Raw genomic sequence first — 144,179 nt, 5'->3', positions numbered from 1 at the left:
TTACAATCAGTTGCATTACAATCAGTTGTAATCATTATTTATAATCAATTGTAATCATTAATAGTGAATAATTTAAAATTATACATAATAAATTTTGGTATTCCATCAGTGGAAGAAGTGAAAACAAGCCTGCTGTTCGACTTGGTTTAAATGCATAATCCAGGCAGGCTCAAATTCTCAATGGCTTAATTTTTCATTTCTGTTTTCTAAACACTTATAAATGTAAGAAATCTGACTTGTTCATCCAATGGTTAAACTTCCTTTTATTTGATTTCAGATCAGCATTCCATGGAGCAGCATATTGGAATGGAATCATGAGTTGACAGCCATACAATACTACACTAACAGACTTGTAAAGCCACATGTGACGAGGTGTCAATAATGATATAGGAACACACGGCTCCGACCACAGCTGCCACACTGGTTTGTCATATACTCATAGATGTATATCTCTCTTTTACACTTGTGACAGTTTATTGTGCAAGTCAACAGATTTACACTTTCATAGGCAAACCAGGATATATGTTTCACATATGTCTTTGTTAGCATCTCAGGATATTTGGACCAGGTATGTCGATTATTGGGCAAAAATTAATTTTTGGCATTATTGCAGTTTATTCTTAAGCACAAGCAACCATTTGTATAAAACTGGTTAAGTCTGTGTTTTGGTTCAAGTTCAGGCTAGAATATTCATTGATTGGTCAATATTTAGACATTAACAACTGTTGACCAATCAAATGTGCAAACTAGCCAAAAGATAATTAGTGGATGAATTATCCAGTTTCATACAATTGGCTGCAGTATATTTTTTGTTCCAAACCGTTCAAATTAAGCCATAAATACTGTGATAGGACACATGTAATGGAAGATCATTTCTAAGTAGTTGATTATCGGAATTAGTTCATGAAATAAGTGATTCATGAAAAGTATGTATGTTTATTTATCAAATCATTGGAAAAGAGTCATTTATGAATCTACAAAACCCTTTGAAAGAGGTCATTTATGGTGATTCCTTGACCAAGTTTATCTAAAAAAACAATTGGAAACAGACTGTTAACATATCTTTAAAAACGCTTGGAAAGGTATTACTTCTGTTGATACCTTGACCCATTTTATCTTTAAAACCCTGGCTTTAAAAAAGATCATTTATGATGATTTTTTTACCTAGATTATCTATAATACCCTTGGAAAGAGATCATTTATGATGATATTTTGACCTAGATTAACTATAAATGTAAAACCCTTGGAAAGAGATCATTTATGAGGATATTTTGACCTAGATTATCCATAAATGTAAAACCCTTGGAATTAGATCATTTAAATGATATTTTGGCATAGATTAACTGTAATACTCATTTGTGATGATATTTTGATCAAGTTTATCTATAACACTCTTGGAAAGAGATCATTTATGATGATATTTTGACATAGATTATCTATAATACTCATTTATGATGATATTTTGACATAGTTTATCTATAATACCCTTGGAAAGAGATCATTCATGATGATATTTTGACCTAATATCTATAATAGCCTTGAAAAAAGATCATTTATGATATTTTGACCTAGATATCTATAATACCCTTGGAAAGAGATCATTTATGATGATATTTTGACATAGATTATCTATAATACTCATTTATGATGATATTTTGACATAGTTTATCCATAATACCCTTGGAAAGAGACCATTTATGATGATATTTTGACCTTGATTATCTATAAATGTAAAACCCTTGGAAAAAGATCATTTATGATGATATTTTGACCTTGATTATCAATAAATGTAAAACCCTTGGAAATAAATCAATTTTGATGATATTTTGACCTAGTTTATCTATCATACACTTGGAAAGAGATCATTTATGATGATATTTTTACTTAGATTATCTTTAATACCCTTGGAAAGAGATCAGTTAGGATGATACTTTGACCTAGATTATCTATAACCCTTGGAAAGAGATCAGTTAGGATGATACTTTGACCTAGATTATCTATAATGCCTTTGGAAAGAGATCATTTATGATGATATTTTGACATAGATTATCTATAATACTCATTTATGATGATATTTTGACATAGTTTATCCATAGTACCCTTGGAAAGAGATCATTTATGATGATATTTTGACCTTGATTATCTATAAATGTAAAACCCTTGAAAAGAGATCATTTATGATGATATTTGACCTTGATTATCTATAAATGTAAAACCCTTGGAAATAAATCAATTTTGATGATATTTTGACCTAGTTTATCTATCATACACTTGGAAAGAGATCATTTATGATGATATTTTTACTTAGATTATCTTTAATACCCTTGGAAAGAGATCAGTTAGGATGATACTTTGACCTAGATTATCTATAATGCCCTTGGAAAGAGATCAGTTATGATGATATTTTTACTTAGATTATCTTTAATACCCTTGGAAAGAGATCAGTTATGATGATACTTTGACCTAGATTATCTATAATGCCCTTGGAAAGAGATCATTTATGCTGATATATTTACCTAGATTATCTATACTACCCTTTGAAAGAGATCAGTAATGATGATACTTTGACCTAGATTATCTATAATGCCCTTGGTAAGAGATCATTTGTGATGATTCTTTGACCTAGTTTATCTATAAAATCATTGGAATGAGGAGTGCTTGACACAGCTAGTCTACAAAACCCTTTGAAGGAGATTATGTATGTATATATATAATCCTTGAAAGAGATCATTTATGAGGAGTCCTTGACCCAGCTTATCTACAAATCCCTTGGAATGTGTTTTTTTGTCATAAAACATGTAAATATACAAATAGCTTCAACAAAAACAATCAAACACTGTGTTACAGATTGTAAGTGGATAATATACTTTGTAAGCTTCCTTTAAACAGCATAGTGATACCTTATATATAATATTTTTTTATGTTTAATGAAATGATTCAGAAAACGTAAAGAAATATTCTTACTTTTTAAATGAGAAATATTAGGTCATTATATAAATGGTACATAAGATTTATCTGTGTGCATCTTCAGGGAACATTTATGAATCTATACAACCTTTGGATAAAGATATTTTATGATGAGTGCTTGGCCCAGCTTATCTTTAAAACCCTTGGAAATCCATGATAATACCTTGACCTTACCAAGGTTCTCCATGACTGTAGATTGTAACTTTCATTTGGTGAAATAACTACAATTTAGAAAATGTCCCTGTGTGCCATGTTATGGTAATGATAAGTCATAATCTACATGTTTGGTTATATCATCAAAGGCATATTATTATAATTATCTAATTGTAACAATCGGTTAAGGTACAGACATTGGAATAAATGAGTACCATTTTCTAATATCTCTGCCTTAACTAATTGTACATAATAACAGTAAGCAGTAAGCACTGGTATTGTAAATTGTAACAATTCCCTTTCAGCGCATATTATTGGGTGATCTTCTGGTACTTGGGTCATGGTGATAATTACATATATGCATGACTCGGCTATTGATTATGCTTTAAAGAGACTTGCTCACAGATTTAATGATGGCAGCAATTTGTTTAGATGTTTTTGCTTTTTGAGTTATTTTGTTTACTTACATGAGCAGACAGCAAAAGGGAGAGACTTGTTTGAACATTTTTTTTATTCTATCAATCACTTTTCAAAAGCATTACTAATACTTTTTGGAAAAAATAGCGATTCCTATGGCAAGTTAGTTTTGCAACAAGTTTAAATACTAATATAAGAGCTCGTAGTTTAAAACTTTATTTATTTTACAACGATAGTGAAAAACGTTATATTAACTTATACTAAGTCACTCTGGTTGGCACAATGTTGTGCGAGAGTGTTGTCTTTTTGCTGTGTGGGAAACCAGAAAAATCCCACTTGTCCGGCTTGGCAACCACCAACCAAACTCACATGTGCCCAGACCTCTTATTTGAACTGTTTATGACGTTTTATACTTTTTTCGATGTCAGACCTTTTATAATGATGAGATCAAGTCCCTTTAAAGATTAATTTATTAAAGCCTTAGATTTAGTTGTTTGATAGCAATGGTAAAATACTTGTTAAAAATGTTTGTTATTCAGAAGCACAACTTACTTTTTTAATTAGCAATGAGCTCCTTAAAGTTGAACTCTATTTACATTATAATATCATTGTTTTCAGATGACGGGAAATTTCTACATTACTGGAAGAGACTCAGAGTTACAAGGGAAATAGTTTACGTTTGTGGAAGCCAACCTATATATCAGGAAAAGTGAATGATGTCTGACACCGAGAACACAAGTTTAATGGCTCAACCAGGTATGTTCTTATGAGAAAAGGTTAGGCTGATTGTTTAAGTAAGGTCCAGTGTATAAGAAATGAAATTATCATTGCACAGCAAAATGTGTTTATTTGAAACTTGGCCTCGTTATTGAATAAGATAAGATTCTAGAAATATGAGTATGTATATTGTCTTTGAAATGAGTCCTGAGCCCACATACCTAACCCTTATTGCTATTTAGCAAAAGAAGCTGCCTCTCAATGACTGGGACAAGTTTGGGTTGAACATGTGAATTGTATGCTAGACCCTTATATAAATTTATTCCTTAACGTTAATAGGCACAGATCGCAAGGGTGGGGCTGTTTGACTTGGTTTGGTTGGGTTGTGTCAGGAAACCAATAAAGGCTTTGTGTAATACAGGGATGTGATTTGTCCACGGATCAAATGGCCCCAGAGACCCCCCCCAAAAAAAACAAAAAAAAACACTTTCAGTTGTTTAAGTTAATATTCCAGTTTGCTTCAAATTTAAAGTCAGGAGAGCCCTCAAAAGAGCTTCTTAAAAGCAATTTTTTCTTCTACAGCAGTGTGCTTTTGACCCCAAGAGCGCCCCATTAACCCATGGCCAAAAATGTTTCAGCCCTCCAGCTGCCAGGTCTATCACATCCCTGTAATATTCAACAACCATATACGTTATAATGATTCAGGTTCAGAGCCCAATGGCCGCAAAAAGCCACCACCCCCAGACTGGGGCAAGTTTGGATTGAGCCAGGAACCACTTAAGTCTACTAACAGCAGTGGGAATGTGGAGACTGGGGGAGAGGTTGGGTACCAGCACACAGACACAGACAACAAAAATGAACTATTCCAGGAGGATCAGGTACAACAATACAGGGGGTGGGGAGGGAGGGGGGGAGGTTCTTGATAGTGAAGTCAGCTTGAATAAGCTTGTTTGGCTTAAAAACTTTCAAGAAGTTGGGGCCAGTTTGGATGTTCTTTCGGGATGCCATAAGACCATTGCCTGTGTGGTGATGGATCGGACAATCTCTTGGGCTTGATATCATTAGATAACTCACCACACCTGTTTGACCATAGGCTAACCTTTGACATTTGTTTGTTTTGCATTGTTAAGACCTAGGGTTTATCTTCTTTTCTATGAATACTTAAGTTGAGACTTAAAAAAAAAAAGCAACTTAACTTTTTGGGGTACATTTAAATCAAGTCGGGTGTTTAAAATGAATCCAGTGTGTGAGATACATTGGAAGGTGGCAATACAGTTCAATGTAAAAAAACATTTTATAAAAGGCTTTAAGGTACTTATAGCCTAACATTGTTCAGTTTTACAGATTCTAAATTTAAACCATTTTTGCCAATGCATGCTATCTTACCATGACTGTCATGTTTAATAGAACCTGACCCAGAAGATGTGGTGGAAGTCGAATTTCTTCATCAGTGTACCCGTGCTGTTTGGTACATGGGACGGGGTGTTTACATCATGTATGATCAACCTACTGGGCGTGGTCATTTTTCTCCGTATGGGCTGGATTGTGGTATGTTGTGATCGTCTTATCTTGTCTACTTAAAGTGACACTCTTAAAATGAATACATACACATGTATATCAAACATAACTTTTGACTGATAAACCTTTAACTACTTACTAAATAATGCATTTATGGAAAAAATAATATCTGATAACAAGATAGTAACCATGTATGTAAAAGCTGAAATGCAAAAAAATTAAATGATTGGTGAGTGCTTAAAGATTTACTGTGATCTACTATCGTCTCCTATGGTAGAAATACCATGTTTTATGCACATTTCTTTCTAATTAAACTTGGTACTCATCATAAGAACAATTGTTCATTTATCCTTTTTGGTATGTTCAAACAAATGTTAATTATTTGTGGTAAATCTTATTTTGGAGTAAGAGTGCATCTTAAAGGCATAAGATGGGCTATTAGGGTCACCCTCAGCATGTGATGTGTCACTGTTTCCAGGATTATATGTTCAAGACCCAATATTTCAAATATTCTCCAGTCAAATCTCACCTCATAATTACCATGTAACATCAAAAGATGTTAAAGATATATAGTATAACATGTTTTTACACTTTTTAAAGCGCATTTTCCCCATAGAAAATGTTGATTAAAAACTTAAAAACAGTCTAGATTAAGAACAAAACAAAATTGTTAGTACAACTCAGGTTTTTAGGTTTATCAACATATTTTATATGAGAATAGCAAAACTTTTTTAAAAAAGATTAAAAACATACAAGTCTTTGAATCAAACTAAGATTTCATGTGGTAAAAGAGTTGAAATTGAAATAAAGATTTGAGATAAAGTTTTTGTGACATTGGGGTCAGGACTTATTCATAAATCAGGATTAAGAGCTTTCACTTTCATACTATTGTACAGTTTGTTAAGTTTGTTTTGCTGGACTATTGCATTAGAAATAGCAAGAAGTACCTTGAAATGGATGTAAATGGCTATGAAATTAATTTCAACATGGGTAGAAGCCCCTCTGCCCTGCTTTGGGCCTTAATGCTTCATGTGGTTAGCGCACTCGCTTCTCACCAAGGCAACCCGGGTTCGATTCCTGGCCTGGGCGCATGTGAGGTTGGTTAGTGGTCACCAAGCCGGACAAGTAGGTTTTCTCCGGGTACTCCAGTTCCCCCCACAACACAAGATGACACTCTCGCGCAACATTGTGCCAACGAGAGTGACTTAGTATAAGCTATCATAGCTTCCTTCACAATCGTTGTAAAATATATAATGTTTAAAGTAATGCCTCATACTAAAACTGCATTGTCAGGATTGGGATTTTGTTCTGTTATCATTGCCTGACAAAGTGTGATCCACTGTACATGTAAATGTTTCCCCTCCAGGGTAATGCAGGGATCAGTTTGACCATCCTGACCATCCTCCTGGCCGTGTTTGTGGTGTTGATAGTCGCATTGAGTGGTATCGGAGTGTGTGAGCGGTGTAAGGTGGAGAGTGGGGGCGTGTACTTCCTCGTGTCTCACGTGTTGGGGGCCAGGATTGGGGGCAGTATCGGCATCATCTATTGCTTCGCTCAGGTAATTAGTCTCCCCTGATGTAAGGTGGATTTGTGGCGCCTATCCATGTAATCAATTAGGGCAGGTAGTGAATTCATCTTTGACCTCACCTTTAATCATCAAGTTTGGTTTTTGAATATTTTTTTCACTTCAGAGAACTTTTTACGCAAGATAGTGAATTTATCATGGCCCTTAATTAGTTCATTTATCTTTGATCTTATATGCATGTAGTTCATCAAGAACATTTGTTATGTAAGTGAATTTATTACGAACATAAGTTAATGAACTGATCAAAATAACAAGTTTGCTCTTAGATCAGAAACCTAAGTTAGTGAATTGATCAGAAATAAATTGGTGACTTGATCAAATCTAAGTTAGTGAATTGATCAGAAATAAATTAGTGACTTGATCAAGAACGTAAATTAGTGACTTGATCAAGAACTTAAGATGATGAATTGACCAGAAATAAAATTTAGTGAATTGATTAAAAAAATAAGTTAGTGAAGCAATATAGATGGGTAAATTGATCTATAACATAAGTGAATTGATAACAAAACCTAAGTTATTGAATTGAACAATTACATCATTTGGGAAATTATCATTAACATCCTAAGGAACTTATAATTGACCACAGTTAGGGAATTTATCATGGAACTCATAAAATAAAAGCTGTTTACTATTGAATGTTATTTGCAGGCTGTGGCTTGTTCACTGTCAGTGATGGGTTTTGGAGAGTCAATAAATGAGCTGACAGGCTTGAATAACCTCTGGTTGGCCAAGGGAGTCGCATTCCTGCTAGTTATTCTTCTAGTTGGTGGGTACTCTAATGTTAGATTATTACATGTTGTTTATTTTGACTTGTCAAAATCAGATCACTTATAAACTAACATGTATGTTCACAGTCATACATGACAGTTTACCAGGGAATCATATGACAGGTTACCATTGGTATCTTATAATCTGTTTCTTGTTTGGGTCAAGAACATAAGTTTCAAGTCTCCATGATAAGAGATATGAAGAAAGTGGAAAACTAGGGAATTGATCCCCATACATTTTGAATAGAATCACCTGTACATTTAGACTATAAAACAGAACTTTGATTTCCAAATTTGTCCAAGCTTACTTATTATTATCAATTCTTTTCAGGTATCAATGTGGCAGGAGTTAAGTGGGTGATTCGTCTGCAACTACTGCTGCTGTTTGTGCTGTTCCTATCTGTCATGGACCTGTTTGTGGGGTCCTTTGTTCACACAGACTATGGTAGGAGTAGGCATAGTTTGATACTTCTGTGCAAAAAATTCCTTCAAAGATGTAGAAATAATGAATAATTGGTAGTGGATGAAATTTCACACAATTATTGCATACATGCCATATTTCTGAGAGGCTTCTAAGGGGATTTTGGTCTGAATCCCTGAGGATTTTGATATTACACCAGGGGATTTTTACCCGATGAAAATTTGCACAATATCTGCATTTAAAATATAAGAATAAATACAGAAATATTCTCAAATTACAATAATTTTTGGACTTAGTCATCATGGTCCTTCATGGAATTTCACACTCATAATATTATTGATGCTTTCCACTCTCAACCTTAAGCAAGTTTTAAAAAAAATTAGATTCCAGGGGATATGGATCCCCTAGGGGGGACCAGGGGATGGGTCGAAATTCCAGGGGATCCCCCCCCCCCCCCCGCCGCCGGGTGATATGGCATGTAATATTGCATAACATGTGTTATTTCGGTCAGTAATGAGGGTTTGTCATCGAGAGAAAAAAACAGGCATTTTCAGTAGAAAACGTGCCATTCAGTAAATACATGTGCCGTTAACAACCGCCTTTTTGTTTTACATATGCGCTACTAAGGCCCGCATAAAAACAATGGATGCTGAGAAACCTGAGTTTGCAATTTCTATTCCAAACTCCTCCCGACTGATATTATTTTTGCCGAATTCAATTCAAAACATATGGACATGATTCCATTACGTAGTATGCAATGAACAAAGAAGTTTTCAACATTCCTTTACCCTGATGAAAATCAAAGCTGATAAATACATAAGCAATCCCTAAGTTATGTTTTTGAAGTTATGTGATTATATAAATGTCCATAGAGTTAATATAACTGTTTGTCCCTACAGATAATGGTGTGACCGGGTACAGTGAATTCAACTTGAGGAACAATTCTGGTCCGCTGTATATGCCTGGGGAGACGTTTTTCTCCATTTTCGGGCTGTTTTTCTCCACGGTAACGGGGATCCTGGCGGGAATCAACATGAGCGGGGACTTGAGAGAGCCATTCCATAATATACCACGGGGAACGCTGGCATCTCTTGGTGTCTCGTATGTAGGAATTTATCATTGAATGATTTATAATTACCAAAAGTATTATTTATTAGTGTACAAGGGCTGTTTTAAGCGCAATTTATAATAAAGCTTAATATTGTTTGCTTTGCTGAGTATTGAAAAAGCCAACTTTATATAAACATATATATGCAAAAAGATTTGCACCAAAAGTGCACTTAATTGACATGGCCTATGTATTTCAGACAAACATGAGCAGAAAATTTGTTGAAATCAAAATCCATATGTACATAAATTTATCCTCTTATTGTTGTAACAGTTACTACACATCAAAGTTTATTTGAAGTCACTCCAACATATAATAAAGTTTCCAAATGTGCGTCCATTCCTTGATCTTCATGTTATACAGCCCATTTTGTGTTTTCAGGCTGTTCCTGTACATATCATTCACTCTAGTCATTGGATCTACATGTACAAGATCAGCCCTACAGAATGACTATATGATCTCTGAAAAGGTAATTAAATACTCTGAGGTATACTTCTATGCATTAAGAATTTGGTAAACACTAAATATCCAATGTTTTAAGCAAGTTTTATCACGTGTAGTAGTATTATTACATTCTTGGTGCCCAAGTTGTTATCTGAAAAGGTATTTAAATTGTCATAGGTAGTATATATACTTAATCTTTTTTATACAAACTATGTATTGAAGGGACTGGACACCAGATGATAAATTGCAAGACAAAATAAGAATATTGTCTAAGAATATTGTCTAAAACTTATATAGAATTGATATTGTTGTGTACAAGGCATTGAATCTTACTTACATGTATCTTTCTTTTTGCGTGTCTTTCCAGTTTAAAACTTTCTTAATGATAACAAAGATTAAATGTGCAGTATTGCAAAAAATTTAGCAGTTAAGTGTATCCATTAAACCCCCAGAGTAAAGTAACATAAAAAATAGTTAATATAATTTTATTAAAGAAGAGAAACTGTTCAAAACTGTAATGAAATAGATATTAATGGGGCGATTGCTCAGAACCTCGTTAAAGCTAACAGCATGATTAATGATAATGTTGTTAAATTTCATTCAAGTTTTTGATGATGTGCTCATATAACCAAATACGAGACAACTGGTGCTCATATAACCAAATACTAGACAACTGGTGCTCATATAACCAAATACGAGACAACTGGTGCTCATATAACCAAATACGAGACAACTGGTGCTCATATAACCAAATACGAGACAACTGGTGCTCATATAACCAAATACGAGACAACTGGTGCTCATATAACCAAATACGAGGCAACTGGTGCTCATATAACCAAATACGAGGCAACTGGTGCTCATATAACCAAATACGAGACAACTGGTGCTCATATAACCAAATACGAGACAACTGGTGCTCATATAACCAAATACGAGACAACTGGTGCTCATATAACCAAATACGAGACAACTGGTGCTCATATAACCAAATACGAGACAACTGGTGCTCATATAACCAAATACGAGACAACTGGTGCTCATATAACCAAATACGAGACAACTGGTGCTCATATAACCAAATACGAGACAATTGGCGCTCATATAACCAAATACGAGACAACTGGCGCTCATATAACCAAATACGAGACAACTGGCGCTCATATAACCAAATACGAGACAACTGGCGCTCATATAACCAAATACGAGACAACTGGCGCTCATATAACCAAATACGAGACAACTGGCGCTCATATAACCAAATACGAGACAACTGGCGCTCATATAACCAAATACGAGACAACTGGTGCTCAAATATTTAGCATAAACAGGCATATATAAGCAGTTGTCTGAAGCATATCAATAAGAATTTCAGTGAAGTAAGAATTTGATTGTTAACAACAATGAAGTTAACAACATTGTTATCTCTATATACATCATATAATGGTCTGAACAATAGGCACATAATTTAAGGTATTCCAATGAAATTTTGTTTGTTCATTTGTTAAAGATGCACTCTTACTCCAAACTAAGATTAACCAAAATTAATACAATTGTTTAAATTTACTGAAAAGGATGAAAAAATATCTAAAACAATGGTTCTGATAAAGAACACCGTGTTAAATTTGGGGTGCAGGAAACACGTTTTTTTCCTTATGGGACAATAGTTTATCACTTTAGATCTTTTAGGACCCACCAGTCATTCAATATTTGTGTGTTTTCAGATATTAAATACAATGTAACAATCTCGTTATCAGTAATTTATTTTGCTGTCATCTGTGATCTTGCATACGCTTTATATACTTCTATTAGAAACAAACCTTTGTCATATCTGTTAGGTTAAGGTTAGTGAGCTCCACCTATGATACAGCCAGCAACTACAAAGGACAAGCACCTTGAGGGATGGAACTAAACAAGTTTGAAATGACATTCAACAAAGATTCAGATGGAATCTTTTTGCTGTAATCCCTGATGTCATCCATTCATCTGCTTGCTTTGCTCCTATTAAAAACCTTTGTCAATTCGGTTATAGGTGTCAGCAGTTGGTATCTTATGGCTGGCGGGCCTTTACATCTCTTCTGTATCAGCGTGTATGGGCAGTCTTTATGGACCACCACGGGTGCTACAGACCATAGCGAACGAGAATGTTATACCCATCATTAGAGTGCTGGGTCACGGAGTAGGTCATTTGTCATACATGTAGATTAAGATTGAATTTGCTTAAGATTTGCTTCCTTTCATTAGCATTCAGTGTGTTTATACAATGTGATAACTTGCTTCATTAATGCTACATTAGAAGGCAATATTTTGCCTTGAAAAATACTTATAACAAAGATAACTTTACTATTTCTTCAGTACATTAAATGAAACATTAAAAATGGTGAAGGAAAATGATGTAACCTTTGTTTTAAGTCTTTATTTGAAGCAAAAAGTTGCCTTTTTGACAAAGCATTTATGACATAATTTTTCACGTGGTATCTAAACACTGACATTTGTCTAAATACAGTAAATATTTCTTTGATTATTTATTTATTTTTCACCTACTGAAAATTTATCCTACATTCTTTTTTCCTAATAGCTAAGGCCAGTAAATTTACATATTTAAACCACTTATGATTACGGGTATGTCTAGTTTTGAGAAGCAAAAGATTATCCCTGATGTTGACAGGAAATTTTGTTAAAACAATTATTTTAATGAATGTATATAGCCGCTATGTGCTATTCATATAGTACCTATTTAAATTTTTTGTGTTTCTATTTTCAGCGAGGCCCAAACAAGGTGCCAATCTATTCCCTGGTCGTCATAACTCTGGTAGTTCTATTGTTTATCCTGGTTGGAGACGTAAACTCCCTCGCCCCGATTGTTACCACAGCATTCATGATTACATACGCCGCCGTGAACTATGCTTACTTTGCACTAGCCATGAGTTATGATCGGCGACAAGAGCGAGAATTACGCTATGACGCAACCAAAGGAACGGACATTAATAAATCACACTTAGGATATGGTGCAACAGACAAAGTGACAGCTACTTATAAAGACTCATTTCAGTCGATGAGGACAGATTTAGATAAGTTGTTTCCTGAAAGGTTGACCCACCACGGGCCCCAGGGGAGGAGCGACACTAAGGGGGCAGGCACCCCAACAGAAGAGGCGGATTTTGACGCGACAAAGAGGGCCAAGTCCCTGGATAACGTTTCCGATGTCAGTGATGCTTCACAGGTGCTACTAGGGAAAGAGGATGGTAATTTCTCCCTTTGATGAAACAACAAATTTTGTTTGTCTAAAGCTGAAATTTATTAAATGACATAAAAGTATTTGTATGAGTATGTAGTGAGGCTTCACACAGTGTTGTATCCATGGCAGGGATGATTTCTTAAAAAGCTGTTATAACTAGTGTGATAAAACATTGCTTGGGAAAGTGGTCATGTTAGCATGATTCAGATCAGCTGATATCTGTCTTAGCAATCCCAATTGAATACATTGTGGGAATTAATGAATAAACTACATATACACTCTACTAAACACCATCATTATTATTTCAGATCCGCGCCACCCACCAAACATGGAGATTACCAAACAGCCTCGCTCCTGGTATTCCTTCCTGTGTAATAGATGGCTGTCTCTTTTTGGGGTAAGATTGCTAGTTATAAGAAATTGAATACATTTCATAAATGTGACAGCTGATATTTTTATGTCATTTTTAGTTCATCTGTACATGTTGGTCATATCTTTAAAAACCATCAAAGATGTTGAAATTAAAAGATATATGGAATTTGATACATACGTTCACTACCACAGTAGGCACATGTGTGGCAAGTTGCATGACTCTGGCATATGAAATGTTAAGATATGGCAATGCACCTTGACATTAAAAACAAACCCAGACAAAAATCGGCATCTGCTGGCAGTACCCTTGTTAATGTGTTAACATGATTATAGGAAGTAGGAGTTGTTGGGCTTCACTAAATTCATATTCATGTTAAAAATGCATGTTGATGTTAAAACATTCATTTGCACACTTGTTTAATAGTGCCAGCATTATAGGGTTTCTCATTGTCTGACTTTTTCACCTGGGCCTTTTCTTTTCTTAACTTAAGTTGATTTCTTATTTTTTTTACAGCAAAACTAAAAGTAATAATATAAATGTTTTTAAAGCTGCACTCTCACAGATATACCATTTTTACAACTTTTTTTTACTTTTTGTCTTGGGAAGAGCAATTTTTTGCATAAATATCAGCAAACCAATGATATAAGGTTGCTGACAAAAAATCAGATCGTAGATTTTCATATTTCCGTTTGAAAATTAATGTTTTATGGCTTAAACCGTTACTAACAGTTTAAGAATATGCTTAAAACAACAATATTTGAACTTAGATATAAAAATCTGTGATCTATTTTTTTGTCAGCAGTCTTATATAAATGGTTTCCATAGATTTTCGCAAAAATTGGCTCATTCCAAGACAAAATATAAAAAAGTCAAAACGTTCAATCTGTGAGAGTGCAGATTAAATTAAAAGCATGTATATTGAATAAAATCAATGTCTGTTAAGTATTTCAGATTTTTTTAGATTAGTTATCAAATAAGCAGTGATATACGTTAACTTAGGAAAATTACTTAAGAAAGGAAATAACTTAAGATGTTTTGAATACTGGCCCAGCTTTCATGTACATAAATGTGTCAATGATTGAAACAAGCATTCACAAGCTAGAAGGTAAAATCTTTGTGAAATTGTTTATATGCTAGCAAAAAAGTAACTTGATGAAATGCATTTTAGAATTTAAAAAATAACTCGCGAAAACAAGTTCAATGGTTGTAAGTCGTGTCCATGTATATCGGACACAGCATTGGTCTATTATGGTTTCTGTTATTAACAAAATAATTCACGAATTCACCCTAACATTGAAAATTTAAAATAAAAATTTGCTGTCAATGATTTATTTATTTTATTTCAGACGGTTGTCTGTGTTGTGATTATGTTTGGCACACAGTGGGCTTATTCCCTGGTGGAGGTCATCGTGGCCTTCATTGTCTACATCTATATAGGGCAGGCCAACCCTGGTTACTTCCCTGGTATGAATCCTTTATTATATAAGAGTATGATGTAAAAACAGACTTCTTGTGATTTTCTAAGAAGCCTTCTTACAGTCCAAATTATTATTTACACAATAATTATTGCGTCTAAGAAATGCATGTGCTCTCCAGCATTTTAGGCAGTTATTCATTTTGTTGCGCATCCCGAATTCTATACTCATTGTTCTTCTGGGGACACATTATTCCTAAATATATTCATCCTGGGGATGCACTGCATTAACTATTAAGTGCATAAAGTAATGGATGGGACTCTCAGAGCTATAATCAGGGCCAATGGTTGTGAAATATGAGCGTCTGGAAAGATGCACTGAAACAGATTTTAAAGCTGCACTGAAACAGATTGACCGTTTGGACATTTTTTAATATCTTTTTTTGTCTCAGAATCAGCTGACTTTAATTTGAACATACCGTATAAGATCACTCACAATAGTACAAATCTCGATTGTACGATAAAACGGCTGAAAGCTTTAATTTTCTAAAAGTGTTAGTTATGCTTTTAACCATAAAAAAATCAATTTTCGACCATAAATATGATAAAAGACATTTACGCGAAAATTGGCTCATCCCAAGACAAAATTAAAAAACAAGTTTTAACTCTCTGTGAGAGTGCAGCTTTAAAATGGATCAGTTCTTATCTTAGCAGTTTTGATCACTTTTACTGAGAAGTTTAGAAACAAATTTCTATGTTTGAGTTGACTTGTTTTATCTTTCAGGTATAGCCGAGTTTAATTTTTATGCCTGGATAAAAGGGGGCTTACGGAGATGCATAAGGTCAGCCTTTTTAAATATATCATTGTACAAGTAACAAACTTGTCTTCTGTGACTGCTTAATTTACTAGGAAAAAAAAAATACTGACTGCCATTACTACGAAAACTAATGAGTTGATTATGTGCAATTCATAGTAAAGCATTTAATTTTTTTAATGTCAATTAATTATAAACAGGAAAGTATATTCAGATATTTGCTTGTAATATCAGTAAATTGTTTGTTTCACTTTTATGATTATGCCTATTAATCTTATGAAATTCCCAATCACTATCTAATGTGGGTGTATGAACAGTCTAAACCCCTTGGGTTGATATACCAGGGACTGACCAAAATACTTTGAGCCTCACGAAAATTGGCCCATGCAGTAATGTATATAAAGAGTACAAGAAAATTGGTCCTTGCGATCCAGTTCGAGCCAATGAGGAAATCGAGCCAAGCAATAATGAGCCAACGGGTTTGGACTGTACAAATAAAAAACTACCATGGTTACATGTTTGTTTCCAATTTCAGTGGGAAGGGCAGCCAAGAGGAGATAATTGTTGCCCCAACCACACCTGCAGTTACCACCCTTGCAGCCCAGCTTACTGAGGATAATGAGGACTTTGCCTCCAGGGGGCGCTACCACCAGTCTGAAGTCGTACACGGAGAAAACTTTGACGACTATGACAATGATAGCGAAAACTAGGACTTTATTTTTTAAAACTTAACCAAATATCAGTAAGGGGGATGCACGGGTTTGCAAATTACCAATCTGACGTCAACACGGAGAAAACTTTGACAATGATAGCACAAACTCGGACTTAAGTTTACTTATACTTTAAATATCTTTAAGGAGGACGCTATCACCAATCCTTCATCAACAAAAAACTGATGAATAAGATGATGAAAGCAAAAACTTGGACTTTCTTTGACTTATACTTAACCTAATATTTGTACACGGGAAGTGATCAACAATACGACTTCAACACCAAGAAAAGTGATGAATAACATGATGAAAGCGGAAACTAGGTTTTCACTATACTTAGTCCTAACGAAACGTTCCTGTTTCAGCTAAAAGGAGGAATAGAGGTCAACAAATTTTCAGATACATTTTTGGAGGATAGAAATTGAGGCACAAGGGCTTACTATGTATGTGTTTAGTGAAGACCACGGGATAACACTTTGACATTACAATGGTGATGATAGTGTAAATGTAGGATTTCAGTTTTGTTCGAAATTTAAGCCAATTTTGAGGGATAAGAGTATGTATGAATTGATATCAATCATAGGATTTGAGTCTAAGTGAACAGGACTTTTGAGAAATATTAAGTAAATATGTAGACCACGATACATGCAGTGAAAAATAAGTAATTGAATTTGTAAAACAAGTATTATTATTAACGTTAGATGTAAGTGTTTGAAGAAACTTAAATCTTTATTTCAGTATTTTGTGTTTCTTAGTGAACTTGTGAAAAGGATTTCAGTAACTTAAAGATCTATAGCTTTTAATTATAGTATGTGAATGTGAGACTAAATATTTATGAATACATGTAGTAGTTTTTAGAAATAATGGATTTATTGGAAAAATACTGTTTATAATTGCAAGAATGTTAAGACATTGTACTTTTTTGCAGTGTGCATCAATTTTAAGTGTTTTCTGTACAAATATGGGGGGGAAAAAATCAACAATGATAAAGATATGTTTTAAGCACATTTAATTTAAAAAAAAAAAGGAAATCTGCCGCAAATAATTTCCTTATGGCTTAAAATATTCAATAACTGTTTTTATTTACAATAACTGATTTAGAGATGCACTCTTACATCCTAAATAAGATGTAACAAAATTAAATATGAGTGTCACTTGAATATTAACATATTTATCTTAAAAGTGATGGGACAGAGCTGTTAAACAATCAGGTTGATGATTTAGATGTGTTCATATAACTTCAGGTTTTCATGGTTATGTTACCCTTTCAGAGAGTGATCATTTTCTTTGGACCAAATATTTGTTAGAATATCCATTTTAGGCCAAATCGAGTAGATTTATCATTGCTAACAAACAAAAAACACCCAATTCACCCGAATGAGGTGACTTTTTATGTTACAATGTTTTTTTAAATAAATTACCCTATTTGGATTAGTCCAAAAAATTTGCGTGATGTAAAAATGGCATTAGAGATATACCATGTGACTATCAGCACTTCCAAGTGTGTTCATCTTTCCAGTGAGATACATTGGATGTCTTCTGCGTAAAGTTAGATGTACAGTCGAACCCTGTAGGCTCGAACACCCGGGTACCGGCAAAAATAATTCGAGCATCAGAAAGTTTTGAGCCAAGCAGGATTGTTAACCTTCAGTATAAAGAAATAGGTGCTCTAAATCAAGTTCAAGCCAACGAGGAATTTGAGCCAAGAGAGTTCAAGCCAACGAGGAATTTGAGCCAAGAGAGTTCAAGCCAACGAGGAATTTGAGCCAAGAGAGTTCAAGCCAACGAGGAATTTGAGCCAAGAGAGTTCAAGCCAATGAGGAATTTGAGCCAAGAGAGTTCAAGCCAATGAGGAATTTGAGCCAAGAGAGTTCAAGCCAACGAGGAATTTGAGCCAAGAGAGTTCAAGCCAACGAGGAATTTGAGCCAAGAGAGTTCAAGCCAACGAGGAATTTGAGCCAAGAGAGTTCAAGCCAACGAGGAATTTGAGCCAAGAGAGTTCAAGCCAATGGGTTTCAACTGTATGTTCCAGAAGGGTAATCAGGCTCCCGGATTTGATAATAAACGGAATTGTTTTTTTGCATATTTTAAAAATTCAGAGGACTGCTTTTGCTCTAAATCATTATTATTGATCTTGCTTTCTAGGAGAACTGGTATTATTTATACCGTAATATAAATGTGTACAGTAAAAAATGACATATATATAGTAGGTCCCCATTGCCAAAATACCCAGTAGAATTTCATTTTTTATTTGCAGCTTTAGTGATGTTACTTATGTATAGTTTTTTTGAAGTACAGAAGAATGAATGCTGCTAGTTTAATGAATTTCTTCAACCTTTGTTTTACTTTGTTCTAAAATATAGATACAGAAAGATACCAAATGTGGAATACATCAGAATCTTTGAAATTTGAAACCAAGTTTTTTTTATTGATTCTAGAATTCTATAGTCTGACAATTATTGTGGTGTTTAATTGTCACGATGTTAAAATGGATATTAAAGATCGCCCTTGATAATTACTGACTCTGTTTAGCAAACATATATTGAATCGGCATGCATTTTTTTGTCTAAGGATATCAATTAATAGTAAATCACTCCATTGGATTAACAGTAATGAATATATATATATATATATATATATATATATATATATATATATATATATATATATATTTAGGATGGTTTGGCTTCATTTCAATTACTGACATGTATTGGATCACAATCTGAGAAGTGGTAGTACTTAAATACGGAAAATGCCCACCGAGACAAATTATTGAGATGTTAAAAGTGTTAATGAATTTATTTGTATATGTACAATATACAGGCTCGTTGTATTAATGTGCATGAATGTTCAAAACTTAAGTTGATTTCTTAAAATTGTCATTGTCAAATTAAAAGAAATGTGTAAGTGTTTTTAACATAAAGTATGGGGGTTTATTTCATACAACTAAAGAGATGAAAAATAAGGAAAGTGACATAAGTTAGAAAATGACTTAAGAAATTTTTATGAATACTGCCCTAGTACTGTTAACTTGCTAAGTGCATATATACAAGCTGGTTGGTCAGCTTAATTGGCTACTGTCTGTTTTGTATATGCCAAACAGATTTTTTTTTTAGCTATACCAAAAACATTCCAGGTTAACTACAGAGTGGTTGAGAAAACTACATGTATGTAATTGATCCTTACGATTTGAAAATTGTTAACCTAGTATATGTTTTGTCCATCTTATTTGCTTATGAACATGTTATGACAATAAATATGAATCTCGTGTTGAATATCCAGGTGATTTTACCATGTTAGCGATAAAGTGTAAGTTATTTGTTTTTATTGGGCTGATTGGTCAGAATTTTATTAATGTTTTTGTGATGAACAGTATCATTGTTAGTTTTTAAAGGTGGCATAATTTTTGATATGCTTCTGAATTTAAATAATTAAAAAGTACAGCTGAAACACTTTTGGTATCTATCAATCACAAATGTGTCTTTGAAAGTTCCAGAGTGGTTAAGACTTGAAAATAATAACATTTACATTAACTAGAATGTTTACTTTTAACAAAGTTTTGAGGAATTGGCCTTTACTTGTTTTAAATGTTGAGGACTAAATATATTTCTCAATGATCTGAAAAACTGATTTATGTTCATGATGTTTATGAATGGTATTGCAATATGAAATCCATAACTTTTTGTTTTAACTTAAAACATTTATATCAGTTTGTGTATTGATAGTACTAATATACCAGTATGTTGTCTGATTTATCTTAAGGGTTAGTGCAATAACTTGTTTATCTTACACAATACTTCCAGGCTGTTCACACCACATTGTAATCAGTTATAACTATCATTTAACCTTGTCTGTTTTATCTTAGAATCATAAAAAATTAAATGTGTTTACCTTTAACTAGAACTCAAAAAAACATTCAGGATATATGCATTAAACTAGTTCATAAATGACCTCTGCCCTTATGCATATGTCGGTTCCAATTTGACAATCGATAATCCGTTCCACATAAGTAACCTATTATCAATAGTTCAATCGGTTTTTGACAATACCTTAATTGTAGTTTTATTCTTGTACAATAACTTGTAATCCTTAACTTTACTAATGTTATGGGCATGTTTGAAGTTATTTAGTGTTGTTGTTGCTTTCGGCCATACTGTTTTATGTTTACGTCCGAATGTATTAATGAACTCAAAGGAGAATATTGGCAGAAACTAACCAAACACAAATAACGAGAGGAAAGTAGAAAAACAATTGCCGGTTGAATCGATGATCGATTTTGACAAAATACAATCGATTGTCGCTTTTTTTTTTTTTTGCCCAACCAATCAACTTTCTATTATAATCGATCATTTGAACATCACAAGGTCTATAACTCTGGCTTTGATAATTGTCAAGATACCCCTGCCTGTTTGACTCGCTGAGAAAAAAAACAGACCAGCATCTGCCTCCCATAACGCTTAGCTTGTTCTTTATGTTGAATCTCGTCAAGTTTATTTTTACAAATCTCATAAAGTTTATTTGCATTTCATATGGCTTTATCTTATTCATATTTCTATAAAACTAGAAACTTGTCATACTTTGTTCTGGCCAACATTGTAAATGTTATATGTTGTAAATGTAGGACATTGAATTACTTTAAGTTTTAGGGTAAAATCTAAAAACATGTAAAGATTGAATTAAGCATTAGAATTTAGCCTGCTCATTAGTCTATATTTTATTAATGTCATCTTGACAACAAAACAAAGAATAAAAAATCGTAAATGTATTATTTTCAGTCACATATAATGACAATTATTCAACGTTTCAATAGGGAATGAAGGAAACTTTAGACAAAAAGAACTGTCATTTTGGAAATAGATAATATTACGCCTTCATTTATCTTTTAAATGGACAAAATGATGGTACGAAGGATTTGTTTATACAAAGGTGCCAATGTCTTGAAGATCTTTAAACGTTACAACATAGTCTCTATAAATAATACCGATTTACTTTTTAAAAGAATATCTATCCACAAGTCAGAATTTCATACATCCACATTAATATTTATTTTACGCATGTTCTAAAGTGTCATAATGCTTCGATCTCCTTGGTCTTTTATTTTCAATATCTTTAATGGGTAGCGTTCGTAGCTATTAACTATACTGTAGACTGTATTCTTGCAAGCAAACATTGATTTATCTATTTGAACTTTTAACAAATTTGCGTCCCATATTTTTGCGAAAAGTAATGAATTTTGAACATAGTGTCTATAAGCAGTCCACAGATCTGAAAAAAGGTAGAAAACCTAATACCAAAGATAAGGTACAGGCATTTTTTTCTTGGGAATTCTAGGGGGAAAAGTGTGTCCTATACATTTACGGTACATTCAAGAAAATTAATATAATTTTCATTGCTAGATTAGTATATTGATATATAAATATTACACCTGTTTTGCTTGATAACATACAGGTAATTTTTGGGTTTTTTTTAAGTTATTAAAACTATAACATGGTCCTTTTTGCAGATACCACCCTTTACACTGCATTATGTAATTAAAAGAAGTTCAGCTGTATCCGCGACTTACATTGTTGTTGAATTGTTTAAGTCAATAAAGGAAAATAGTTTCGTTGTGCAGGTGTAAAATCTTACAATGTTAAGCATTTGTTTTCTGATAAACTAAAATAGTTCCTTTAAAACATTTGTATGGTTTTTATATACACTATTTGTAAAAGAACTTGTCATATGACTTAATTCAGTTACATGAAATGCAATGAGCATCAAGCTTACATTAAGAAATAACATGTACTCTCTTAATTATGCCAACATGTAAATTAGCGGGATATGTCTTTGGCATTGTATAAGCCATTAGTCATATAAAGGTCTTAAAGCTGCCCTCTCACAGATTTACCATTTTGTCAACTTTTTTTCATTTCTTGTCTTGTTACTTGTAACCAGCCAATTTTTGTGAAAATGTAAGGAAATCATTGATGAAAGACTGCTGACAGAAATCTAATCGCAGGTTTTCATATTTATTTATTTTAAACGGAAATATGAAAATCTGTAATCTGATCTTTTGGCAGAAGTCCTAGATCAATGGTTGTTAGATATTTACACAAAAATTGGCTGTTTCCAAGACACTTAATAATTTTTTTTGTCAAAACGGTAAATCTGTGAGAATGCAGCATTATAAAACTGGTGATACAATCATTTTACTACCACAGATGATGTCGGTGTTGTGTTATAATGTGAATTTGTTTTATTGTTATTTATTGTTAAATGCTGTTGTATTTGTTTTTCTTGGTTTACAGAGAAATCTTTTACATTTATTTGACTAATTATGTATGTTAAAACATTATTTTGATTAAAAAAAGAAAAATACAGTTTCATATTATGTATTTTCCCAATAATTATATGGTATGATATCAGCTTGTCAAATTTTGTCGAAGTATAATATTAGTCCAAGTGTCATGCAAAAACTTTCTTAATTTCGAACCTTTGAACTGTTCACATGAAACCTAGCACTTGCGTTCACTATGTCAATACAAAATTATGAGGCAAGTTTGATCCTCATTGAAAATTAAAATCTTAATAAAACATATTGTCTCTAATACATTTTGGCCAAAGCCTTCATCAGAAATGGAGAGCTCCCAGCCGAGCTAACAATTAGTAAAGCGGGTAACATCTTTTGGCAAACAAAACACAATATTCAATACGTAATGTACATTGAATATGATTGATGTTGAAATATAAACAATGTTTGCAATCATTAAATCGTTTATGCTGCTCTAAACGGATAAAATATGCAAGATTTTTCTATACATTTTGTATTATAATTATACCGTATACAGCTTTTGGGGTTTAAGAATTCTGAAAACACAATTCCTTTCCAATTTTATTTCTTAAACATTAACAACATGACAAACGCTAAAGTACAGTACTGATCTTGAACCAAACTTTTCTGACATTCCTGATTTTTCCTTTAATTTGGTAATTACTTTTTCAAAACCATTCCTTTGCAAAAGTATTTCACTGATTTTCACCTGATACACAACCAAGGGGGTATTTAGTGGTAAATGGCTATTGTCTTGTCCCGCAAAGCACACTTTTAATGTCAAATTATATTTAGACTTAAACATAAAAATATTCTACGTCTCTTGGTGTATAATTAAATGGCATCCATCTCGCAACGTTTTTCAATCCTGCATTAATCTTTGCCATCGTCTTTTGAACTGAAATAAAAACACAAACATGAAAAAAAAAAATAACTTAAAATAATGACAGGTTATTTTTATTCTGTCCTGCAGTAAATGCAAAAATATTAAATCATCCATAAAAATGAGGGACCAATATAAGGCAATAACATCTTGCTCAACCATCTTATCAAACTAATATTGATTTAATAAATTTGAGAACATGCTCAATTTAATTAAATTTTTCCTTTTCAGCATTTACATACCCCACAAAGATACGGCCTTTACATTATTTACCTAAATTGGTCTTTAATTGCTGTTTTCACTTTGTTAAAGCCTTGTTTTGACATGTCCACTGCATCTGTGGGATAACACAGGGCTGCTGTTGCCAACATCAGAAACAAACTGTAGCCCGTCTTCTTGAAGATTGATCCTGAAATAGACATTTAATGTAGGAAAGACATCTTCTGCCATCTTGCAGATGAAATTCCCCATGACAAAGTCCTCTCTTCTAAATTGTGTATAGGTGGAAAAAATCTCCCCATATGATATTCATTTTTTCTTGCTATTTTTAAAGATTAATTACCGGGTACCAAAATTAATATATAAAGGTTGAATGATATTTTGTTTTACATGGGTTTCTTGTTTGTTTAGGCCAAATTTGGTGGTTGGGGAAGGGGTCTTACACCAAAAAATAATAATACCTGGATAGAATTAACATATTACAACTAACTAAACATAAACTAATTGATATAACCTGTATGCATTTTTCTAATACATTATTCACTGTCGTAACAGTCCTTAACACTTTTCCCAGAACAATAATATATTAGTCAGTCTAAATCGCTGAACATAGGCTAGCGAAACAAAAAACGGCAATTTACCGATGTCCTTCAATATAATCAAAAGCAATTGCCCAAGAAATTTAATTCAAAATTTAAGTCATACCTCTGTAGCCTAAAACTATGCCCACAAGACCAGAGGCTCCAATTACAGATATTTTTGGAACATTCACGCCTTCATCTGCCCGGATGGTTGATATGGTAGCTGGGAAAAAACAATAATCAATTAACTATTTAATCATTTGTAAATTCCAATTGAAACTGATAAAAAAAGTACTTATAGACAAATCGGACATGTTTCTATTTAAATACTCAATGTACTATGATCATTTCAACATCACTTTCCAGTTTCTTTACTCTTGTTACATTCAAGCATATGTTGTTCAGATTGCATCTAAGGTCGAGATGATTTGAATACATTTTGTTTGATAATTTGTATGTGTATTCAATAATAACATAATTATCTGATCATTTTGTTCATGTACACTACCTTCTGTGTGAGCCTTTCCAATTTCAAGTTTTTCTCTGAGCATTTCTGTTGTATCCTGCAACAAATACAGGATCTTGCTTTATTTTCCAAGACAATTACTCCAACATGATAAAGTCTGTAGTCATTATTGTGTGATTCTCCTACTGATTATTAGTTGAGTGGTGTTACGCTTATGAGAAGTCAGCACAAGCATGTGCTATTAAAATACATGTATAGACGACCAAGATTTTAGTGCAACTAAATTACTACAGCTGCCAATTGTATTAAACTCAGTGGTGGAGCCAGGAATTCATAACTGGGGGGGGGGGGGGGGGACTGTTCTGATTGCTGGAAAAGAGTCAAGATGACTCTACCTACCCTCTGTGTATCAAGCCATCCCCACACAGACTGCCGGACCGCAGAGATTCCTCCTCGAACTGTACCTATCTCCTCCGGTATCAGTGTCACCCTGGCAGTCTCTGGCACTTCATAGATGGGAAGCTGGCAAGTAAAAGACCATGATAAAGTTGATAGCATGTTATTATTAATTTATGTTAAGTACTATATCCTCACTTAAGTGCAAGAACTCAATATCTGCTTCTATTTCTATATGCAGTTATTGAGTTATTGCACTAAGCTGACATATTGCTTCACATATACAAGTGTATTTTTGATCTGCTTTGAAATAAATAGGTTAAAGGAGTAATTCAAGAGGGTATAAAGGAGGTTCAAATTTTTAAGGAATGCTTTCAACTAGTACCAGTAAAGAAGGGCAATGTTTAGAACAATTCACTGTTCAGAATCAGTGACATTTAAATATGTTTTCCATCATTCATATGATGTATTCAGAATGTTAATATAAAATCACCACCTTAAAAATGATAGTAATAAAATGTTATTATGCTACTGTATAGCTAACACTTCAAACCTCTGATATTTTTATTTTTCTGCTTTGTACAGGCACTGGTCTTGTGTAGGACACATACGTGGCAGCACCAAATGGGACAGCTACTGCACTAACGATGCCAACTTTTGTCAACTAAATAAATAAAAATCAATGTTCACTTTAGTGCATTATTTGATGTTTTATTAAATATTTGTCATAAACATGACTGTGTTATTGTTGCCAATTTAACAACTTATTTCTAGCAAGGCTATCATTATCAACAATGTTAAGGCTTTTGCATACTGACTACTGTAAATTGCGACGTCTAACAAGGCCAACAGATTGCTTCAGAGAAAAGCATGCTTGAGCCTTAAGGGGTCCACTGGTCTTTATATATATACAGTAAATTCTCGATCCACATGTAGCCCGGGCTTTGCTAATTTGCATATTACCAACCAAGTAAACATACGTACTATGAACGTACTTCCGTCTATAAACGGAATGTTATACTATAAACTCACATCCGCTGCCTACAGCGGACCATTACATTACTTTCCCCTCCGAGAAGACTCGTCCCGAGTCTTGGTCTGGGAAACTCATGGGTAAGGCAACTCAAAATCGGCAGTTGTCAACATCCCACAGCTGCCACCATTTGTAACGTGCGACGTCAAACAAGGCCAACAGATCCCTTCAGAGAAAAGCATGCTCGACCCTGAAGGGGTCCACTGGTCTTTACATATATATACAGTAAATTCTAGATCCACACGTAGCCCGGGCTTTGCTAATTTGCATATTACCAACCAAGTAAACATACATACTATGAACGTACTTCGTGTATAAACGGAATGTTATACTATAAACCCACATCCGCTGCCTACAGCGGACAGTTACATTACTTTCCCCTCCGAGAAGACTTGTCCCGAGTCTTGGTCTGGGAAACTCATGGGTAAGGCAACTCCAAATCGGCAGTTGTCAACATCCCACAGCTGCCAACATTTGTAACGTGCGACGTCAAACAAGGCCAACAGATCCCTTCAGAGAAAAGCATGCTCGACCCTGAAGGGGTCCACTGGTCTTTATATATATACAGTAAATTCTAGATCCACACGTAGCCCGGGCTTTGCTAATTTGCATATTACCAACCAAGTAAACATAAATACTATGAACGTACAGCGGACCGTTACACTACAATGACATCCCTGACACTGTGACCGAGTATGGCGAAAATGTAACTAAAGATATGACAATACCTATTCTCAATTATTTTCCCTTCAAATCATAAATTAACAATAATAAACAGGACAGTAACACCCACTGGCACTAATAGTCCATGTACATGTGTAGATGCAGTTACAGCTGATGAAATAAGTCACTGTAATCTGACAATAACAAGAAGTTTACTGAATGTCTGCTTCCACATGGAAGACATTTGAGCGTAATGATTGTTATGAAAGTAATTAATACTTACAATATGCATTTTTTACATGAAAGATAACGCTATTCGGCGAAAAAATGAAGGAAATGTCAAATTTCAATCTCTGTAACAAGACGCTTTAAATATTGCACAAGCGTCCAGACCCAATGAATTTTGATAAAGCCCGTTGTTTTAGCACGCCTTATTATACCATTAAACTCGATTGCAGTGAGCTCCCTTGTTTCTACACTTCGCAGCCGCCCCAACGAATGATTTCAGCCAACTTTGTATTTTACTTTCCTAACTAAGATGTTTCTTTGATAATTGTAATGCAAATTAATAGTCTTCTAATTTGAGGGATTTAGACAAAACATATTCGAAATAACTAACCTGCGTGAAGGTTGCATTTTTATGCTCTGTTCAGATTTGAACGCTACACTTAATTGTACATTTTAGACAATTACCTTTGGAATAGTTCACGAGTCAGTCATATCTTTTTGTTACATAGTAAACGTTATGCAATTTATTACGGATACAAGAACTCGTTTTTTGGTAACCTAACAATATGTGCCCCTGTAAATGGAATGTTTTGCATTTCTTCTAACTTCTGTCTAAACCTGCCAGCGTCCCTCCTCCAAAAGCATATTACATAACACAATTTGGATTAGGGTTTGGGATTACTCCCTCAAGACAATTTTAACTGTTTGTAGGCATTTGAGGGTATTGCATTGACTTGTATCTCCCATTTTGAAATAAAAAGTAAACTAAGACGATTTTAGAAGGGGGCGCGCCTCTAAATCTGCTAGTGCTAAGTTCGAATGTAAAGTCGGAATAACAAATTGACTTCTTTCTGCAATACTTACCTCATGAGCGACACCCAAAATCATGGAAGAAGAAGATAGATAGATAGACAGCAACAACTGACACGCTAATAGTCTCATTTAAATAGTTTAAAAAATTGCTGTGTGCATTGCCCTTAATGTGCAAATACGTTTATGAATTATTTCGTTCACTGTTGAGACAGAATAAACCATAAATCAACGTTAATATGTACAGCCAATGTTGTTGTTTTTTCGTCCATTTCGGTGTCCAGTTTTTATACTTAATTGCTCATTTTTTTATCGGAACGAATCATACTCCGTTGATATCAGACAACACTGCATGTACGTCGGTTTTGATTAAACTGACAATGAAATTTGATTTCTTAATCTAATGATATAGGCATGCCAAATATGTTTCAAAACAGATTTTGAGTAAAGTGGCAAATTTTAAACATGTTCTATCATCTATAACCGAACTTGTTCAAGTACTCCGCATGCCCTTTTGGATGTAACTGTTTACATTTTCATCTTAGGACTTGTGCCATTAGAACATTCATTTTAGGTCCGTTCATATAAATAAACAAACTAAATGGGTAGTGGAACTATAGACAGCTTTCACTAATAATCTAAGACAAAGTTGTTATTTTATAGCTGGCACACCGATAATTATAACATTTCAGAAACCCAAAATAAGCCTGCCAATCGTACAAACCCACCCTATCAGCGTAACAGCTAGACACCCTTGGCCGCCGAAACCATAATAAACACAAGGGGTCAATTGTACAATATCTGGATAATTTTTAACGTTAACTTCAAAAAGACACATTGCATGACGTGTGTGTGTGTGTGTGTGTGTGTGTGTGTGTGTGCGTGTGCGTGTGCGTGTGTGCGTGTGTGCGTGTGTGCGTGTGAACGTGTGTGCGTGTGTGCGTGTGTGCGTGCAAACGCGCGCGCGCGTGTGTGTTAATTGGTTATTCATAAGTGTATATCGGTTTGGAACAGGAACTCACATTTTATTGAAGCGTTATAAACTTTAGGTCCATATTTAAAAGGTGAACTGTCATCTTTAAAAGGTTCTGCTCACACCAATCTAGCGGAAGTTGTATACACTTATCTCAAATATGTATGTATAACGTCTACTTTTCAATGAATATGACTACTACAAGAACTAAATATTTCATGCGCTATAAGTACTGTCAATTCTGAATGGAGTTGTGCTTTTCTAACGTTAAACACGAGTTGAACCGGAAGCATTTATTCCCAATTATAAGTAATTAACTGTATTCTTTCAATAAAAGGTAATACACCAATACTAAGTACGAAGATTACGAGTGTCATAGTAAAAAAAATGAAAAAGTCACTCTGTTTTCTGTTTTATTTCTAACAAGTACAATGTATACGTCGTACACGATAGTGAAGTTATTCTCATGAAAACAAAACAGATATTTAAGCTGCACTCTCACAAATTGACAATTTTAACATTTTTATTTGTTTTTGTCTCAGAATCAGCTCATTTTGGCATCAGTGCCTTCAATTCAGTTCTTAAAGGTTCAGTTATTAACAATAGAACATATCTCAATTGTTTGGTAAACTGCAGAAAAAATATTTTTGTTAAAGCGTTAGTAACGTTTACAGCCATAAAACATCAATTTTCAAACGTAAATACGAAAACTGCGATCTGCTTTTTTGTCAGCAGTCTTATATCACTAGTTTCCAGACATTCGCACAATACGCTCATTCCAAGATATTTTTTTAGAAGGTTGTCAAAACAATCAATCTGTGGAAGTGCAGTTTTAAGACTGATTTATCAATACATATTAATAACTAAACACCGTTAATTATAATTTTCGGAGTTTTCATATCCTTCACTTCTCCCGTTTTGAAAGCGTTCCTCGGGTCTTTGCCCGCCCCTCTGCCGTGCACCAGCGTCCTGTACAGCAGGTGATCCACCAGCAGCATGAGGCCCGGCTTCATGTAGTGAAAACTGATGGAAAACGCACTGCAGCAATCAACACCCTGCAAGAAATCGCGCTCAATTATATGCAAATGTTTACATAGGGAAGATCCAATGTCTATGAAATATAAAATGTACTAATAATATTATTCAATAGGTAGATCACTCACTGCCAGTAGACCGCGTACTTATTTCAATTTAGCAGTTAAACTTAATGACTTTACTCTGGGAATCTTCATTACTTTAATATGCAATAATACACTTCACCGGCAATCAATGTAAACTTAGATATACAAAATCATGTTAAATCACTACAATTAATTAATATCATTATTTGAAATTCTATGAACTACTTTTACTGATGTACCGGCATGCAACCGAGGTTGTTTTTGATTTAAAAAATGGCCGATTTATTCCGAATGAAACAATACTAGCAGTATTTAATTGCTCACCGTTTCCGGTTTGTTGTTTGACCACTCATACAAATACTCAGGTAGAGATTCTAACAAATACTGACTTATTGGGTACGGATGGAATGTTTCTCTGTTGAGACTATCCACAGAACCTAACACGGGTACACCTGCAATTTTAAGGCACTTCCCTATTTCAAAATCTTCACTGACTTCCGGTATAAGGTATGATTTTGTTATTGGGCATGCGCCGTCGACGGTGAGTCCAAATTCAGCCAATCGGCGAACACCTCGATTACTGATGACGTATCCTGCTCCACCACTCATATAGCCACTGTTTTGCAGATACATGTTAAAGTGATACCCCAAATAACCAGGCTCACTACTGCTATACTGACTTAAAAGGTATCGTAAGTTTTCCATAATTATGTAAGTATCATCGTCAGCTTTAAGCACCCAATCAAATTGATCGATGAAATTGTTATAAACGTACATGAGCGCATATTGCACTTTGTACACAAGCATTTCACGTGTTTCTTTGAAAGGTGTTGCTATAATGTCCGTTATGTTGTTCTGCGATGAAGCAGTTCGGTTGTTTTGGAATGAAATAACGAAGAAATACATGCTGCAGCGTTTTGCCCATGTGGCATTCACAACTCGAGCGCGAGTCAAGAGATTCTGTTTTGTCGTTAGAATTAAACACAGAACTCTTATCTTTCTCTTCAGATCTTCTGCTGGTGAATCGTCCACAAAGTCTGAAATTCAAAAATGTCATATAGTGTTGTGATAAAAAGTATAACTTAGCATTCTTGCCTTAATATTCACACAGACACACACACGCATGCACGCATGCACGCACTCACATACAAGCACGCACGCACGCATGCTTCTTAATTCCGCTGGTATAATATAGTACTTGTAAATCAGAGATAGAACTATGAGCATATTTTAAATAGGCCGTTTACTTAAAGTACACAACTGAGATTATAGAGCTTACCAGTCTTTGAATTATTCTGACGAAGAAGCTGGTCAACATATTTGTCTACTGGCGGCGGCAACGTTGGCACTATTCTCTCTGCAAAGAAACAAACCTTGAGACGACAATAATGGCCTGTAATAAAAGACTAACAAAAGATCAGATCGTACTTTCATTTCTTACGTTCAAAAACATATGTTTTATACCTAAAAATCATTATTCTTAGAGCGTTAGTAACACTTTCACTAGTTTCAGCCATAAAACATTCATTTTCGAACGTAAATATGAAGACTGCTATCTGAAATTTTGTCAGCAGTCTTATATCTTCAAATGTGTTGTTTATCTCATTGTATGTACCAAAATGGTTTTAAACAACATTTTAGTGATAAACAATGATTCAGATGCCTGTGCTTGTACGTATACATGTGGACTAGTTTTTGTGCTTTACGTCATCAAGGTGTGTGTACATTGTACACGTTTAGATAACATGTTCGATTACAAGAGGAAAGTTATATGCGATGTGCGTCTTCACAAATACAAGTTTGAAATGACTTCTTAATTAAACTGCATATTTCATCCTTTACATATTACTACACATACAATATCCCGTGCACCTCGTTTTTCGCATTTTTTTAAAATTATGTACATATGAACTGCTAAAGGACAATCCAACCTGCATTAATACAAGGCATTGCTTTTTTTGTAATTAAAGTCACATTTTTATTTAATGTAAAGTTTAATGTTTTTAAAGTTTTCACAGATAACATTTTTATAAAAGCATTATGTTGTGTTTTTCTTTCAATAAAAAATGTTATACAATTTTAGTTAAATGTGTTATATTCTATTACCTCCCTTGAATATATTATATCATAATAGTAGCTTTGCTTCCTAAGTAATAAATTAGATGCCATGAATTAAAATCCTAGTGATTAAGAATGGGCGGAGTGATCGTAGCGAACGAGCCCTTCCCTATACTTATATTTTAATTCAGGTCACCTAACTCACTTAGAATACAACCTGATTGGCTGACACTTTGTCAACGCAAAATCTGACGCAAGGGGTATGTATCGGATGAGTGAAGGTGGGCGGACCTTTGAACACCCGCGAAAATTGAAATTCTTAATAAATAAGCCTAGAACTGAATGATCGACTATCTGCAAAATCATTGGCTGTATATGTAGATTGTATTCTAATGAGAAGTCATATCATCGAAACAATCAAAGGCTGTATGGATGATTGTACAAGTATGGAGGTATGTCCGTGTTAAGTTCATTTTGGCGATCTACGGAAAACCGAGCGAGCGCAGCGAACTTAACTGTTTTTGTTTGTTTATTTGAGTTTAACAAGGTCTGCCCGCGCCCATTGGCTGCATTATGGCTTGACCCCGCCGTGACGCCATCACGACTTAAATTGTGTTTAAATGCCATAAATGACATGAGATAGAAGTGACGACAATTCGCAGACAAATCCAGACATTTGAAGACTTGAAGAAACAGAGTGAGATACAAGAGATCCGGGTGCGATACCCTAGCTCTTTGCGAAGAGAACTCTTGGTTCTTTAACTTGCTACACGGGATTCAACTTTCCTGGTTTGAACCAGTACTGAGTACACCTCTTCTCCAAGCACTACCCTTTAAATGCCGTGCGCCAGGCAAGGGAGCTACTTGTACCAGCTTTTAACGTCTTTCGGTATGACGCGGTCCGTGATCGAACCCACGACCTCCCGCTCCGTAGGCGGACGCCTTAACCACAAGGCCACGGAGACGGTTCGCAAACTTAACTTGTTTGGTGTTTGCATTTATTTGACCCACTAGCTCCGCCCTTCGTGTAGTCACATGGTATTTTGGCGCAACAGTTATAACGCCCAAACGTCAGTTGAATTAAACATGAGTGTCGGACGATGGTAAATTGTCACGGCTTTGTGAATATGTTATTTAAGCAAATAAAATGGATTGCTGTTTAAAAAAAACGAAAATTATCGAAACATGAATGTTTATGGTACATTTCGTTCATCGGTGTAATGAGATTATAAGAATATTACCTTGGAATGTTTGCATTGAACAGAACTTTACTGGGATGACCGCGTTAAAGGCCTAGTTTAAAGAATGATTGGCATGATATGTCCCCTGCTGTGCATCTCCTGCTAATTGCACTGGTGTCCCATTAGGGGCCAATTTACTATGTCGTTTATTGGCTCAGAGCCATTAAAAGGGCCATTTCTATAATAAAAACAAAAATGCACAGCAGAATTTTAGATCGGAGATCTGATAAGACAATTAGGCAATTAGATTAAGATCAATACACAGATTTTGCGTACAATAAACGTTTTTTTTTTGTTATGTGTGTGTGTGTGTGTGTGTGTGTGTGTTGTTTTCTTGTTGTTGTTCTTTGGTGTGTGTGGGGGGGGGGGGGCACTAATAGAAGGATTAAACTGGGCCTTTAAGTTTTTTTTATTCAAAATGGTCTACAAATGATTGCACATTTTGGTACTGAATGTGCTTAATTGTTTGTACCCTATAAAGAGCATATTCAAGGGAAAAGGCAAATAATGGATTTGTATTTGAAAAATGTCAGATAGATATTTTAATTGTGTAATGAATAGTTGTCAAAACGATCCACATGTATTTTCAATTCTGGTTCATGACGTTAAGATTAAAAAGCCTCCAGAGTGATGATGCTATGCATACCACATATATGCGTTAGATTATCACGATCAAACCTAGATGACTGAGAATGACAAATATGTGCGAATGCCAATATTTATATACATTTGTATTAACTTTTTAAGGTACCTTTGTTTGTTGCTACTGGGAACTCCAATGTCGACTGGTAAAGATCACTTCTTGTAATGGAAAAAATCGTCACTGTTGTAATCACTAAGAGGAATAAAGCGCACACACATTTCCTTTTGTTTCGCATCATATATAAATTAGATCACACCACTATTTCCTCAGTACGCGTTCAAGCGAGAAACACCAAGAGCGCTATAGTCTAATTGAATACATCATTAATTACTGAGCATTGTGTGTATGACAACGCATCGTTCATATAATTTAAAGATGGAGGTGTTTATATATTGCTGCAGTATGTATCAAGGTAAACTAGCAATATAAAGCCTTGCTGACCTCTTACTTCAATGGTTATCAGCATTCTTATGGATAGTATCTTATCAGGAAATAAGCGAATAAGCGGACTGTTTGCAAACACGAAGATTTCAAATTGTTGGAACATTGGCTTTATGTCAATTCTTTCATTTAATGCACTTATGTTTACAATAGTATTCTGTTAAAAACCCTCACGGTTACCAAGATGCGGAAGAATCAAAACTGTGTTTGAATTCAGTTTCCCGACTCACCCTATTGTTCGACGAACTCATTTTTCTTAATTGCAATCTGCTAGTTCGTTTATTCTGACCATTATTTTTCTGCTTTTGGATGTTTACAATAGTTGATGCTTTTTGGTAGAGTCTAGATTGTGATGATACCTATATGTATTGTTTAAAAGCTGCTCTCTCACAGATTGAACGTTTTAACATCTTTTTTTTATTTTTTGTCTTGGAACGAGCCATTTTTGGCGAACATCCATGGAAACCAGTGATATAAGACTGCTGACAAAAAATAGATCGCAGATTTTTATATTTAAGTTCATAAAATCATGTTTTATGCATTTTTCTTAAACCGTTAGTAATGATTTAAGCCATAAAACATTATTTTTCTGACGGAAATATGCAAATCTGTGCTCTGATTTTTTGTCTGCAATCTTTTATCATTGGTTTGCAGATATTTATGCAAAAATTTGCTCTTTCCAAGACAAAAAAAGTTGTAAAAACGGTAAATCTGTGATAGTGCAGCTTTAAATGAGCACCCTTTAGTATGAGCAAATTCGTAGTTGAATATGGCAACAGTGAGGGGTGATATCTTTACTATGATTTGTTTTGTCCTTTCCGCCGTGTTAAATAGAGCCTCTAGTTAATCTACCGGGCCGTTGAGCTTACGCTGCTTAAAGGGGCTAGACACCAGATTTTACAATTGCAAGAAATAAATGAAAACTGTCGAAAGCTTACATAAAATTGATATATTTTTGTTCAAAGCATTGATGTATGACATTGCTTACGAGCCATGCAAAATTTGAAATTTACTAGGATTCGTCTACCACGTACATCCTAGTGAGTTTAAAAATAGCTTCGGTAAATTCATCTGTACTCATAAAAAAGATATTTAAACTGGGAAACCATATTGTGCTCTATTTTTAAACAGAAAAACACAGTTGACAGCAACATGATTGTTGCATTTAATATTCTAATCATGTAAAATGATGTAGTATCGAACTTCCTAGCTCATAATTTTGTTTTTGCCGAATTTTGGACCATATGGTGTCTAGCCCCTTTAAGAGTGCTCAGATACGCCCGTTATGTAACGGGCAGAATCAATGCAATAAATGTACTTACAGTTTGTTTTATTAAAACGCAGTTTATGGCATAAAACTTGATGACGACCTTAAAGGGCTAGTTTAATCCTATAAGTGACCCCCAAACACACGCACGCACGCACACACACCGTGTATTGTACACAACCTCTGTGTATTGATCTTAATCTTATTGCCTAATTGTCTTATCGGATCTCTGATCAGAATATCCTGATGTGCAGTTCTGGAGGTTTTATTATAGAAATTGACCCTAAATGGCCCTGAGCGAATGAAAAAAATAAACAGGCAATTGGCCCCTAGTGTGACATTAGTGCAAATAGCAGGAGATGCACAGCAGGGGAGTGTCACGCCAAACATTCTTTAAACTAAGAAAGCCTTTAAAGGTCTAATTTTATCTTTCGGATATTCATAAAAACGGGTCACAGAAGGATAAAGCACGGAAACTCGTCCTTTTACTGCAATTCAATGGTTTTGATAACTGCAAAGGACTTTAATGTTACAGAGATACAATGCCAAAATAACAAGCGCCACACAGATAAGCGTTCAATTTCGCTCTTTTTATAGTGTTCGGGATTATAGCATTATAACAAATGAACTACGGGGGTTAAAAGATTTTGCAGCGCTCAATGTTTTCAAGTTTTTTCCCCAAATGACATTCATTTATTTAAGAAAAAATTAAATACATTCTAGTTAGCCTGGTCAGAGAGCCAACATTATGCACCAGTCAATTGTTACAACGGCCCCAAGGTCCGGGGAATAGCGGGGACTATGACTTTCGGTCTAGCCAACCCTGGCTAAAATCCCCGCCCTGCGGAGACGAACAGAAGGTTAAATCCCCGCCAAATGCCCACGCACCCAAGTGACCCTAAGTAAGGCCCATTCCCCACTATATTTAAAGCGAAGACAAAACCAACGCATTCACACGGCACTGCGGTGCCACCTGAAAGGTAAAAACATGGCCCATTTCCCCGGCTATCCCCGGTATACCCCCGGACCTGAGGGACTTGGGGGTAAACAGAAAATAGGTTAAATGTCGCAACGTAGATAATCTAACATAACATAATTTTCAATTTTAATCAGCTACTACAAGCAGTAACTATCCAATGATGACAGGTTGTTCCTGCTGCTTACATCTGATTGGCTTAAATGGCAGGATAGGCGGATCCTATTTGGTATCCGGCTTTGTGAGCTATGTCCCATGTTTGTATTGACAGGCTGGTGCCCTGAAATTGAACATTTAATGCATGTGTACGTATAAATGCATTGCATTTTATAGTATAATCACGTCATGGTTAAGCGTCCGCCTACGGAGCGGTCGGTCGTGGGTTCGATCCCGGGCCGCGTCATACCGAAAGACGTTAAAAGCTGGTACAAGTAGCTCCCTTGCCTGGCGCTTGGCATTTAAAAGGTAGTGCTTAGGAAAGTGGTGCACTCAGTACTGGTTCAACCCAGGAAAGTTGTAGCCCGTGTATCGGTGCTTTACGTACACCGAGCACGTTAAAGAACCAACAGGTCTCTTCGCAAAGAGCTAGGGTATCGCACCCGGACTTCTTGTATCTCACTCTGTTTCTTCAAGTCTTCCAATGTCTGGATTTGACTGCGAATTGCTGTCACTTCTATCTCATGTCACTTATGGCATTTAAACACAATTTAAGTCGTGATGGCGTCACGGCGGGGTCAAGCCATAATGCAGCCAATGGGTGCGGGAAGACCTTGATAAACTCAAATAAACAAACAAACAGTATAATCACAAGAAGTTTCATCTACATGTATTTTATCAAACTTCCGAAGAAAAGAGGACATAAACATCCGAGAAATATACATTTTATATTTCTATATTAGAATATCAAGAAATCAGTGCCCTTTTAAATATATTAACCGGAAGGAAATATGCGCCAAAATGCGCCTCCATCAATCTAGTTGTATATTTGTGATCCAGGGCGCATGCCCGATCCTAGATATAAATCGGTTTTAACCAAACTAACGCCCCTGAATATTATAACATTGTTACCCGAGAGTATAACTCGGTGTCAGTTTCATTCTTAAAGTTAACCAAACAGCATTGCGGTCTGGAAAGAATTTTTATACGTCATTTAGTAATCACCATAGAAACTATTTTGAAATAAAACTGACCTGCAATACGAAGTTACACCGGCTGTCCGGGTACATTAGAGCGCATACAGTGTACACAGAAAGATCAAACTCTGGGCTTGTCCCCAAGAAAAAGGACCCTTTACCCTTTGATGCACCGTACCACAAGAATGCTGCTCCTTTAACGTTTGGCTGTAAATAAAGATAAGTCTGATGACAAGCTAGAAGTTAGTCTTCTCCCAATAAAGATATTTTTCAATTTTTTATTAAGCAACAAACCCCACCTTTATTCTGTCAGAGTACACTGAGATACAAAAGACACAATGTTTGGATACATAAATGACTTAAAAACTGACATATTGTGTAAAAATGAGCTATTATACTAAAATACATACATATATAGTCGAGTATTTGAATAGCCAAACATCTTGTAATAATTTTTTTTATGTAGTAATAAAGAAATGTGTATTTTCAGTTGACCAATCATAGCTGGATTTCCAATTCTATCATAAACATTTTACATAAAATATTAAAACCATTTCCACTAATTTTCCCACCTCTGTTTGTGTAACCATGGACGTGTAGTCAAGGTTATTAGCCTTCTCCTGCAGGTAAAACTGGATCCAGCTGTGGAACCCAGACACTGCGCTGCCCTAATTAAAAAATAATATTTTTATCATTTTTATAATAATCAAAGTTTAATTAAAATATAAGAGTACTGCTATACATTACTTGAGTCCTTGCCGCCACTCTTTCGGCAGAATTTGACAGACTGGGTATCATCTCGGCCAATAAGATGTGCAAGTCATATGCAACACTTCAAGCAAGATGGATTCAAGGCGAACAATGAATACTTTTGACAATCTGGAACGGAGTGCAGTGAGTAAAATAGTCTATGTAATTGGTACATACGACAGCAAGATATGTAAAACGCATTGATTGCTCACACCTTTGACATCGAAACCAGAACTGTCTAGGAGGAGCTCACACCTTTGACATCGAAACCAGAACTGTCTAGGAGGAGCTCTCACCTTTAATTCCCCAATAACATGTTCGAAACCAGAACTGTCTAGGAGGAGCTCTCACCTTTAATTCCCCAATAAAATGTTCGAAACCAGAACTGTACTGAGCGGAGCTCTCACCTTTAATTCCCCAATAAAATGTTCGAAACCAGAACTGTCCTGAGCGGAGCTCTCACCTTTAATTCCCCAATAAAATGTTCGAAACCAAAACTGTCCTGAGCGGAGCTCTCACCTTTATTTCTCCTACCATGACATGTTCGAAGCCAGAACTGTCCTGGACGGAGCTGCCGGAAGAGCGGCCGTAGAAATTAAACCAGAGTTCTGAGAAAATGCTGCGAAAGTTGGCGTTCGTCACTTTGCCTGCAAATGGTGGAATTAGTTTTGTAAGAAATCTATTAATTGGAGGCCTAGCTTATTCTGCCCCCCCCCCCCAAAAAAAAAAAAAAAAAAAAAACAACAACAACAAACAAACAAACAAATAAACAAACAAACAAAAAACAACAACAAAAAAAACACAAAAAAACAACAAACAAATAAAAACAACAACAACAAATAAACAAAAAGCGTGTATTGTACGCAACATCTGTGTATTGATCTTAATCTATTTGCCTTATTGTCTTATCAGATCTCCGATCTGAATATCCTGCTGTGCAGTTTTTGAGGTTTTATTATAGAAATGGACCCTAAATGGCCCTGGTCCCATAAACAAATAAACATGAAATTGGCCCCCTACTGTGACATCAGTGCAATTAGCAGGAGATGCACAGCAGGGGATTGTCATGCCAAACATTTCTTAAACTATGCCTTTAAGTATTTGTGCGCGAACTACTGATTCAATTGTTGACGGTTTTTGTGATTCTAAACAGAAACGCTCTCCGTGCCTTAAAACTAAACACACATATACGTCTGGTTGTTTTTTTGGCTTTTGTTATCATTGTAGTTCGATGGGTTCAATACATGTCTCACTTAAAAAGAACACCGAATCAACGAAAAGCTTAATACCATGAATACCCCGGATTAATGGCAGAAAGGTGAAACGCAGAAGAGGTTATATAATTGTAAGGTGCTTTAGCCAGGCCGATAGCGTCAGCGTCCATTAGCATGTCGCTGAAGGAGTTTTGATATAATATCATATAATTACATTGCTATACGATATGATGGTAATACTGTATAGGTGTACAATAATCCCAAAAAATAATAAATTACTAAAACTCTTATCGGGGTAATCGACGGATTGCGAGTATAAACAAACTCAAGCCCCACCTGGGATGGTATTCAATATTGGTCTTACTTGGATCTAAGAACGATATAGCTAATCGGATTACTTGTAATAAATTACTGACCAAAAGAGTGAATGAAGTCAATTATGTATGACCATAAGATTAACTTAAGTTGAATATTGAATACTACCCCATTGTATGTGTTTATCTTATAAAAGCAACATACCTTGTGAAATAAGGTAGTTTTTAGCGAGGTCTACAGCCTCAGTTGCCAACAGAAGGTCAACAAACGCGGTTATCTCCGTCGTCTCGGCGGCGGACTGGGACTCTGCCTGACCGATTGTCCTCACGTAGTTGTCTAGGAGGTTGATGAAGGCGGCGTACGTGGGACGTGTAAAGTAGGCTTCGTTGACGGAGGAAAACAATCTGTGCATTAGGAAGGAAAATAATTAAAGTATACTGTTACCCAAGTATTAAAACGTCATCTTATACAACATGTCCCCTTGAGCATATTTACGAGCATTCGGTTCTAAAATTCCAAAGACCCGCGTAACACCCTGATCTTCCAATTCTACCCAGATACCACTCGCATGTGCCAACCGTACTAATACGTATATATATATTTACTTTTTAAACACAAAAAAAAACAAAATAAATATTGTCATATTGGCTTTATTCAGTATTTTCATACTGGCTCCTGTAGAGGAATGCCATAATGGCCCAAAGCTACAAAAAAACATGTATGCTTAAAATCTATACGATGTTTATGATTCGCTTGAATATACCAGATATATATTTGAATAACAGAGACCATCGGAGGTGTAAAATACATTTCAAGACAACGTCAACTCCCCCCCCCCAAAAAAAAAAAAAAAAAAAAAAAATACCCCCGCGTTACACTAATTAAGAGGTAGTAGGGTAATAACATCTTGTTAACAACAGGTATGGTGGGTGGGCTTTTATTATACTTAATTTATCATTATGTTGTTTTAGGCTTTTAGTAAAACTTGATTGTCATTTAATAATAAGTAATGGCGTTAAAGTAGTATTCAGTATGAAGCTTTAAAGGTTTTTAAACAACATAATAAAATACACACTAAATCTAATTAAAAATAAATATTAAAAACAAATAACCAACGGGCTATATAAAAAGGCAAGGTCGTCGCCTATGTCGTAGGTAGGGTAGGATAACCCGATAAAGAAGTTGATTGTTTTAGGCCTACTTTCTAATTAATAGTTTAAAATGTACGTTTCCATACTTGGTGTTTCCGTTGAGATCGATGACAATATCAGAGCCGACGTTCATTCTGTTGGTGTCGCTCGCCCAGATGTCATCTATGATAGCGCTGAGGTGGTCTCCAGGGGCCGGGCCCGCTGCGAATGTGTCGGGTGATTAATAATTATTTCAATAATTAAGGTATGATATGATACCGAAGTTCAAATGTTGTATCCAAGGCAGAGAGTTTTGCATTAAGAATATTATGCATAATAATATTCCTTCTTTACTAATTTAAGTAGCAGTGGGCCTTTAAACAGTACAATTGTAAACACGGAGTTTTGCTAAGCGCTATATACATGAACATTGTGGTTAGTATCTTTAAAACTAACGGCAGGTATATAGGCGTGAATATGTATAGATTTTCAAAGACACAGTTTTCCATTCAGAAAAGGAAATAACCACTGCGTCTGACCGGCGACCAGTCACAATGAAAAGGAAGCGATCAATTTTATATCGGTGTTTTATCTATTCGCGGAGAAGATCAAAACGGTTCCTTCTCAATTTTGTTTAAGGAAAGTTGAAATATAAATACGTTATTGATAAGTATTCATTTTACTTTCAACCTCAAAAGTTATCCATAGACACCAGTCAATTGTAACACATTTACATTTTGGTCATCAAACAGTGATATAAAACACAGATGCATAGGTTAGATGTTATTTTAAACACTTACCTTGTGAAGAAAACGTAAGAAATAAACTGAAAGTTTACGTGTGTGAAAGAACATTCACACTCATTTTATGCATTGTTCCTTAGAATGGTTACCGGTACATATAAAATAACTGCATACTCTAAAGATTGTTATTGAGGCAAAGTTTCTTCTCAAAAGTACATGGCACATATAACTGTAAGAATATGTATCTGTTTACACTGGCAACAATGAAAAACAATGCGATTTATAAACAAATATCGTTATGTACATTAGTGGTTAATTTGAGTGTTTTTTGTGGTTCAAAGAAGTCGCTGACATGAAACTAAACATGCATTTTTAATTTTTATGTGCAAAATTCATACTTCCACCACCTCCTCCGTTCACACAAGTCGACTGGTAATCACTACAACAGTCGTTGTATGTTGTGCACGAAGGGTTACACTGGCATGGCATGTTCATGTCAGCAGACTGGTCGCATCTACCTTGGCAGTTGGCTGAAACAGTCATACATATGAATAGGTTACATGAATCAGTCATATAAGGTATGTCATCGCGAAATATGGAGTGCACACACGCACAGACTCTGACAGTTAGCTAAAACAGTCATTTAATGGGTATACTGCATTGATTACGCATAGCGAAATATGCTATCTGGTCGCACCGAATCTGATATCTAACTAAATTAGTCGTTCAAGGGACTGTTTTTAGTAAGCATCGCGAAATATGCTGTTTGGCCGTACCGACTTTGACAGCTGGTTATTACAATCAGCATCGCGAAATATGCTGTCTGGCCGCACCGACTCTGACAGCTGGCTATTACAATACGCATCGCGAAATATGCTATCTGGCCGCACCGACTCTGACAGCTGGCTATTACAATACGCATCGCGAAATATGCTATCTGGCCGCACCGACTCTGACAGCTGGCTATTACAATACGCATCGCGAAATATGCTATCTGGCCGCACCGACTCTGACAGCTGGCTATTACAATACGCATCGCGAAATATGCTATCTGGCCGCACCGACTCTGGCAGCTGGCTATTACAATACGCATCGCGAAATATGCTATCTGGCCGCACCGACTCTGACAGCTGCAATTACAATAAGCATCGCGAAACATGCTATCTTGCCACACATACAGACTCTGACAGCTGGCCTTTACAATAAGCATCGCGAAATATGCTATCTGGCCACACGTACAGACTCTGGCAGCTGGCTATTACAATAAGCATCGCGAAATATGCTATCTGACCGCACCGACTCTGACAGCTGACTAAATCACATTGTGCAAGGAGGTTACACTGACAGAACATGATATAGTCCGCAGATTCACGCCGCTTAAACGAATATCTTTAAACATGCATGTTTACATGTTAAACAATGGATGTGCTGCATTCGCAAGGTATTGGCACCATCGCCCTTGTCAGACAGCCATACGGGCTGTTTCTTTACTCAACAGTATGTTACGCCTCAAGAGTTTGGTTGATAATACAAATAATACGAGCTTATCTTTAAACTTCATGTAGTGAAGACCCATATCTTTAACAAGTTCAAATTCATGACACCAACCTTTGTTTTGTGGGAAAAGAACGGTTGTTGTATTGAGAAAGTTTAAATAAAGTTCAATTTAGGCTAAGAACACATACCATAACATAATCTTTAGTTAGTACACCGTGAAGCACATTAGCAATGCTGTACGAATTTGACGATATGTCAGAAAAAGTAATATTTGTGATACAAATGAACTAGGATGCACGTGTGCCATCGAGATTCTGGTGATGCATAAATGCCAGATAACAATCAATATATGATGTTATATTGTACACCATGTCGATGCTAAAAGCAACGATGTGCTGTTGTGTCTATATCCCACCTTCCAGGCAGAACACGCTGAAGTCTGTACAACAGTCGCCATATGTGGTACACTGACTGTTACACTGGCAAGAAAAGGCATTGTTGAGAACGTCTCCACATCGTCCGGCACAGGAATCTGTTATAGAAATGGAATGATCAATACAGTATGACTACTCAATTGTCTAGCGCAACAACTGGCGAGTGGGGTTGGAGCATGCATGGGTACATCGATCTGCTGCCAGGCAATGGAATCAGAATGACTTATAAATACACTCGGAATATCTCGGTCATTAGATAAACAACCTCGAGCGTATATATGGACAGTTTACTATGTCCGCTTTCTTGACATTTAACTACCATGCAAGTAGATCGCGTAGTGATTTCAATGAAGATGTTAAACCTACGGACATACTCGTTGGAAGCTTAATTAATTATGCAATAATACACTTCATTGCCAATGAATTTGAACTTAGTTATATAAAATAAACATTAAAACACTACACTTAATTGAGACTATTATTGAAAATTTGTAAACTAATTATACTGATGTACCGGCATACATGAACATCCGAGGTTGTTTTGGATGGAAAATGGCCGAGGTGTTCCAATTATTTTAAATGAAGGATATTCGTTTAATGAATAATAAATTACTGCTACAGCTGAATCAATAATCAGGCAATCGAAACTCATCGGCTAGTATCAAACAGATATCTCGAAGCTTGCCGGAGATGGCCGTGTTGTTACGATTGCATCCGAGGTTGTTTTCGAGAAAATGGCCGAGGAGTTCCGAGTGCAATTATGGCATTCAATAATCTTAACCCATGTCCTTAGCAGCCGGAGTTAATGTTGCATGAAGTAATAGAGCGTATACCGGTATCTCATAATTATATCTGCCCAAAACTCGAGCCATTATGGCCGTGAAAGAATAACATACCATACGGTTTAAATGAAACATATTACCTTGCGCCGTTACATATGCCGAAAAAACAGCCACAAGTATGATTAACGACGTAGATACACACCAAGCCATGGTTCCCACGATGTAAACTGAAGCGCCAAACGTTATCAATTTATACACGAAAGTGTTTCCTTATTAAGAAGCGCTGTACATTTCTTCAGTTTCGATTAGTATTACTGTATCACTTGAAGTATGAACGCCTACATATTAAATGTAATGGATCGATTAGAAGGATGAACATAGAATACATCAGTACATTGTCAATTTAACAACACTTGCCGATTTCGTGATGCATTTTTTGCGTGTGCAAATGAAGGTCGATGATTTTTCAAATTTTCTTTTTATTAATTACGTTTATCTATTCTGAGGAACGAACTTATAAACACCACATAGGTCAGAGTCTGAATTTGACGATCTACAGAAAAAAGAACGGGTTAGCCTACCTCAATTGTCTCTCGCCGAGGAAAGCTAGCCCGTTCTATTTCTGTAGATGAACAAATTAATCTAACATATACATTATCATAGAACCCTAACATTAAAGATGCACTATTTATACCAAATAAGATTTACCACAATTAATATAATTGTTTAAATATACCAGAAAGGATGAATTATTGTCGAAAACAATGGTTCTTATGAAGGATCGATACCGAGTTAAATTTGAAAGAAATGTGCAAAAAACGCGGCATTACTACCTTATGAGACGATAGAAGATCACTGTAAATCTTTTAACATTCGCCCATTTTTGGTTTTTCAGCTTTTAACTTCACGCTTACAATCTTGTTATCAGTAATTCAAATTTTCCATAAATGCGTCATTTAGTAAGAAGTTCTAGATTTATCACTCAAAATTTATGTTTGTTATTAATGTGTATGTATTGATTATGAATAACAGTGTCACTTTTACAAGTTCATGGCAAAACTTCGTGCAATCAAGGATTGTTAGATACCGCCTTGGAACACCAACACTAAGTGTATTTTATTGCGTTGGTATTTTCATTGTAGTTCGTGCTGCAATGTGATGACGTGCAATTTCTTTAAACAGACAATATACAATTATATTTACATTATTTTTTGAACACTAAATTGTGCGCGGGGCGCAGCAACCATGAAACGAGCAATGGTCGCGGAACGTAGCTTCTCCAATTCATAAAAACTTAGAACATTTATTGTTACGCAGGTTTCAAATATAACTTATAGGAACACACACTTTGTTTAAGTTTATTCAAAAGTAATTCTTGTAAATATTACTTAATACAATACGTATATATATATATATATATATATATATATATATATATATATATATATATATATATATATATATATATATATGTCGTACAAGTCTACACCTTACATATATAAAATTATATATATATATATATATATATATATATATATATATAAATATATGTCGTACAAGTCTACACCTTACAAAAATGTGCGATCCCATTTCAGAAGGGCCGATTTGTTTAATCTATTCTTATGATTGTTCTATACGGCGTAGTATTTGAAGGGAAAAATGGCGACAATGCGGCAAAAGTTATGACACAAAAGACTGTATTTCTTTGATTTACTTACTGTATAAATAAATAAGGTACTGCTATATTCTAAATGCCATTTATCAAATACACTCTTTAAATGTGTTAACATTGCTCTTCTTGCTGTAACATGAACTTAATTATCGTAATGTTTTGTTTAAAATGAAGGTTACACCCTGCCATGAAATGCATTATGTTGAAGGTTACAGACCACTGATTGTGTTTGTGTTATACATATAATATAGATATACACATTGTAATGTTTCTGTCATGAGTCGTCCTATAATACACAATTTTATTCAGAAAGCTCAGGAAATATTTTAGTGAGGAAGCCTTTTGCTAGTTTACTGACATTTCCTGTACCAGTTGACTGAAATTGTGTATCATATGCATATGATACGAAGATACCAGGTCAACTAAAGCAATATCAACTGATGAGCTGAACACCTCAAAGAAATGCTTTTTCCCTTGCTTCATGCTGAAATCTAGTACCAGGACTGTTTTAAGATGAAAAAATGCCCGGTTGTTTTTATTCTGTTTATATGAAAAATGTTTTTTTAGATGTTACAGTACACTTAACAAGTTAAACCATCTTTCCATTACTCTCGGCGGATTTTCGCTATCGCGGCCAACACAATGAATTTATCAACTGTCCGCGTTCCTCAGAGTTTGAATTTTAGGCCCTCGTAGGTTGATCAGTCAACTGAAGAATTACTAATGCTGCGTTCCTCAAAGGGGTAAACTCCACGAAACTCTGTGGACACTTGATAAGAATCTACGTTTAAGTATTTTTTTATTAACAAAATCAACTGATTGTGACGGCTCTAGTAAATTGCTATAATACTCTTTCCTCTGCCTGTTTTGCATGAAGTTTACTTATGCACCAGTCAATTGTTACCACGCCCCCCCCCCCCCCCCCCCCCCCCAGGTCCGGGGAATAGCGGGGACTCTGTCTTTGGTCCAGCCAACCCCAGGTAAATTCTCCCACCTGCGGGGACGAACAGATGGTAAAATCCCCTCCAAGTGCCCCCGCACCCAAGGGACCTCTTAGGTTAGGCCCATTCCCCGCTATATTCTTGCGAACACAAAACCACCGCATTCACCTGGCACTGCAGGGCCACCTGGAAGGTAAATACACGGCCCATTTCCCCGGCTATCCCCGGTATACCCCCGATCTGGGGGCCGTGGTTACAATTGACTGGTGCATTAGCACAAGAATGCAGTTCACCATTTGCACATGCATCTCATGAACGTGTTATTTACTAATGACTGAATGCATTGATAAACACATTCCACCCGTAAAAGGCTAGGTTACTAATAACACATTTTTGTAAAATCAGGAGGTCAAACACGCGTACAAAGTTCAGAGTGCATGGTTGAAACCCTTTTTGCCTCGTTTTCTGAGGAAAATTCCCTAATATGTCATAGCTATTTTTAACCACCAATAATAAATAGTATATTCAGTATTGTATTGATCACGCGTTTGACGTCAGAGGTCATGGTTCAGAAGCGTGTAACATGTCGGCTGTTTTATAATGCAATACAATTAGTGGCAATACGTCAATGATTCAATGTTTACTAAAGTCAAGACAATATTCAATTGGCGCTTACGTACACAAATACAATTAAAACACTGGTAAGAATCTTGTACGATTAACACTGTACATAAGCATAAAAACAAATAACTTCTGAACAAGAATGATTTCTTGCTTATCTGATTAGACACGGAGTTCTGCCGCGGGATCATAAAATCGAGTGAGCGGGGAAAGTGACTCTTACTCGTTGAGTGTACTGTATGTCTATACATTTAATAAAAGAGGCTTACATCCAATGTTCACACAGACTCAAAAGTGCTTGAATTTAAGGCTGCTGGATGAAAAGTCCTTATACTTGCAAAAAACTTAAATGTAGTCAATTAATATTTTGCCTTGAAAACTGCTTGGAAAGTGCTTTGAAAACAGTCCTTAAATTTCCTTGTTCTGTCCTAAATTATGTGAAATAAGAAAGGTTCATCTAAACAACAAAAACACCTTTGATCTTAGTGTACACTTCACTAGTAACTCTTTGCCATTAGAAACTGTGTTTGAAGGGACGTGTATGGTATGGGTTTTCGGCTGCAGTGGCAATATTAATGTGGACACCAGTTTAGTCTATTTCCGTTTACGGTTTCTTATTTGCTGTAATTTCTTGTGTTTAATCTTTTTTTTAAAATTTTTATTGCTTTTAAATTAGACTGGTTACCCACGAAAATAAGCAGAAACCAATGTATGAAAATTGTTCCAAATCATAGACATCAGTTCAATGGGCTTGTCTAAACTGAAATCCCAGGCAAAGTAGTACACACAAGAGAAATCTGACTGTTACTCAGGGCTTTTTCACCTTCTTTGCTAGGGGCCGAAATAAGGCTAATTCACAATTGGGAAAAATAGTAGTTTTTCCCAATTTCCAGATATTTTTTTCACAATTCCCAGATATTTTTTCCAAAAAGGAAGATCTTACTTCAAAAATTTAAAATAAAAATTATCTTGTTTGAGCAATTTATTCTTTTTCAGCTAGAAGTAGACTCACATGTAAGATATGAGCCTGTTTTTTGTAACATGAGTTCCAAGTTTCATATGGATACCTTGACCCGTGTTTAAAAGGTATCTTCAAGCCTCATATGTGGAATTTCCCATTTTTGAGATGTTGACGCATTTAAATTTCACAATTTGCAGTATTTCATGCGTTTAAATTTCCCAAATTGAAAAGGCTAGGCCTCTTCACAATTTTGGGTGAAAAATCCCTGTTGCTAGTATTAGTTCCCCCAGTTATACCCTAGACACAGTCATGGAAATAAATCTTTTGGATGAACAAGCCTGAATTCAAACACTTCTGCTTGGCATTCAGACAACGCGAAAACTTTTTCTTCTTCACAGGACATTGCGACAGGTAAACACCTTAAGTTTACCTGTCGCAACAAATTTTTACCTGTCGCAATGTTACAAACAGTATTCGGTTACATCAGCTTAAACCTTGATTTTAAGCCTCTTTTTTAAATAAGTTTTGTAAATCCCCATTATAACAGGTTTAGATCTTTTTGGTTAGACTTGTCTTACAGTTCTATAATAAATTACAAAAAAGCTAAATATCATGTAAAAAATCAATATTCGGATCTTATGTCATATTTTTTTTCTTCCCTTGCCTCCCAAAAAACAACAACTCATATCTGGTTCGTCTACCCATGGAACAGCTAGATCTTACTCTTTTAATTCATCTTTAAATTAAAGATACAGCACGGTTATAAAATGTAACGAATTGTACTACAAGTCAAACTCAGGCACAACATTTATGCAAAAACGAAAGTAGATTTCTTGTTATTGGCAAAGTTAAACAGAGCGGAAAGAAAGTCAGCTCGGTATATTAATCATCATATCTAAATTAAAACGATTGCCGGGAACCACTTCGCCGAAAATAAATACATACGGAATTTTGTAATTTCCGAACATTTCCGTAAAATAAAAGTATTAGAGTACGAGCTGAAATCGGAACCTTACGCGTTTTATCGGCTTTTACGGAAACATGTCGAAACGGGGTTTACAAATAGTGATACACGGATTAACACACTGAATAATCATGATATAATAGTTAAAAATAACTCTGAACATTTATTTAGAAACTGAAAGTAAATTTTCCGAAAATTAAACGGTGCTGACTGTAATTTTTCACCGGACATTGTGACCGACCAAAACAAAAGTTTCGCCGGTCAAAATGGAAATATACCGGACATGTCCGACTGTCCGACGGACATTCGCATAGTCTGGGCATTACATTTTTGAACAAGCCCTGCTAAATAAAACCCAAAATTTGAGCAAGCCTGGAAATCATATTATTCAAATATTAATAGGAAATTAAATACCTTGTAGCCAATACACATGAATACAAATTGATAGTAAAAAGACATTCTTGATAAGGTCTTTCTGACGAAATAAAATACTGTTGACATTAGGCCTCTTCAGCATTTTATATTAAACTTTAGACTTACTGTCAAACCAGTCCACACAAGAGAGAACTTTGTTCAAAAGCGCCAGACCTACAGAACATGAACATAAATTTTTTAAATGTAAACAAATATTGCTTGAATGTAATGCACCAGTAAATTGTAAACACGCCCCCCCCCCCCCCAGGTCCGGGGAATAGCGGGGACTATGACTTTCGGTCCAGCCAACCCAGGCTAAAATCCCCGCAGAGCGGGGACGAACAGATGGCAAAATGCCCCCGCACCCTAGGGACCCTAGGTAAGGCCCATTCCCCGCTATATTTAAAGCGAAGACAAAACCACCGCATGCACCTGGCACTGCGGGGCCATCTGAAAGGTAAAAACACGGCCCGTTTCCCCGGCTATCCCTGGTATACCCCCGGACCTGGGGGGGTCGTGGTTACAATTGACTGATGCATAACTGTTTACAAAATTCCAAATTGTGTATATAAAGATATGTTTTGTATCAAAAATGTCTTGTATTTAAAACCTTTAAACAATTGCCTTACAGTGACATGAATAATTTGCTTATTGCATTATTTGTCTATTTATAGAGCCGTGCAGTGTAAGAAACAAGTGACACCTATATGCAAACATGGCTACCCCTGACATGGACGTGATAAAAGAGGTGCCGGGGTACAGGGTCATCTTGAAAGCCGTGCTGAAGGCGCAGATACAGCAACTGGTGAGGACTGAATTTTCCTTTATGATTGCTGTAATCACAGCACTTGAGCAGGAATAATATAGTTAGGCTTAAAAAAAAACTGGGTTCAGGGCAACCCGACCCTACCTGGCAAAACACCTTAACCATGGTGTATTTTCAACTGAAGATTAAATAAATCTGATTTTCTGATTTTTAGTTGTTGCCAACCATTTGTGTTGATTACAATTCAAAGAATTAATCCTGAATTCTGGAATGAGAGCTTTTTAGTTATAGAGCGCTGTTGTTTTTTTGCTGGACATTGGCATTCAAAATACAAAGATGTGATTTGAAATTAATTTAAAGCTTAAAAGGGCCTTTTGATCAGAGGTCAGCCCCTGAACCCAGAATGAGTCTTGAATGTTTCAGGGTTATCCCTGTTACAGCTGTTGCAAATTGAACAAATCTGAAGGCGCCGTGCTGGTAAAATCTCTTCCAGGCCTACTTACGTCTTAGTGTAACAGACCCAAATGGCAATGGTGGTCTTGTACTTATTTTTTGGAATCATACAGTACAAAGCTGTTCTTACCATAATTAGATATTTCAGAATTGGATTACTCCACAGGCATGTGGTTTTGACTGAAATAATGTCATCAGCTATTTACGAAAAAAATGATGGATGATTAAAAGGGTGAAATCACAGTTTAATGTGTACTATTTGTTTCTCCATTTTGACTTGAGGGTGAAGCTTAGCCTGACACTGATTAATCAATCAAGTTTAAATTCCCAATTTCTTACAAATTTCCTCTTGTTAATGGAAAGCAGTATATTTTCAATCCATGATGATGCCATTATATTTAAAGATGAATCCTTGTATTGATCATTATAACAGTGAGTGTGGCTGATGGCAGCCGGAGTCACCTGTGCTCTGACAGTATTAAATTCCTAGTACACTGTTCCTTGATATGGATGTTTCCCATGTTTCGTTTTTAGCTCGACTATTCGAAGAATAGGTGGGCTATACTACTCGCCCCGGCGTTGGCGTCCGGTTAAAGTTTTAGGGCAAGTTAGGATTTTCACTTAAAACTCCAATACCATTCATTCAGTTGACTTAATACTTCACACAGTTGTTCAGAGCCATCACATAATGAGGTTAGATAACTCCATATTATCTTTTATACAAATTTTGGCCCCTGATTGACTATGGAACTTAGGTTAAAGTTTTAGAGCAGGTTGGGATATTTATTAATTACTTCTATACCCTTCATTCAATTGACTTAATACTTCACACAATTGTTCAGGATCGTTACCCAATGAGGTTACATAACTCCATATCCTTAATACAAGTAATGGCCCCTGATTGACTTAGGCTAAAGTTTTAGGCAAGTAAAAGTTAAGGGCAAGTTGGAATTTTAATAAAAATACTTCTATACCGTTCATTCAAAATCATTTACGACCATCTAACAACAAGAAACATAACTCCATTTTAACCCTAAATACAAATTATGGCCCTTTTTTATTTCTTTTGAAAGGCATATTTGTATATTCTTAACCACATTTTCATAATGGGAAATCAAGTTATTTGAATGACTTGCGTCATTCAGGCGGGCTGGTGTGAGGGCAGCATCAAAGTCACCTTATGTATCGAATAATTTTAGATAGGTTTGACATAAAGAGACCAAACTTGGTAATATTACATTGTTATTGTATTCACTTCTTAGTCAAAGCGGCGAAGTCGAGCGCGCTGTCTTACAATGGCTCTTGTTATAATCATCATCAATATTTACTTTCAGATTGAGCAACTAGCAGTAACCACAAATGAAGAGTCCATCATTCTGACAGCCAGTGTGGCTGATGGCACCCTGAGTCACCTTGGCTCTGACTCAGCTAAAGGCTTCCTTGAAGACCATGAGGATGTCAAGTCACAGTTCCTGGGATACTGCCTCAAAAGTAAGTGTTACAGCTGTAATTGTTAAAGTATGGTCCGTATTTTCAAGTGAATTATCAATATTTTGTCATTGCCTTTGTGTCAGTGGTAAAATTTAAATAATCCAACAAACCATGGAATTGAAAAACAATATCCAAGCTATTTAAAACCTTATGAATTTATCTGAACAAATGCAGAAAAAGTCCAGTTGTCAAAAGCTTAAACATAAACACAAAACTTGTTCAATGACACAGGTCCAGGTCTAATGCCAGAAAAACTGAACCATACCCCACATATCCACAAACAAAACAAAGAATTTATAAAATAAGGGATGTTTATCAAGGATTATGGGGTACTGCCTTGGAACATTCAGCAAAATATAATTTTACAAGGGTTTGATCATACGCTAAGGGTTTGTTAAATAATGCAAGCTCAGAAGCACTGTACCAGTAAGAATTTGAGAACAGGTATCGGTATGTATTAAGTAGCATAAGAATTATGTAATACTGACTATTTCAGCCCACCACAAAAAAAAACAGGAAGAGAAAGAGAAGAAAGATGCTGAAGAAGCAATGTTACGATTGCAGCAGCACCAAGCTGCTGCCCCAAACTTCACACCCATGGCTCCAGGAATGGGGTACCAGCAGCGAGCCCATAGATTCATGTCTCCTAGGTCCAGGGGTGGGGCAGTACCAGTGGGGCTCACCCGCTCAAGACATGAACCATATAGTGTTCCTAGGGGTAGAAGACCGTCAGCAACAAGTACTGGATCACCTGTGGCAAAAACTGACAGTGTTATGGTAAAGAGTGAGCCAGAAGAGGCTGCGAACCAGACTTTCGGTGAGAGTTCTTCTAATCCAACTCAAAATGCAGGAAATGATGATGACAATTCTAGAGCATCAGAAATGCAGGCTGGCCAGGGTAATGATTATCAGGAAGGGTTAGAGCTCGGTGCAGAGTTCTCAAACTTTATGTCCGGAATGGATACTAGTCAAGGGGACACATCTCAGGGCAGTGGGGGCCCTAATGTGAGTGTAAAACTTGAGACAGGTGCTGGATCAGATGACGGGCTTGAAATTACTGGAGTTGAGCCTGGTCAGCCTGTGATCCCTAGCCAGCAGGATTGGGACCCTAACGCAGCAATGGGCATGAACTTTGACCCCGGGGCCGGAACCAGTTCCCCAGGAGACAGCTTGGCCGGGCAACAGGGATACAGTAAGTGGACATGTCTAGTTTAGTTGCTCTTGACCTTCTTTGGTTCTTTTGGGCATTTGAATAGATCAGGCTGTATAAACATGGTATCCTTGTTCAAGTGTTTAAACGAATAACATTAAACAATGTAGCAGAGGGTATCAAATGTCCAGCTTTTGGAATAATTTCACTGATGGAGTGTAATTGAATATACTGACTGGTATAGATCTATTTTTTGGTCCAGAACTTCCAAAATATGAAATCTGACTGTGTTTTTAGAGAACCCCTACATGCAAAGGCAGTTAGGCACTTTGGTATGAAGTGACAAGAATGAGAAAGTAATTATAGTATTGGTAGCAAACACACATAAAGATACGGGATTAGTGTTTTATACACCCTGATGTTTCTTTCAAGTCTCTCACAAGAATAAAGTTGGTCATGTAAGTAACAATAGGACAAGGACTCAGTTGTAAAACACAATAGCTTGAACAGTTCATGGATAATTATTTATTTACTTAAAATCCTACAATTCTTGGAAGGAAAATTATTGAGTCAAGTCTTATTGTTATTTGCATTTTTTTTAATTGCCTGAGTCAACTCAATCTCTATGGACTGCTATATAAAATTCAGTTTTTCTCAATGTATACAAACTGGCCTCCATCCAAAATGACCTACATGTATAGCCAAATATTGACCAATTCAAATTGTTCTTTTAAAATAAATAAGTTCTTTCCAATATGGCTGACTTTGGCTTGTTGAAACAAACCTTATTCATGCTTGAAAATAAGAGTGCTCCAGCCAGGATTTGAAAACAGCAGTGAGGTAGGTCAGATAGGGGACTTGTGATGCTTATTGAATGAGCCTTAATGGGGTCAATAATCAATTAATGTTGTGCATATGTTGTAAAAGTAAACTTCTTGCAAAACTTATAGTTTGTTATGAATAACTCAGCTGCTATCTTTACGTTAGTGTCAAAATTATCTGTACATTAGTATACATGTATTTAAAATATTTATACAGATTATACTGATTTCTGAAAATTGACTTGACAATATGTCAAATAAATATCAAATATAGTAAGAGAAACCAGGTTGTATGCAATTGCAACAAAACATCACAGTTGGGCGTCCATGTAAAAAAGCAGCTTGGGTGGGGGGGAGGGGGCGGAAAAGGGCAGCATGCTCTCCCCTCTGCTATTTGGCCCTAGCTGGACCACTGAGAAGCAGTATTATTACAAGCCAGCATTTAAATTCTTTCTAATTATTTGGCTATTTACAGCAATGGATATTATTGTGGTGTTCAATTCTATTTGATTAAAGTTTGTGTACAAAAATACAATTCAGCCATGGATGTTAACTACTTCTCCATACATGTACATGTACATACTTTGATATAGCTGTAATTTTGAGCTGATTCAGGTCATTTGTATTCATTTTATATTCATGGTTGAAATCTCGGATTCCTATTTGTGCAATACTTTAACAAAATCTATACAAAGCTAAGTAAATGATGTAGCTTTAACAAGTATGTGGACTCAGTTTAATATTATTTAAACTCTATTATGTCGACAGCCTTTGGTGTTTTTAAACATTTTGATACATATCCCTACTTAACTAAATTCATTATTCTCAATTTAATGTACTGTACTCTTAAGCTTTTACATGAACATATTATTAACACTATCATGATTTTTGGTAAACAGAAATGACACGGCAAACACAAACTATACTTATTTCTGTCTAAAGCATTGTTGTTTCTTGTGTGGTGAGTTCAGCTGAATCGTACATTGTATGTTAAACAGATAGACCAGATTAACCAGTTATGGTTACATGCATGCGTTTACATATATGTTTTCTACATATTTAATTAGGGAAGCAATCAAAAGACATATAAAATCTTGCATACATGTGTGTCTGTATGCAAATCATGATAAAACAAAATAGGTCCTGCATTTTTCACTATTGATTTATGCTGCGTTCGTTGTTTCCTACCCCATAGTTTCATTGACTTAATAAAGCCATTCATAGGTCAATGAGCATGTTGCAATGTTTTAATAATGCTGAATGTGCAGTTTGTGTTTTAGGACTACACAACAGCATAAAAGTGTTTTTACATGTATGTGTATTATTATATATGTTTGATCAATGGCAACCAAGAAAAATCAAAACGAAAATGGCACATTCAGCCATTTGGTTCAAAGTCAGACATGAATTGTGCCTTCTGTGCAATGGTTAGTTATTTTCATAAGTTAGAAGCCAGGTAGTGCCTGTGTGTGTGTTAGTTGATTGTTGTATACTGGTATGGCTTTATGCACATATGATATATAATAGAGGTTCATGCCGACAAGCTAAATCTACATGACATGTCACATTGTGTATATATATTATGCCCTCTGGGTAAGACATGTATATATATATATACGGACAATCTGAATTTTCACGACATGTATATATGCTCCGGTACAAACATGTACATATTGAAAATCTGAATCTATATGACATGTCACTTTGTATATATTTTATGCCCTCTGGTGCTGATATGTGAATATATATAAACAAATCTGAGTAACCAGCACCAGAAATATATATCATATATGTTTCATATGTTGCTCGCTTAAGATTGAAGTGTTTGCAAATAAAACTTATTTTTGTCTTACATATATATACATGTACATGAACTTTGTGTGAGGATGTTTTGTATTCTCCAAGTAATGCTACCAGTGAGGAAATCTATTCATACCTGAAACGAATTGTCATGTGACATCTGACTTAGCTTTCGCTGGTGGAGTAACTGTTGATTAGTTGTGTATAACCTTTTAAGGAGGCCAGCGATTATCTTTTTATAACCTGCCAAGGAAGCCGCCCTGGCCTGGCTATTTTATTTACTTTCAGTGATAGCAAAATTAGGATTAATTATTTATGTGCATAATATTGTGTGTATTGAAGATAACATTATTTTGTTTTTGTAAATATTTTTGTTCAATTTTTATATGATTGTGAGAAGCAATTTTCTCAGACAGCTTTGTCCAATATTTGAATGGGACTCGCTTACTTTTTGTAAATGCTTGTATAAATATAATAAAAAGATGTGTTAGATTATGCCCCATTTTGCTAAAAAGCTTTATTCGATTTTGGCTACATTTGGAATGCAGGGAAGAAAAGAGACCATCCATCTAGAAAAATCAAGAACAGATTTGCAGCTGATATACAGTAATGAGATGTATGTGTTCACCACAGGCACTTAAAAATGTGGTTCCATATTTATGGTATTTTACTCATTGATTAATACTTAAAAAAGTTGTTTAATTTATATGTATTTTAACTTTCCAACAAAATACAGTTTCATCATTATATCCTGGATGAACTTAATTTACTATATAAAAAAGTGGTTCCATGTTAATTAGGAAATGTTCTATTTGGATAATTATCATGTTCTTTAATATTGATTTCATATTTATAGATGTTGGATGTGTTTAATTGTATTTAATGAAACATAAGTTGGAGTTTTATATGTAGGAAAAATTATTGAAGCATGAGAAAAGGGTAGTCTTTAATATGCTCAGGCATTGTTTTAATTTTACATTGATTTTTAGCTCTACTGGCCAAAGGCTTTTGCAATTGCTTGTGAACATGATACAGTCTTCAGTTTTGATTGTATCTCCATGAAACTTGTACAGTATCTAGATATCCATTAGAGCTCGGTTCCTTTCGAAAACCAGCCAGATCCGCCCATGCATGCCTAGATTATGGCCCTTGATAGTATAAAAAAAAGCTATTGTGTAAACAATTGGTTGTGAACACGATACAGTCTTCAGTTTTGATTGTATCTCGATGAAACTTGTACAGTATCTAGAAATCCATTAGAGCTCAGTTCCTTTCGAAATCCAGCCAGATTTGCCCATGCATGCCTGGATTATGGGTCTTGAAAGTATGAAAAATGCTATTTTAAGCTAAGTCTATTTTTAGCCAAGACTACATGAGCGAAGTCTATTTTTAGCCAAGTGTACATGTAAATTGCAATTGCTTGTGAAGGTTTGTTCAAATTATGCCCCTGAGATCAAATGAAATTTTGACGAGTACAGTTTTAAATGCAAATATTTCTTACCCTCAGAATACCTTTACTTGGCAAATATTAAAATAGTTCATGCAACTAATCTGCTTACAACACTTCCTGTCCTCAGATGTTGAACGTGCAGCATTTTCAGCTAACCCAAACACTAAAAGTGAACTATATATTTGTTGCCTATTACTCAAACGTACATGATCTGGATTGAAAATGACCACAAGAGCCATGCCAGTAGAGCATAGGCCCTTTTGGGCCTCTTGTTTAGTTTTGCTTTGAGTTTCACTTGATAAAAAGTTCATGAACCACTATTCTGTCATTGCCTTACAATGGTAATTATAAATGTTTATTGTTTGGTTAATTGATAAATTTTATAAATTAGCAAATTAGCAAAAAAATCAAACTGAAAATATTTTCTTTACCTGATGACAAGTTCCAAATTGATTTTCAGGCAAAGGGCTGCAATCAATAAGGGGAGGTAAACATGTGTGTGAATATTGTGGAAAAGAGTTTCGCGTTCCTGCCTGGCTTGACAGACACCGGAGAATACACACAGGGGATAAGCCATTCAAGTGTGACATTTGTGGCCGAGCATTTACTCAGAAAGGAAACCTGAATTCCCACAAAGTTGTGCATTATATGCAAGCCATGTAAATAAGTAATATCATGGCATTGCCTGTTGCTTTTAATAATGTGAATAAAGCATATGTCAGATTATTGCATATTGTTGCCATTGACAACTTGTATCACCTCCATTTATTGACTTATTTTATATGATTCAATAAATATTGTTTTAATAATATAGTGTTATGTAACCTTCTACTGACGATATGGTATTGGTTTATATGAACTACACCAGCAGGTGCACTGTTACCTAAAATGTTGACTGTTGTACAGAGTAATACTTTCAACTCATTCTTAAGATTGAGTTAGATTTAGGTTAAGCATATGTTGGATAACGAGAACATTTTTGTACCCAGACAAAGACCCCCTCTGTATGAGTTTTTATGTCTATACATTTGAAATGATAGTGGTGCGGGAAAGGTGGTTAAGATGATAAGAAAACATTTTAATTGAAGTGCCAGTCATTTGTCACCTCTGTTAAAACAAAGATTAAGTGGCAGTTTCCCACCTGTATTAAGTGGCCACCTGTCTTAAGCAGCCAAGTCGACCTTTTCCCAAAGGTGGCCAGTTAATAATCGTTTGACTGTAAAGACATAAACGGTATCATTTTGTGAATATCAATTGATGGCATTTCGATGACTTTTCCCCCTTGTCTTACAGAATACCGAAGATCCACAAAGGGAGGTAATCACTATTGTGAGTTGTGTGGGAAAGAGTTTCGGGCTCAGTCACTCCTACATCGCCATATGAGATGTCACACAGGGGAGAAGCCATACCAATGTGATTTTTGTGGAAAAGCGTTCACGCAGAAAGCGAATATGAACTCGCATAAAGCCATCCACATTTTGCCACCAATGTAAACTCGATGTAGAGAAATCTAGAAATGTGTTTCATTCTTCTTTCTGATTCTAGACTTATTGGCTTATGGGTGGTGGCTTGTATGTTAATTTTTCCAGGGTTATAAGTAGAGTTTTTGCAATTGGAATTAATGAAACAAAATAGTCATTTAGAAATTAAAATTACAAGTTCACATACTGCAAACATGATTTATCACGCTTGAAAAATATTATTTGCACTGTAACATCTGTATATTATAACTTTCAGTATAGAAGTTTATATATTATTTGTTGAATGTTAAATAAAATTAAACAATGCTGCTTACAAAATCTTGCTGCTTTTTTAGAATTACCGTAAAATATTACAATTACCGTAAAATATAAGATGAAATCATACCTTTTGCAAAAATACTGGAATGGTACAGTATTTTATTTTGTGAGAGTAAAAAATAAATGAACTACCATCAGTTGCAGTATAAATGCCTTATGCTGTAGAATTATATATAATTATTTTGCGAACAGTTGCATTATTATCAAAAAATTCATTTGGAACTGAATTACTTTGTGAACAGTCACGGTATTCTTAGAGCGCTTTATTATTAGAATGCTCATGTGGAACTGACTTGTACCATGAACAGTTTGCGTGTGAACAGTTTTCAAAATGCATGTAGAGCTGAATTTGTGTGTGAACAGTTTTGGTATTATCAGAATGCATATAGAATTGATTTATTAATACCGGTAGTTATGGTAATATCAGAATGTTCATTTTGAACCTAATCATTGTGTGAACAGTACTGATGTTATCAAAATGTTTTTGTGTGGAACCAAATTTCTTTTATGAACAGTCTTGGCAATATGAGAATGTTCATTTTGAACCAAATTTCTTTTGTGAACAGTTTTGGCAATATCAGAATGATTGTGTGGAACCAAATGTCCTTTGTGAACAGTTTTTGTATTATCAAAATGTTTATGTAGCGCAGAATAGTTGGTGTTTCAAACTTGTTTTCCTTTTTTTTTCAGAGATAAAAGGAGTTACCTGTCATTTCTGCGGGAAATGGTTTCAATTCCAGTATAACTTAAACATGCATCTGCGAATACACACGGGAGAGAGACCATTCAAGTGTGAAGTGTGTAAACGGGGGTTTAACCAGAAGGTCCACTTACAGTCACATATGCTTACACATGCGAAACACATGTAACATTTCTGTTAGTCAATAAGATGAAAAGTAATGGGATTTTTGTCAACAAGCATTTTCTTTTTATACTGAAACAATGTAAAAAATGTGATGTTAAATAGATGAACAATGTGAATTTTGTCAGTGAAAATTGAAATATAATGGTACAGCATGGTTATGTGATTCATGTGGAGAAAAAAGGAATGGAAATTTTATCAATGAACAATTTTATTTTCCTATATATATGAACATTCAAAGAAATATGATGAACATTTTAAATGGAAATGTGATAAATATTTTAAAGGGGCAAGACACCAGATGGTTCCAAAATCAGCAAATACATTATTTCCACAAGACCAAGCTAGATTTGTCAATACAAGCTAGTATGAGGCCGATATAACATCATTTAAATGATTAAAATTATATTTTCTTGCCTTCTCAACTGAGTTATCCTGCTTAAAGTGTGGATAATGGTTTCCCAGTTTGTATTGTGTATAAATTGACTGGGTGTTGCGTGGTAGAAAAACCCTGTAAATTTCTAATTCAAAAAATAGACAAAAACTGCCAAAGATACATGTGTCGTTAGCAAGGTGATTCATCACTCAGTATGATTCAATGCATTGTACACAACAATAACAGTTTTATGTAAGTTTTTGACAATTTTCTTTTTTCCTTGCAACTGTATCATCCGGTGTCTAGTCCCTTTAATAGATATGTGGTTTGTCAAAAGATACTGACAGTGAAATAGTTAACCAATGACAGATATCCAGTTCCTTTTGCTTGATTATTGATATAAATCAGGGATAATTCTATGTCAGATTTTCAATGAGAGAATTGCTCCCATTTGTCCAAAATTGGTGAGAGAATTTTAATTTCAGTGAGATTTTTTTATAATACATGGATAACGCAGTGATAAAACAATGCATAACAGTAACTTGTTTCATGAATATCAGTATACATTGTATTTACAAATTTACAATTAATAGGTATATAGATATAATATATACACTTGTTTGACTAGAAGGAAACACTTGTTAACAGTTCAGACAGCATGAACATTCATACTCCTTATATTTGAGCAAAAAAATAGGATTAAGCCATTTTTGCTGAAAGGTGCATTGACTTTTTTGGGAGATGAAGGCTTTCCATTGTTGTTTTCATCTGAACCTGGTATTTTATTTTGGTCCAGAGGCTTTTTTCAAGGAATCCAAACAACGTTTTCTGATTAGACATTTTGACGCTTCCGATATTGTAGACACATTTAAAATGCAGTGGTAACCCGCGTAAACAAAATTATTCCGGGTCACAAACGAGATATCGCGGAAATCGCTTACTAGAATTATCCCTGGATATAAATGATATTACCCTCATAGTTCACTAACAATCAAAGGTAATATTATTTAAATCATTAAACAACCAAAGGGAATGGGATATCTATCAATGAACAACGAAACAGAATGGAAATTTTGGATAATGAACAACCAAATATAATGGGATATATGTCAGTGAATCACTGAACGTTATGTATTTTCTGTCATTAAACAACATAAAGTAATGTGTTATCTGTCATTGAACATAAAAAATGGCTATACCTAACAATGAACAATGGGATATCTAATAATGAACAACCAAAGTTAATGGGATATCTGTCAATGAACAACCAAAGTTAATGGGATATCTGTCAATGAACAACCAAAGTTAATGGGATATCTAATAATGAACAACCAAAGTTAATGGGATATCTGTCAATGAACAACCAAAGTTAATGGGATACCTAACAATGAACAACCAAAGTTAATGGGATATCTAACAATGAACAACCAAAGTTAATGGGATATCTGTCAATGAACAACCTAACTCGATGGGATATCTGTCAATGAATAACCTAACTCGATGGGATATCTGTCAATGAACAACCTAACTCGATGGGATATCTGTCAATGAATAACCTAACTCGATGGGATATCTGTCAATGAACAACCAAAGGTTATGGGATATCTGTCAATGAACAACCAAAGGTAATGGGATATCTGTCAATGAACAACCAAAGTCAATGGGATATCTAATGATGAACAACCAAAGTCAGTTGGATATAAGTCAATGAACAACCAAAGTTAATGGGATATCTAACAATGAACAACCAAAGATAATGGGATATCTAACAATGAACAACCAAAGTTAATGGGATATCTGTCAATGAACAACCAAAGATAATGGGATATCTAACAATGAACAACCAAAGTTAATGGGATATCTGTCAATGAACAACCAAAGATAATGGGATATCTAACAATGAACAACCAAAGTCAGTTGGATATAATTATGTCAATGAACAACCAAAGTCAGTTGGATATCTGTCAATGAACAACCAAAGTCAGTTGGATATCTGTCTTTGAACAACAAGAACTAATGAGATACCTGTCAAGTACTGTTTTTTTGTCGTGGTTATGTCATTTCTTTCAAAGAACAGGAATATGTGTCTTTGAATATTCAATGAATTTATATTATCTAATTCTATAATTATGTTGAAGAACATCTACTTTACAAATGTTTTTGATCTCTTTGTCACTAAAAGTTAAATAAGACTACATGATTCCTGTTGATGATTGCATTATAAAAAGATGTAAAAAGTATGTATTGTCTCAATATGTATTCTATTAATGATCATGATAAAGATATGTATCATTTCTCAAATAAATTCTGTTAATAATCATTTTGAAGGTATGTGATTTCTGTCAATAACATGTGAGTATTTGTAAAGGTGCTATTATTTATGTGGAGAAACATTTTGATTTGGATATGTATGTTAATTACCAAGAATAAACTACTGAAAGTCAGATTCTATAGACAAAGATATTCAAAAGAAACATGATTGGGCTAGGAAATTCAATTTATGTACTATGTTAAATTCAATGTAATATTTCTTTTGTAGAAGTTTCTGAAGCTAGAGCGAAGGAAGGAAGGATGTATCCATGTGAATTCTGTGGAAAGACTTTCAATGCGCCGGCCTTCTTGGCGAGACATCGAAGAGTCCACACGGGAGAGAAACCATTTACGTGCAAGTTTTGTCAGCGAGGATTTACTCAGAAAGTTCATCTTCAGTCACATCTGCTCACACATATGATGTGAGATAGTACTGTTATACCAGAGAATGAACGTTCAGACTAGTTTGGACAGAGAGCAAAATTTCCCATAGAGTTGAGGATTTTACAATATCATACTAGAAACAATATACAGTTATTGAAACATAAGCACAAGTCTGTACAGTGTATAAGCCTTTCATTGGTCTGAATTTTATGCAGATGAGATTGTTGTAATTTCTTCCGCCATGTTATTGTGTTAGAAAATCAAACTTGATGATTCTAAGGAATTATTGTGATTACTGATCATAGATATCTTAAGAACTTTTTTATTGTGCGATTGTTGGTATACAGTCAAACCCTGGCTCGAACTCTCATTGATGGGCAGAACGACTTTGAGCCTGGGGAAATTCAAGCCAAACGGGAATGCTAACATTCAGTAAAAAGAAAACATCCAGTTCGAGCCAATAAGGACATCGAGCCAAGCGAGTTCGAGCAATGTTCGAATGTAATTATTGATATTGGTTAGGCTTTTGTATTCGTATCATACATGTAGATGTCCTAAGACAAAATGACCTGTTGCAAAATTAGTTCCAACCAAAACTGTAGTCAATGGAGGGATTGTATTTTACTTTTATCATATGCATACCAGATACTGCAGTAGCTTGTATACCTGTATATTTGTAATACATTGTTACAACAGAAAATAGGAATTTCATTAAAGCGAAAAATTAATATTAATTAAGTCGTGTATTTATCTTCATATTGGACATAATTTGTATTATAATACTGGGGAGTTTACATTAACTTTCTAAGGATTACATTTATGTTGCTTTTTCTTTGTATAGTCCTGATGACATACCAGTTATACATTCTATGTATACTTGTATACAGTCTCATTATTTTCTGTGACAAAGAAAATTGAAGGAATATTGTGAAATAAATGTTTTATAAAACCAATTTTGGCTCAAATAATTTTTCCAAATAGTCAGCACCCTAATGATAGAAATAACAATCTAAATGTCAACTCTGATTTACCAGTTACAAGATCCACTATTGTAAAAATATCTATATGTGTACGGGTTATTCCACTTAAAGGGGCTGTACTACGTATGATGAAATAGCAGGGGGAAAAAGAAAATTGTCAAAAACTGACATAAACTTGGTATCAATGTGTACAATGCATTGAAACTTAATAACTGAAGTACCACATAGTTTACAATTAATTTGTTTTTCACAGGTTTTTTCCATTGAAAAAGATTACTAGGTATGTCTACCTAGTAGAATGAATTTCTTATGCATGATTGGCTAGTCGATGTTATCATGTGATATTACTAAGTTAGGTTTATAGCCTAAATATTTCAACCTTGTAGGGTAAGCCTTCATAGCACAGTGGATACAACACTGGACTGCAACTTTGGCAACACCGGTTCGAATTTGGTCTCCGACTCTATTTTATTTTTACATTTTGGTATATTTTTTTACAATTATGATATCAAAGAGTAAAATATTTTATTAAATAATTGTCCTGAGATTCGTTACAGAAAAAAACTTTTTTTGGTGCCAATCTGGTGTACAGTCCCTTTAATTAATATTTGTCGGCTTTTCATGATTGTTATTGAATTGCATGTGGTTTATATAAATGTACAAGTGATCATAAACATAAAATCTTACTTCTTCAAGATGCACTCTTATAACCAAATAAGATTTATCACAATTAATACAAATCTTTTAATATACCAAAAAGGATGAATAAATGTCTAAAACAATGTTTTTATGAAGGATACCGAGTTTAATTTGAAATGAATGTGCAGAAAACACGGTATATTTTCCTCATGAGAAGTATAGCAGACTTCAGTAAATCTTTTAGCATTCACCAATCATTTAATATTTTTAGATGTTAAGCTATTAAATACATGGTTACAATCATGTTATAAGTAATTAATATTCTCCGTAAATGCATGATTTTGTAAGATTTAGTTGAAGATTTATCACTTAAAAATGTATGTTTGTTATACATGTGTATGTATTGATTTTGAATAAGACTGTCCCTTTAAACTTTGCAGGAGGTAGATACGTTTGCAACATTTGTCTGAAAGTGTTCCCCAAACTGTACAACCTGAAGATGCACATGCGGACACACACAGGCGAACGTCCTTACAAGTGCCAGTATTGCGAGCGAACGTTCACACAGAAAGGCCATCTGAAGTCCCATATGATAATACATATGGAGAATTTGGAAAATTTGAATCAATAGTTTAAAAATTGGAAGAACGGTGAAAAACACCCCACCCCTAATTATATGTGCTTATAATGAAACAGTGTTTCTTGATCGTTATTGTTAAAAAAAATTGTTTCAACAGTGTTTCTGGAACGTTATTCTTAAAAAAAAGTTGTTTCAACAGTGTTTCTGGAACGTTATTGTTAAAAAAAAGTTGTGTTAAGTTTGTGGGCTCCACAGCAGATGAACATGTTTTTTTTAATGCATAAATGTATTATATTAAAATCTTAGAGAATGTGTTTTTTCCATCCATTTTTGCACACTCTTTAAGTTGTCATTTGAAATGAAATGATAATTTACGTGTAAAAATCATAGGCAGGCTTTTGTTAGATCCTAGGGTAATGCAACCATTATTTTGTATATCAATTTTGTCCTTTCAGTTATTGTTGAATAAAATAAGAGAAAAAATGTGTATGTTAGTTCTCTTTAATTCTGTTGATAACTTAAATAATTGCAATAAATTTCTTTTATTTATTACCAAATAATTGATACATACATTATCAGTTAACTTTGTTTAATGTGAATTGAATGAAAAATTATATTGAATGTTTTATTTCATTTAAGGAAACACCGGGATGCTTGTCGCAGCTGGGAAAATGTATAACTGTGAATATTGTGGGAAAGTTTTCAACGCTTCTTCATGGTTGGAGAGACATCGCAGAATTCACACAGGGGAGAAGCCCTACGAGTGTAACATTTGTCATCGGAAATTTAATGTGAAAAGCTCTCTTAAAGCCCATATGATTGTGCATATGAGAGATGATCAGTTTCCCACGTGATTGTGTGTATGAGAGATGATCAGTTTCCCATGTGATTGTGTGTATGTGAGATGATCAGTTTCCCATGTGATTGTGTGTATGAGAGATGATCAGTTTCCCATGTGATTGTGTGTATGAGAGATGATCAGTTTCCCAAGTGATTGTGTGTATGTGAGATGATCAGTTTCCCATTTGATTGTGTGTATGAGAGATGATCAGTTTCCCAAGTGATTGTGTGTATGTGAGATGATCAGTTTCCCATGTGATTGTGTGTATGTGAGATGATCTGTTTCCCAAGTGATTGTGTGTATGTGAGATGATCAGTTTCCCAAGTGATTGTGTGTATGTGAGATGATCAGTTTCCCAAGTGATTGTGTGTATGTGAGATGATCAGTTTCCCAAGTGATTGTGTGTATGTGAGATGATCAGTTTCCCATGTGATTGTGTGTATGTGAGATGATCTGTTTCCCAAGTGATTGTGTGTATGAGAGATGATCAGTTTCCCATGTGATTGTGTATATGAGAGATGATCAGTTTCCCATATGATTGTGTATGAGAGATGACCAGTTTCCCATGTGATTGTGTGTATGAGAGATGACCAGTTTCCCATGTGATTGTGTGTATGTGAGATAACCAGTTTCCCATGTGATTGTGCGTATGTGAGATGACCAGTTTCCCATGTGATTGTGTGTATAAAAGATAATCAGTTTCCCATGTGATTGTGTGTATGAGAGATGATCATTTTCCCATGTGATTGTGTGTATGTGAGATGATCAGTTTCCCAAGTGATTGTGTGTATGAGAGATGATCAGTTTCCCATGTGATTGTGTGTATGAGAGATGATCAGTTTCCCATGTGATTGTGTGTATGGGAGATGGTCAGTTTCCCATGTGATTGTGCATATGAGAGATTATCAGTTTCCCATGTGATTGTGTGTATGAGAGATTATCAGTTTCCCATGTGATTGTGTGTATGAGAGATTATCAGTTTCCCATGTGATTGTGTATGGGAGTGATTAGTTTCCCATATGATTGTGCATATGGGAGATGGTCAATTTCCTATGTGAGTATGAGAGATGATCAGTTTAACATGTGATTGTGTCAGTTATGGAAATCAGATTTTTATTGATTTAAGTCCGAATTCTCTTTCCTTTACATTTAGTTGTAACACCTCTGAAGTGTCATGTAATTGTTTTTGATATGTATTTCTTTTTTGTGAAATAAATGATTATACAAAATGTTGTTTGATGAAAATCTTTGTAAACCACAGAAATTGTAAAAATACATGGAAGAATTTAGTTCTAATACATTATGTAATGTAGTCTGTTCATGTTGATTCAATATCTTTGTGAATAAATATTATATGGAATAAATGTATGATTAGTTAATTTAATTCAGGGATACCTCACTAAAAATGGTTTCTCTTTGGTTGTATTATCTATAGGTAATAGAACAGGGTGCATCGTTACAAGGTTTTCACTGTTGAATGCACAATTCCATGATCAAAATTGTGGCACATTTTGTGGGGCTCTAATATTTTTTTGTTGATTTGCTTAACTTCTTTTAAATTCAAACTATTGATTGCATTAATACATTAACGTTTCTGTTTCCTGTATGAATAGGCAATCATGGCAACAAGTTTCTATTCAAGGCTTGTATTTTGAAATGCCCAAAGATATTGTCAAAATTATTGCAGAGTAAATATTTCTGCCAATGCAAAAAGCATTGAAAGTTCCTGATGTGTACAGGAATGTACGAAAACATAAAAAAGAAGAGAAAAAACGGACCTACCTACCGACTCATCATTTTTTCTCTGTTAGAGGAAACAAACATTTTTTTCAGCACTAACAACATTGTGGTTTGTCTCAAAATGTTAGTATTATTATTTTATTGTATTCCAGGAAAAGCTGTGACCTATGGAAAAGGGGTGGATTATGCTTGTGAGTTTTGTGGGAAGGACTTTGGAAGAGCATCTTGGTTGGAAAGGCATCGAAGAACGCACACAGGCGAAAAGCCATACGAGTGTACCATTTGTCACAAGAGATTTAATGTTAAAAGCTCGCTGAAAGGGCATCTATTTGTACATATGAAGGACGGACAGTTGCCCATGTTATAATTGTGTCATCAAGTGATTGTAGTGTCCTGTGACTGCCATGTGGTTGGATCATGTGATTGACCTTGAAACTGATTATTGTGACCATAATATTGTAACACTTACTCTTAAACAATTGATCTATCAGGGTTCGAATTTAGACTCGCATAGTCGCAAAATGCGAGCGACATTTGGAAATTGCGAGTGACTTTTATTCAAGCTCGCAAAATTCTGCGAGTGGCTTTTTCTAGACCACAAAATGTTAAAAGGAAAGTAGAATAAACATCAACTTAATTCCGCTATGTAGTCCAGTGTAAACAGCCTATTATATAAGTGGCATGTTTACACTACAGGTATAAAGAAGACAGTACGGAGTCACGCTCTAGTAGGTTTACAAAAATAGAACAAATACGGAAAAGGCCGAGTTTTATCTCGAATCTTTCCGGGATGCTCCGAGGCGTGCATAATACAAAGTAAATACGAATGACGTAATCACCTAGCTCAATCATTGGCTAAATTTAGCGCTTTTGCGCACTATATGTAAACCCCATCATCCTGTCTAAATGAATAGAATTCGTTGATCGATATATTTCATGGTCCAAAGTATCCACGCTACATTTACTGTTGCTTTTTTATTTTAAATTTATTATTTTATTGTTTTTAATACTTATAGACTTAATGAAATCTGTAGCGTGCTTGGCGAGGGTAAATATACAAAGTGAACAATGTCAAATTATTGGACAGCTTTGTTATCAAAAAGCTGCCAGCATCAGACGAGTCTTTCCATAACCCCCAAATAGAATAAACCATCAACAAGTTCTAGTAGTCTAGTCACTCAAGATTGATACTTTTTAATATTCATAATATGTCTTAGGTGTTAATTTCTACTTTAATTAGACAATATTATAAGGGAATAAAGCAAATAATAAAATTGCAAGTTGAATTTTCATTTTGCAAGTTGCCTCAAAATGCACTCGCAAAATTTTGCAAGTGCTCCTCAAAGTTAAATTCGAACCCTGTCTTTGTCATGTTTTATCATGCAAGAAGCCTGTTGATGCCTGATTGTGTATAAATCGCTAGTAAAATTTTCCAATTATGTGAAGTGTATTCACATCTCAGCTAATAAAATAACTTGATAAACCTCAAAAGCCTCTGATTTAACGACTATAAAAATTCTTTTGTTTAATTCGTTAATTTTATTTAGTCGGTTATTTAGAAGTTTGCACATAGAGCAAAAAAAAATCAGCAACTCTTAGTTGTTTGTTTATGTAAATAAATAATAATAATAATGTCTTTGTTCATTCATGATGTAATTCTGCAATGTGTGTATGAATAATTTTATTGATTGGTTTCTTTTGAAATTATATTGTACAAATAATGATAATGTAATAAAACATCTTGGAATTGATTTCTTTTTTGATTTTTAATCATAAAAAACATCTTTTACAATAAATTTAAATAACTGTAGTCATATGAAACTTAGTTCATGGCTTTATCAGGGGGTGTGATTTCATCTGTAGATTCACAAATTTAAGCGATGGCTTTTGAGACAATTTATTTACTTTCATTTTATTTGAGGAAAAAAAAGATTGCTATATATATAGTTGCTTTTGGTTATTAATTTATTTGTTGTTAGTATTGATACTCCAGTTTGCTTCAAATTTGACATCGGGAAAGCCCGCAACAGGGGTTTTCTCTAAAGCCTGGTTAGCTCATCCCCAATATCCAATGGGAGCCTGAAATGCTGCCCAAACCCATATTTGCAAAATGGTTTAAGTCCTTCAGTTGCCTTCTCAATCACATCCCTGTGTAAGCGATGATTATTTTGGGAACAAGGCTCACAACTCTGCATTACCCAGTTCATGAGTTATTCCCCTTTATCAACTAAAAATGTGTTAGTGTATGTGGTGGCATTAGTTTATTAATGCAATGCTCTTTTTAACTAATTAATATGACTTAATGCTTTTCAGGAGAGGCTATGTCTTATGGGATGAAAGGCGGAGAGTTCACATGTGAATTTTGTGGAAAGGACTTTGGGAGAGCATCCTGGCTGGAGAGGCATCGAAGAATTCACACAGGAGAAAAGCCATACCAGTGTTCAATATGCCATAAAGCCTTCACCTTGAAGGGCTCTTTGAAAACACATATGGTTGTTCACATGCAATTTAACTCATAGATTAATGGAGTTATACATGTGTACCTCAAACTTACAATATGAAATGAGACATAAATCATATTTAAATGATTGTGAGATTGGCTGCGAAAATAAGTTCTGTGGAGGTATTCATGGTAACGCAAAAAAACTGAATTAAATCAGGTGATATATGCCTCAACAGGACTCATTTTCCCTGCCTGCCAAATAGTTGTTTTACATTGCTCTTTCAAAATCCGCAATGTTGTTAAACTGCAATATAAACGTTAAAAGATTTATGTAATGTAGAGTTGTACATAATCAGGGTTGTGCATAACTGTTCAAAATGGTTTGTAAATAAAATTTGATGAACATGTCTGTCAGTATTGTCTTACAAAAAACTGGGACCATTTCAAAAAAGGTCTGGGCCCTGTTTAAATAAAGATCTTAAGGCTTAAGATTGTAACTTTCTAGGGATAACTCTGTTTATGGCGTAAGCTGTGTTGCAATTAAATAATGTAAGGACATATATTGCATAGATTCTGCTAGTAACTTTACGATTGTACCCAAGCAAAAGGTTTACAGGATAAGGTATCTTATTGAAAATGGCCATGATTCATTATTAGACATCATAATGACTGTCATATTTGCGTAAGTTTGCTACATATGTGTGTGAAATTATCTTGAACTAGAAATAAAAATGGACACAACGTTAATCAAATCAAAAAATCTTTTAATTAAACAAGCCCCTGATCATTGGTAAAGTGCTTGGAATGACTTTAAAGACTTTCCATTTTTTTCAGGAATGTTTAACCTTTGTAAATTTAAATAAGGGACAATTTACGTTGCATGTATGATAAATGTAATAGATATATGTATTTATTCCACAAAAAATATCTTTGGGATTTATCGGATAATCCCTTAACCTTCCAATTTAGTAAATATTAACTTTAAGCTGACCATAATGAAGACTGTGCTGATGAATCACTCATAAGTTTGTTTGTATTTAAATAAACCACTACTGGGCCTGTATTCAATATAATTCTTATCCGCTATAGATATGCCTCAGTGATTCCATTCAGTCTATTGGTCAGCTAATTATACAGGCCAATCAAAACACTCAAATTCTACCCTTAGATTTAAAATTAAATTAAGTTTGTTATTGAATAAAGCACCAGTCCTGGTTTCTCTCAAGTGGCCAAGAGAATATACCCTGTGAGTTGGGCTCGAGCCCAAGACCTCTTTGGCAATATTTCGTAAATAATACATGAAACAATAGATAGCATTTTATTTTAGAAATTAAAAATTTTACAAATGGGTCAAATACCATTGTGATAATTAGTTATTTTCTTGTTCTGCAGGTGTAGGTCAATTCCCGGAAATCACCGGACCAAAGTACAGTTGCGAGTATTGTGGCCGATGTTTTTCCGCACCATCTTGGTTGAACCGACATAAAAAGATCCACACAGGAGAGAGACCATATCAATGTGAAATATGCGAGAAACGATTTAGCAGGAAGGATGCTTTGAAAGGTCATATGGGGATGCATTTGAGGAAAATGACTGACGATTTGTTGATTTTTAAAGGGGATTCCATCTCTTGAGACTTGACACGAAGGATATACTAGAGTTTGAGCAGGCTGCAGAAAAGCCAGGGTGTTGCTGGGACAGGGTGTTATGTATGGGACAAAAGGGCACATTGTATCGAGCTGTGAATAATAAATATATAATTGTGTAATGTGAATTTGACATGAAATGTTAGGAATTGTATTTGATTGGAAAAGGTTTAGTTTTCAACTGTAAAATATATCAATATATAACCATTGTGTAAGTTTAAATCAGAACAGAAGAAATATTTGATTAATATCTTAAGCATTTAATTCTAAAAAGTCAGAAGCATGCTTATGTTGGTCTCCATGTGGTCTTAAGGGTGCTTCCAGAAAAGTTCAGAATGCAGCACATTTTCATAACTATTTAAAAAGCTTAACCCTACTTTATACAAATGCAATCCAATGAGACTACGAGGTCCATATTCACGAACATCTGAAGTCTTGAGTTTCAGACTCTAGCTCGAAAAACTGAATTCTTAAATGTTTCAAAATATCTATGATGTAACTAATAATGTTAAAAGATGCCTGATAGTAGAACAAATTATTTGTGACAGATATAGCCATTTTACCAACTCTCAATAGCTCCTGTAAAAGCATTTTTGCAACAAAATTATAAATTTTGCTTTTGAAGTCTGAGTCTCAAACTTAAAGAATCGAGACATGGGTGTCAATATGGGCATAGTAGTTTGTTCTCATGTGTTTTAAGCTCATAAACAAGTGATTGATAATGCAATCTAAAATGAATGTGAGATTTCTGTTATTTTACATTGTAATTATATATGAAATTGTCTGTATTTCTTAATTTGGTGAGATGTTTCTTAGTGCAGTTTTCCAGGGACCCATTTCAATAATGATCGTGAGGCTTAAGATAGTAATTTTCTATGCGCAACTCAAATATTGGTGTAACTTCAATTCAATATATCAATCAAGTATTAAAAGGACGTAAGTGGCATAGATTCTGCCAGTGACTTTACCGTTGTATCCAGGGTCCTCAATAAGTTTTGGTTGAACCGTCTCAAATAGTAAACGACCAGCTTCTACTTATTCTACTGAAAATTCATTTAGTTTTCCAAATCTGAACCGGCCCTATTGCCATTTGAACCGTCCATTTTGGCCGGCAGCCGGTTCTTATTGAGAACACTGTGTATCTGAATACTGTTAAGTTTTACGACTAAGATATCTTACTGAAATGGAGCCCTGGTTTTTAATGAATCTGACGAACATTAATGCAATGAATTTCTACATGATATTTTGTTAAATTGGAACGTAGATTGTATTGTATTTTAATGCAGTGACATGATAATATTTGTTTCATCCTAATGTTAATTGTTTATCTTGATGCTTGTGTTACACAAATGTTTCAGAAATCGTATAAATATAAAAATGCCTGTATAAAAATTGCTTTATCATGATATGTTATATATTTAAATAAAGCGTGTTGCCAAAATATCCAAGCATATTTTGAAAAACCTAATCTTTACTTCTTTTTCTTCAAGAAATGGTATTGTTAGTAATACTAAATAAAATTTATTTTTTGTTTTCCAAACGCTAAGTCAAGAGGCGGGACGCTACCCAGCGCTGACCAAAAATAGATGCACACTTCCTCAGTGTTCAGCAGCAATGCCTATAGAAAGTGTCTATACTAGCCAGTGCCCATATAATAACTCACTATATAAAACTGATAAATGACTAAAATTAATGAGAATGTGTCTTGCGATTCTATTGGCAGAGGCATGAGGCTGAACAATTATTAAAAATAATGGTCAGCTTGTTTAATCATAAGATGATCATATATGATTGCCTTTAATAAGAAACTACTGCAGGAATTAACAGAGCTGTTAAAATTTGTCAGGGATTGCTGAAACAGTTTCCATTTTAACTGCATTATAAAAACATATCTGTTTAGAAGAATATACTATCTTGTTTTATGACATTTTTTCAGAGCATCGCTGTCAGTACTGCGGGCATGTGTTTACATCAAAAGGTAACCTCGAGAACCATGTGCGTCGACACACGGGTGAACGACCATTCCAGTGCCACATCTGTCATAAAAGGTTCAGCAGAAAAGGAATCCTCACCAACCACTTCGTTACACATTTGAAGGGCACGGAGCAAGGAAATTAGTAGTGTGTAACCTAAGGTTGAGTTTGACCATATTGTAACCATGCTTGATGACAAAGGAACAGTCGAATACATCTCTGTAAGCTCGTTTTTAACGAAGGTGTGAAAGTTTGTAAGTTTTAATTTTGTGATTTTGATTGGTTGAAATTGAACCAATCTTGTTCACAGAATGGTTGCCAAGCAATGTGTAATTGTATGTGTACATTGTGAACATGGATGTGTACCTGGATGTGTACATTGTGTACATGTATGTGTACATGAGTGTTGACGTGGATGTGTAGCTACATGTACATGTACACGTTGCAGTTCAGTTTAAAAGTCATTTTCACAATATCTTCTTAAATGTAGATTGAATAAGGTTCACTGATGTTGGCACAAATCAGTTTCCTTAGTGCTTTTGAAACATGTACCGTGTACTATTACCTGGATTACGAAGCACGAAAATAATAGTTCACATGTACCCATACGAATAGCGTCTTGCAAACCCTCTATTTAGAATGCCTGAGAAACCTAGTGATAATAGAAATAAGTTTTTTGTCATTAGCTATTATTACAATATTGAGGGGTGAAAGCGAAGAAGTTCTATCTTCTTATTTATTTAATGCCACTTAGGACCTTTTCCCATTCCCCCCTTGTATTGTGTATATTTACGCCTCAACTTCCATTCCTTAAATGAATTCATTAATGAAATAATGAACTTTAGGTGTAAATATAAGTAATGAATTGCGGGATTGATGTCACTATTGGGGATATGAACGCAATTGGACTCCACACACTTTGACAAGCCCAATTGCGTTCATACCCCGATAATGACATTAATCTCGCAATTCATTCCTTAATTATTTAAACTCCCAAGGTAATGCTACAGACTCAAACCAAAAGCTATCATAAGTGTCAAAATGCTAACAGGACTGTGCGTTGTTGTCTAGACAATGTTTTATTTAAGTGGCGTAGAAGCTGACTGCAGAATATTATTGATTTACTCTATAGACCAAACAATTGTTAAGTAGCTTTAAGTATGACTCTGTTAAAGTAAGGATTGTGTATAAATACAATGGGCTGATTCTTCAGATTTTTAGTTTACCACGTTGTTAACTGCGTCATTGTTTTAACCTCAAAAGTTGTACTATTTCATGATGAGCTCATACTTATGCATTAAACAAAATACAGCTGAAACAGTTGTCTCAAATCTTGTTAGAAATACTGAAGTTCACAAGTGTATCCATTAAACTTCCAGTGCAGTAAGGATTTTTAAGTTAACAATGATGACGTTGACAACGTTGTAAACTTTGAAAAAGTTATCAACAATAGGCCCAATGTGTGATAAATGTCTCAGTGTGAGTAACTTCTGAATACAGTTTTTGTTAATGGATTTTAAGGTAGCTAACTTCTGTTGTTGAGAGTGTGTTGTCAGTAATATCTGAAGAGTTTAGTGTGTGAAATTGTGGATGAGTGGTGTTCGAATCATTTGAAAATAAATGCTTACAAACAGAATTTCTGATATTTTAAGGATGTTATAAATGATGCACTTACTGTAAATAAATATTGTTTTACAATTGTGTGATACTATCCATTTGCGGTTCTTTCGAGTAAATAGTATCTATGGAAGCATTCGGTGGACTTCCAAATGTTCTCATTATGTTATTAGTGTTGTGTTATTATACATGTATATCAAATAAACATGAAACAAATCAACAGTATGGGTGCATTTTATGACTGATTATAAGATGCTAGTGTATATAAGACGCAGGCAAAAAAATCTGTGAAAAACTCAAGAAAAAATATTTTCATCGATGCTATGGGCGCTATGCCAATGAAAAAATGTTAAAATCGTCTGCACCAGTGGCCACCATGCTAGTTGACAGTGACATTTTTTTTTTTTGTGAAAATGGCGATGGTATTGTAAATCATGCAAAATTAAATACAATCTTGAAAGTACTTACCAAAGAATGATCTCTGGAATTCATTTACCTATGAGATAACACAATACACGAAGACCCACTCAAAATAGCTACATTTGTAGATGAAGATGCCGTGTTTTTCATTGTTGATTATGTAAACAGACCTGTTTCTTACAGTTTTGTGCGCAAGTAGACTTTAGCGGAGAAAATTTGCCCAGTCAACATTTTTTGGAGAATGCTATATAAAAGTCACCATTCTGAAGAACTGGGATTGCATAAATGATTGGGGTTTTTTTAATGTACTTTTGTTAACATGCACCTGCTGTATAGGCTCTTTGTATAGCCTTGAATGGCTTAATTTTATTTCATCTGAACTAAGGGATCACTTAGGTTTAACTTGAGATTTTTTAGTGAATTTATAATTCACAGTTCACCTTAAAAGCAAATCAATGAGTTTATTTCGTTCTGTCTTTCAGAAAACCAATGCTTGATATGTGGGTATTTGTGCAGAAGAAGTTGGGACTTAAAGAAACACTTGCGAACGCATACAGGGGAAAAACCGTACAAATGCCATTTGTGTCCGCGATCCTTCAGCGACCATTCAAACTATAAGCGACATATTGTGGTACATGCCCCACAGCCAAAGGATTGGAAGCCTCCTGTTGACTGATTTTATCATAGCGGTATACAGTGACATATTTTATCAGTGCTGTGTTTATCAATGAATGTTCAGTGTATAATTAAATTAGAGGATATCAGATGCACATGGCTCTAGTATTGTTTATAAGATAAAGACCAGCAGCCATTTGAATTGTAGAAAACTAGATAATTTATGCACAGGTTATCTTTGGCTAAGTTTGCACATAAAAGCATTTTGATTAGTCCTTCGTAATTATTGGATACATATTGACCAATCAATAAATAATTTGGCCGACTTTAACCAAAACAAAGAAATAACCAGTTTTCTTTCATGCTTTACGATGAAATATGGGGTTTTAACAGTGAAATAACAACAGTGAAAATATCAATTTGATATTTTCACTGCAAAATAAGGAGTGAAAATATCAATTTTCAGAACTACTTTTAAAATCCTTTGTTGTAACATGTACTTGCCTTGGTCAAAACAGAACACTGGACTTCAGTAAATTATGTCAAAAAATGTCTAAAAAAATAAAGAAATATTTTATAAATTTAAATAAATATATAATTGGAAATTAACAACTTACCGTTTATTACCGGTTATCCCGTCTATCAAACATTTTACTGATCTTTGAAGCTGAATGTTCGAACATTTGCTTTCATTCCAAACAAATTACAGACAAAAACAACTGTTCGAACATAAATAAAATTTTATAGCATCGTTCAAATGTATTTTGAACTGTTAACCGTTGTAGTACGTAAAATGAGCTTCCTGGAGAATTCACACAACAATTTACAGATAGATCCGATATTTTTTACCCCACCCACATCTCAAAATGTGTCAACAAACTAGCGTGGCATTTACTCTTCCGGAAAACAAACATTTTAAAGCGAAACAGACTGGTCTCTGACAGTAAGATGACTGAATATTAACTTACTTTAAAAACACGCGTATATCCAGTCTTAAATTAAGAAGAATGGTTAAAATCCAATGAGTATCCACATTTGTTTTGCTAACACATTTGACCTTCCAAATTTTCATTCTATAAATAGCGGCGTAGTAATTTGGTTAAAATAAAAAGTGTTTTCATTATTTTTTGGAACATTAGTGCACTAATAATACTTCATGTTTACTATTCATAAAGCTTTGCAATAAAAATCGAGCGAATATTAAGCAATAAGAATGAATAGCAGAGAACTATTTCTCAGCAAACCGAAAGTAGAAAAGTTGACAGCTATAATTATGCATGAGGGGCGCCCCACGGGTAGCGGCGTAAAGCCCACCCTTTTCAAAAAAGGGGGTAATTCAGAAATAAATAAAAAAACAAATAAAACTCCGAAAATAAGCATAAAAGAAACAGAAAATTTGTTTATTTCAGTGTAAGATCGTATTTAATTTCACTCGTGATCATAAAAAACTACATTTTCACTCGTGGCTTCGCCACTCGTGAAAATATGTTTTTCTATGACACTCGTGAAATAAAATACGATCTTACACTGAAATAAACAAATATCCTCTCTTTATACAATTGGTCGCTGGGAAGTTATTAATATATATTTTAATCATGCTGCAGCCAATTCTGTAAAACTGGGTTAGTTGGATAGGTTATCCACAGGTTAATGGTTAGGTTAGTTTGCACATACAAGCAAAGCAATTTCATTGGTCAACAGTTATTGTTGGATAAATATTGTCCAATGTACACATTATGTACACATGCGTAGCAAGGCCCATAACTCCGCCTTTAATAATTATTGAGTTATGCCTATCTTTGACTGAGAAAATTACAACAGATAAGCTTAAATTGGTGTCTGCTCATGTATTGATAGTGCTCTTGTTCTGTAAAAAGCCTTTAGAGCTGAAGTATCTGTTTCTTTTCCGACTGATTTACATATATATATGCATTTCTGCTTAAAAAGTTCGAAAAAAAACCCAACTTTTAAGTGTGAATCCAGATGATTTTCTCCGGAAAAACAATGTCGGTCGTCGAGAAGAAATATTGTAGCACATTTTTTTATTTCAGATAGCAGCATATATTTTTTTTCTACCCATCCAACATATTGGATGTGTTCTAGAAGGTACTTGTGTACAGTGATCATCTTTCAGGATAAATATTTTTTCATGTTTTGGCCCCTTACTTTTTGGGAAAAACAAACGGGCATGCGGTATTCCATGACCATTCTTAGATTGATCTTGATGTTAAAGATTCTTGATTATATAGAAATAATTGACAATTTCAGTGAATGGAGTCACTGATGCGAGACTAAGGTTAAGGATAGGTATAGGATTGAATAAAAGTCCGAGGCTTAGGTTTTTGCTTGCGGTGTTCCTTTTTTTACCATCTCTTACAAAGATGAAGACTCGGATGTTTAAAAAAATGTTGTTGTTTTTCAGACATTATTGATAGTGAACAAATAAACTGCTTGAAATACCAATAATTACCATTGATTTTACACATGTTCGTTAAAGGCCAATTATTCAAGCTAAATTGATTGTCAAGTTATGCGCCTTTAAAACTGAGAAATATGAGACACAAGTTGTCATCGACTTGTTGTACTCTTTTATTTACCAGTCTTTCACCTTGCAAATAAGGCTAATCCATTGGCTTTGATGTTCACATTTTTTCCTTGTTTCAGGTTTCAGTTGCTGCTACTGTTCCAAAGTGTTCAGCTCTATTGGCAACTTGAAGAGGCATACACTGACACACACGGGGGAAAAGCCTTTTCAATGTGAAATGTGTCATCGCAGATTTTCACAAAAGTCTTCCATGAAGACGCACGTTAAGTTGTTTCATACCGGAGAGAAACCGTTCCAGTGTCCGGTTTGTTTGAAACCATTTGCACTGAAAGCCTATGTGAGGTCACACATGATGACGAGGCATCCCAACATGCTTGAATAGACCATAATAATGGAATGAAGTATGTTGTTTTTCCGATGGAAATTTGGGTTTTCTACAGTATGATTTCGGTGGAGAAGCATATTTCATGTAAGATCTGAATTTTAATGAAGAAAACTCCGTTATTCCCAATATGAAATAGCATTCTTGTCAAAGTATATTCGAATGTTAATAAAGTGGCTATTAGATGCCCAAAGCATTACGAAGCAAACTGCATGTACATCAGAAATTAATTCAAAACTTCTTGTTAATGTGTAACTTGTAAAGCTTGAGAAATAAAGTGAAAATAAAAAATGATATTGTTTTGCATATTGAGTTCTCTGAGTGTAGCAAATCTTAGTCGCATTAAATTGATTATGTTCAGCATTTTCAAGGAATTGTCACAAGTAAATAATGTTTACAGTAGTGCCATTATGGCTCAGACATTGTTCAAGTAATGTGTTTCAGTGACTATAGGCTAGCTTTGTTATATGAAAATTGGTCCTATCATGAAGTTTAAAGGTGACTCATAGAAGATGAGATAGTGAAATGGTATAAGTATCTGCCTCATAGTGAGGAGGTTCCTGATTAGAGCACAACCAGAAAATGGAGCTGTCTCTTGTCTTTCTATTGACACGCCCATTTCAGTAAATGATTTAAGTCATTATTTCAATAATCTTAGCTGTAAATGAACGTCACAAACATCAATACATTGATTTTTTTTATTTCCACATTTTTGTGTTCATTTAATACTGGTTTAGTTAAATTCACAAAAAACATGTTGCAAAACACTAATACTAGGAGAATTTTCAATTTACAACTAAAATTGACTAAGATCCTATATTGAAAGACCCTCAGGCATGTATCCAAATAAATGAATATAATACTTATCCTTAGATGGCCTCGGTGATACCGTACAGTGCATTTTTTTGTCAATAGATATCATAGTCACAGAAAACACTCCGATTATTCTCCTTTGATTAAGATCAACCAAATATGTTTTCTGAACATGACCTTTCAATAGGTCAATGATTGTCTTTCTGCAAACAGGTTTTTAGTGGGATTTTATATATGTTGGGTTGTGTCAGGAAGGCAAGGGTAGGGTGGTGTTGTAATGTTGTTGGCAATGGTGTTGTTGTTAGATGCTTGTACCTCTTATTGTTTGCAATTTGTGTGAGGAATGATTGTCATTGTATTAGGTAAACAGTAATACTTTCATTTTCTTCATTTCAGAGAACACGTGCAACTACTGTGGGAAATCATGTCCCTCGCCCGCGCACCTGAAGATGCATGTACGCATACACACGGGCGAGAAACCATTTCAGTGCACCGTCTGTGATCGCAAGTTTGCTCAGAAGGGTTCGATGAGATCGCACATGATGATCGTGCACAATATAGTGGTTTGATCAAGGTGAAAAGAAAGTTGTACGATGTAGTAACACTATACACAAAATATTTAAAGATAAAAAATACTTCTCAGTTTGGGTTGTCGTCCCTGGTGTTGTCAGATACATGTTTTGTCTGCTCTCTAATTTCTAATTGAAGTATTTTCTCACCAAACATAGCCTTGCCAAGTTTTTGCCCAAAGTAATATTGTTTCAAACCTGCAACCTCTGAATTATCAGTCAGACATATAAACCTTTATAATATTTGTGTCGTTGGCAGCAGCAGTACCTGTTAACTTTTATCCCATTGTTTATCTTTCTTAACATGCACTTGTTATTCTTATTAAATGATACCAACATTATATAAATAACTTAAGAGTACTCCTATGTACAAAATTTCTCCTAGGACTCGTGATAAAATGAAAAGACATTAGTATTTATTCCCGGTATTTCAATTTTTCGCATTACTTATTTAAAATAACCTTTGTGGAGATATTACCATGTAGTAAATAAAAGTTGCTGTGGTTTAAAGTTTGTTGCATACTTTGTTGTGTTTGGTGAGGTAAGAAGTGGAAAAAAAATCTGGGGAGTGGGCCCAAGTTTGCCCTTATATACAAAATGAGAATATTACAATGTATATTTTAGATAGAAATAATTAGGAAATTCTTAGCTTATTTTAATGAATCTAGGTCACAATGCATGTGAAACTAGATTATTACACAGTAGTCTTATAAAGTACTAAATTCAAAATACATAAACATGTTTCTGTAACTATTGATGTTCCGATGATCGATTATAATCGAAAATCGATTGGTTGGGCCTGAAATCGGCGACAATCGATAGTATTTAGTTATAATCGATTATCGAAAAAAAAATAAAAAAAAATAAATAAAAAAAATAATAGTAAGTGTTCAGATGTTATCTTTAACAAAATGGCTGATGAAAGCCACAATGAGCAAGAAAATGAACTATTTGTTATACAACAACACTTAATAACTTCAATCATAGACATAAGGTATATGCATATAATGATTAAGAGTTTAATACTGTACATGAATAAAACTACAACTCAGGTACTATCTAGTATTTTAACTTAAGTGGAACCGATCATCGATAGTAAAATGCAACCGATTCCCAACACTACCTGTAACACACTCCTTTACAAAGACATGACATACTTTTTCATTTTCGTATATTGCTTGTTTCAGGTGTGTACCAATGCCACTACTGTGCAAAAGAGTTCCGTTCCAATTACAGTTTGGAGAGGCATATTCGAATACACACTAAAGAAAAGCCTTTCCAATGCACAGTCTGTCTTCGCAGTTTTTCGCAGAAAGAATCGCTAAAGACCCACATGAAAATTCACTCCGAAGACAAGCCATTTCAGTGTGATATTTGTTCTCGAACCTTTGCGTTGAAGGATTATGTGTTAAGACACATAAAAAGAATGCATAACTTGGATGATTAGTATTATATAGGAAAATATGAAGCAGTAATAAAAATAAAAGAAAAAGCTGCAAGCCCTGCCCTGGTAAAATGCTTTTCAGGCTCCACTAAGATTTGGATTCTATAATCCCAGCTTATTGACATATTTTTTTATAGCAAACACTAATTGTTAGAGTTTGGCTTTATTCAATCAAATGTTGATGACTGCTACGTGCGAACGAGATGATTCAACAATATGAAAAAATCTCTGTTTAGCTTACTTACTAAGTAGACTGTTTACCAAACATTGATTTTATTTGAGTCAATAAAATTTTAGGGGAGGCTGAAAAAAGAGAGGGCAGGTGGGGATGAAATTCTAGCAGTTAATTTATAGATGCCTGACATTGAAAGTCAGATTTTAAATGGACAATGCTGAATTGTGAGTGTGAGAACGAGTTTCTTTCTTGCTTCTATTTGCATAAAGAGTCAATTTCTAATTTTTTATTTATATTATGTTTACCAGTTTCTGATACTCAAATCAGTGTTAATGGGATACTGGCCATTATGCTAAAAAGTGATGCCTCGAAACCCATATATAGTTTGGGTATTATTTGAAAGAATATTGCTTACTGATTAGGCAATATAAATTTGGTGCTAGATTTCCATCTATTTTTTTTTTAAATTGGGCAAAGGGGTGACATTTGATCTTTTATTTTATATTTTTTTAGATGACTGTTTCACTGTTGAATATGATTTCATGTGTTTCTAGACGAACCACAAACACGATCATAACAAATCTTTTTTTTTTACATGTGACTGTTTACATGGACGTGGTAGGACTGGTATTCATGAATAAACACCGTTCCCAGAGAGTATTGGACTGATAAGCAAATACAGAGCCTAGTTATATTTTTTTTATTTGATTAATAAAATTAATGGGGCAGCGGAAAAGAGAGGGGGCAGGCGGGGATGAAAATCTAGCAATTCATTTATAGTCCTGTTATGGATATGTAAAACAAATGACTGAAAATACATTACAGATAAAGTTATGAAAGTTATAAATATTTGTTCTTTATTTCAACTGAAATTTGGAAGTTAAATGACCAATCTTTAATCTTTAAAGGTCAAATCAGCATGTAAGAAATATTTTTATTGTGATAATATTAACATATTCTTCCTGTACACATCAAACCCTTTCAGATGGTAACAAAGTAAAATGGGGTCACCTGCCCAGGCACAAAAATAACACGTAACTGTACATTGTATACCATGAGTTAAAATCTTTAAAATTAGTAATGCAATATATGTAACTACACAATTCCTGCCATGACTTTGCTCTTTATTGTATAATGATACTGTAAACACTATTTATTTTAACATCTTTGAAAATGGGAGATCTAATAATATTTGCTCTGAGCTATTTTCTGTTCCTAACAATTATCAATGATATTTGTTCAATTGAAAGCCAGGTGGGGCTTATCAGACCTTTTATTTTGTATGGTGATTACAAGCCTACGTGGCTTTTACTAGATGTATAATGTGTTGTTCAATGTATCCTAATGTGATTAATCATGCTTTTTCTACTTGTAAGATATGATGGGTGCTAGGTTAATTTGAATGTGTAAGAATTCTATATTTTTGTGACTTTCTAATTATGGAAATTACCTCCTAATTGGTATTTTTATCTTCCAGTATAAAGCTACATGTACTTTCGAAGCAAATGCTCGTTTAAAGTGTAAATTTGTAGTCCTGTTTTATATGGTCTTCTTAAGAATAAAAATTGTCAATTGATCTGTTGTCATTATAGTATATGTGAAACATTTTTCAGATACATTTTTAAACTTAGTAAACTGATTGTTGATCATGTTTTTTTGTGTCTCTTTTTTAGCTTCCCTGTTTGTATTAAGGGATATATAGGGCTTATGTTATCTGGTGACATTGATGTCGTCACACTTTCAATCATTTACTATTGAATGACTTGCAATATTCATTGTCAAATGATGACCTATATTGACTTTTGGGTCAATAGGTCAAGGTCAAAGTGATCTTTACTAGAAAAACTGCAGGCCCTTTGGTTTCCAATCAATCACTTCTGAAAAACTTTGTAAAGAGGCTTCAAACTTGGTATGCACATTTGGCAGTGGATGACCTCTTGATTTTGGGGTCAAAGGTCAAGGTCATGTGACATTTACTGCAAAATTTATAGGCGCTTTTATTATTACAACAAATATTGTTGCATCACTGCATTATAAGTTTGTATCAGACAGTTGCTGAATGTTGTTTTATTATTTTTCAGATGAAGAGGTTGAGTGTCCATTTTGTCAAAAAGTGTTCAAGACCAAAGAGATTATGGAGCGTCATGCAAGAAAACACACAGGAGACAAGCCCTATAAGTGTGAATATTGCGACCTTCGTTATGCCAGGGCAGATTATAGGAAAAGACATGTGCGCAAAATGCATATGCCAGAAATTCGGAAGAGCGTGCAGAATTCTCCAATGGAGTGAAATGTCCAATGTCCTGGAGGCAAGCTTTATGGAGCAAAATTTTAGAAAACACTGGAAATAAACTCAGCTCTTGTGACTGTATTTAGTGACCATAACTTTGCCAGACCAGATCTAATATGCATTATATTATTCGTATTAAAATTATTAAATCGCAGAAAGTTTCAGTGGTGTGAAATTAGGTATGTTTAAAACTCATAGTATCATGATCACATAATGAAGTCTTGAAAAGTTTTCCCATGTAACTTGTTCTTTGAGTTGTATTCAAAAGCCTATGGTCTGTTGTTTAACGGCCTAGATGTACGGTAATTATAGCCATGATATAATGGCCTCATTGGAAAAACTGTAAGGTTAACCTTTATTAAATTCATATGATTTTAGGGTAAAAATGTGAGGCAAAAACCCTGACTTGCTGAACAAGTGGTAGAATTATGCTCCTTAAATGTAGAGTTCAGCCAAAAGATATGGGCGAGAGTTGACATCCATTTAGCGGTGCTTTTGCGTTTGTTTGTTGTTAAATTTTAATTGTCTTTTGGTATGACTCTTTTTTCTTAAATAATTCAACATTTGTGCTAAGATAGATCTTTAGCAAGATCTGTACAATTAACTATGCATACACATGTATGACGTGAGTTTTGTTTTACTGTTAAATAATAATTATGAAAATGGTGATTTCAGATATTTTTTCAGATTTTTTTCATGTAGTTGGCAGTAGTGCATTGTTATAGATTAAAATGATTCAGTTGTTTCAATAATGGATATATTGTTATGCTGTTTAGTTAATGTTATTTTGTTTTAGTCCCCTGTCAAATTTAAAATGGTTTAAAATGCACCTTGCACAATTTTTGTTATCTTGGTTATTATAACATCAATGTTTTAAATTGAGGCCACACAAACACATTACTTTTATATCATGCATGTTTTCCATTTCAAGTTTTAACCATATTTGTTTTGTTACACATTGTTTCTATGATTAAAAAGTCTAATTAAAAAATAGCTTTGTGACTTTTAATCCCTAATGTTTCTAACCCTATTCAAAATCATGGACTTTAGTTTAAAGACAATATTTGAGCATATATTAACATTTTGTAGAAGGGTTCCAGCTGTCAGCATCTCAGTTCTAACACTCCTTATGATAGCCACGCTTGATTTCGTCTTACAAAAAAGTGTGTTTTGTCAAAAATGAACAGTTCCCTTTAAGCCTGTAATTGGCCTTAATTACTTGTACTCGAGCGGAATTGGTCAGGCTTTTCTGGATTGTGATATTCAGTATGCTATTATCACTGATTATGATAGTTATATGCTGATACATTGTTGTTGCCATCAAACTGTGTTTGCCCTTCTATTTTAACATGATCAAAAGAGAATTGAATTGTTGCGATTTCTGAAAGTTTTGTCAACAATTTGCATGTATTATAAATTGCAGACAAAAATACATACCTGAAATGTTAAACATTCCCCTCCATGTTTCAGGTTTCTTGCAACATTGTGAAGTATGTCAGAGGGGATTCAAGAGCAAGCCGGATCTCCAAAGGCATCGAAGAATACACACCGGAGAACAACCATTCATGTGTACCTTTTGTCACAGATCTTTCTCCAGGAAAGATTCATTGTATAGACATATTGGAAATAAACATACAAATCCCTTTATGGAGTATTTGGAATAATTATATATATGTAAAATATAACAGTTGTATAATTTGTTGACAATTCAATGAGTTATTATCCAAGTTAAACCGAGCAAAAATATTCTCTGTGACTCTTTCAAGGGTTCTTTAAAGTTCAGGATAAGTTCTGAAATAAGGATTGACAGCTTTTTAACTTCAGACTATATATGTACATTTGCTTGAAGTTGAACACTGTCATCAAAAACATACTCTTAGACACAGTTATATCATTGAAAATACATAAGAAAATGTAGATTAACTAGATTTACAGATTCAGTTAAAATGCCTTGAAAAATGTATCAGTGTTGTGAATAATTTGTATTATCAACTATAATTGCTGCCTTTTTTCCATACAAGTGTTCTGCATAACATGCTTTAATAAAAAAGAAAACAGGCTTGTTTATATTGTTATTGCAGTTGAAAAATTTATATCAGCATTGCTGAGTAGGTTTATTTTTAATGTATATTTTCATGTATGATTTTGATTTTAAACCCCTTGTGAAAACATATAGGTTTGTCAGATGGTCTTGGGTTGGCCCGTTTGTCTGTTGGTAAAAAAATGTCTTGTCCACACAGCAACTCAACAATGGCTTAGACCTAGGATCATGAAACTTAACTGATAGGTAGCACTTTACTAATAGATGACTCATTTTGTTATTGAGGACAGTTAATTGGTCCAAGGTCAAGGTTGCAATTGTCATTAGACTTATGAAAATAATATCTTTGGATCAGTTCAACCTAGAACCATGCAGTTACAGTGTGTGTTTGCTTCGGACCAGTAGATGATCTCTATTGTTTTAAGGTTAAAGTTCTACATTAACAAACTTTGCAGAATGGTTTGACCTATAGTACCATGAAACTCTAATGGTTGCCATTGAGCAAATGACCCTGCTTTTTGTTAAGTGATAAGTAGCTCAAAGGTCAGGATCAACATACTTTTGAAAACTTAGTCTGCAGTTGAAATGTTTGTCTTTCCTAAAAACTTTGTAGAACCATTCATAATTAATGCATTTTTCCTAAAAAAAAACACATTAAAAATGTTTCTGAAAAAGCGGCACTCAGAAGGCTTCAGTTTGACAAACATGCTTATTTTAATGTTATTGGTCTTGTTTGTACATTGTGTATCTCTTGTTCAGTATATTTTTGCATAAGCCTTGTGCCTTTAAACAAGTTTTTTTATGTTAAATATTTCGTAACTTGGCTTATCCACGTATAGTATATGTAGTCTTTGTAACTTTGCTGTCCTCAATTCTGAATTTGTTGGTCACTAATTAAGAGATGCCTCATGTAGTAACACCTTATTTGTCCATATTTTAACCAATTTGTTTGGTGCAATTCTTAAAGGTTAAGTTATTGGCAACTGTTGCCTGCTGAGTTATCAACTTTTTTATTTTTTTGCAGGCAGAAGACATGGATGTCACATTTGCCAGAAGACATTCATGTCGAAAAGTGACTTGAAGCGCCACTACATGATACATACGGGAGAAAAACCATTTGAGTGTGCTGTTTGTCAGCGGAGGTTCAATCAGAAAGTAACATTGAGAAGACATATGCTTACCCATGGAGTTTTTATTTAAGGAAAACTCAAAGAGAATTGTGATTTATTATGGAAATACTCGTTTTGGGACAAATCAAAGAATCTTCCAAAAGTGTGATTTTAATAAGGTACAAAAATGAGTGACATTTTCACTGTGGGACTTATTTAAAGTATGTAATGAATTATTACTTCAAAAAGAAGTTATTGCATTGCCTTGGATTGGGAGGAAGTAATTGAAGAGCCATTGTTGTTTATTTTGATTTTAATTGATTGCTTTATTCCTTACAATTGATTCCCTGCTCTCCAATAGAATTGTTCGAAAAAGAAAAAAAGTACTAATGTACTAAAATTATTCACAATCTTAGCACTGGAAATAACAGTATCCTATCACTTAAAATTACAAGAACAGAATTTTGTAGTTGATTGTTTGAGGAAAAATATTGAAGGAATTTATACATACAGTAAAACCTGTATTTAGTGGTCACCTTTGGGAAAAGGTAAAAGTGGCTGCTTAAGACAGGTGGCCACTTAATCCGGGTGGGAAACAAACAAACAAACAAAACAATCAAGGTTTTGTCAATTTTAGGCTTAACCTGAGTGTTGTTAGTGTGCTTTTTTCAAACTTGGCCACACATGTTACTCAAAAACCATTCAAAATATAATTATATACAATTTTGTAAACATATTATCAGAGGCAATAATCATATGTTCTGAAAGGCCCAAGACTCTGGCTTTAAATCATGTTGATTTATGCACTTCATTGTTAATGAAAAACCAACAATAGAACTTGGTGGTGCTCTTGGTTTTAAAATGTATATTGTTCTTTGTTCTCAAATGTTGTATTGCTGTTTAAAAAGTGTTAATTTCTAACATATTTCCACATCAGTTTGGAACTGTGTTATATACCCAAATGGGTTCATTGAATTATACAGTTACCTCAACTTACCTGGAAACAGATGTTGTATGCAAGTCAATTTTGTCAGATCCTAATGAAAAGTTTAAAATTTGCAAAAAGGTTATATAAAACCTCTTTGCAATCTTAATCATTGCTTAAAACAATTCATTTGCAAACATTCTTTTCAGAGATTTATTTAACCATGTGTATATTGGCATGTGTTATATGACCAAACAAAATTTGACGGATCAGCACAAGAATGTTGTATCTCATAATAAAGTTATAAAGATAAACGTCTGTCTTGTGCTAAGCGGTCAAAATAGAAAACAAGGAGTTATGAGGCATAGAAATATTGCGAAATGTGAAGGAGCATAGTAATATTGCAAAAAATGTTAGGAGCATAGTAATTTTGTGTGGAGCATTGTAAGTAATATTGTATTGTATATAAGTAGCATAGTGATCTGGCACATGTTAGGAGTGCAACATTCTTATTACAAGAACAAGTGCAGATATTTTTACATTTATAAATTAAATAACCTCTTTACTACATACGCTTACAAACAGTAAAATGACAATATTATTATTAAAATAAAAAATGTCCTAGCAATTCTCATGAGTGGTATGCAGGTAGGATAAACACTATGTGAAGTCACTTACAATGCATCATTTAAATGATGGCATTTAAAGCATGTTTATCTGTATTTAACGGATTTGTTTGAACCATTCTGTTCTGCAGAACAGTGAAAGTAGTCTCACAAATTTCACACACCCAATATATATATATGAGCAGTTCACACACCTGATATCAGATGAAATGGGATGATTGTGAACACTAGAAATGTATTTGGAATTGATTTGGCAAATGAAATGATGTAATCAAAATTTAACAATATTGGATGACTGATTATTAAACTTTTTTCTCAATGAAGTCTGTGAAATAACTTTATTCATTTTCGTTGCAGATTTCACCTGCAGTGTTTGTTCGAAGGGGTTTAAAAGAAAAGGTCAACTGAATCGTCACTTCTTGATTCACACCGGAGAAAAGCCTTGGGAATGTTCAGTGTGCAAGCATCGATTCAACCAAAAAGACTCCATGAAAAGGCACATGCTAATTGTCCATGGAATTATGTATATGTGAGTTAAGTGTGTGTCTGTTTGTCGTCAGTGAATCGAGCCAAAAGACAGACACTTTGCTTGGGCAAATCTTGTTCATCTTTTGAACCAATAGTGTACTGTTACAACTCCAAGCAAACAGAAGCCATAAGAGTTAACTGTGTGTTTGTTGTCAGTGAATAAAGTGAATACACACCTTGCAATGGAACATCTTGTTCGTTCTTTCAATGAGTGAGAAGTGTCAGACTCTTGATATTTTGTATGTAGCATCATACAGTGGTCCTTCACCAAGTTTGTTCAAACAGAAGCCATGGAAGTTCATGAATTGTTTTTTTTATACATAGAGCAAACATGTCAACTGTTGCAGATTTTAAAAGTACATGTCTTTTTTTGCCATATACAGCTGTAAAATATAAGTCTGAATCAGGTTATTTTTCCAAGAAATAAATTTTTCTGATTATGTGCATAGACAGGTCAAACAAGAGCCTCCTTAAAAAGTGCATAGTGAAAACATATTGATATGAAATAGTGCATGCTGAGTATCCATCATTGAGTTATGTTAAGGAATTTCAGACAAATGCATTAATGAAAAGGCACACTTTGATTGCTGTACACACATGGAGTTTAAAAAAGCACAATCAGAAGAATACATTTCTTGACTGTGCAATCCTCATGTAAATTCCGTCATCTTCTTTAAAAAGGCATATGATTGCTCTATGTTTGGATAAAGTTTATATGGACACGAGGCAAGTCATTATCAGACCCACTGAGCCTGTTTCATTGCTTGCTTAATAATTATTGTAATTTGATAGAAATGAACGTTAGTTTCTGCTGCTGAAGTTGAATTTGAAATGTATGTAAATATATATGATTTGTAAATTTCTGTATATGATGTATGTAATGTTCTACAGAAGAAAATGTATTGTGTGAAGGTGGATGCACATGTAATGTTGTCTTGATTTGATAATAGATACAAGGGTGGTACTAGAAAACATGTCCTGTTAAAGTTAAACAATAACTTAGTTTTTAACTTTTCCATATATAAAAACTATGTAACCTCGATTTTTGTCAAGCCTGATACATTATTCCATTTACACTACATTTTAGTGCAGCACAAAAAAAATGAGATTGAAGAGAAAACTTCTTCCATTGGACACGCATGAAGAATTTAGAACTCAATAAAGATATTAATCATTACGTTAGTCTGGCAGTAGTTTTGTAACTGAATATAAAAAAGAATAAACAACATAATTTTATTGGCTAATAATCTGAAGAAGTCCCCATTCGGCACCAATGAAACTGCATCACATAATTTAATTATGCTTTATTACAATCATTAATTTGATTCCATGGATTTCTGGGTCACCTAGCAATTAAATAAAGTAATGATTAGTTTTTCATATCTATTTAGCTACATTTATATAATGTGTGCTATGATTAATGTACGATATTTATTGTGAAACTAAACTGACACAAATCCAGGATCTGTTCATTCCTAAATATTAAATTGTTTGATTATTGTAACATACTTATAAAGTGTAGAAATAAACTACATTCCAACAGAAACCAAGTTTTGTCTCAATTTACGTGGCTTTTGTTGTTGTTGCTCATATAGACAGGATAACAAGAGACTTAATTATTCAAATTGGTATTGCAAACCCATAATCAATTGAGTGATTTCACAATGAAATAACTTCGCAGACCAATAACATACTGGTTGACTACTGTGCAAATGAATACATGTTAACAACAACATCCTATGTGTGTTTAAATTCTTGACCGTCATTTGAATTTATTTTGATTAACAAACACTTTTACCTAATCTTATTTCAATTAAACAAAAGAAACTATAGGTACAAGCCCAATATCCTACAGTTTACCAGGCACAATCATTAGAGCCAAACAAACACTAAATGAGAGACACCCAGATGCTAAGGAATTATGCACTTTATGCTGTGATTATGCTAAGGAATCATCTACTTTATGCTGTAATTCATGCTTAGGAATCATGCATTTAATGCTGTAATTCATGCTTAGGAATCATGCATTTAATGCTGTAATTCATGCTTAGGAATCATGCATTTAATGCTGTGATTCATGCTACGGAATCATGCGCTTTATGTTGTGATTCATGCTAAGGAATCATGCGCTTTATGCTGTGATTCATGCTAAGGAATCATGCATTTTATGCTGTGATTCATGCTAAGGAATCATGCGCTTTATGCTGTGAGTCATGCTAAGGAATCATGCATTTTATGCTGTGATTCATGCTAAGGAATCATGCGCTTTATGCTGTGAGTCATGCTAAGGAATCATGCATTTTATGCTGTGATTCATGCTAAGGAATCATGCACTTAATGCTGTGATTTATGCTAAGGAATCATGGGTATTATGCTGAGATTTATTCTTAGGAAATATGTGTTTTTACTGTGGTTCACGCTTAAGAATCATATCATATCGTTGTATGCTGAGTAAAGATCAATGGCACTTAACTGCACCACTCAATTATATCCCTCCGCAAAAAGTATTATACTACACAAATTTCCTAATCATGGCCTTTGCCACTTATGTGGTTGAGTTAGTACATGTATATTTCTCGACTTTTCATACTTATGAAATTTTGAAGAATCAGTTTTCTAGAAAATATTAACTTGATAAGACTCTCAAGCACATTCCTATTTTTCAGGTAAGAAGCATGTGTGTCCGCTGTGCGAGAAGGCCTTCAAAGGAAAGGGCGACCTCACACGCCACCTTAGAATTCACACGGGAGAGAAGCCATTCAAGTGCGAGATATGTGGACGAAGTTTTACACAAAAGTCTGTGTTGAAATCTCATTCAATTACTGTACATAACATTGTGCCAAGTATATTTATGTAGTTAAAGTGAGAATGTGTAATGTTGTAAATATTGATTGTACTTTTGCTTATTAGAATAACATTGATGTTAGGCATAAAACATTGCTGTACTCATGGATTTAAAAAAAAAAGCACAATCAGAAATATATCTTTTTTCACTGTGAAACCCTCATGTATTGAACGTCATGTATACATGCATGCACTTAAAAAAGGCACATGTCTGTAATGACTGCTCATTGTTTGAAGAGAGTTACAAGTTGCTATGGAAACTAGCCATGGTATGACCCACTGCCTGTTTCATGAATGCTTAATAATCATTGTCATTGTCAATCTTGTAATTACTATACATAGCTAACATGTGCATAGTATTTTCATGTAGTTGAAGTGAGGATGTAGGAAGCTGTAGATATTGTACATATTGTTTGTGATATTGTGTATTTTAATACCATTGCTATATGTCATAGGACATTGATTTCGGTTTATTTGAAGTTGCTCATTATTGTAAAAAGCATATAATAATGTACTATTCCAGTTTATGTTGCTCACAGTATTTTTTATTAGTTTGATTATTTATCATTCACTGATATGTTTTTGAGATCATTATTAACTGCAGTTCTTGCTGAATATCAGAATTTGAGTTTCTTGTAAATATACTGATAATTGTTGTTCAATTCATGAATTAAGTTATGTTACTGTTTTACCCTGATAACCAGCGCTGAAACAACAGCAGTTCAAAGGAACCAAATATAAACCAATTTTGCAGCCCTGGCCCTTGTCTGTCACCGGCAGCATGTTCATGCTTGTTATTCTTATCCTCAGTGATATGTAAGTTGCCTACATCTTTCTCTGTACCAGATAATGAGATGACTGTGTCATCCTCCTGAAATACTTGACCTTCATTTTCTGATCTGACGCCTATTACCGCATTTTTGTATACCACCCTGGTTGCTTATTAATAAGATTATTTTTGTCACAAATATTCTGAGAATTTTGCCCTTTAGAAACGTATTTGAATAAAACTCATCTTGGTTAGATATTTTTCACATCCTTTTGTTCGAGATGAAATTGATACTGCCCTGGCCTCCGAGACGCACAAATTTTTAATATTTGTCCAAACCAAACATGACTGTCGCATCTGTTTTCGCATTTCACTACATTAACTATATTTGTCTTGTAGTTATACCCCCCAAAACAAAGTTTGGGGGGGTATACTGGAATCGGGTTGTCCGTCTGTCCGTCTGTCTGTCTGTCTGTCCGTCTGTCCGTCCGTTTTTTTTTTGTCCGGGATTCATCTTTGTCGTTATTGAACAAATCTTTTTCAAACTTTCAGATATTTATGGCCATGATGTAAACTTGCGCCTCTGTGAAATTGGTACGGGTCACATGACCCTGACCAGAGTTATCTCCCCTTGATGTGTTAAAGTAGGCAAAATAAGCCCTGTCCGGGATTCATCTTTGTTATTATTCAACAAATCTTTATCAAACTTTCAGAAATTAATGGCCATGTTGTAAACTTTCGCCTCTGTGAATTTGGTACAGGTCACATGACCCTGACTGGAGTTATCTCCCCTTGATGTGTTAAAGTAGGCAAAATAAGCCCTGTCCGGGATTCATCTTTGTTATTATTCAACAAATCTTTATCAAACTTTCAGAAATTAATGGCCATGTTGTAAACTTTCGCCTCTGTGAATTTGGTACAGGTCACATGACCCTGACTGGAGTTATCTCCCCTTGTAGGCAAAATTAGCTTTGTCCGGCCTAACTCCAGGGCAAACAACCTAGACATGGAGGGGTGGGGGGTATTCGTTAGCCTATGGCTTACAGTTCTAGTTAAACCTGTTTTTGGTATTCTCATTAAATGTAAGCCATCGTACATTGTAATTGCTTATGGTCAATCGGAATGTTGGTATGAGCGTCGGGTCATATGTGAGCCAGGTCCAGTATGGATGTTTTTGTTGGAACATAAGCCTGTTATGACCTAGTTGTTGTCTTTGTTTTAAACACAATTTTGAAATATCTGACTATTCCATTCCATAGTTGTGCTACAGCCCCATCTCAGAGTGGGTTTTATATTCCTCCGCGAGGATATCTCGTGACAACAAAATATTCCTGCGTTGAGGTTGTTAACAGTATCCTCATTATTCCTTTCGTTTAGCGTGGATTTTTGTTTGCATCAGCCTTGTGGGTGTAACAAACGACGATAAGGTAGCATTTGAGGAGTTTATGCTTTTCAGTTGGATGTATGATACTTTTCATAATGTCTTTCGAGTACATTCATACCATTATTTTGACTATCATTTGCCGTTCAATTTAATATCATGCATATTCATAAGTCATTCCGTTCGTCTTGTAACCTTGAGTAAGTTCTACGCGGGCCAGTTGCTAGGTCTGTACGTGCTGTTTCTTACTGTTAGTATTTCTATGTACTCCTTGTGTGCTGCAAAAATGTCCTATCCTACAAAATGCGCTCGGCCACAAATGCATTCTTAAGTTGGCATTCCAACAAGCCCTCGGTGTTTTATTTGGAAGATGTTCATCGTCGGAAGTTCCATTTTGGGTTTGGCTGTCATTCGTTCTTGTCTAGCTTGTTATTCCCCTCTCCCCTCCATTGTTTTTCTCTTGATGTTATTTAGCGATGCAGATTGTATATATAAAAGCACAAAGTCATTCGATAAGGCATCGGCGAAGTGTTATGTTTTGCTGGAACAACTGCCATTATAGCATTTATTTTTTATATATCTTTTAATGTCGTATTCTGTTAAATGAACAACCATAAACTCTTGCCCAAACATATAAGTAGTATATATTTAGGATAAAACAAGTATACGTGTACCACGCAAATCGTAAAATTACTTTTAACGTGCATAGTTCTAATATTTGTATTGTTTGATTATTGTTTATTAATATTTTATTGAATGCAGCTTATTAAGCTATCATGCATTGTATGAGACATGCTGAATGCATCTTCAGTTTATAATATTAAACAATGGTTGAAACAGTGTATTGTTATATTTTAAAGTCGCCTTAGATTATGAGCTTTCTGATTGGTCATTACCGTTGACGTCGTCAACACCCACTGTTCCACTTAATATGTATGTTAACTTGGTAACAATAGTGTCCTTAATGAAATCTATACGAATTGAATACTGGTTATACACAGTCAACCAGTTCGCTCTGTCAATGTTCTAAAAGCGTTGGTGATACCTAGGAGTCCCTTTTTGCGAAACCGTGTCTTAAAGAATTCGATATAAATGTTGAAAACATGTTTGTTAAGATTATAATGAATGTCACTAGGTCAACTGTTTGAAAAGTAGAACACTTTTCTCTATTTTTTTATTTAAATTAGGTCAACATATTTAGTCTTAAATAATTTATCGGTTCGGTTTGATTACAAGAGTAGATATATGAACTGTTTTAATACCTTATGAAGCCAGTTAGTCAACAACATTTACATATTTAAAATGTTTGTCTTTTTAGCTCTAGCTCATTGAATGGATCACATCGGGTCAAAAGTAGGTCACACCTAGTTTGATATGGTAAAACATGGGTTACTATTCTTGATACCATTAATAATATACATCAAACTTGGTTACAGTTTAAAACTAGCAAACAGTTGATCATCGGATAATTGTTAACTTTCTTTGAACAGACCACATTGTTAATGAAATTCCTATATAACTTGGTCTTCAGAAGTACTGGTCCTATTACTATTAGTATCAATCGAAGTCTAACCTAGTGTTGAACGCACTGATATAGCACGTATATAATACTGAGGTAAGCCTTGTGATATTCTAGTTTTTTATGTTTATGGCTGTAAAGTTGTTTTTAATTAGGAAGGAAATAAACAGATTCTCTAAAATTCACACAAACAAATACATTTTATACTTTAACTTTAAGTTATGACTTGAATGTTACCACTGTTTATGCGTATACCTGAATAATTAGGTTATCTTTTAAAAGTATACCATTGAGTTTGGTTCTACAAAACAGAATTATCGTGTGCGATTATGTATGCCGAATAATTGAAATGCTAGCACCCCTTCTTTATCGGTTGTGCTATAATTCGTTACTGTTTTAAAATCAGTGTCACATGTTTCAATTTTGGTATGATTTTGGACATCTACCATATCGAAAGTATCACACATAACTATTGGATATGTGTTAATTTGTTAAATAAAATGGGTCGGTAGTAAAAAACTTGATTTGGTGTACGCTTTCTTTTACTTCAAATATGACTTGAACCTGTAACGCTCCGATCACCTACACTTGATTGGTCTAACACGTACTGGCCAAGTTGGTGGTATAGAACTTAAATTCAAACACCATGTCGATTTTGAACAACTCACCAACATAATAATATACTCCGTTGCGACCCTTAATTGTAACACCGTATATATTGTGAATATTCAGAATATATACACCATTGTAAAATAAATTTAACATTAACAGGTTGTTCTTTGCAAGTATAGATTAGATGGAGACAACGTTTGTTAGATTTAGACAAAGTTTTTATACTTTGACATATATTCTGAAATAAGCCGTTTGTTTTGTTTTGTGGTCATCATGCCGGACAAGTTGGTTTCCTCCTGCTATATTCGGTTTCTGCCACAAAACTAGACCACACTCACGCGTACCATCGTGCCAACCAGAGTAAAAAATATAATGTTTTAATAACTCGTTTCACAATCGTGAAATAATCGTCAATTTATATAGCATTTTTTACTTTTTGGAGAAACATTGACTGCATAACTTTTAGAAATATGTATAAACATGCTAATGCTGGAATATATTTACGACTTAACTCAAGATATTCAACATGTTTTATTTTCTTTCAGGTGATCTGGATTTACGTTACAACTGCTCCGTTTGTGGGAAAATGTTCCGCGCCAAGGGAGATCTGACCAGACACTTCCGAATCCACACCGGAGAGAAGCCCTTTGAATGTTCAGTGTGCAAGAGGAGATTTAATGATCGGGGCAATAGAAAGAAACACATGGTTACTCATATTGGCCAAATGAATATATAGATCATAGATGCAACGTAAAAGTCATTTGAAAGATATGGACTTTCGCATAAAGAGGCAGCACGGAAACACGATGACCCATTGGTCACATGAATATGAAGCGAACAATATGGACCTCGTGCTTGTTCAATTTGTAAAAGGATATTTAATGTAAAACATAAACAACAGGAAGAAATAAGATGTGGTTAATCATGTTTGCCATACCTAAGTATATAAGTATCAAGATCAGGCAAACACGAGGAAGAAATATATGGTCATATGAATATGAAGCTATGAACATAAGGGCCATTGACTGGGTGTGTGTGTGATGGGGGAGATTTAATGACAGTGCCAACACGCAAACATACACTATAGTCCGTATCAAACATACGAGCCCTTTGAATTCTCAATACGTATAACCTGTTTTAAACAAGGACACACATGTTGTTAGCATTGGCCATATCAGTATAAATGTATATGTACTAGTTATTTGAATATATCCAGTGGTTTTTTAAGGGGACGTTTAATGGCAAACAGAAGCAATTTGAAGAAACATGGTTAATCATTCTTTAGAAGACAACATATTTATGAAGACGTGAATAATATGAGCCATTTTGAGTGTTTAGTTTGTAAGAAGATATTTAGTGACTGGCTAAAGCAACAGGAGGAACAGTGTTAACTCGTACTTGATGAATAGGCAACTGTAGATATTAAAATCAGCATTTCGTTCTGATTTGGCAATACTACCATGAAGATCATATATATGACAAACTGTATACATGTATGTTGATTGCGTTTTATCATTTTGCTTAATATAACATTAGTTTTTTAAGCCCGTAGAAAAATATGATTAAATTATGATGTTTTAAATTTTAACTTAATTTAATTAATGATCGTTTGATTAACGTTCGTGGCGGCATTCAGTAGTTGATCGATGTTATGTGCATGTTTCAAGTTGAATACAGAAGATTACTGGCGATGTTTGAAACCAAAATACGTATATGCGTTGTTCACTTTGCTTATATTGAAAGTTATTGTCAGAAATGTGTAACTTATATTTATCTGTATTATTCAGTGATTTAAATGGCATATTATGAAAGAGATAATACGAACATGTCAATTTAAAACGGTTTTCAAGAATGAAAGCCTGCATATAAATAACACATTCATTATAAACATCAGAACTCACAATGTTAAAACAATAGCAGTCACATTCATATAAACAAATTCACCAAATACACTTAAAACACATTGTTGTTAATGCCTTTCAACTACCTATTTTATTTACGCTGTAAATATCAATTAAATTCACTAAAATTGAATTGAAATAATTATAATAAAATAATAAAGGTTCTTTTTAACAATGCCGATCTTTAGCTGAATTTCTCCATTCGTCTGTCGATTGCAGGCGAATGTTAGACGCAGGCGGACAGTGTCAATATTAATATACCTATACTACATATCATGCGACAGGGTAAACTCTTTTATGCACAATTTGTAACTAACATGTTTGTATGAATACACCGTCACAGATGTATTTTAAATATTATTCCTTTTGATTAAACGCACAGAAGTGACCTTAACTATTGTATCTTAAAAATTATTTGCTTACATATACTTGTATGGCAGTGTAGCATGTACATCGATTGAATATTGAATATAAACAGTGTTAATTAAGTAATCATTTGATAGTACATACACCCCGTTTTGTTTGCGAAATAAAACTCGGGATGACAGCAAAACATTTCACTGATAACAGTATAATTCTGTTAAACGGATCAGTCGAAATATCAGTCGAGCGTTACCAGTAAACCCTGTTTCCCCTTTCCCATTGGGCACCCAATCGATATGTTAATATTTTAAGGCAATTTCTGTCTATATGACTATACAACATTAATTTAGAGTAAAACGATTTTTATTCTGACATTGATTACACATTCTTCTTTCAAGTGGTCCCTAAATGCCCCTTTTCATTCTTTTTTCTTTTGATACACGCCTACTTTTTCTTGTAAAGCCCTAGCATACATACTTTTTGTGAAAATAGTTTGAGAAAGTCCCCGAGCACTTACTTATTATCGAACCCGAACTAGAATATTAATTTTTATTAGGATATTTGAGTTTCAATTGGATAGACGGATCGTACGTCATTTATTCAAATCTTATATGAATAGATCATACATTTCTTGTATATTAGATGTTTAAAGGAAAACCTTAAATTGCATTGCCGAATATTCAATGGAAAGTATACTCCGACTACAGGGACATTAAGCTCAGAAGCAAATACGATGAAAAAGATCCTGCTGGAAGGTAGAAGGTTCAAGGTCAAAGCAACACTAAGCTTAAGACACACAACAAGACAACTAACACGATTATACACGTATCAAAATATGTCAGATTAACTGCCATTGCACGGGTAAGAGTTGACACTTGGTAGGACATTGGCCAACATAGTTTTAATTTCATACAGGCACAAAACAAGACCTCACACAAACGTGTTGAACACGAAGAACAATCATCAGTTTATTCAAACTTTATTGATAAGTAATAGGATACCAACACGAAAGGGTAAATAAATTAAATGCGGAATTCATTTGGGGAATAAACCAGTTTAATAGTTTAATAACGCGCAACCTCCCACTTGTTTTAACACTTACCAACATGTGCAAAATTAAACATATATTAGATATACAATGATAATTACAGGGACAAGCCAAGTAATCGAAAACTCAAAACTGAACCCTGTTCAGAGGCACAAGGCAAGGGCGAAAGCCGTTTACAATGTGACATACATATCAATTTGCAAATGATATCTTATAAATTATCATGGGCAATTTAAAGCCGCCTGGAAAACTGACAATTTAACTGACTCACCAAGAGACTATATTGTTGGCGGAATAACAACTTTATGGATACCAACAACACCTTTTGACCATGCAATTACCTTTTTTATGTTATTGGCCAAAAATCCCGTGATGCGACACAGAGTTGTTTACTTTTATTCTCTATCGATTACACATTTTTCTACTTTCAGAGAACGTTTGTCCGGTGTGCGGTAAAACGTTTGCTGCTCCGTGCCATTTAAGGATGCACATGCGCATCCACACCGGGGAGAGGCCGTTCAAGTGCAATGCGTGTGACAAGAGTTTCACCCAGAAGGCACACCTGTCATCCCACACGCTCACCAGACATCGAGAATTGCTGTTTACCAGACCAAAAGCTAATTTTCAATAATTTCTGGGAGGTTTTATTGTGTGCTTTGGTAAATTTGCCTATTTGAGATATTATAAATACTTAATAGGAATACGAAGATTTTGGTAATTAGTCCGTGTCAATTTCAAGCTGATTAAACTGGTTGGTCCGACGAGTTTCTCGAGCTCTGTGAGGACCATTATCCAATCAATCATACCTTACCCGCAGAAAGTCAGGCTGTTGCAATACTGATCAGACTTGCAGTGAAAGTGATGCTATTTTAAAAGATTAATTTAAATAAATTAATGTTTTTTTGTGTAAATTTACTCAAATGCAAATACTAAGCTAACGGTGATTGGCTTGACATCATTTTGAAATCAACCAATCAACTCCTGGTTGGCAATTACCATCAGAATTGTTACGTCACTCGTCAATCTCCCTATACTGAACAGACTGTTCACCGCTTGAATTGCAAGTGAGGCTGTTGCATTATACGGTGATCAGATTGATTACCGATTTGACTGTGTGGAATACCAGAGTTTGCATTTGAAAGGTATATTCCGAAAGATATGATATAAATAAATCTTACTCCGAGAAATACATATTATGGTTATCTTACGCTTGTCGGTTTGTTGTTTTTTATGACAGAATTCAAGCTTCTGCCTTTGCATTGGTTTTTACATCTCTATGGTCGAAACCATTGCTGCTCCGTTCCATGTGTAACACGTGCCAATTTACACAGGGGTGAGGCCGTTTTGTGTGTTTGATAACAGTTTCAATCAGAAGGTACATTTGGCATCCGGCTTGAACATAACAGAACAGATAAATCATTTATACTTGTCCAGTGTACATCGTCTTCGTAACCACATATATGTTATATATATAAACACAACATAACAGATACGCAGGTAATTCAACAATGAAAGTTGTTCGTCTTAAACAGACTGCTTCTTTGATAATTAAAGATAGTTTTTTTAAGTTGTTGTCTATTCATTAATTAAAATTTCTATGAACATAAACACAGACGGACGAAAAAAATGATAAAAGTTATATATAATATATAGTGCAAAACATGACATGAAATAGTCTTCTATAATTTTTGAGATTCAAAATAATTAAAATCTTTCTTCACGCTGAATACGATTAAGTTTGCATTCTAAGTCGATGAACGGACAGTATATGTACGTTTGTATGTAATATATCTAAGTAATGTTTATATTTAAATGTCAATTAAAAGTTTTTATAAAAAAATAATACTGGACTATAGAAATCTATACAACTCTTGTTTAAAAAATAGCTCTTGTTATTTTTTTCTTAACACATATATGACCTCACACTCGTCAGCATTATCAAATACATAAGCAAAGCAATAATCACGCAAACTTTTTCTAACACTTGATACGTTGTTGTTGTTTTCCATTAATTCACACTGATGCTGCACGCATATTTACAGTGTATATTATACTATTATCGCTATTGACAGATTTGAATCAATATTGTATAATTCTAACTGATCTATTTCTACCAAGCTCTCCATAAACAATTGTTGTGTGTATTCTCCTTTACATTTAGCAGATGTTTGCCTCATTTTAGATAAACTCTTTCATTTTTCGACTTCGTTTGTTTATCCCCATATTTCGGAAGCATATATAAGAGCGGGCGCAACAAATTCAAACAGTTGACACAATATCTTTGGTTTCTGGTCATACTCCTTTCTTTCGACTTGGTATATCCCAACATTTAAGATGCACAATGTATAAGAGCAGGCGGAACTAAAGCATCAAACAGTATTTGACACGGTATCTTGGGATTCAGGCCATAACCCTTTGACTAACACCATAATATATTCAGCGCTTTTAAGGCTATGTCAGTTTATTGTTCTTTGTTTAAAGCATTATTACCATTCAAGTATAACAGTTTCATATAAGTAAAAAAAATGAGTTACATCTTCGGTTATTAAAAATGAGTTAATGAATTATAAAATCATTTCACTGTATCTCATGGTGTTCGTTAGCCGGCGGGTCAGTGGCCGGATTAATTTTATTGCACAAACGGTCAACGTCTTTATTTGTACTTTTATTCACGTATACAAGTCAGTTATGTTCTTATTTCAGGGTGCATATGCACATTCTGTGGGAAAGTTTTCGCTGCGCCGTTTCATCTAAGGATGCATACCAGAATTCACACGGGAGAAAGGCCATACCAGTGTAGAGATTGCCCAAAAGCCTTTACCCAGAAAGGATCGTTAGAAAGACACACGCTCTCGGTTCATGGTTATTGCGAAAGGTACCAGCCTCATCCGAGTTAATGTTCATAAACGATGTGTATGATACCTTCCGTCACTTTATACGGTGAAATCAGGAATTCGAAATCCCTTTGTGTGCATATTTCCGATCAACGAAATAAAAATATACTTTAACTATTACATTTTTGTGTTGCCTTCGAAGCATAATGGGTTTGCTGGGATTACTTTGTACGTCGTTGTCCGTGTCGTCGTCGGCGTAACATTGTTTCCCATAGATAACCTTGAATCACTAGTCTTCAAACTTGTGCACAGCGGCCATAATAAGCAGATAGCCCCTTAATAGTGATGGACAGCAGATCAAAGACCAAGGTTATAGTGTCCTTGACTAGAACAAGGTTGGGCGATCCCGACAACACATCTTAGGCGCGGAGTTCATATTAAATGAAATCATGTCATCCTATTATCATACAGATAATCTCTGAGTAGCATGCTCGTTGATTAATTTATTCAGTAGAGGTGATATAGCATAAGGCTATTTTTGATAACGAACTTTGATAACGTTTTCTTTGCACATTCCGAACCGAAACTAGCCTAATATATTATATGACATCAAAACAAATGTATGGCAGAAGATACGCATTTTTGAATGTAAACATTCCTAGGATAAATCTTTCTCGACCAATAGGCCTAAGTAGATTAGATCTACTCGAATATACCAAAATATCCTCCATTGTTTTAACCACCCACAATCAATATATATATACAAAAAACTACAGAAACATGCTCAGTAGCAAAAGGTTTAAACATAAACCCGCTTTAGTGGCAATGGGCAAACGCCAAAGACATAGAACACAAATTCACAAACAAGAAACATAGAACAGCACAAAACTCTACAAATAGCACAGTGCATTTGAGTTTGTCATTAAGCCGGACAAGTTAGTTTACCCCGGGTACTCCGTTTTCCCCCACAACACAAGACTAATTGATTAGTTTTTTATGTTATTTTTTGCATACTTAATTGTTTAAAGTTGGTGCTCTTATACATTTAATTTAGTAAGTATTGATAAATGAATGGACAAATATGAGGCAATGGTCATGCTAACTAGTTTAAGCTTTCAGTAGACTCGAGTTCCCGTGAACCCTTGATTCACTGGCAGCTCCAAGGTGGTGATCCAGTCATTAAATGATAAAGTAATTTTAAAGAGGGTAAGGTTTGTTTGTGGTGTTAGTAGTTCATTGTCGTTTAAGCCTTTGCCTTGTGCCCCTAAACAGGTGTGTGTTTTTTTAATTTTCGACTACTGGGCTTCTCCCTGTATTTTTATTGTATTGTTGCACATGATACATCATTCATTTGGATTTGGATCATTCAGGCTTCTCCCTGTATTTTTTATTGTATTGTTGCACATGATACATCATTCATTTGGATTGGCAAACTCCATTTTTCAAAGCATTTGGTTTCATTTTTCTACACAAAATGTTCACCTGAATACTCATTTGGATCAAGAGAAGCGAAATAATCCCCGATATCCCCCAAAACATGTTAATACACTTTGTCAGAACAACGTACAAACATGCAATGTTGTATACTAACCTTGTTGCATAATCGTTTATAACTAAATATGTTGAAACTTATGACTTCTTTGGTATGGGTTGTGATAAAAGTCTGGTAAAAGGAAATTAAAAGGCACTGTACGTGTTGTTATACTTGTAATTACGAGCACTGTTAAATACTTAGTCGTCGCCAATATCTACAAACACAGGGACGTAAATGTTATAGGTTTGAATGCTCATGTGACTTTCGTAATAAAAAACAACAACAGGAAATTAAGCAAACCGAGGTTCAAGTGCACACTGTTAACAGCTATCGTAAGCTGTGAAACAGTATTTGTAATGAAATGACAGAAACCCTGATTTAAAAAACAACACACGTGCATGTGTTTATCACAATTTATGGTTTGACATTTGCAAAAAATGTCAAACGGATTGTTTTGATATGTGCAAGGACATGCTTAGAACAAGCTTTGCATTGGACTTAAAATGACTAATGCATCATTATTTTAAATATCAAATCCATGGGATAGTGCTCAACACGGTTCATTAAATCAGTTATCGCTTTCGTACAAAAAGGCAAACAATGGATACATTAGTGTGCAGGTGTGCATTTTTAGTTGTGCTGATACTCATAACGGAGGTTAGCGGCCGACCTGGATTTGGCCTTTGCAAGTTTGAAAACAAAACTAGTTACACTGATGCTTATTGCAACGGAAAGGGAAACCACCAAACACTCAGCAAAGAAAAGTTTCCACTGGACGTTTATAGGCTTTATGTCTCTAACTTTATTTTCCAAAACCTTTCAATGGAAACGTTCCCTCCTTTGCTAAATGTGACGAAGTTTTATGCCAAGGAAAATGATATATGGCATATGGAGGATAACACTTTCTTGTATTTTTCATCCCTTAATGAGGTATCGATTTCAAATTGTACAATCAAAAACATAACACAAATTTTTCAAGCAATTAGCAGTGTGAAAGTCAACGTTACCCTTTCTATCGAATGGATGAGACTTACGAATTTGAATGATAAGCAGCCATTGATGCACGGTGACGCTAATCTGACTAATCTAACGCTCGGCGGAAACGATATTTCGGAATTGGACACTCGTTTATTTGCTCGACTCAATCGTTTACAACATCTGTCCGTTGTTCGGAACAGTATCAGCCATTTCTCTGCTAATAATTCACAACTTAAAGGCGTAAAAACATTAGACTTACAAAACAACAGACTAAATGCTAGTACAGCCAGATTTTGTTTAGAAAACGGCAAGAGTTTATTTCCAAATCTCTTGATTTTAAACGTTGGATATAACAGTATTTCAGTTATCACTAACAGTACATTCCTTGGTTTACAACACCTGAAAGTTCTTGATCTCACTCATAATGATATATCAAATTTGGATATAGCAAGCATGGCACATCTCATTTCGCTTCAACGATTGGTTCTCAAACAAAACTGGATTCAAACATTTTCAGGTCTTACACCAGGAAACTTCCCTCCAAAACTGACGTATTTGGATTTAAAGGACAATCAGATTTCACCATTTTTGCCAGCTCTATGTTCTAACGGCAGTGCAACTAAGAACAAACTAGTGACTTTGAACCTCCGATACAATCGTATAAGAAGAATAACTAGTAACAATACTTCGTGCTTAGTTAACCTGAAAAGACTGTATCTCCGTAAGAATGCAATCAAAGAAATACAGAATAATGCTTTCACACACTTAAAAAGTCTCCGCGTTTTGAAAATTGATAACCAATTGTTTGGGGTCCAAAATATATCCGATTACGCCTTTAATCTTTCCCATCTTGTGTTATTAGATCTGCAGAAGAATTTTATGTTATTAAATGATCGTAAGTTTGAGAATATTTTCTTTTCAAGCCCGCATTTAAAAAAACTGCATTTATCTGACAACCAAGTTAACAATATTACTGGTCTTCTGAAATTGATCACGCCTTTAAAAAATCTTACATTTCTTAAATTGGAAAGAGTAGGGCTGGAAAAATTTCCTTTTGAAATTCTAAGCAGGTTACAGACTTTGAGAAGCATACATTTGGATCAGAACAACATTAAATTATTGTCTCTCCCACCCTCCTCGCAGTTTTCTACTTCAATCAAATACCTGTCCATATCTTATAACACACTACATTTTCGGCACAAACTATTACTTCCTCAACCAATCATGTCTTCATTAAAGTTTCTTAACATAGGTCACAACTTGTTTGACTGTTCTTGTAGCGAAATTTCCAGATGGTTGAGGTACCAGATTAAAGAAGTACCTTCGGGCACATTCTTTCAGAACGTTAAACTACTCGACTGGCCAGATAGTTACAAATGCCATTTCCCCCAGGATATGGCCGGGACGTTGCTTAGAGATTATCGACGAACTGAGGAAGATTGCAAAATACCAAACAAACTCATACCTGTTTACATTTATTTTGCCTCTTCGTGTTTTGTGGTCACTGTTATTGCATCGATTGCCTTTTGGAAAAGGTGGTATATATTGTACTACTTGCACAAATTTAAGAAAAGCTGCAAGAGGAAAATGGCAGCCAACCCAGAACTAACTCACCTCTTAAATCACGATGAGGAAACTTACGACGCGTATGTTATCTACAGTGAAAACGATGGCGGTTTTGTCCTTGGAGATTTCCGAAAGCTTGTTGAAGAACAACTAAACTTCAAGCTTCATATTTGGGACAGGGACGGCAGTATTGGAAATGCAAGATCAGATTCCTACTTCGATGCCATAGAAGCGTCCAGACATGTGCTTATAATCGTTTCTGACAATATCTTCAAAGATGCTTGGTGCGAGTTCCAGATTAACATTGCTTTGATGAGAAACGTAGAGACGGAGGGACGAAAGAAAATGTTTCTAGTTATTTTGAGTAACCTTAATGTAGAATCCATGAAGAAATCGGGGTGTTCGTTGCTTGCCAAAACGTCTTCAGGAAAATGGTGCGAAACGGAAAATGAGATACGGCAAAAAGTGTTTACACAAGATATAAAAGCCACTCTTAGTCATTGAAATTTGTAAATATATATACATATATGTTTAATGTGTTGTATATTGACTATACTTTAACGATTTCAATTATTAGAATAGTGTGTATCTAAAGATATTAGAGAAAAATATAAATGTTTACTGGTGCATCGTCGCTATACCAATTATCCTAATTGGCTCCAGTAATGTGTTTGACAAATTCACCCATTTGCATATTTTTATTACTAAGTTTTATTTAACGCGTCATCTTAAAACGTATACACATTTAAATGGGACGTTAATGTTTTAGCGTACGATATTGTTATCAAGTATAATGTTCTCTGTGACTTTCATAATCACATAAAGAAGGAAATCAAGCACACTGTAGTACAAATGCACACTGTTAATATATACCGTACGCTATAGAACAACATTTATAATGAGAAGATATTAAATAAATTTCATCATATTTACAATACAACATAGGTGTGTATATCACCATTGATGGTTGTCATTTGCAATTATTTTCATATGTGCAAGGACATGCACAGGACAATTTTTTTACTCATAATGACTTTTGCTCCATCATGTTTATTCTTGAAGCTATTGAATAGTACACTATTCCCCTCGACCAATGATCTCTTCTGTATAAAAGCAGATTATGGATACATTGGTGTGTTGGTTTGCGATAATTTCCATTGTCCTGATACTCATAACGGAGATTACCGGCAGGCCCGATTGCAGTCGCTGCGTCCAGTGCCCTGTATCAAGCCTCTGCAAGTGTGAAAAATATATATACACTAATGTTTATTGCGACGGAGAGGGAAATCACCGAACAATCTGCCAATATTGGACTTAAAAGACTTTTCAATCATAATTTTCAATCTTGAAGCCATTAAAAAGTGTTGTACCTATTTCAATCCATCAATGATCTCTTCTGTATAAAATCAGATCCTGGATACATAAGTGTGTCAAAACCAAAATGCAAGTGTTCCATTAGTCGCTTTGAATAAAAGTGTACATAGTTTTATAAGCTACTTGTACATTACATTGCTGCTGATCTTTACCTCTTCTATGTAACCTGTTGTAATTATATCAGTTGTATTTCTTTTAGAATAAACATTTTGAGCACTATGTATAAACATTCTCATGTAGTTTAAATTTGTTTTAGACTGCTCTAAATTTGATGTTGTTTTGCTTCGGTAGTGTTGTATATGTGTAAATGTCATAGTTATAGAATATGCTTAGAAGTTATTATAAACCCTTTGTCACTCATCTAGATCTATGCTATGTATGTAGTTTTTAGCATGCTCAACATCCTACATTTAATTTTATTCTAAATTGCATCTTTTGTGTCATTTGTCACATTTTCCTCTGATTTGTCTGTAATACGTTGTGCTTTTCTCTGCTTTCTGTTGTTGTTTTTTGAAAACTGCTTTTTATCAATATATTTTGGATTTTAGATAAAAGTATAATTCCAATATTGGAATCAGACATAACCACATCAGCCAAGCAATCCTGTAATCATAGTTTTAATAAAAATATTTTAGTAAAAATCGATGCTTAAATTTTTCTCATATTTTTATTATGTTCTATCTATTTAGAATCGATGTATTTATAATCATTTAATATGGTATTATTCTTTGTCTTAACTATTTTGCTTATACTATTTTACTTTCATATGTGAATGCATTTATCTATTATATTCCATTGTTTTTGCATTTTTGTCGAGAAGTAGCTCTGCGAGCTAGTGTTGTAATTTATGTATATCCGACGTGAAATAAATGTTCTTGTATCTTTTATCTCGTGTGTAGGTCATTCAATCATTCCCATTGTCCTGATACAGTGTGTGTATACTATGTCATAAATAACGTCGTAAATGCTGCGTCGGGAGGTACAATTTTTGCTTAATATGAAGACTTAAAACAATGATAACTCTTCTTTTTCCTAAAACCATTTTAAATGAAACATAGGGTAGTCTTTGCCGCTTAAAGAGCCATGCCTACGAGAAACGAAGTTTGGTAAGGTGATTGGCTTCTTCAAATGTTTCTAAAATAATGTTTTGACAGTGCTCCATTAGGCAGCGGTTTTGCGAAAAGGTTTGTCGAAGTGTTTTATGAAACTTAAAACTCAAACTAACTCTGGTAAAAGAAACAAGGCGGGGCCCTGTAAGCGGCGTAGACTGCGCTGTTTCATTTAAAATGGTGAAAAAATAGTTATCTTTGTTTAAAGTCTTAATTCAATAGAAGTAAGGATATAGGAACATGTGATGAGGCCGTCGGCGATTTACACCATTTTTAATCCTTATTCAGAAGGTCCATTGTTCTGTCATAACCAACAATGAAATTAATTGTGTTGATACATTATATGTGCTTGTTTTAGAGAAGATGTTAATTGTAACATCAAAGTATGTTCGCATTTAAATACGTAGGTGTTCTTCTATTCCTGAAAAACGCTGTTTCCACTAGAAATATCGTGAGCACACAGAAAATGTACATGACAGTATTCGAAGAGAACTTGGTCTATGGCATGTATAAAATGATACATAAGCTTTAAAGCTTGTATGGATTAAATGTCCTCATTTTCTCAATTCAAGTAGGATAACTTATGAAATGTAAGTTTTAAGTCAAACGTTGCTTATTTTTTTCAGTTAAACTTGAAATTTAAACAATATTATCTGTAAAAAACAGTGTGCAGAACTTTTAAGATTGTGGTAGAGGGGTTGGTTGAGCTAGCTAACTAGTTAGCATTATAATATAATTGCCCTTCATGCCTTTGTTTCAGTAAATGTAGGGTTCAGGCGGTACACTGAGCATTTTCGAAGTACACAGGTGTGAAGGTGTGTATGTGGGGGGGGGGGGGGGATAGCCACCCAATTATTTCAATTGGTAGAGTATCATATGGGATTGGTGTGGGCTGTACAAAGACACAAGGTTTTGGTTACATGTTTACTGTGTAAAGTCCAATTAACAAGTGCTTTGTAAGTGTACAGCATCCGTTTATAATTAACAATACATGCAATGGAGTTTATGATTAAAGGGAAGTAATGCAATTACACTCATTGTCTATTGTAGTATTTGATTAAAGTATATAATACAATAACATCTTTCAATAGTCCTTAACAAGAGACCTATTTCGAAAAATAATAATATGTTATTGTCCGTAGCTTTGTGAACACTTAACACACATATGAAACTTTTTTAAGTCTGACTATAAAATGCTGACCAATATATTTCCAGTTACTTCAACTTCCAGATCAACGTGTCCCAATTTTTTGTTTCAAATATACGATACGAAATACAAGAGCCATCTGTCACCAATGTAATTTTGAGTATAATTCAGGGTTTGTTCCCATTTTTATCACTTTGCCAATCCCTTCTAAGTTGATTGAGTAGCTAGGTAACTTTACAAATTGTGTTATGTTTAACCCCATGTATGACTTTAAAAATTTGCCAAAACAAAATTAATTCTTCATCATTAAACATACTTAATGACCTAGTCTTAAATTCATTCCTTATATTTACACAAAAAGTTCATTATTTCATTCAATTGTTGTTGATAAATACTTCATTTCATTTAAGAAACCTTTCACTAATAATTTCTTACCCATTCTGTAAATAGAACGACCCGACTGTAACCGGAAACATTTTTTCAAATGTCGTCATTATAACGCGGGAAAATATCAACCACTTGAAATCACTTTTAAGCGTAAAATTTAAACACTTATGGCAACAATACATTTAAAATATAATAAATTAACACTTTCTAAAATGTTTTTTTATGTATTACGGGACCTGCTGACATATATATACATGTGTAGTACTATAATGATAAGATTGAATTGGCGATGTTAGACAATTTATTATTTATAAAGTAACGTTGTTTTCTTTAGAGGATTGTTTAAATATTTTTCATTTGCCTTCTCCAAAGCATGTATGTGTATATTACATTGTAAATATTTGTAAATATTGTGTTTGTCCTCATGGGCAGTATGGCTTTTTGGATATGAAATAATCCATCTTCTTAAACATACTAAGGACAATAAGAAAACTCAAGCATAACTATTACAGTCAGAGTTATGGACCTTTGTTTGCACATGGAATTGTCAATATTGAGAACATTTTTTTGTCTTCATATATTTAACATAATCGTAGACTTTTATTTTTATTTAGAAACTTATAATATTTTTTCAGGCTACACGCTATTGAACTTGTTTAAATACCCAGTCTGACAGGCTAATGATTTCATGCCTCTAAACAATTGTTCATGACCTAATGTTTTGTTGTTGTTGTTTTTTTTTGTTTTTCTTCAAACACAAACAAAGAAATTCAGAATTACTTTTATTACATCATTTTAAAAAATAAACCCATAATCAATGAAATAAAAATACATCTGTGAAATCACATGTCATATTATGTTAAAATCAACATGTATAAATTAGAGGATTTTTCTAAATTGGAAATATTCACTTAAAGATGCAATCTCATAATGCTATCCAGTTTGATAGAATGTTCTTTAATTGTGGGTACACATATTATATAGAACATTAATATTGATGCAGTAAGCAATGCCCATCACTTCTTATCACTCCTACGCACAGGGTACAGTATATAGATTGCAAGTCGGCTAACATTTTAGCTTAAAGATGCCCTCTTACTCCCAAATTAGATTTAACACAATTAATAATATTGTTTATACATTCCAAAAAGGATGAATAAATATCGAAAACAATGGTTCTAATGAAGGATACTGAGTTTAATTTGAAAAAAAAATGAGCATAAAACACGGTATTTCTAACGGATTGGACTATAGTAGACCACAATAAATCTTATAGCATTCACCAATCATTTAATATTTTTGCGCTTTCTGCTATTAAATACACGGTTACAATCTTGTTATCAGTAACTCTTATTTTCCATATATCCATTATTTAGTAAGTAGTTTAAGGTTTATCAGTCAAAATGGATGTTTGTTATACATGTGTGTGTATTGATTTTGAACAAGAGTGTCACTTTAAGCCAAATTATTTGAGCTAGATTGCGACACAAGCTGATTTTTTTTTATAATCACTCTCGAGTCTGTTTCCTGGGTTACCTAACAGTATTGATGTCCTTTTTCTGAGACCATGAGAACGCTTCTGCTTAATCTACAAATTCAAGTTCGTTTTCACATCTTGAAGAATATTACACAACATTTATATAAATGAATGTATTTTCTTATTTTGTTTTCATTAAGTTTTCCCTCCTATTTTGTACAATGATACTTTCATTGTAAGACTAAATGACATCGGTTGAAACCTTGTTAAGGCGATCTATGTCTGAAAGTTGTCTTTGAATGACTTTATCGTACCTCTTAAGAGCTAGCAATGTTGCTCTTGCTTGAGCCCTTCGTCTGCATGTGATGTTGGTATCCGGTTGTTGAGTTCTTGAAATTAATTTATCAGTTTATATGTGTTGTTTTTTGCGTTATTCTTCATTGCTTTCAATTTGATGCGTGCTCTGATGAGGCTTATATATTTTATTTTGATAATTATTGATAAATGGCGGGACAAGTGTGAGGCTATTGCCACGTGTATTCCATCTATTGCAGGTCAACCTTCAGGTAAATGAGATTTTTTTGGTACAAGCAGGTTCCTGAAATAGAAAACATTAAATACAACAGAAATATATAGGAATGAGATTTTCACATCAATTATTTCAAATTCTTATACAATAACATTGATAAGTATTCACAAAATCGTTAATGCCACACAAATTTACCGTTGTAACCTAACAGATTTTGACAGTTTTGACACCTTTGTATATTTTTTGTCTTTGAATCAGAGTCAATTATTGTGCAAATACTTGGAAACCAGTGATATAAGCTGTTGACAAAAGATAGATCATAGTTTTTCATTTTTTAAGTCTGAGAATTGGTGTATTATGGCTTAAAATGATACGAACGCTTTACGAGAAATGAAATTTTAGGCTGTTTTTCAAGCAATTGAGATCTGTCCTATTATGAGTTATCTTATACGACTGAATTGAAGGCATTAATCACTGCCAAAATCAGCTGATTCCGAGATTATTTTTTTTCAAACATGGCAAAAGTGTCAATCTGTGATTGTTCAGCTTTGAGTTATAGAATTACCTCCCTTACTACTTCGATATCATTTGAAAGGGCTTTGAGAAATGACATAGAAAAACTCTGTCTGTGAAAGTGCAGCTTTAATGCTTTATTTAATCATTCTGAATGAACTTTTCTTTCCATTTTGCACGAAGTCTTAAACCTCCACCTAGGCCAATTTAAAGACTGATGATAAATAAAAGTTTTATCATGTTGAAATTCTATTACAAAATGAATTTTCAAATACAGTCATACATCTTATTTGCCATTTTTCAATCCAGGAATTCAGAGCTGGAAGCCTTCTGGTACAATACTGCCCTCTGAAAATAAAAAATAAATTTAAATTTAAATGTCTGCCATTCATGGGCACAGCAAATTTAACAACATTTTTCTATTTTCCTTCACCACCACCAGTTAAAAGTATTAAATGTAACCTTGACAGAAATGAGTGCTTGTTAACGTGTTCAAACCCATTCCGCCGGACCACTAGTATTACGCTCCATTAGTTAGAGCGCTATATTAGTAAACTGGCATCCAATTGTGCCAACATCGTAGCTAATGGCAAAACCGACACATAAATACCATAATATTGAATTTAATGAAAAAATATTTTACCAAAATATGTCAGTTGTCACTCACAGTCACAGATTATATTTGGAAAAGAGGTATGTTTAAACATTTGCCACAGAACACTGGATATTGCTTTTACTTTCTCAGCATTTGTCATATGGAAGGCAGACTTACTCCACCCACTATAAATTGATGACATTTCCATTTAGTTCCTAATATGGGCCCTTTTTACACCATTTGTAAGTTTTCAATAAAATATTTCATGTCTGCAGCGGATAGGCTGAATCAACCCATGCGACTTTAAAGTCAATCGAAAATTCTAATATAAGAGGGAGAGAGACAGAAAGTGAGTGTTACATTATCCGAAACAAGGTTTAGCTGCAATCGTAACAACTCGGCCATCTCCGGCAAACTTCGTATTATTTCCGAGGCCATATCTTGATACTAGCCGAGGAGTTCCGATTGGTTTAGCTTGAGATATATAGGGAATACTAGGTCAGTGCCGTGGATTGAGGAAGTTTATCTGGCAAGGCGGGGGAATAAATTCCGTAGCCGAGGCAGATAACATAAACTTTGTCCATCCACGGCACTAGCCTAGTATTCTATTTATCCTGTTACTTTGTTTATTAAACACGACAAATAACCTTTAAATTGTCAAGTACCTTTTAAAGAAAGGGGGACAAATGAGTTTTTTCCCATGTTGACACACAATGTACCCGTATTTAAAAATGCCCAAAAATAGTTCTCAAAACTGTTCATTTTCATTTAATACGTTAATATAAATTCAAAACTACAACGTTTTTGAAAGTGAATAAACGTAGATTAGTCACCAAACATATCTTATCATGTTCAAAGAGGAAAATCATTTCGGTTGTAAGTGAGGTGTAGTCATTCACCACAAAAATGGAATTATATATCGTTGAATGCTGCACGCAGCACTTTTTCAGCATTGGCGGGTGGGGTAAGTGAACATTCTCAACTTTCCAATATACCATAATCCTTTTCGGCAGGGTGACTTCCGGTTTATTTCCGGGTTATAACGAAATATAATAACAGCGATAAATACGGACTAATTATCATTCCAGGTTTGTTATAATTTATTTATTTTTATTAGATGTGTCATTTTAATTTGTTTATATTACATTATTGTGATATTATTTTAATGTCATGAGCTATAAATCGCTTGACTGTTTACTTGGACAGTTAGTTCTGGTGGGTGGGGTAGATGGTTCAGAAAAGACTGCGGTTACTTTTCTTATCGGAGTATTATAAACAACAAATTCTCATCTATTCTAAAACATTTGTTTTGAAAATTAACACAAATTATACATTAGTCTGTTTTACTATCTGACAGTCATAATCTAATGAGGAATCTGTATGTACAATACCAGGTATAACTAATAGTCTTATGAATGAACATAAATAAATCATCATCAATATAAATTATGATATTTATACTGCTGTGTGTATTTTATTACTATGTAATAAACAATTTACTTAGAAAGAGTAATTATGTCATGCTGTCACCTGTGTAGTCTTTTGAATTATTTGTTATGTTCAAATAGTATGATGGCCACCAGACTAGTCGCATACACCCAGGCCTGGAATTAAATTGGGGTCCAGATTGTCTTAAAACCCATTCATAAATAAGTCTGAGAGTAACTTACTTTTTTTATAAAAATAAACTTTTAATGTTCCATTCCTTTCTTTACATATATGATTCAAATATGCTGATGTTATCTTCTGAGATCATTACTTTCAATGAAGAACATCACTACAATTGGTTAGGCTGCTAGATTGGTAGCAACGTGATGGACAGCTAGTACCTGACATGCTAGTGTTGGTTTGGCATCTATTGCTAACTGGGCCGCTATATTGGATGGACCTTACGTGTTGGTTGAACAATTATAAATGGTTGGACCGGAAGTGTTGGTTCGACCACCAGTTTTGTTTGGACTGCTTGTTGGACAGAATGTGTGATTGACAACTAGTGTTATTTTAATCACTGTTGGGTCATATCGGTTTGGTTCCCATTGCTATTACTTGTAGGATCACTTTTGTTGGTTGAACTGTTGTTTTTTGACTGTTATTATTGATATTCATACATGTATAATATGTTAAGTGCTTAATATTCAACACTTATTATTATAACTGTTTTCATAAGGAATATTATAATTAAAAAAATCATATAAATATATATAATTAAATATTTTTTTATGTCCTTGTACTTTAGTCATGTTTTACATTTACAATGTGCATCATAATGTTTTATTATATGAACAACTCTTTTTTATAGATATTTAAATAAATATTAATTCTGTACAACCATTTTTTGTTTCTTTTGCTACATTGTGTATGATAGTATCAGACATTTTCTATAGAAATGATAAATTTGTCATAAAAAAGCACAGCAAATAAATCAGAGCTCATGGTGTTCTTTAAATGCTGATTCTCATCAAAATGAAAAAGTTGAATTGCATCATTGAATGTATGATTCTTCATTAAATTTGATGAGATCTCCTGCCAATTGACCTTTAGGGACATGCACCTTTAAAACTGCAATCTCAAAGATTAACTGATTTTGATAGCATTGCCTTTAATTTAGTCAATCATATAAGGTGATTCACAAAAGAACAGATCTCAGTTGTTTGAAACACTGTCAAAGACTCCATTTTCTTAAAGCGTTAGAAAAGCTTCTAACCATAGATATCAATTTCCAAACAAAGATATGTAAAAATGTTATCTGATCTTCTATCAGCAATCTTATATCACTGGTTTTTAGAAATTTTTTGGTCAAAATGGTTATTCCGAGAATGCAGCTTTAAACTTGAGCACTGTGTTTACAATGATGAACAATCTTAGTTATGAAAATTAAAATACATAGCAGCAGATGTATTGAATCATTCAAGTCTTGAAATATTATGTATGATTTTGCTAGACATGAGCCTATTGTTTCTGGAAATTTGCATGTGTACCAAGTTTCATTTAAATCTCAAGGCTGTTTGAATTTGGGCCAAGAAAATATTCGGCCTGCAGTACGCTAACGACACCTAGGCTTATTGACTATAACAATACTAAAGTAACTTGATAGGAAAAAGCTCGAACCAAGGGCTGCCGGAAAAAAGCACGGCGCTACTACAAACTAAGTTAACCGGGTGGCTAGTTATTGCCCACAAACGTTAACTCGATTTTATGTCTTTAATATTAACCATGGGAGTTTAACAGTCATTGGAATAAAAAGATCATAGACAATCATATTAATAACAACGGTATTTTTTACAATTTAATAATAACATTAAACATGATATAACTAATAACAATAAATTGTCCTTGGTATGCAATAATCCCTTTAAAGTTTCATTTGCCAAGGGTCTAAATGTCTACTTTTTGTACCAAACATTTAAATATGTGTCACTTGTGTGCATTTCTTTAGTCCTTGCAGTCAAGGAAAGTTTTCATTCATATTGACACACTTCATTTATTTTATCTCTGTTCTTAAACCGATTCCGTCTATTGTGTTTTGCACAAAAATATTTTGTAAAATCACTGATATAGCAGGTGCTATCAGATCAATGGTATCAACTGCCTACTCCTGTTGAGGATCAACTTGGCGTACTCAAACATCCAGAATGGACATCTGTGAAAATAAAAAAGTAGTTTGATCATCGTCCTAGTTAGCTAGAAAAAAATAAAAATATAAAAGACTCTTAACTGTTAAAGCTGCACTCTCACAGATTTACCGTTTTGATAACTTTTTTATTTGTTGTCTTGGAATGAGACAATTTCTGCGTAAGTTTCTGCAAACCAGTGATATAAGCCTGCTGACAAAAAAATCAGATCACCGATGTTCATATCTCCATTTAAAAATTATTATTTTATGGATAATTTTAAAAGCGTTACTAACGGTTTAAGAAAAATGCTTTAAAAATATTTTATTTACTTAAATATGATAATCTGCGATCCAATGTTTTGTCAGCAGTCTTATATCACAAAAGACTTTCAAAATTTCAATTGTCAAAATGTTTAATCTGTGAGAGTGCAGCTTTAATATCAGTCAGATATTTAAATAGTTACAATTTACTAGTACATTATTAATAAGCTGTTATTCTAAGACCTGCATATTTGTTTATATACAGCACAGCAGTCAGTATTTAAATGCCCTTCTTAATCACATTTAAGCTTCATTTACTTGACTGCTTTGAAGTTGCAGATTTTAACAATTTCACACTAATTGCAAAATATAATTCATTTAATTCAATAACAAACTCAACAAACCACAATTTAATGCATACTTCATAACAATCAATATGTATTTGAAGTCTTTGAGAATTACTATGAAAGTCCTTACCAGTATATCTGTTATTTTACCCCACCCACTTAAATGTGTACTGAAGTTGGGTATAAACGTTGAAAACTTCATTGACATTTACAAAAACGGTAGAAATTTATAAAAGAATGTATAAACTAATGCTCCTAACATGTTTTACTCACCTATCGATCTATTTGGCCAATTATGCTCTTTCTTTCACTCTTATCGATAACTAGGAAATTGAATGCGGAAATAAACCGGAAGTCACCTTGGTCGCAAAGCATTATGGGCTTCTGGAATAAAGCGAATGTAGATTTTCTGGCCAATTTTCGTTGCCAAAGTCATTATTATGCATAGTAATGCAGCTTTCACGGATAGTTAATGCTGAGGTTGTTGTTTGCGGACTATTAATAAGATTCTGAAGCATTATTTGCGCTTTTCCTCTGACATTTCAGAATAGAAAAGATGTCCGTTTTTGCGGTCACGTGACCAACTGACTGTATGTAAATATCACGTGGTCTACTGTCCTAATAAACTAAAATTTACACGCCACCTTGTTATATGACCGATTTGTAAGCGAGTGACAGGATAAATTGTATTATGTGTTACTTATTGCCTATATTTTTAGCTCACCTGAGCACGAAGTGCTCATGGTGAACTATTGTGATCGGTCTATGTCCGACGTGTGTCGTCAACAATTGGTTAGAATCATCTTCTTCTCCTAAACTGCTTGTACAATTTTGATGAAACTTCATAGGAATGATCCTTGGTTGGTGCATTTTCAAAATTGTTCAAATAAATGAATTCCATGCAGAACTCTGGTTGCCATGGCAACCTAAAGGAAAATGTCAACAGTTGGTTATAATCATCTAGTCCTAAACCGCTTGGACAATTTTGATGAACCTTCATAGGAATGATCCTTGGTTGGTGCCTTTTCAAAAAATTTCAAAGAAATGAATTCCATGCAGAACTCTGGTTGCCATGGCAACCTGAAGAAAATGTCAACAATTGGTTAGAATCATCTTCTCCTAAACCGCTTGGACAATTTTGATGAAACTTCATAGGAATGATCCTTGGTTGGTGCTTTTTCAAAATTGTTCAAATAAATGAATTCCATGCAGAACTCTGGTTGCCATGGTAACCTAAAGGAAAATGTCAACATTTGGTTATAATCATCTTCTCCTAAACCGCTTGGACAATTTTGATGAAACTTCATAGAAATGATCCATGGTTGGTGCCTTTTCAAAATTGTTCAAAGAAATGAATTCCATGCAGAACTCTGGTTGCCATGGCAACCTAAAGGAAAATGTCAACAATTTGTTATAATCATCATCTTCTCCTAAACCCCTTGGAAAATTTTAATGAAAGTTCATAGGAATGATCCTTGGTTGGTGCCTTTTCAAAATGGTTCAAAGAAATGAATTCAATGCAGAACTCTGGTTGCCATGATAACCTAAAGGAAAATGTCAACAATTTGTTATAATCATCTTCTTCTAAACCGTTTGGACAATTTTGATGCAACTTCATAGGAATGATCCTTGGTTGGTGCCTTTTCAAAATTGTTCAAAGAAATGAATTCCATGCAGAACTCTGGTTGCCATGGCAATCTAAAGAAAAATGTCAACAATTGGTTATGATCATCTTCTCCTAAACCCCCTGGACAATTTTAATGAAACTTCATAGGAATGAGCCTTGGTTGGTGCTTTTTCAAAATTGTTCAAAGAAATTATTTCATGCAGAACTCTGGTTGCCATGACAACCTAAAGGAAAAGCGCCAACAATTGGTTATAATCATCATATCCTAAACACCTTGGACAATTTTAATGAAACTTCATAAGAATGATCCTTGGTTAGTGCTTTTTCAAAATTGTTAAAAGAAATGAATTCCATGCAGAACTTTGGTTGCCATGGCAACCTAAAGGAAACATTACAAAACTTTTTTTGGCAAATACTATGAAACCTAGTGCTTAAATATTTGGTGTGTAACATTGTCGATTGGTTATCTACCATGTTTATTCAAATTATGCCCCTGGAGAAAAATTGGCATCACCCCGTGGGTAACAAGTTCATTATAAATACATTTTGTTAAAATCTGGTGGTTATGTAAGGTTTACTCTTGAAGCAAGAGTCTTCAACATAGTCACTTCTGAGGTAATTATTGTTCTTTTTTTAGGTTCATAGATTCAAATAATTATTATACACTTTATTCTCTAGACGAAATTTCATTTTTACTTAATAATTAATTTAATAATCAGACTTTTCCATTGAACTTCATGTAGATAATTGATCATGCAGATGCTACAATCTTATCTTCTGTGTGGATAGTGTTATTCACCTTAAGTTATATAAAGAAAATTATTATCATTAACATTACAAGGAATATGATGTTGTCCTAGATGAGTAAATGTGATAATATTAATTGAAGGTGTTGAATATGATCTGATTTGATTTTTTTGGAGATTAACGCAGTTTATTGATTTTATTGGATGATGCACTGTTTGTTGTTTGTGTATCTATACTAAAAGTTCTTTCAGTATGCAAGCAATTTAACATAGTTTTGTCAGTGTGCAGGCAATTGAACAAAGTCCTGTCAGTGTACAGGCAAGTGAACAAAGTCATGTCAGTGTGCAGGCAACTGAAAAAAGTCCTGTCAGTGTGCAGGTATCTGTACCAAGTGCTGTCAGTTTACAGTCAGTTATCAAGTCTTGTCAGTGTGCAGGCAACTGAACAAAGTCCTGTCAGTTTGCAGTCAATTATCAAGTCCTGTCAGTGTGCAGGCAACTGAACAAAATCCTGTCAGTGTGTAGTCAATCACCAAGTCCTGTCAGTGTGCAGGTATCTGTACCAACTGCTTTCAGTGTGCAGTCAATTATCAAGTCCTGTCAGTGCGGTGCGCAGGCAACTGAACAAAGTCCTGTCAGTGTGCAGGTTAAAACCAAATTATGTCAGTGTGCAGTCAATCATCAAGTCATGTCAGTGTGCAGGCAACTGAACAAAATCCTGTCAGTGTGCAGTCAATCACCAAGTAATGTCAGTGTGCAGGAATTTGGGACAAGTCCTGTCAGTGTGCAGGTAACCGTGACAAGTCCCGTCAGTGATTATCCAGGCAACATGTTTGACCAGTATATTTTTATGCCCCCGTAGGTGGGCATATTAAAATCGCACTGTCCGTCCGTGTATCTAGCTCAATAACTCGTGTCCGTGCTGTAACTTTCTCTTGTACGGACAGATATTAATATAACTTGCCACATGTGTTCACCATACCAAGACGACGTGTCGTGTGCAAGACCCGTGTCCTTACCTCTAAGGTCAAGGTCACGCTAAGTGTTTATTTACAATGGAATGCTGCATATAAGAACATAGAGTATAAGTTGTCATTTCCGGGCTGTAACCTTCTCCTGTATGAATATATTTTAAATTAACTCGCCACGTGTATTTGACATACCAAGACGATGTGTCGCGTGCAAAACCCATGTCCTTCCCTCTAAGGTCAAGGTCACAATTAGATGTTTATTCACAATGGAATGCTGCATATAAGGACATAGAGTATAGGTTGTTGTGTCCGGGCTGTAATTTTCTCTTGTATGTACATAATTTAAAATGACTTGCCACATGTGTTTGACATATCAAGACGACGTGTTGAGTGCAAGACCCCTTGTCCCTACCTCCAAGGTCAATGTCACACTAAGTGTTATTCACAATGGAATGCTGCATATATAAGGACATAGAGTATAGGTTGTCGTGTCCGGGCTATAACTTTCTCTTGTATGGACAGATTTTAAAATGACTTGCCACATGTGTTCAACATACCAAGACGACAGGTCACGTCCAAGACCCGTGTCCTTACCTCTAAGTTGAAGGTCACACTTAGTGTTTATTTACAATGGAATGCTGCATATATGTACTTTGAGTATAGGCTGTCGTGTCCGGGCTGTAACTTTCTCTTGTATGGACAGATTTTAAAATGACTTGCCATATGTATTCGACATACCAAGACGACATGTCGTGTGCAAGACCCATGTCTCTACCTCTAAGGTGAAAGATACACTAAGTGTTTATTCACAATGGAATGCTGAATATGAGGACATAAGAGTGTAGGCTGTCAAGTATGGGTGGATTTTTTATGTTCAGAGGCAATTTAGAATAACCTGCCATATGTATTTGACACGTAAAGGCAAGATCAACTTTTCATGTACTTGTTCATCGGCTAATGTCACATTTTGGGGGCATTTGTCACATACTGTGACAGCTCTTGTTCAATATTCTTTGAGAAACAAGCTATATTGATAACAAAGGTTAAACTCTTTTACTTAGGTGAGCGATTTAGGGCCATCATGGCCCTCTTGTTATTATTTATATAATGAAACTTTTGTATATCACCTATACGTTGCAATGCTTTATAAACACGGGGTTATTCAAGGACCCATCACAGACACGTTCATGCCAGAATGGGCTATAGTGTTTGCACATGACACATTAATCATCAGAATTGGGGAAAAAAGCATATCATTATATTTTTATAGAACGATTCCTTCACCACAATAATCATGTGAGTCAAGAGAAGCTAAATGTTCCCCGATATCGCATGGAACACAGAACTACACTGTTTCTTCACCTCGTACCAACAAGCGTGATAAGTGCAATTTTGTATAACAAACGTTTGAAACTTAATATATTCAAACTACTGACTTTTTTGCATAGGCAAAGTGGTTTTACAGTTTTACTACTCTTGGAGTAGGAAACTCATATCGGTAAACAAATAGTTGTATCCCTATTCGTTCCATTAATGTGTTATAGACCAACTTTCCAAACTCATCAATTTACATATTTTAACTAATTTTATTATTAATCACTGATTCATCGCTAAATAACATGTACTATTTCAATTGGGTGTAAATGATTGAAGGGGGCGCTATTGTTATTGGGCCTAATGCTCATTGTGAATATCATAATACGTAGAAAACAGGAAAATTAAGCATATTTAAGGGTAAGTGCACATTGTTATCATCTATCTTAAACTATGAAGTAGTCTTTGTAATTAAAAGACAGAAATGAAATTAAACCTGATTAAAAAAATGCGTGTTATGATATATTATGATACTTGCAAGGACATGCATGAGGAATGCTTAGTATTGGACTAAGAGTGTCTTTTGCGTCATCATTTTGAATCTAACAGTCATTGAATAGTGTCGACTTATTTTACTCTCCTTACGCTCAGAAGCAAATACGGTGAAAAAGATCCTGCTGGAAGGTAGAAGGTTCAAGGTCAAAGCAACACTGAGCTTAAGACACACAACGAGACAACTAACACGATTATACACGTATCAAATATATGTTAGGTTAACTGCCATTGCACGGATAAGAGCTGACGCTTGTTCGGACATTGGCCAACATAGTTTTAAGATCATACGGGCACAAAACAAGACGTTACACACACGTGCTAAACATGCAGAACAATCATCAGTTTATAAATTCAAACTTTATTGATAAGTAATAGGATACCAACACGAAAGGGTCAATAAATTCATTGCGGAATTCACTTGGGGATTAAACCTGTTTGATAGTTTAATAACGTGCAACCTCCCACTTGTTCTAGCATTTATCAACATGTGCAAAATTAAACATATATTAGAAATACAATGATTATTACAGTGACAAGCCCAGTAATCGAAAACTCAAAATGAACCCTGTTTAGAGCCACAAAGCAAGGGCGAAAGCCGTTTACAATGTGACATACATATCAATTTGCAAATGATATAGCCAATTCTGAGACGTATCTAATGAATAATCATGTGACAATTTAAAGCCGCCTCTGGAAAACTGACAATTTAAATGACTCACCAAGAGACTATATTGTTGGCGGAATAACAACTTTATGGATATCAACAACACCTTTTGACCATGCAATTACCTTGTTTACGTTATTGGCCAAAAATCCCGTAATGCGACACAAAGTTGTATACTTCTATCCTTATTACACATTTTTCTACTTTCAGAGAACGTATGTCCGGTGTGCGGTAAAACGTTTGCTGCTCCGTGCCATTTAAGGATGCACATGCGCATTCACACCGGGGAGCGGCCATTCAAGTGTAATGCGTGTGACAAAAGTTTCACCCAGAAGGCCCACCTGTCATCCCACACGCTCACCAGACATCGGGAATTGCTGTTTACCAGACCAAAAGCTAATTTTCAATAATTTCTTGGAGGTTTTGTGGTGTGTTTTGGTAAATTTGCCTATTTGAGATATTATAAATACTTAATAGGAATACGAAGATTTTGGTAATTAGTCCGTGTCAATTTCAAGCTGATTAAACTGGTTGGTCCGACGAGTTTCTCGAGCTCTGTGAGGACCATTATCCAATCAATCATACCTTACCCGCAGAAAGTCAGGCTGTTGCAATACTGATCAGACTTGCAGTGAAAGTGATGCTATTTCAAAAGATTAATTTAATGTTTTTTGTGGAAATTTACTCAAATGCAAATACTAAGCTAACGGTGATTGGCTTGACATAATTTTGAAATCAACCAATCAACTCCTGGTTGGCAATTACCATCAGAATTGTTACGTCACTCGTCAATCTCCCTATACTGAACAGACTGTTCACCGCTTGAATTGCAAGTGAGGCTGTTGCATTATACGGTGATCAGATTGATTACCGATTTGACTGTGTGGAATACCAGAGTTTGCATTTGAAAGGTATATTCCGAAAGATATGATATAAATAAATCTTACTCCGAGAAATACATATTATGGTTATCTTACGCTTGTCGGTTTGTTGGTTTTACGACAGAAATCAAGCTACTGCCTTTGCATTGGTTTTTACATCTCTATGGTCGAAACCATTGCTGCTCCGTTCCATGTGTAACACGTGCCAATTTACACAGGGGTGAGGCCGTTTTGTGTGTTTGATAACAGTTTCAATCAGAAGGTACATTTGGCATCCCGCTTGAACATAACAGAACAGATAAATCATTTATACTTGTCCAGTGTACATCGTCTTCGTAACCACATATATGTTATATATAAACACAACATATCAGATACGCAGGTAATTCAACAATGAAAGTTGTTCGTCTTAAACAGACTGCTTCTTTGATAATTAAAGATAGTTTTTTTAAGTTGTTTTGTCTATTCATTAATTAAAATTTCTATGAACATAAACACAGACGGACGAAAAAAATGATAATATATATAATATATAGTGCAAAACATGACATGAAATTAGTTTTCTATAATTTTTGAGATACAAAATAATTAAAATCTTTCTTCACGCTGAATACGATTAAGTTTGCATTCTTAGTCGATAAACGGACGGTATATGTACGTTGTTATGTAATATATCTAAGTAATGTTTATATTTAAATGTCAATTAAAAGTTTTTATACAAAAATAATACTGGACTATAGAAATCTATACAACTCTTGTTTAAAAAAATAGCTCTTGTTATTTTTTTCTTAACACATATATGACCTCACACTCGTCAGCATTATCAAGTACATAAGCAAAACAATAATCACGCAAACTTTTTCTAACACTTGATACGTTGTTGTTGTTTTCCATTAATACACACTGATGCTGCATGCATATTTACAGTGTATATTATAATATTATCGCTACTGACAGATTTTAACCAATATTTTATAATTCTAACTGATCTATGTCTACCAAGCTCCGCATTTACAATTGCTGTATGTGTATTCTCCTTTACATTTAGCAGATGTTTGCCTCATTTTAGATAAACTCTTTCATTGTTCGACTTCGTTTGTTTATCCCCATATTTCGGAAGCATAGATAAGAGCGGGCGCAACAAATTCAAACAGTTGGCACAGTATCGTTGGTTTCAGGTCATTTCTTTCGACTTGGCAATCCCGATATTTAGGATGCATAGTTTATAAGAGCAGGCGGAACTTAAACATGAAACAATATTTGACACGGTGTCTTTGGATTCAGATCATAACCCTTACATTTACACCATAATACATTCAGCGCTTTAACGGCTTTGCCAGTTAATTGTTCTTTGTTTAAAGCATTATTACCATTCAAGTATAACAGTTCAATATAAGTAAAAATGAGTTACATCTTCAATCGGTTATTAAAAATGAGTCCATAAATTATAAACAAAATCATTTCACTGTATCTCATGGTGTTCGTTAGCCGGCGGGTCAGTGGCCGGATTAATTTCATTGAACAAACGGTCAACGTCTTTATTTGAACTTTCATTTACACACTACAAGTCTGTTATGTTCTTATTTCAGGGTGCATATGCACATTTTGTGGGAAAGTTTTCGCTGCGCCGTTTCATCTAAGGATGCATACCAGAATTCACACGGGAGAAAGGCCATACCAGTGTAGAGATTGTCCAAAAGCCTTTACCCAGAAAGGATCGTTAGAAAGACACACGCTCTCGGTTCATGGTTATTGCGAAAGGTACCAGTCTCATCCGAGTTAATGTTCATAAACGATGTGTGTGATACTTTCCGTCACTTACGGTGAAATCAGGAATTCGAAATCTCTTTGTGTGCATCTTTCCGATCAACGAAATAAAAATATACTTTAACGGTTACATTTTTTGTGTTGCCTTCGAAGCATAGTGGATTTGCTGGGATTACTTTGTCCGTCGTTGTCCGTGTCGTCGTCGGCGTAACATTTTTTCCCATAGATAACATTGAATCACTCTTCAAACGTATTGTGCACACGGCCATGATAGCCAGATGACCCTTTATTATTGTGGGTCAGTAGATCAAAGATCAAGGTTATAGTGTCATTTACAAGAAAAAGTTCCCGACGACACATCTGATGCGTGGAATTCTAGTTAATGAAATGATTTCATCTCATCATCATACAGTTAACCGCTGAGTAGCATGCCCGTTGGATAAATTTTACTTTATTCAGTAGAGTTGCTATAGCATAAGGCTATTTTGATAACGAACTGTTTTCTTTGCACATTCCGAACCGAAATTAGCCTTGTATATTATATGACATCAAAACAAATGTATGGCAGAAGATACGCATTTTTGAATGTAAACATTCCTAGGATAAATCTTTCGACCAATAGGCCTAAGTAGATTAGATCTACTCGAAGACACTAAAATATCTTCAATTGTTTTAACCACTCACAATCAATATATATCCAAAAAGCTACAGAAACATGCTCAGTAGCAAAAAGTTTAAACATAAACCCGGTTTAGTGGCAATGGGCAAACGCCAAAGACATAGAACACAAATTCACAAACAAGAAACATAGAACAGCACAAAACTCTACAAACAGCAAAGTGCATAAATATATACAAATACTTGGTATGTTTATCAAGAATTGTTCGGTACCACCTTGGAACGGTCAGTAAAATGTAAATTTACTGGGGGTTTAAACCAGTTTATGTGCACAAACCTCACTCTTATCCCAACAATTCTTAATAAAGATAAAACGCAAAAGGTAATTATTATCAAAGTATGCATTAACTTGAGGAAAGTTATCAATAAAACATTTAATAATAAAAAACGCAATACACAACCATTTGTATACACACCATTGTCAGGAGAACAACTACTGATGTGATTGGTATAAATTTTGGTATATAGATAGATGGCAAGAAGAAAGTGCATTGCACGTGGACCATAATCCTGTCATGCATATTAATTGATCTATCTTCCCTAAACCATTTTATAATAATTGATGCTTGTCCGGGCCATAACTTCAAATCTACTGATGAAGTCGAATTAACACCTGGAATATAGATATACGGCAATGAGAAGAAGGAGAGTGCACAATAACCATACTCATATCATGCATATTTTTTAAGTTATCTCCTTAAACATTCTTTTTTTTTGGTAATTGGTGCTTGCACACCCTTGTCCGGAGAACAACTTCAAAACTGATAGGATTAAAATAAAACTTACTATATAGATATATGACATTTAGAGGAAGTGCAGTGCGCATGAACCATAATTCTCCTAATAATAAGTAGATCCAATGATTTAACCATGCTAGAAATTCTTATCTTGCCCACGGGCGAAGATAAATTGCCCGTATGGAACTCCTTTGTAATGGTCACCACATTGTAATTACCTCCCTTGTTGAAGACTGTCGTCTGTGGCATCATGGAAACCCTGTCTTGTGGCAATATTTAGAAAGCTATTTAATTATTTCTCGCTTCAAATTTCACCATTAAACAGTTTTCACGCACCTTTCAAGAAATATTGCTTCACTCTCCTTAGAACTTTTTAAAAAAACGATTTGAATCTGAATCACTGCACGCATATCCATGACAACCACGAATTATCACATTTCCGTACGCAATTATTTTCACTAAGCACAAAAAAGTTCCAGCAATATAAACATTTTTACTTAATTTTGTTTTACTGAGGTGGGAGAAAAGGCATGTACCATAGCCGCACTTGTAAGATAGGTTCATCCCGACCCTCGCGCAGGGTATTTTGCGGAAACTCGGTAAACCTCGTTTCCGCAAAACACTCTACACTCGGGTCGGAATGAGCCTATCTTACACTCTCGGCCATGGAAGATGCTTATATTATACCATGCATATTAATTAAATGACCTCTCTTTAACCATTTTATCATAATGGATACTTGTCCGGACCATATCTTGGAAAATACTAAAAGGGTTAAAATGAAACTTCAAATTCAGCTCTTAAAGTATAAGGTGTCAAATCACCAGTGTTAGCTGGAAAGCTATGTGCAACACACCTTCTCGAGCTGCTATACGTTTCGGTGTACTTTGATATAAAATTGACTAAAATTCATTACATTCAGACACGATAATGTCGTCTGACGCACATATGGACACTATGCCTCGCTAAGGGTGCATAAACAGTTATGGCCTAGACATGAATTATTTCTATGTAATCTATATTATATAACACTTCTCCCTCATGTACCTTTGACCTTGCAATAAGTGAACGTATTTTATGCGCGACATACCTCTGCATGGTGCTCTACATTACATTGAAGTTAAATGAAATTCCTTCAATATTAACAGTTATTTCTGGGACAACGGACAGATAGACAGGCGGACGAAAAGTGTATCAATTATATGCATCACTTTAGGGGCATTAAATTTATACATGTTTAATCAGCATGTACTGCAGCGTAGAACTTCTGTTCAGTATAATAATGACGATATGAACACATAGTCGCAATATAAAAAAAATCCATATTAACTTTATTTCAATGGGGAAATTCTCTGTTTTCCACACCAAAAAGTATACACATAGTTAAAGCATCTTTTCTACAAATATATATGTGCTCAATCTTCAACGAACTCCTATTCTGAAGAGTGTTCAAGTACAACTTAAAGCTTCATGTATGGGACAGAAATACTTCTTACTTCGATGCAATGGAAGCATCCAGACATGTGCTTATAATCGTTTCTGACAATATCTTCAAAGATGCTTGGTGCGAGTTCCAGATAAATATAACTTTAAGTTGTCCACTTAGCATAGTAGTTATCGTACTCGCTTCTCACCTAGGCGACCCGGGTTAGATTCCCGCCTTGGGTGCATTTGAGTTTGTCATTAAGCCGGACAAGTTAGTTTACCCCGGGTACTCCGGTTTCCCCCACAACACAAGACTACACTCCCGCGTAAAACATCGTGCCATCTAAAGTGCTTTTTATAATGTTGTGATGACTTTTTTTACAATCGTTGTAAAATGATTAAGTGTGAACTTAACTATAACCATAACATTGATGAGGAACGTAGAGACGGACGCGGGAAAGAAACCGCTTCTTATTATTTTGAGTTACCAAAATCTAGAAAAAAGACTTGTGTTCGTTGCTTGTCATACATTCTGCAGAAATAAACGGTTTTAAGTGTGGAAAATGAAATACGACGTGAAATAGTTCTAACTGTTATATGTCGATACGAAACTGATGCATTGTAAAGACCATACTATTTCTGAGGTCAGTTGTGGAAAAAATGCAGATAATTAAATGACTGAAATGATTTAAAATCATTTTTATTTAAATAAATCTTTATCATAAAACAAATGAGAAATAAACGTATGACTTGCTGCAATACCACCAGTTAACCAATTATAGTTTCCAATTCAATTGTTTACAAACGTGCAGAGTGAGTTGTATTTTTTCTTCAATATTACAATGTTGCTTATGAAGGATACCGAGTTGAATTTGAAAGAAATGTACAGTAAAACACGGCAATGCTATCTTATGAGATGATAGTAGATCCCATTTAATCTTTTAGCATTCACCAATCATTTAATATTTTTGTGTTTTAGCTATCAAATACACGGTTAAAATATTGTTATCATTAATTAATATATTCCATAAATGCATTATTAAGTAAGTAGTTAAAGGTTTATAACTCAAATTTTTTGTTTGTTTTGCATGTGTATGTACTGATTTTGAACAAGGCAAACTATGTCTTAAAGTTGTCTTAGAATTACTTTATGGTACCAATTTAGAGCTATCCCCGGCTTCATTTCTTCGTTTACAGGTGTTTTTGTTATCCGGTCTTTGAGTACTTGAAATTAATTTATTAGTTTTTTATGCTATTTTTTGCATACTTAATTGTTTAAAGTTGATGCGTGCTCTTATACATTTAATTTAGTAAGTATTGATAAATGATTGGACAAATATGAGGTAATGGTCATGCTAACTAGTTTAAGCTTTCAGTAGACTCGAGTTCCCGTGAACTCTTGATTCACTGGCAGCTCCAAGGTGGTGATCCAATCATTTAATGATAACGTAATTTTAAAAAGGGTAAGGTTTGTTTGTGGTGTTATTAGTCCATTGTCGTTTAAGCCTTTGCCTTGTGCCCCTTAACAGGATTTTTTTTTTAATTTTCGATATTTTTAAATATTGTATTGTTGCACATGATACATCATTCATTTAGATTGGCAAACTCCATTTTTCAAAGCATTTGGTTTCATTTTTCTACACAAAATGTTCACCTGAATACTCATTTGGATCAAGAGAAGCGAAATAATCCCCGATATCCCCCAAAACATGTTAATGCACTTTGTCATAACAACGTACAAACATGCAATGTTGTATACTAACCTTGTTGCATAATCGTTTATAACTAAATATGTTGAAACTTATGACTTCTTTGGTATGGGTTGTGATAAAAGTCTGGTAAAAGGAAATTAAAAGGTACTGTACGTGTTGTTATACTTGTAATTACGAGCACTGTTAAATACTTAGTCGTCGCCAATATCTACAAACACAGGGACGTAAATGTTATCGGTTTGAATGCTCATGTGACTTTCGTAATCAAAAAAACAACAACAGGAAATTAAGCAAACCGAGGTTCAAGTGCACACTGTTAACAGCTATCGTAAGCTGTGAAACAGTATTTGTAATGAAATGACAGAAAGGACATTCACCCTGATTTAAAAACCAACACACGTGCATGTGTATATCACAATTTATGGTTGACATTTGCAAAAAAATATCAAACGGATTATTTTGATATGTGCAAGGACATGCTTAGAACAAGCTTTGTTTTGGACTTAAAATGACTAATGCATCATTATTTTAAATATCAAATCCATGGGATAGTGCTCAACACGGTTCATTAAATCAGTTATCCCTTTCGTACAAAAAGGCAAACAATGGATACATTAGTGTGCAGGTGTGCATTTTTAGTTGTGCTGATACTCATAACGGAGGTTAGCGGCCGACCTGGATTTGGCCTTTGCAAGTTTGAAAACAAAACTAGTTACACTGATGCTTATTGCAACGGAAAGGGAAATCTCCAAACACTCAGCAAAGAAAAGTTTCCACTCGGCGTTTATAGGCTTCATGTCTCTAACTTTATTTTCCAAAACCTTTCGATGGAAACGTTCCCTCCTTCGCTAAACGTGACGAAGTTTTATGCAATGAAAAATGACATATGGCATATGGATGATAACACTTTCTTGTATTTTTCATCCCTTAATGAGGTATCGATTTCAGATTGTACAATCAAAAATATAACACAAATTTTTCAAGCCGTTAGCAGTGTGAAAGTCAACGTTACCCTTTCGATCGAAGGGATGAGACTTACACATTTGAATGATAAGCAGCCATTGATGCACGGTGACGCTAATCTGACTAAACTAACGCTCGGCGGAAACGATATTTCGGAATTGGACACTCGTCTATTTGCTGGACTCAGTCGCTTACAACATCTGTCAGTGGTTCGGAACAGTATCAGCCATTTCTCTGCTAACAATTCACAACTTAAAGGCATAAAATCATTAGACTTACAAAACAACAGACTAAATGCTAGTACAGCCAGATTTTGTTTAGAAAACGGCAAAAGGTTATTTCCAAATCTCTTCATTTTAAACGTTGGATATAACAGTATTTCAATTATAACAAACATGACATTCTCATGTTTACAACGCCTGAACACTCTTGATCTCACTCATAATGATATATCAAATTTGGATATAGCAAGCATGGCACATCTAATTTCACTTCAACGATTGATTCTGAAACAAAACTGGATTCAAACATTTTCAGGTCTTATACCAGGAAACTTCCCTCCAAAACTGACGTATTTGGATTTAAAGGACAATCAGATTTCACCATCATTGCCAGCGTTATGTTCTAACGGCAGTGCAACTAAGAACAAACTTTCAATTTTGAACCTAAGTTACAATCGTATCAGAAGAATAACTAGTGACAATACTTCGTGCCTAGTTAATCTGGAAAAAATATTTCTCCGTAAGAATGCAATAAAAGAAATACAGAACAATGCTTTCACTCACTTTAAAAAACTCCGCGTTTTGAAAATTGATAATCAATTGTTTGGAGTACAAACTATTGCTGATAACGCCTTTAACCTTTCGCATCTTGTGGAATTAGATCTGCAGAAGAATTTTATATTATTAAATGGAAGTAATTTTGAGAACATTTTCTTTTCAAGCCCGCATTTAGCAATACTGCAATTATCTAACAACCACGTGACAAATATTACTGCTCTTCTGAATATGATCAGGCCTTTAAAAGAACTGTCAATTCTAAAATTAGAAAGGGTAGGGCTGTACGAATTTCCTTTTGAAATACTACGCCGCTTTCAGACTTTAAAAAATATACATTTGGATCAGAACAACATTAAAATATCGTCTCTTCCGCCCTCCTCGCAGTTTTCTACTTCAATAAAATACCTGTCCATAACTAATAATGAACTACATTTTCGGCACAAACTATTACTTCCTCAACTAATTATGTCTTCATTAAAGGCACTGAACATAGGTCATAACTTGTTTGACTGTTCTTGTAACGAAATTTCCAGATGGTTGAGAAACCAAATTAAAGAAATACCTTCGGGCACATTCTTTCAGAACGTTAGACTCATCGGCTGGCCAAATAGTTACATTTGTCATTTCCCCGAGGATATGGCCGGGACGTTGCTTAGAGATTATCGACGATCTGAGAAAGATTGCAAAATACCAAACAAACTCATACCTGTTTACATTTATTTTGGCTCTTCATGTTTTGTGGTCATTGTTATTGCAGCAGTTGCCTTTTGGAAAAGGTGGTACATATTGTATTACTTACATAAGTTAAAGAAAGGCTGCATGAGGAGAATGGCAACCAACCCAGAACTAACTCACCTCTTAAACCACGATGGGGAAACTTACGACGCATATGTTATTTACAATGAAAACGATGTTGGTTTTGTCGTTGGAGATTTCCGGAAGCTAGTAGAAGAACAACTAAACTTCAAGCTTCATATTTGGGACAGGGACGGCAGTATTGGAAATGCAAGATCAGATTCCTACTTCGATGCCATAGAAGCGTCAAGACATGTGCTTATAATCGTTTCTGACAATATCTTCAAAGATGCTTGGTGCGAGTTCCAGATTAACATTGCTTTGATGAGAAACGTAGAGACGGAGGGGCGAAAGAAAATGTTTCTAGTTATTTTGAGTAACCTTAATGTAGAATCCATGAAGAAATCATGGTGTTCGTTGCTTGCCAAAACGTCTTCAGGAAAATGGTGCGAAACGGAAAATGAGATACGGCAAAAAGTGTTTACACAAGATATAAAAGCCACTCTTAGTCATTGAAATTTGTAAATATATATATACATATATGTTTAATGTGTTGTATATTGACTATACTTTAACGATTTCAATTATTAGAATAGTGTGTATCTAAAGATATTAGAGAAAAAATATAAATGTTTACTGGTGCATCGTCGCTATACAAGCCATTATATCCTAACTGGCTCCAGTAATGTGTTATAGACCCATTTGACAAATTCACCCATTTGCATATTTTTATTACTAGGTTTTATTTAACGCTGAGTCATCTAAAAACATATACACATTCAAATGGGACGTTCATGTTTTAGCGTACGATATTGTTATCAAGTATAATGTTCTCTGTGACTTTCATAATCACAAAAAGAAGGAAATCAAGCACACTGTAGTACAAACGCACACTGTTAATATATACCGTACGCTATAGAACAACATTTGTAATGAGAAGATATTAAATACATTTCATCATGTTTACAATACAACATAGGTGTGTATATCGCCATTGATGGTTGTCATTTGCAATTATATCCAAGGGATTATTTTCATTTGTGCAAGGACATGCACAGGACAATTTTTTGACTCATAATTACTTTTGCTCCATCATGTTTATTCTTGAAGCTATTGAATAGTACACTATCTATTCCCCTCGACCAATGATCACTTCTGTATAAAAGCAGATTATGGATACATTGGTGTGTTGGTTTGCGATAATTTCCATTGTCCTGATACTCATAACGGAGATTACCGGCAGGCCCGATTGCAGTCGCTGCGTCCAGTGCCCTGTATCAAGCCTCTGCAAGTGTGAAAAATACAGGAAAAGTCGTTACACTAATGTTTATTGCGACGGAGAGGGAAATCACCGAACAATCCGCCAAAATATGTGAAAGGACATGCATGGGGCATACATAGTATTGGACTTAAAATTACCTTTCAATCATAATTTTCAATCTTGAAGCCATTAAAAAGTGTTGTACCTATTTCAATCCATCAATGATCTCTTCTGTATAAAATCAGATCCTGGATACATAAGTGTGTCAAGACCAAAATGCAAGTGTTCCATTAGTCGCTTTGAATAAAAGTGTACATAGTTTTATAAGCTACTTGTACATTACATTGCTGCTGATCTTTACCTCTTCTATGTAACCTGTTGTAATTATATCAGTTGTATTTCTTTTAGAATTAACATTTTGAGTAATATATATAAATGTGAATGTTATGTAGTTTAAATTTGTTTTAGACTGCTCTAAATTTGATGTTGTTTTGCTTCGGTAGTGTTGTATATGTGTAAATGTCTTAGTTATAGAATATGCTTAGAAGTTATTATAAACCCTTTGTCACTGATCTAGATCTATGCTATGTATGTAATTTTTAGCATGCTCAACATCCTACATTTAATTTAATTCTAAATTGCATATTTTGTTTCATTTGTCACATTTTCCTCTGATTTGTCTGTAATACGTTGTGCTTTTCTCTGCTTTCTGTTTTATTTTTATTTTTTGAAAACTGCTTTTTTATCAATATAATTTGCATTTTTGGATTTTAGATAAAAGTATATTTCCAATAATAGAATCAGACATAACCACATCAGCCAAGCAATCCTGTAATCATAGTTTTAATAAAAATATGTTAGTAAAAATCGATGCTTAAATTTTTCTCATATTTTTATTATGTTCTATCCATTTAGAATCGATGTATTTATAATCATTTAATATGGTATTATTCTTTGTCTTAACTATTTCGCTTATACTATTTTACTTTTTGAATGCATTTATCTATTATATTCCATTGTTTTTGCTTTTTTGTCGAAAAGTAGCTCTGCGAGCTAGTGTTGTAATTTATGTATATCCGACGTAAAATAAATGTTCTTGTATCTTTTATCTCGTGTGTAGGTCATTCAATCATTCCCATTGTCCTGATACAGTGTGTGTATACTATGTCATAAATAACGTCGTAAATGCTGCGTCGGGAGGTACAATTTTTGCTTAATATGAAGACTTAAAACAATGATAACTCTTCTTTTTCCTAAAACCATTTTAAATGAAACGTAGGGTAGTCTTTGCCGCTTAAAGAGCCCTGCCTACGAGAAACGAAGTTTGGTAAGGTGATTGGCTTCTTCAAATGTTTCTAAAATAATGTTTTGACAGTGCTCCATTAGGCAGCGGTTTTGCGAAAAGGTTTGTCGAAGTGTTTTATGAAACTTAACACTCAAACTAATTCTGGTAAAAGAAACAAGGCGGGGCCCTGTAAGCGGCGTAGACTGCGCTGTTTCATTTAAAATGGTGAAAAAATAGTTATCTTTGTTTAAAGTCTAAATTCAATAGAAGTAAGGATATAAGAACATGTGATGAGGCCGTCGGCGATTTACACCATTTTTAATCCTTATTCAGAAGGTCCATTGTTCTGTCATAACCAACAATGAAATTAATTGTGTTGATACAGTATATGTGCTTGTTTTAGAGAAGATGTTAATTGTAACATCAAAGTATGTTCGCATTTAAATACGTAGGTGTTCTTCTATTCCTGAAAAACGCTGTTTCCACTAGAAATATCGTGAGCACACAGAAAATGTACATGACAGTATTCGAAGTGAACTTGGTCTATGGCATGTATAAAATGATACATAAGCTTTAAAGCTTGTATGGATTAAATGTCCTCATTTTCTCAATTCAAGTAGGATAACTTATGAAATGTAAGTTTTAAGTCAAACGTTGCTTATTTTTTTTCAGTTAAACTTGAAATTTAAACAATATTATCTGTCAAAAACAGTGTGCAGAACTTTTAGGATTGTGGTAGAGGGGTTGGTTGAGCTAGCTGCCTAGTTAGCATTATAATATAATTGCCCTTCATGCCTTTGTTTCAGTAAATGTAGGGTTCAGGCGGTGCATTGAGCATATTCGAAGTACACAGGTCTGAAGGTGTGTATGTGGGGGGAGGGATTATAGCCACCCAATTATTTCAATTGGTAGAGTATCATATGGGATTGGTGTGGGCTGTACAAAGACACAAGGTTTTGGTTACATGTTTACTGTGTAAAGTCCAATTAACAAGTGCTTTGTAAGTGTACAGCATCCGTTTATAATAAACAATACATGCAATGGAGTTTATGATTAAAGGGAAGTAATGCAATTACACTCATTGTCTATTGTAGTATTTGATTAAAGTATATAATACAATAACATCTTTCAATAGTCCTTAACAAGAGACCTATTTCGAATAATAATAATATGTTATTGTCCGTAGCTTTGTGAACACTTAACACAAATATGAAACTTTTTTATGTCTGACTATAAAATGCTGACCAATATATTTCCAGTTACTTCAACTTCCAGATCAACCTGTCCCTTTTGTTTTTCAAATATACGATACGAAATACATGAGCCATCTTTCACCAATGTAATTTTGAGTATAATTCAGGGTGTGCTCCCATTTTTATCACTTTGCCAAGCCCTTCTAAGTTGATTGAGTAGCTAGGTTACTTTACAAATTGTGTTATGTTTAACCCCATGTATGACTTTAAAAATTTGCCAAAACAAAATTAATTCTTCATCATTAAACATACTTAATGACCTAGTCTTAAATTCATTCCTTATATTTACACAAAAAGTTCATTATTTCATTTAAGAATTGTTAATAAATACTTCATTTCATTTAAGAAACCTTTCACTAATCATTTCTTACCCATTCTGTAAATAGAACGACCCGACTGTAACCGGAAACATTTTTTCAAATGTCGTCATTATAACGCGGGAAAATATCAACCACTTGAAATCACTTTTAAGCGTAAAATTTAAACACTTATGGCAACAATATATTTAAAATATAATAAATTAACACTTTCTAAAATGTTTTTTTTTTATATTTTATATATATTACGGGACCTGCTGACATATATATACATGTGTAGTACTATAATGATAATATTGAATTGGCGATGTTAGACAATTTACTATTTATAAAGTAACGTTGTTTTCTTTAGAGGATTGTTTAAATATTTTTCATTTGCCTTCTCCAAAGCATGTATGTGTATATTACATTGTAAATATTTGTAAATATTGTGTTTGTCCTCATGGGCAGTATGGCTTTTTGGATATGAAATAATCCATCTTCTTAAACATACTAAGGACAATAAGAGAACTCAAGCATAACTATTACAGTCAGAGTTATGGACCTTTGTTTGCACATGGAATTGTCAATATTTAGAACATTTTTTGTCTTCATATATTTAACATAATCGTAGACTTTTATTTTTATTTAGAAACTTATAATATTTTTTCAGGCTACACGCTATTGAACTTGTTTAAATACCCAGTCTGACAGGCTAATGATTTCATGGCTCTAAACAACTGTTCATGACCTAATGTTTTGTTGTTGTTGTTTTTTTTGTTTTTCTTCAAACAAAAACAAAGAAATTCAGAATTACTTTTATTACATCATTTTAAAAAATAAACCCATAATCAATGAAATAAAAATACATCTGTGAAATCACATGTCATATTATGTTAAAATCAACTTGTATAAATTAGAGGATTTTTCTAAATTGGAAATATTCACTTAAAGATGCAATCTCATAATGCTATCCAGTTTGATAGAATGTTCTTTAATTGTGGGTACACATATTATATAGAACATTAATATTGATGCAGTAGGCAATGCCCATCACTTCTTATCACTCCTACGCACAGGGTACAGTATATAGATTGCAAGTCGGCTAACATTTTAGCTTAAAGATGCCCTCTTACTCCCAAATTAGATTTAACACAATTAATAATATTGTTTATACATTCCAAAAAGGATGAATAAATATCGAAAACAATGGTTCTAATGAAGGATACTGAGTTTAATTTGAAAAAAATGAGCATAAAACACGGTATTTCTAACGGATTGGACTATAGTAGACCACAATAAATCTTATAGCATTCACCAATCATTTAATATTTTTGCGCTTTCTGCTATTAAATACACGGTTACAATCTTGTTATCAGTAACTCTTATTTTCCATATATCCATTATTTAGTAAGTAGTTTAAGGTTTATCAGTCAAAATGGATCTTTGTTATACATGTGTGTGTATTGATTTTGAACAAGAGTGTCACTTTAAGCCAAATTATTTGAGCTAGATTGCGACACAAGCTGAATTTTTTTATAATCACTCTCGAGTCTGTTTCCTGGGTTACCTACCAGTATTGATGTCCTTTTTCTGAGACCATGAGAACGCTTCTGCTTAATCTACAATTCATCTCGAAAAATATTACTCAACATTTATATAAATGATTGTATTTTCTTATTTTGTTTTCATTAAGTTTTCCCTCCTATTTTGTACAATGATACTTTCATTGTAAGACTAAATGACATCGGTTGAAGCCTTGTTAAGGCGATCTATGTCTGAAAGTTGTCTTTGAATGACTTTATCGTACCTCTTAAGAGCTAGCACTGTTGCTCTTGCTTGAGCGCTTCGTCTGCATGTGATGTTGGTATCCGGTTGTTGAGTTCTTGAAATTAATTTATCAGTTTATATGTGTTGCTTTTTGCGTTATTCTTCATTGCTTTCAATTTGATGTGTGCTCTGAAGAGGCTTATATATTTTATTTTGATAATCATTGATAAATGGCGGGACAAGTGTGAGGCTATTGCCACGTGTATTCCATCTATTGCAGGTAAATAAGATTTTTTGGTACAAGCAGGTTCCTGAAATAGAAAACATTAAATACAACAGAAATATATAGTAATGAGATTTTCACATCAATTATTTCAAATTCTTATACAATAACATTGATAAGTATTCACAAAATCGTTAATGCCACACAAATTTACCGTTGTAACCTAACAGATTTTGACAGTTTTGACACCTTTGTATATTTTTTGTCTTTGAATCAGAGTCAATTATTGTGCAAATACTTGGAAACCAGTGATATAAGACTGCTGACAAAAGATAGATCATAGTTTTTAATTTTTTAAGTCTGAGAATTGGTGTATTATGGCTTTAGGAGAAATGAAATTTTAGGCTGTTTTTCAAGCAATTGAGATCTGTCCTATTATGAGTTATCTTATACGACTGAATTGAAGGCATTAATCACTGCCAAAATCAGCTGATTCCGAGATTATGTTTTTTCAAACATGGCAAAAGTGTCAATCTGTGATTGTTCAGCTTTGAGTTATAGAATTACCTCCCTTACTACTTCGATATCATTTGAAAGGGCTTTGAGAAATGACAAAGAAAAACTTTATCTATGAGAGTGCAGCTTTAATGCTTTATTTAATCATTCTGAATGACCTTTTCTTTTCCATTTTGCACGAAGTCTTAAACCTCCACCAAGGTCAATTTAAAGACTGATGAACAAAAAAGTTTTATCATGTTGAAATTCTATTACAAAATTAATTTTTAAATACAGTCATACACCTCATTTGCCATTTTTTAATCCAGGAATTCAGAGCTGGAAGCCTTCTGGTACAATACTGCCCTCTGAAAATAAAAAATGAAATAAAATTTAAATGGCTGTCATTCATGGGCACAGCAAATATAACACCATTTTTCTATTTTCCTTCACCCCCACCAGTTAAAGTATTAAACGTAACCTTGAAAGAAATGTGTGCTTGTTAACGTGTTCAAACCCATTAAGCCGGACCACTAGTATTACGCTCTTAGTTAGAGCACTATATTAGTAAACTAATTACGGTTGGTCGGTCCGTCGGTTTGTCGGTCGGTCCGTTGCAATTTACCTTGTCCGGAGCATAACTTAAAAACTACTGGATGGAACTTCAAACAATTGTAGAGTATAATGAGAGGAAGTGCAGTGTACAATAATCATAACTCTATTCTTGCCTATTACTGAGTTATTGCCCTTTGTTACTTTTTTGTCCGGAGTATAACTTGAAAAGTACTGGATGGAATTGATTGGAACTTCATACAATGGTAAAGCACAATGAGGGGAAGTGCAGTTTTTAAGAACCATAACTCTACTTTAGCTAATAACTGAGTTATTGCCCTTTATTTGTTGTTTTTGCTGTCATTTTTTCCAGACATTAATTAACTTGCAAACTACTAGACGGAATTAATTAAAACTTAATACAATGGTAAAGCACAATGAGAGGAAGTGCAGTACACAAGAAACATAACTCTCTTTCAGCCAATTACAGAGTTACTGCCCTTTGTTACTTTTTTTCTTCTCCGAAGCATAACTTGAAAACTATTGGATGGAATTTAATAAAACTTCATACAGTGATAGATCATAATGAGAGGGAGTGCATTGTACAGGAACCGCAATTCTATTTCAGCTAATTACAGAGTTACTGCCCTTTGTTAATTTTTCTTGTCCGAAGCATAACTTGAAAATTATTTGATGGAATTTAATAAAACTTCATACAGTGATAGATCATAATAAGAGGGAGTGCAGTGTACAGGAACCGCAATTCTATTTCAGCTGATTACAGAGTTACTGCCCTTTGTTACTTTTTCTTGTCCGGAGCATAACTTGAAAACTATTAGATGGAATTTAATAAAACTTCATACAGTGATAGATCATAATGAGAGGAAGTGCAATGTACCGGAACCGCAATTCTATTTCAGCCAATTACAGAGTAATTGCCCTTTGTTACTAATTTCTTATCCGGAGCATAACTTGAAAACTACCGGATGGAATGTAATAAAACTTTATACAATTGTACAGCACAATGAGAAGGAGTTCAGTGTACATGAATCAATTACAGAGTAATTGCCTTTTTCTGTGTGTTTTTGTCAAACTTTTGTCCGCATGGTAACTTGAAATCTACTAGATGGAATTTCATAAAACTTCATACAATGATAAATCATAATGAGAGGCGGCGTTCTGGGGTATTAATCACCTTCAGTGATAGCTCTAGTATTGGATTTAATGTTGTTGTTTTTTTACCAAAATATGTCAGTTGTCACTCACAGTCAAAGATTATATTTGGAAAAGAGGTATGTTTAAACACGCACATATGACCCATACGTCCATGGTAAATGACATCTAGTTATAATTAGTAATGGAGTTCTATACTGAAGAAAGTCTAACATCAGGGGCGGTTCCAGAATATGACGTTAAAGGGTTTGTTAGTAAGGAGCGCAACCTTTGACATTAGCCCCTCCCTCAGCACAGTTTAGTTTATATATAAACTGTTGGCAGGGGGATGTTGGGTACTGCCCAAAGAGAAAGAATTATCATTCTTATTCCGAAATGGTGCATTTTGAGAGTATTTTATTACTTTTTTTCTCCGATATTGACATA

General features: G+C 34.4%; 7 protein-coding genes across 34 annotated transcripts in view; 4 read left to right on the top strand and 3 right to left on the bottom strand.

The window, feature by feature from the left end:
• LOC128206480 (solute carrier family 12 member 8-like) overlaps window positions 1–19,235 on the top strand; it is a 25,652-nt gene extending 6,417 nt beyond the window's left edge. For all 3 annotated transcript variants that reach the window (XM_052908921.1, XM_052908922.1, XM_052908924.1), the window contains exons 2-16: window positions 278–423; window positions 4,156–4,293; window positions 4,960–5,132; window positions 5,662–5,802; window positions 7,139–7,330; window positions 8,006–8,123; window positions 8,456–8,569; window positions 9,445–9,646; window positions 10,035–10,122; window positions 12,130–12,276; window positions 12,862–13,342; window positions 13,644–13,732; window positions 15,055–15,172; window positions 15,907–15,964; window positions 16,473–19,235. In XM_052908921.1, coding sequence (XP_052764881.1) covers window positions 4,251–4,293; window positions 4,960–5,132; window positions 5,662–5,802; window positions 7,139–7,330; window positions 8,006–8,123; window positions 8,456–8,569; window positions 9,445–9,646; window positions 10,035–10,122; window positions 12,130–12,276; window positions 12,862–13,342; window positions 13,644–13,732; window positions 15,055–15,172; window positions 15,907–15,964; window positions 16,473–16,647 — 2,139 coding nt within the window. In that variant the 5' untranslated portion in view covers window positions 278–423; window positions 4,156–4,250 and the 3' untranslated portion in view covers window positions 16,648–19,235. The remainder of the gene's footprint in view (window positions 1–277; window positions 424–4,155; window positions 4,294–4,959; window positions 5,133–5,661; window positions 5,803–7,138; window positions 7,331–8,005; window positions 8,124–8,455; window positions 8,570–9,444; window positions 9,647–10,034; window positions 10,123–12,129; window positions 12,277–12,861; window positions 13,343–13,643; window positions 13,733–15,054; window positions 15,173–15,906; window positions 15,965–16,472) is intronic.
• A 4,270-nt stretch (window positions 19,236–23,505) lies between these two features.
• Window positions 23,506–27,621, bottom strand: LOC128206488 (MICOS complex subunit MIC27-like). Its single transcript, XM_052908995.1, has 7 exons — window positions 27,482–27,621; window positions 26,056–26,166; window positions 25,506–25,628; window positions 25,149–25,203; window positions 24,765–24,863; window positions 24,114–24,249; window positions 23,506–23,855 (listed from the first exon to the last, which is right to left on the bottom strand). Exons 1-7 carry the CDS (start codon window positions 27,488–27,490, stop codon window positions 23,831–23,833), a joined length of 558 nt encoding a protein of 185 aa, XP_052764955.1. The 5' UTR covers window positions 27,491–27,621; the 3' UTR covers window positions 23,506–23,830.
• Window positions 27,622–29,669: 2,048 nt separating this feature from the next.
• Window positions 29,670–34,536, bottom strand: LOC128206486 (glycoprotein-N-acetylgalactosamine 3-beta-galactosyltransferase 1-like). The gene is made up of 4 exons (XM_052908993.1): window positions 34,381–34,536; window positions 31,610–31,687; window positions 30,655–31,367; window positions 29,670–30,264 (listed from the first exon to the last, which is right to left on the bottom strand). The coding sequence occupies exons 1-4, from the start codon at window positions 34,508–34,510 to the stop codon at window positions 30,073–30,075; spliced, it is 1,113 nt and encodes a 370-aa protein (XP_052764953.1). The 5' UTR covers window positions 34,511–34,536; the 3' UTR covers window positions 29,670–30,072.
• Window positions 34,537–37,073: 2,537 nt separating this feature from the next.
• On the bottom strand, window positions 37,074–45,861 carry LOC128206487 (uridylate-specific endoribonuclease-like). Its single transcript, XM_052908994.1, has 11 exons — window positions 45,788–45,861; window positions 45,536–45,576; window positions 45,095–45,181; window positions 44,154–44,270; window positions 42,640–42,771; window positions 41,606–41,720; window positions 40,573–40,772; window positions 39,359–39,486; window positions 38,662–38,757; window positions 38,147–38,296; window positions 37,074–37,236 (listed from the first exon to the last, which is right to left on the bottom strand). The coding sequence occupies exons 3-11, from the start codon at window positions 45,162–45,164 to the stop codon at window positions 37,156–37,158; spliced, it is 1,089 nt and encodes a 362-aa protein (XP_052764954.1). The 5' UTR covers window positions 45,165–45,181; window positions 45,536–45,576; window positions 45,788–45,861; the 3' UTR covers window positions 37,074–37,155.
• A 739-nt stretch (window positions 45,862–46,600) lies between these two features.
• On the top strand, window positions 46,601–128,430 carry LOC128206483 (zinc finger protein 768-like). Of its 26 annotated transcripts, none has more exons than XR_008256484.1 (6): window positions 46,601–46,688; window positions 51,202–51,332; window positions 53,081–53,237; window positions 53,734–54,429; window positions 74,995–76,510; window positions 77,551–77,691. XR_008256484.1 is itself a non-coding variant. In XM_052908978.1 (6 exons), exons 2-5 carry the CDS (start codon window positions 51,243–51,245, stop codon window positions 102,196–102,198), a joined length of 1,143 nt encoding a protein of 380 aa, XP_052764938.1. In that variant the 5' UTR covers window positions 46,601–46,688; window positions 51,202–51,242; the 3' UTR covers window positions 102,199–102,226; window positions 104,271–104,409. The 26 variants fall into 26 exon arrangements, 25 of the variants coding, with proteins under 25 accessions (XP_052764938.1, XP_052764952.1, XP_052764943.1 ...); XM_052908978.1 differs by lacking the exons at window positions 74,995–76,510; window positions 77,551–77,691 and adding exons at window positions 101,999–102,226; window positions 104,271–104,409; XM_052908992.1 differs by lacking the exons at window positions 74,995–76,510; window positions 77,551–77,691 and adding exons at window positions 81,820–81,997; window positions 83,180–83,315.
• Window positions 106,291–110,732, top strand: LOC128206479 (insulin-like growth factor-binding protein complex acid labile subunit). The gene has a single exon (XM_052908920.1). The coding sequence runs from the start codon at window positions 106,536–106,538 to the stop codon at window positions 108,981–108,983; it is 2,448 nt and encodes an 815-aa protein (XP_052764880.1). The 5' UTR covers window positions 106,291–106,535; the 3' UTR covers window positions 108,984–110,732.
• A 4,779-nt stretch (window positions 128,431–133,209) lies between the features above and the next one.
• On the top strand, window positions 133,210–137,896 carry LOC128205254 (toll-like receptor 2 type-2). The gene has a single exon (XM_052906773.1). The coding sequence runs from the start codon at window positions 133,514–133,516 to the stop codon at window positions 135,959–135,961; it is 2,448 nt and encodes an 815-aa protein (XP_052762733.1). The 5' UTR covers window positions 133,210–133,513; the 3' UTR covers window positions 135,962–137,896.
• Window positions 137,897–144,179: the final 6,283 nt, after the last annotated feature.

The sequence above is a fragment of the Mya arenaria genome, chromosome 10 (assembly GCF_026914265.1).
Source record: "Mya arenaria isolate MELC-2E11 chromosome 10, ASM2691426v1".
Taxonomy (NCBI): Eukaryota; Metazoa; Mollusca; class Bivalvia; order Myida; family Myidae; genus Mya; species Mya arenaria.
This window is presented reverse-complemented; position numbering and strand designations above follow the sequence as displayed.

What these genes read in the sequence shown, in the direction of transcription:
- LOC128206488 (XM_052908995.1), bottom strand. An exon ending in GAAAAATAAAAATATCAGAG is followed by an intron (nt 25,629 to 26,055) that starts GTTTGAAGTGTT and finishes TTTACTTGCCAG; the next exon opens with CTTCCCATCTATGAAGTGCC. An exon ending in CATAGTTTTAGGCTACAGAG is followed by an intron (nt 24,250 to 24,764) that starts GTATGACTTAAA and finishes TGTCTATTTCAG; the next exon opens with GATCAATCTTCAAGAAGACG.
- LOC128206486 (XM_052908993.1), bottom strand. Translation starts at nt 34,510, where the DNA reads ATGATGCGAAACAAAAGGAAATGTGTGTGCGCTTTATTCCTCTTAGTG. An exon ending in CCCAGTAGCAACAAACAAAG is followed by an intron (nt 31,688 to 34,380) that starts GTACCTTAAAAA and finishes GTTTCTTTGCAG; the next exon opens with AGAGAATAGTGCCAACGTTG. An exon ending in TCAGAATAATTCAAAGACTG is followed by an intron (nt 31,368 to 31,609) that starts GTAAGCTCTATA and finishes TTTGAATTTCAG; the next exon opens with ACTTTGTGGACGATTCACCA.
- LOC128206487 (XM_052908994.1), bottom strand. Translation starts at nt 45,164, where the DNA reads ATGGCTTGGTGTGTATCTACGTCGTTAATCATACTTGTGGCTGTTTTT. An exon ending in CAGCGTGTTCTGCCTGGAAG is followed by an intron (nt 42,772 to 44,153) that starts GTGGGATATAGA and finishes TGACTGTTTCAG; the next exon opens with CCAACTGCCAAGGTAGATGC. An exon ending in AAACTACCTTATTTCACAAG is followed by an intron (nt 39,487 to 40,572) that starts GTATGTTGCTTT and finishes CACCATTTGCAG; the next exon opens with GCAAAGTGACGAACGCCAAC.
- LOC128206483 (XM_052908967.1), top strand. Translation starts at nt 51,243, where the DNA reads ATGGCTACCCCTGACATGGACGTGATAAAAGAGGTGCCGGGGTACAGG. An exon ending in AGGCGCAGATACAGCAACTG is followed by an intron (nt 51,333 to 53,080) that starts GTGAGGACTGAA and finishes ATTTACTTTCAG; the next exon opens with ATTGAGCAACTAGCAGTAAC. An exon ending in GGCCGGGCAACAGGGATACA is followed by an intron (nt 54,430 to 80,347) that starts GTAAGTGGACAT and finishes TCCTTGTTTCAG; the next exon opens with GTTTCAGTTGCTGCTACTGT.
- LOC128206479 (XM_052908920.1), top strand. Translation starts at nt 106,536, where the DNA reads ATGGATACATTAGTGTGCAGGTGTGCATTTTTAGTTGTGCTGATACTC.
- LOC128205254 (XM_052906773.1), top strand. Translation starts at nt 133,514, where the DNA reads ATGGATACATTAGTGTGCAGGTGTGCATTTTTAGTTGTGCTGATACTC.